At 41.3% G+C, this 144,179-nt stretch overlaps 1 protein-coding gene across 3 annotated transcripts; it reads right to left on the bottom strand.

Moving 5' to 3' along the window:
* Window positions 1-55,029: 55,029 nt before the first annotated feature.
* On the bottom strand, window positions 55,030-140,487 carry fut8b (fucosyltransferase 8b (alpha (1,6) fucosyltransferase)). 3 transcript variants are annotated; one of them, XM_075459444.1, is made up of 10 exons: window positions 140,293-140,487; window positions 95,143-95,745; window positions 86,766-86,884; window positions 85,603-85,765; window positions 78,990-79,104; window positions 72,866-73,103; window positions 65,724-65,970; window positions 58,040-58,216; window positions 57,803-57,953; window positions 55,030-56,768 (listed from the first exon to the last, which is right to left on the bottom strand). In XM_075459444.1, exons 2-10 carry the CDS (start codon window positions 95,343-95,345, stop codon window positions 56,430-56,432), a joined length of 1,752 nt encoding a protein of 583 aa, XP_075315559.1. In that variant the 5' UTR covers window positions 95,346-95,745; window positions 140,293-140,487; the 3' UTR covers window positions 55,030-56,429. The 3 variants fall into 3 exon arrangements, with proteins under 3 accessions (XP_075315559.1, XP_075315558.1, XP_075315561.1); XM_075459443.1 differs by having other exon boundaries at window positions 140,297-140,487; XM_075459446.1 differs by lacking the exon at window positions 140,293-140,487 and adding an exon at window positions 139,959-139,978.
* Window positions 140,488-144,179: the final 3,692 nt, after the last annotated feature.

The following is a 144,179-nucleotide window of genomic DNA, read 5'->3' as shown; positions in this document are numbered from 1 at the left end:
CAGCAAGAGCAAATATTGTCTGAAGGTAGAGAGACAGATGGAGGTAGGGAAGGAGAGAGCAATTAGTGAGAGATAAAAAGCGTGGCAAGGAGGGTAAGACAACCTCCTATTAATCCAATTAATCCAATTTGGGGGGAAAAAAAGAATTAAAAAAAAGAATTAGCATACCAGAATGGCAGATCCATTTCCGTCACAACAGCTAGTGTTTGAGGGTCATGAGTGGACAGCTAGATTAGGTCTCCTGCCAGGCTGAGCAGAAAACACCAAGCTGGCATTTCAGTTGAGCAGAGGGGAGCGCATGCCCCAACAGCGGTAACATTAACACTAATTCAAGATGACTTGTTGATATATTTCCGAGGCGGTAATGATGTTAATGGTAGTATTTCAATGCCCATATGCATGGAAATCAGAGGGAATATTAATGCAGCTGTCCGCTGATCATGACGAGGGTGGAGCACATTAAAATGAATTGAGTAAGCTCATGTACATGTATGTATGAGTCTATGCGGGTAACTAATATACCCCCCCCCAGTTTAATGTTTTTACTTGTCTGATAATAAATTAAACAGCTTCTTTTGTGAAATAGTCATCACTCATCCTGATCTTTGTGTGTTAAGTGGACTTAAAGGTTATGTTGGTGATGGTTGATGGAGTGAAGGTGCAGCTTCCTGTTAAACAGCCTCAGTCTGGGCTCTGTTCTGAGAGTTTGATCTTTGATAAATATGAAAGCAATTGCAAATACACTCTGCCAGCACAGAGTCCTTCAGTGACCCAATTAATGTGTTGTTTTAGCCACAAGTGGGTGGAGGAAAGGACATGATATATGCCACTAATTAACTCTGAAGCACTCACGTGTCTGTGGTCTGGCTCATGGGCTTGCCCGTTTAAAAGTTCATGAGACAAGACTCATGACTAACATTACCTCTGGAAACTAATCACTCACGCATAAAGTTTCTGATAAAAATGTAGTTATTTTCACTCATGTTTGGGTTTTGTTTCCTTGGACACCAGCAGAAAAGTAATTTATTTTGGCTTTCAAGCTGCAACTTCATTAGTCTTATCGGCAGTGATTGTTTTAGGATGTCCACGATTATGTTTGCATCCAAACGCTTGCAATCAGAATGCCATTTTCTCCACTTAACATGTTGTGAGTGATTCTATGAATAGTCAGCCCAATTTGTGAATGATTACTCTGGCATTTCCACCAGTGGCACTAATGTATTAGACCTGCATGTGTTAGCAAAGTGGAACAGATTGTTGCCCTCTTTTTGATCCACCAAGTCTTCCCTTAGCAAGTTTGACAACTCTGTTGTTTGAAACCTTGCCAGAAAGATGGCTGCTATGAACTCCCACTCTGTAGGAGATCTTTAAGCTTTTCACCACCTTCAACAGCCTCAGTGATGGGAGTGTGCCTTCACATCTCTCCCCAATGTCAACAATGAGCTATTTTGTCTTGTTGACTCTGGGACCACGTTGTTGTTTTGGCACCCCATTATCAAGTCTCCCCCTCGAGAAAGCCTTCTTATTTCTGTCAGATATCAAGAAAGATGTTGTGTACCGCAAAAGTACATTTATTCACATTTGGACACAAAGTGCCCTTTACCAATGAAATATTCAGAATTTGTAGGATGTTCAGATTCAATACTAAATGTACTTTGCTGTACTATTTTGACATCTTGAGCTTCGGATTTATATTAAGAGCTCTTAGCAAGGTTCTCACACATTTCTGGTTGTTGACAATTTTTAAATACAATTTCATCTAAAATTAAATGGATTGGATTTGCCACATTACAAAGTGCATTACAGGAAAACGCAAGAGTTTTACTTAAGTACATGTACTGGTGTAAAAATCTATTCAGAAATCAACAGTGAGTCAATCAGAATTAATTAATCTGCTACGTATTGGGTTAGATTTAATTTATTTAATTGTAGGGCATGACAAAAATGTTATACTGATGATAATGGTGTATGATAGTACTGCTGTTAGACCTCAAATTGAGTAATAAATGTCAGGCTCTATATAAATGGGACTATTTCAGGATTAAGTTGAGAGAGTAACATACCATTGAGCTGCAAATGTTGCAAGCATTTTTTTTTTATTTGGCTGACACTTTATGCATTCAAATAATTAGAAGGGGGGCTTTTGTTTTAGGCATTTAGTTGCAAATATGCAATTTGTGTTGCCAGATATTACTACATCCACCACAATGGACCTTTCTCCAGAAAAGATAAACTATGAAACAAAAACAACTTACAGGGAGTAAAACATCTATGAACACCATTTGACACACACACACAGGCCACGGTGACTGCATAGTTACACATGTGCATGCCTTTTTATGTACCAATCCTGGGTAAATCTGATAGAATGGTACTCAGACATGTGAAATACAATAACAGAGAATGTCAATGAAGGCAATGCTCAGCTCACTCCAGACAGGTTTATTAGTAAATACCACTAGCTGATCCAGCATGAGCAGGGTAGCTCGACCCAGCATGGACTGGCTGGTCACAGAAACTGTGGGAGTGATTGATTTCTTTAACTCCACATGCATTCATTTTATGTATGTTAAAACCAATGTCAATCCTCTGAATTATGCGATGTTGCCACTCTCAACTATAGGGAATTTTTTCTTGAATACAAATTGCAAATCCTTTACCTCAGTGTGACCACATCACTCATCACTGGACTGTTTAAAATTTAGAGCAAATACCTCGTACAATTTTCAGTGCCTCTTCTATGCGGTTACGACAACAATCTCCACCTGCTGCAACTGCTGATTTGACTAATTTCTTAGTTCCATTCTCATGCACATTTGGATTTGTGCTCTTTGTTTCTGGAAAATAAGATTTCAAATATAGCGAGGTAAAGGCAACGTTGGCAATATATGCAATAAATTGGCAGCAAATTAACACTTTTTAGTAGAGTACCATGTGTGTGGAATTCATGTAATCATCCTGTGATAAAAAGATGAATAAAAAAAAAAAAAGAGCGCTTGCAGGGCTTGATGAGCTGATGCACCTGACTGACAGTTTGTCAGTTTTGATGAGAACCTCTACATTAATCTCAAATCTTGGAGGCTGACACCAAGGTGAGGGGCGGTTTTCTTCAAGTTTACTTCCAGAGCATTTCCACTTCATGATGGATTGAAATACTGTAGTTTTCACAGAAAATATGCATTGCATAAATTATGTAACAGCAAATTTTAATTTTTAAATCTACATAAAAGTTATGGCAGCCAGCTCAGTTGCATTTATGCTTTTCCACAAAGAGTTTTGGGGCTGATCCAAAACGAAGCCTAGCTTTGGATCGGGTTGTCATATACTAATAAGAGTAAGTGAAGGTCTACTCTAGCAGTCAATCCCATAAAAATTAATTTATGTTCCTGGAGATTGTACAGTTCAAATTTTCACACAAGAAAAAAAAAAAAAAAATCTCTTAACTGTAAAATGGCTTGGGCATGACAACACCTTCTTCACAACATAATGATCCCTCCATCCCACTTCTCCTCCTCGTTTCTGCTGCCTTCTCTACCTTGCTTGTGCTAACTACTCATGCCATAAGAAATATAAATACTAATCAGCTGTACACCATTACCCCTCAAATTATCTGGACTGTTTCCTCCAGTCTTCTTTGTGGAACATACCTTTCTGACATTTTAGGTGCTGTCATAGTCATAGCACTGATAGCTGATTTTATTTCATAAACAACTTACCACTATGACAGTCTCAGTTATCTTTTCACATTTTTGAATAACCTTGTTCAAGAAAAGGATCTAACGATTTTCTTCTGGACAGATTATTACCAACACTGAGAAAGCTTTTACTTTTAATGGTTCCAGTCCACCCCGTGAGCTGTCACCTTACCGTGGTGGGGGGGTTTGCGTGCCCCAATGAGTCTGGGAGCTATGTTGTCTGGGGCTTTAAGCCCCTGGTAGGGTCACCCATGGCAAACAGATCCTAGATGAGGGACCAGACAAAGAACAGCTCACAAAACCCCTACGATGAACACTATGTTTGGACACCGTGTTCCCTTGCCCGGACGCGGGTCACCGGGGCCTCCCCCTGGAGCCAGGCCCAGGGGTGGGGCCCGCCGGCGAGCGCCCGGTGGCCGGGTCTGTGCCCGTGGGGCTCGGTCGGGCACAGCCCGAAGAAATGACACGGATCCCCCTTCCGACAGGCTCACCACCCGTGGGAGGGGCCATGAGGGTCGGGTGCAGTGTGAGCTGGGCGGCAGCCGAAGGCGGGGACCTTGGCGGTCTGGTCCTCGGCTACTGAAGCTGGCTCTTGGGACGTGGAACGTCACCTCTCTGCTGGGGAAGGAGCCTGAGCTGGTGCGCGAGGCTGAGCGGTTCCGGCTAGATATAGTCGGACTTACCTCGACGCATGGCTTGGGCTCCGGAACCAGCCTCCTCGAGAGGGGTTGGACTCTCTTCCACTCTGGAGTTGCCCGCGGTGAGAGGCGTAGAGCAGGTGTGGGCATACTTATTGCCCCCCGGCTGTGCGCCTGTACATTGGGGTTCACCCCGGTAGACGAGAAGGTAGCCTCCCTCCGCCTGAGGGTGGGGGGACGGGTCCTGACTGTTGTTTGTGCCTATGCACCGAACGGCAGTTCAGAGTACCCACCCTTTTTGGAGTCCCTGGAGGAGGCACTGGAGAGTGCTCCTCCGGGAGACTCCCTCGTCCTGCTGGGGGACTTCAATGCTCACGTGGGCAATGACAGTGAGACCTGGAGGGGCGTGATTGGGAGGAACGGCCCCCCCGATCTGAATCAGAGTGGTGTTTTGTTGTTGGACTTCTGTGCTCGTCACGGACTGTCCATAACGAACACCATGTTCAGGCATAAGGGTGTCCATATGTGCACTTGGCACCAGGACACCCTGGGCCACAGCTCGATGATCGACTTTGTGGTTGTATCGTCGGACTTGCGGCCGTATGTCCTGGACACTCGGGTGAAAAGAGGGGCGGAGCTGTCAACTGATCACCACCTGGTGGTGAGTTGGCTCCGCTGGTGGGGGAGGAAGCCGGTCAGACCTGGCAGGCCCAAACGTATTGTGAGGGTCTGTTGGGAACGGCTGGCGGAATCCCCTGTAAGGAGGAGTTTCAACTCCGACCTCCGGCAGAGCTTCAACCATGTCCCGGGGGAGGTGGGGGACATTGAGCCCGAATGGGCCATGTTCCGTGCCTCCATTGTTGAGGCGGCCGACCGGAGCTGTGGCCGTAAGGTGGTCGGTGCCTGTCGTGGCGGCAATCCCCGAACCCGCTGGTGGACACCAGTGGTGAGGGAAGCCGTCAAGCTGAAGAAGGAGTCCTATCGGGCCTTTTTGGCCAGTGGGACTCTGGAAGCAGCTGATGGGTACCGACAGGCCAAGCGGAACGCGGCCTCGGCGGTTGCTGAGGCAAAAACTCGGGCTTGGGAGGAGTTCGGGGAGGCCATGGAGAACGACTTCCGGACGGCCTCGAGGAGATTCTGGTCCACCATCCGGCGGCTCAGGGGGGGAAAGCGGTGCACCGTCAACACCGTGTATGGTGGGGGCGGGGCTCTGCTGACCTCAACTAGGGACGTCGTGAGTCGGTGGGGGGAATACTTCGAGGGCCTCCTCAATCCTACCGACACGCCTTCCGATGAGGAAGCAGAGTTGGGGAGCTCGGACGTGGGACCTCCCATCTCTGGGGCAGAGGTCGTCGAGGTGGTCAAAAAACTCCTCGGTGGTAAGGCCCCGGGGGTGGATGAGGTCCGTCCTGAGTTCCTCAAGGCTCTGGATGTTGTGGGGCTGTCTTGGTTGACACGCCTCTGCAGTATCGCGTGGACATCGGGGGCAGTGCCTCTGGACTGGCAGATCGGGGTGGTGGTCCCCCTCTTTAAAAAGGGGGACCGGAGGGTGTGTTCCAACTATAGGGGGATCACACTCCTCAGCCTCCCTGGTAAGGTCTTTTCGGGGGTACTGGAGAGGAGGATCCGACGGATAGTCGAATCTCGGATTCAGGAGGTGCAGTGTGGTTTTCGTCCTGGCCGTGGAACAGTGGACCAGCTCTATACCCTCCGCAGGATCCTGGAGGGAGCATGGGAGTTCGCCCAACCGGTCTACATGTGTTTTGTGGACTTGGAGAAGGCGTTCGACCGTGTCTCTCGGGGACTCTGGTGGGGGGTGCTCCGGGAGTATGGAGTGCCGGACTCCTTGATATGGGCTGTTCGGTCTCTGTATGACCGGTGTCAGAGTTTGGTCCGCATTGCCGGCAGTAAGTCGGACATGTTTCCTGTGAGGGTTGGACTCCGTCAGGGCTGCCCTTTGTCACCGATTCTGTTCATAATTTTTATGGACAGAATTTCTAGGCGCAGCCAGGGCGTTGAGGGGGTCTGGTTTGGCGACCTCAGAATCGGGTCTCTGCTTTTTGCGGACGATTTGGTTCTGTTGGCGTCCTCAGGCCGTGACCTTCAGCTCTCACTGGAGCGGTTTGCAGCCGAGTGTGAAGCGGCTGGGATGAGAATCAGCGCCTCCAAATCCGAGACCATGGTCTTCGGCCGGAAAAGGGTGGAATGCTCTCTCCGGGTCGGGAATGAGATCCTTCCCCAAGTGGAGGAGTTCAAGTATCTCGGGGTCTTGTTCACGAGTGAGGGACGAATGGAACAGGAGATTGACAGACGGATCGGTGCGGCGTCTGCAGTGATGCGGGCTCTGCACCGGCCCGTCGTGGTGAAGAAGGAGCTGAGCCAGAAGGCGAAGCTCTCGATTTACCGGTCAATCTATGTTCCTATCCTCACCTATGGTCACGAGCTGTGGGTAGTGACCGAAAGAACGAGATCGAGAATACAAGCGGCCGAAATGAGTTTCCTCCGCAGGGTGTCTGGGCTCTCCCTTAGAGATAGGGTGAGAAGCTCGGTCATCCGGGAGGGCCTCGGAGTAGAACCGCTGCTCCTCCGCATTGAGAGGAGTCAGATGAGGTGGCTCGGGCATCTAGTGAGAATGTCTCCTGGACGCCTCCCCGGTGAGGTGTTCCGGGCCCGTCCCACTGGGAGGAGGCCCCAGGGAAGACCCAGGACACGTTGGAGAGACTATGTTTCTCGGCTGGCCTGGGAACGCCTCGGGGTCCCCCCAGAAGAGCTGGAGGAAGTGGCCGGGGACAGGGACGTCTGGGTCTCTTTGCTCAAGCTGCTGCCCCCGCGACCCGATCCCCGGACCAGCGGAAGATGATGGATGGATGGATGGTTCCAGTCCAAAGAATCATATTACCAGGCTGAACCTTTGGCATGTTTACAAGCAGCCTGATAGCTCGACCATTCATGCTTGTCTTGGCCTTGTATTTCAGCAATTACTCAGAGAGGTGCAGTATTATCATAAATAGAGACAACAAAATGAAGCAAAACAAGGCACATGTTATTCAAAAACTAAAAATTTCCTTGGAAACTCAAATACTGTGATACCCTGCTACCTGTCCAGAAGTTCTTAAATTATTGAAAAATTGTAAAAGAATTTAATCAAAATTATGTGACAATAAACAATATAAAAATTATTCTGAACCCCTAGTCAAAAAATATAATAGCAATATTTTGTGTACAGCTAGAGAGAAAACAACCTGTGAGAGAAAAGAGCCAGAGTTTGTTCCAATTTAACAGAGGACGAGATGCACAGGCCTTGGGGACTTGGAGCAAAAGGGTGGGGAAAAAAGTAGAAAAAAGACACAAGTTTGAAGCCAGGACATGTAAAATAGCTGGACTCTACAACCAAACATGTAGCCAGAAAGCACCGGAGGCGTCTTTACCCACAAGCCCTGTTCATTCCAGGTGTGTGTCAGCTTCCACAACCAACACAGCTTGAAATTCCCAATTGCTTTTTGCCAAGTGATGCTGCAAAATCTCCAGGTACACCTGACATGTAATGACAAATGTGTGAACACTGGCTGGGAAACCAGCTGTGATTTCTAAAACACTGTCTGAAATGATGGTGGCAAAAGGAGGGGAGAACACTGGCGAGTGCAAATTACAGCAAAGGCAATGGGCTGGAAAGAGAATAGCATTGTTGATGACAACACTCCTCGCTTTTGTGACAGAGACCCTCACTTCAGGATTCATCGCTCAACTTATTTCATAAAACACACTGTCAGCTCTGTGAGGAAATGGGCCAATGAAAGGTTTTACATCATAACAGTTCCTGACTGCAATTTGAGGAGATCTGTCTTCTGAATGTGTAAAAGCACAAGTGGGCAGGAGGGAGGCGGTGCCCCTCTATCGCTCACTCCCAACAATCTCATGTGGAACTGGACTGGAATTGATGGAAATATTACTTCAAGGTCAGCTGCAAGCTTTTTCCTTTCAGTGTGCACTGTTACTATCCTGCTCAGTGAAGCTTTTCTGAACACTCAATGAGAGCTGTTCCTGTGCCATATGTTTCTGCACACAATAAATAAGAAATTAATTCCCGATGACTTAAGGTTGCTCTCCGGCATTTCTCACAAAACTAATGGGCCGTGAGTGAATTATTGATGAGTGTTGATCAAGGAGAGCAGGAAAATAGGCTACCTATAAGCTCACACTCAAAAATGGTGACATGCCTAAATATTTCATCAAAAGGAGTAAATAGGCATTTTATAAGATGATAATATTCCTATGCTTTCTTTCTAATTGCCAATTTGAAAAATAAAATGAGCTACAGCGTCATTATTGACTTGCGCTCTCTTCAAATCATTTGACTGCGACTCCCTGCTCAGCTGCAGTCTTATCTCTCTTTCTTTAAAATCCGTCAACTCTCATACTCTCGTCGTCCGCGCTGCTTCTGTATACAGCAAAAGAGTGATGCGAGTGACCTTGGCCTAGTTCTGTGGGTTTCAGAGGAAGGCCACATCTCACAGCGATTTGTTCCTCCCCACCAATCCCGATTAGCAGGCGGACAGCAGGCAAAGGAACTTGTGCAGTGTCGCAGTGCAGAGAGGGCCATCGAGGAGGTGGAGTAGGATCTGTGGCCCAGAAGAGGTGAGACAGCGAGAGAGAGGAAGATCAGGCCAGGAAGGTGGAACAAAGGGAGTGGAGTGCGCATGTTTGTAGGATAATGGTGGGATATGGCAGCTCCTTCTGAGACCCATGACTGCTGATTGTCAGAAGGTTTGAGCAGCGTATTTATCTTCTTCCCCGCCTGCAGCCGAGAACATTCATGCCTAGAGTTGGTTAGTTGGAAACAAATATCAGTCTATTCATCCATCAATTTTATATATCCACTTTATACAATTCAGAGTTGTGGGTGCTATCAAGATAGCAAAACTGATTTGAAATTATTAACAGAAGAGAATGAGAACATTCTCCCCTGTGCACAACTTGACCACTAAATTATTAACTAAAAAAAGCAATATAATATCCATTATGACATAATGATTATGTAAACATACACTAAAGAAGTGTATAGTGAGAGACTGAGTGTGTGCGTCTTTGTATGAGCATTTAGGCTACATGGGGGATGCAGACTTCCTAGAATGTAAGATTTTTTTCTCTGTGAGTGCATGCTTCAAGGGATATGAGATAATTGAGAGAAAACAACATGTGAAGGGAACTTTTAAATCCCCTCTTGGTGTCTGGCTGATGTTAAAGGCCTATTCAAAAACAACTGCTTAACCGTGAACACAATGTGAAAATTATGTGTAGACAACCCCAACTCTAGCTTGTGTTGGTGCACTCAGCATTTACGCCTTTAGCATAGTCTGATTTTTGACTCATGCTATTTTTACATTTTTTGTTTTTGACACATCTTCCTGAGGAAATATGTTGTGGTCATCTTCCTGTTCAAGGTGACTTTCAACCAGTCAGCATTCCCCCTACATGTAGCAGCATTGCTGACAGTGGGACGCAGTTAGCTTTTTAGGACAGCACACAAGCCCATTTTTGTTGATTGAAAACCCACAATCCACTAGGATGAGAGCAATGAGGAGGATTATTTCATGTGTTACCATTAATCCTGCTTTGTGGCATTCTCAGGTGTGTGTCTGGTTAGTGTAGTTGTAATCAGGACGAGTCCTTTGTATGCTGGTTCTGAAAGTTCAGTTGCTTCACTTCAGTTTTAGAAGCAAAGTTCTGATGCAAAGTTCAGTCTTTATTCTTCACTATATTGTTGAACCAGGTTGGAGGAACACATTGTCACTTTTTATGTCCTTGCAAAGTTAGCACTCAATACTAACTTGATAAATTACAGTTACTCCTGGAATTAATTGAGGGTTTCTGTGTTGCTGCAGGCATCGAACCAGTTTACAGCCCATTGGTGGCACATACTTTAACCAAACAGTATCAGGCAAAAATTTGGCCCCTCTATCCGATGCAGATCATGCTGATCTGAAAAAGAGACCTGTCCAATTGTCTTAGATAAAGACCTTAGGTGGTTCTCATTCAGGTGGGTCCAAGAAAAAAAGAACAAAAGCAGGAGCAGGAGGTTTTGAAATATGTGTGGGGGGAGCTTAGATTGTATAAATAATGGATTAAGCTATCCGCTGTGGGACAAAGCTAATGCAGATAAATCTTGAATTGCAATGCCACCGATATACTGTTCATTGTTGGCTCCAAAAATACAGTATTTCTGCTCTTATAGACTCCCATTCAAAAACAATGAAATTTACTGAAGTATTTCCAATAAGTCACTGAAAATATTTTTTTCATTTAGTAAATCTTTATCCTTAAAGAAATGCACTTTTGTCCAAACAGCTTTCAAATAACATGCTCCATCACTATCCTCTTGTCCAAATATGCTCATTTCTTTCTGCAGAAAGGCCAAAACAATGATGGCTGAATGTCAAATTTGAGTCTTAAAAAAGACCGTAGGCAACATCAAAGACGGTTCTTTCAAATATATGAAGTCTATGAGGCAGAGTAGAAAAGATAGAGCAAGTTTAAAAGTACAAAGGGTGCATATTTTGCCATTTAACAGCTTATTTTTGTCATTTGGAGGGTGTCAGTGAATTTTAAAAGCTAAATCAAAACAGCTTAAAAAAAAATCCAATTGCCGTCTTGTGTTGAGGAGCAATCGATTGTTTGTCTTAATGATTTTACTCGTTGAACAATGTTTATTTATTCTGTATGGACAGTAGAACACTATGATAGCAGTGCGAGTACAAAAAATACATTTGTCAGACACAAAATAGAAACAATGAGCTACAAGTTGTTATAAAGCTCTGGTTAATAAAGTAAGTTCAACTGAGTAGGCAGGCCTTGTTTAAACTAACAAACTAGATTTATCAACAGCACTTATTCCTTAGATGTTTTTAAAAGGATAATGAAAGTGTGTTTGATCTGACAACACATTCTGAAGTGCAAGATTTTCTTTGGAGATTGTAACTAACAATGACTGCAGCCTCAAGACCAATAATATGCTTGGTCCTCTCTTTCTCCAAGCATTGTCTCACCAGTAAACACAGAACAATGATGAATGAATACATAAACCCAGCAGATGGGTTCATGTTAAGGCAGCCACCTTTTTGGTGTCCTTGGCATCTCATCATATTCTTCCCTCCCTTTCTGAAGCTCTGCCCTCGACTGTAACTGCTCCCTCAATTTAATTCAGTTTCAGGATGCTTAACACATGATAAGGTTTCCTGTGCAGAAGCACTGGATGTTATCCGTCTACTCTGAGCATGGTCCAATCTGCTCTCCAACTTTCCAACCCGCCCTCTGATTATTGGCCTCCTTTACGTGAGGCCCGCGCAATCAACATCAGTGATAATCCAGTCTTTCATACTGGCAGATTAATATTGACTCAGAGCCCTGGCACTGATGCGTGGTCCATTCTCCAGGTGCTGGAGCATACAGAGTATGAGAGATGGAGCTTGATATACATTTTACTATTGCCTCTCACCTCTGGAGAGCTACATTAGAAACACTGTCCACATTGAGGAAGTGGTTGTGGTTTACCAGCTTTTAATTCAAACTATGCACACTGCAACACAGACCTTAAAAGATAATGTACGCCCTGGGATACTTGTATGCATGCATGCCCACAAGGTTGGACCTACATATGCTTTAAACCCCTATAGGCAGTTCTGAGGTCAGAGAATACATACCATGAATGACTAACACAGTATATGCTGCAGAGTATGTATATTAAATATTCTTTATCCATTTGCTCAGTCGACCAAACTTTGTGCAGGCTGTGTCTACTTTCTGCTGAAGTAACTGACAAATAGACACAGAGTGAGTTTCATGGTGATTAATGAAGATTTGATGACGGCAAATCAATAATGCTCATTAAACAGAAATCAGTGACAGACATGAAATTTAATGCTCCCCAACACAAGATAAAAAACAAACAAATGAATGTATAATAAATGAAGTGTAAATAGAATCTATGGCAGGGTGACGTTTGAATCCATATTTATTGGCTTGCTAGTGGAAATGCACTGATAAGAAAGAAGCGATGTCAAGATTAGTTGTCCGTGAATCTTCTGAAAGGATAAACTTATGACAAAATTAAACTTTTATATTGGCATACAAAAGTATTCACTCCCCTAAACTCCTTTTTTCTCATTACAACCTGCAATTTAAATCTATTTTGGGGGATTTTAGGAAAAAACATTTTTTAAATTGTCACATCTGTTGATGTGAAATGGAAAAAAATAAAAAATAAAATTGTGGTTGCATATGTATTCATCCCTTTTGCTATGAAGACCCTTTAGAAGATCTGGTTCGATCAAATATTATATAAGAAATCTCAAGATTTATTCAATTATTTACACGTCTGTGCAACCTAAAAGGCGAATGATCTCAGTACATATACGCATGCTCAAAAAGGCCCCAGAGTCTGCATCATTACTAATCAATAGCTAGACCCCAAGAACACCATCCCCACACTGAATTATGGTGGTTGCAGCATCATGCTGTGGGGATGTTTTTCATCAGCAGGATAATTTATAGAGAAATTCTTGAGGAAAAGCTTTTTCAGTCCTTCAGAAATTTGAGACTGGGACAGAGATTAATCTTTCAGAACGATAAGGACCTAAGCATATATGTCTGTTGGTATTACAGGTTGTAATGCAAAAAAAAAAAAAAAAAAAAAAATGTAAAAACACCAATGGGACCGAATACTTTTGTAAGCCACTGTAATTCTCCAACATGACCTACAAGGAGTAAGAAATGATTTACTGCTTTCTCCAACAGATGAGAAATCCAATAAAGCTTGTCCTGCACTAGACAAATGACGAATGCCCACTAACATACGTAAAATGAGAATTCATGGGAAAGCATCTCTTCCAAGTCAAATCTGCTCCAGCTTTGTGATAGAAACACCAACTCCATAGTACTAATGATCATGTCAACCTGATCACAGGAAAGTTATATACTACCATTTTATCAAAGCCCCTGCGTCTGAGACATACTGTTGATTCTGTCAGCCTGAAAACGGGCTGGGTGGCAGAGGTCACTCATTAGTCCCATTCAGAAACATAATCGATTCTGTGTCATCTCAACTGCCAATTTCCTCCATTTCCAGTGTAGCAGAAATAAAATTAAGTCTGCACTGAGCCTAAAGGGACTCAGGATATAGGAAAGTAACTGCAACACTGTCTTTGCACCGTACTCTACGGACACTCTGAACTTTAAACAGTGCAAAAGTCTTTAGCCAGCTCTCATTTTTTCATATATTGCCAGTGAAAAAGTGTGGTTTTTTTGTTGTGTTTTGACACGTGTTCATCCCTTAAATAGTTTTTTTTTTTTTTTTTATTCTAAAATGATTCATAGGTCTGTATTAAGACACTAAAACTCACACACTTAACAACAAGATTTAGAAATGCCACTGCCTTCTCAGTATAAAGTGCCTCTCCTCCACAGATCACCACAACACAGAGTTTAATCATTAATATTCAGACAAGCGGTGTTAGCCCCCGTGTCTCAGTTTAACTGTGCAGGGCACTGATGAAGATTTGACTCAAGACAAGCTAAGCATTCTGAAAAGTTAAGTTCATGCTCATTACTTGGTACAACACCTTGACATGACCCAGCCAATCATTGGTGCTGGACGAGTCTGCTTTTCATCTCACACTATCCAGGAGGCTGTTGACGCAGCTGTTGCTAAGACAGTGGTACACTGACCAAAAAGGGAGGCAGTGAAGCAGTGGGTAATTGTTGTTAAGTTATATTCATTACAGGTATTAAATGTTATCTTTTTTGTCAAGATGAAAAAAGATTAACTGGAAAACATTAAAGCACCCATTTAATTGTTATATATGGTTTGGCACTTGCACTCAATGCCCTCTATAACCTGATAAATGAACATGTGTGTGTGGCTTGGGATTTATTACAGCCACCCTTTAGTGCGGGACCATATAAGATATGACTGCAGTTTGACCATTTATTATAACCAGAGCTAACTGTTAACAACCTCCTGGTCATTACATCTGTGATGCTCAGAAATAAGAGCCATAACAATCTGGTAAATCATACACAATCAGGTAGGGTAGTGATCCAGTGCATTTAGCATTGCCACTAATTTTTCTAGTGAACATAGAGTCACAACTAAGCCATTACGGGTGTGTAGGTGCCATGTGGATATTTTACGGTGGATAATGCACTAGATGGATACACACATTTTCTGTCCAAAGCTCAATTTATTATCTGAAATTATGACAAGGAGCTGCAGGGACGATTCATAACTGAAAGAGAAATTATTTTCTGCTTTGAAATGAAAGGTGTGATCAGCTAGCCTGACTACGTCATACTCACGATTCTAGTCAGAATGTGAGTCTGATACCGCTCAATAGCGATTTGAGTATGGGGCGTGTTTCAACCGAACCAGGAGAAAAAAATGCCTCTTCGCTCAATTGGATAGACCTACAACCAATCACAGCAACGTAGTATGTGACTTAGATTAAGCAACACACACTTGTTGTAGGAAGGACGGCAAAAACATCTTTTCTATCGATAAAAGCCTTTATCGTGTTCCTCTGTTCGTCTTTCAAAATTAATGCAATGTGGAGATCCTGTAGAACAGACTCGATGGCAGAATCTACACACCCTAGCTCTCCAGCGGCAGCCATGTTCAGCTCTTTAGTGACGTAGTCGATAATGTCCCTGTTGATCATCTGTCCATCATCGTATAAAGCCCGCCCTGGCAATCTGATTGGGTCGACCGATTCTTGGTTGGGCATAATGATTTCCCAACTGAGCAGAGCCAGACCGAACTTCCCGACCAAAACTTCGGCTGGCACCCAGGCTAGTGATCAGCAAAAGAAGACAATGAAAAACTGCTTGGTCGCGTTTGAGAAATACTTGATAACGAAATGCCAGTCAAGTTGATGGCAAGTTGCTTCATGCTTGCTGAATTTTGATGCACAGAATGGCTGTGTTGGGAGTAATAAGAGCATTTTGAAATTAATTTCAGTTTGAGGGGCCTTTTGTGCGTCCACCACATTTGTATCTTCAGAAGGTTTGAAAGCTGGAAAAGGGAGTTCTAACACTGCTTAAACATTATGTCTATTTTAAGGCAAACCACAATGTTTTCCCTAAATAGAGTTTAATGCGAAAACCTATCCAGATGGTTTCCTAAACCAAACAGTGAGTGAAAGTGAAGTTTAAAACTAATTGAACAGTTATGTGGGCCTAAAAAGGGCATACTTTTATGCCCTTTTTCAATTCTAAGGTTGGGATAAGAAAAAAAAAATTTGGCCCTTACCTGGTTTAAATTATGTAAATACGTTATCCGACCAAAATGATCATACAGGTCGTTTGTTCTTACTCTTCACTACTTCTCATAATGGTATCTACTAAAGTATTGTCCCTACAAGTGCCTGAAGGTTAATACGACGAAGTGGACATCATTCTCAAGTCTCATTTAACAAGCCACAAAGTCCTAGGCGAAAGGAGGGGGGTAGATATCACAGTTAAACATTGTGGTTTCAACCATGGGTCTTTGTGTGACATGAGATTAAGACCAATGTTCGTTCTGTGAGTAACACAAGACTTAACTTAAAGTGTTACTTCCCGATTGGGTTAGTCAATACCATTACTTGTTTGTTTTTTTACCCTTTACATGCAGTTGCTCTTATGACCACGAGAGGTTACCTGTTCAATCCATTTTCTAAACCCACTTAATCCAAGGTCATTGAGGGGCTGGAGCCTGTCCCAGGTGTCATTGGGTGAGAAGGTATACCCTTGACAGATCACCAGTTCATCACAGGGCCACACAGACACAAACAAGACAAACAACCGTGCATACTCACACTGACTCTTAGAGACACCAATTAACCTAACATGCATGTTTTTGTATGATGGGAGGAAGCCTGAATACCTGGAGAGAACCTTGTGTGAGCGTGAGTTTTCTGCATGCAAACTCCACACAGAAAGGCCACATCCAGGATTCGAACCAGGACCCCTTTTGCCATGAGACAATGGTGCTAACCACCATACCACTTTGTGGCAATTGCTTCTCTAAGATCATCGTTTATTTCTTTCCTCCTTGGTATTGTCTTACATTCTAAGATTGAATACGCTTCAGTTAAAACACCACAGACAACTCATATTTTTGTTTCTGTTCAGAGAACTAAACCAGAGGCCACACTGAGGAATGCTGCATAGAAACCAGAACTTTTCATGGCTCTGCACCACTCTGGAACTTTTTGATTTTTGAGATTCATACTTGACAGAGTAGATACTTAAAGTAATGATCAACCGACTATGTGTATCTAATGAAGAAAGAGTTTATACGTGGAAGCTTGCCAACGTCATTGGGTTGATAATGAGCATACTTGTTTGCTCATTTTATGAAATTTATGTGGTGGTGCATGTATGCGTGTACCGAATACATTGCAGGAGGGCATGCAGAGCAGCCAGCTTGGGGAGGAATGTGGGTAGATGGGTAAGTAGTTAATGGGCCAATCACAGTCCATCGTGGAAGCTATCAAGTGCTCAGATGAGTCCAGTGGTCATTCAGCCTGTCTGGGGTTTTTAACCTTTTCCCTAAACTCCCCATCACCAGCCCTGCCTCTCTTCTTTTTTGGTCTTGAGCAGGCTTCATCCTTTGCGATGGCTTTCCTACTCTTCACATATGAGTGATGACAAGGTATCAACCATGGCAGTAAACACAATCCTTTGCTTCAACCCATTTGGCCCTAAGCCCTCCTAAGGTTAGCAATTGCAGAGAGTTCAAAAGAAGTGAGTTTATGTGTCTAAGGTCTATAGTGGAGTGGCGGCCTTGAGAAGACACAGGAAGTGATGAAACAGAGATACTGGAGAAAATGAGAATAGTTTTATCCAAGTGAACAGTATGCCAAAACCCTGTCTGTAGCCATTTGATATTCTTTCAACCCACCCCAACAATGGCTGAAATATTTTCAGACTCTAAAAAAAGAACAGAACCCAGTTTTGTTTATTCATAAGGTTTGCTTTCTCCACAAGAAGAATCAACCAATGTCATCTGTAGAGAACAACATTTTTCCCCTGTGAGTGCTAGAGTGGTTTTAAGAGTACCAAAGGCTCACCTTTGCACCATCCTCCTAGAAACATAGACACCTTTTACACACAAATGGGAGGCAGTGCGTTATTGTGGTGCTAAACCTCTAGGGGAGGTCGCTTTGACAGAGGGTTATAATGTCCTTCTCAGTGGGCCTGCAGCAGTGCTCACAAAACAGGCACAAATCAATACAACACGCACATCTGCCGGGATGTGATTAAATTTTCCCATCCCCTTGACATCGTCCAGCTCAAATACAGACATATGAATGTACACAGACTCACCTAGCACTCAGATACCATCTTTATGCTTCACAAGGGGTGGATGATGTAAGAGGAACTCCAAGGCCTGAAACAAGGTTAGCATGAAGTGCTGAGTTTAACCTTATGTGTTTTTCTCTAAATTTGATCCCATAAACTTCACTATGAAACAGAAACTTAAGAGGCCATTCTCCTTTGGCGCTTGTGTAAGGCTTCAACCGACATTTGCCTTTTGGGTATGTGCAATATGACGACAACTTTAAGGTTACATTCTGACAAAGAGAGACTAACCTAAATAGATATACGTCTCTGAGTGTGTGTTGCTCTTTTCAAACACAATGGACCTCTGCAGCTGAGGTACCTCAGGAAATAGAGGAAAGAAATTCATCAAAAAGCAATCATCAGCTCTTGCTAGTGACTGATCTAGCGTGGCATCCATTCATTATGTAAATCTTGCAACCTTTCTTTCTTTATCATCAAAGACCCTCATTCTAAAAAATTAGTCAGTCTCTGTCTATGGAAAAACAACAGATCACTAAAACTGGACTGTTGCTATGGAAACTCTGCGGGAGAAACCATTTTAAGGAGAGTGGGCGGCAAGGGTGTGTGTATGTGTGCAGCACCAGGCGAGTCTATGAGGAGAGCAGTGTTAGCAATCAACAGGTGTACCAACAACAGCAATATCTGTGCTCCAAATGGAACGGTAAATTAGATTTAGAATGCCGTGACACCGGACAGTGGATTAGTCTGGCAATACGATGTCCTCTGTGTCAACCAAGATTGAGTATTAAAGTGAAGGTGCTGGTCTTATTGTCACTGCTTCAGATGGACCTCATTATTTGGAGATTAGTCCACGCCTGCACAAAAATAAATCCCATTCACTGATGTCTATCAGCAGTGCAGAACTGCAATGGAGGCACCAGCTCAGTGTCATTTAAAGCAAATCTGGAATTCCTGTTGAATAAAGCGATGAATATTACAGGCAATAAAAGATACAGGCACCCAAAATCCCAGCTTCTTGCAAGCTTGTTGCCAAGTGCAGCTAACAGACTTGATAAAAGATTCAAAGGTGAGAGACTACCTTCAAGGGCACATCACCCTGAACGATCATTTACATTCATTAATCAATAATCCTTGTCAGATGAAAAGACGAGATAAAGGGCTGTCACATTTTTAGGGTCATTTCCCTGTTGAAGGAAGCAATTTTCATTACTCTGGATGAAACGCACCAAAGCGCAGGAAACCTCCATTTCCCTAAGCGTCGGCCATCTCTGATGGTGCCTTGCCTTTTCAGTTTAGAATTTATGAAGGCTTTTTATTACCCCCTTAGCCATAACTTAGCAAGATTTGACAGCAAACAATGTTTCTCATGTCAGCATCTAGGATGTTTGTGTCTGGAATATAAAATGTGATCTGTAGCCTCTGAATTCATTACCTGGAAGGAAAGTGTTAAAACACATCAAACAGAGGACTCAAGGTCTGACTAAGTATCATTTGATCTAAACTCAAGTAAGAACCAACTTTATCCTCAATTCATTCTGTGGCCATAAGATCATGGATGGATGTGCATGTAGTTTAGCATTTAAAAACGCTGCAACAATAGAATATAAATAGCAGAATGTATTGATTATTTTTTAATAATCTAAACAGTAAGTTTGAATAAAAATATGACAAAGACTACAAAAATCATGAGAAAGAAAATTTTACTGTAACTTAGTAGTGTTGCACTTTATTAATCAAGAAAGCTGACGGTTATAATACAAGCAGAATGTTATTTGCCATAGTCTTGCTGAAATAAGCAAAGGCTTCTCTTGAGAAGAGTGTCATATGGATGGCATCATGTGTTATAAAACCACTTTCATTCAGCAATTTTTGTTTAGTGTCCGTGTGCTCATCAGGTGATCGCCATCACAGAATATGTTAGTTTCTGTTGATATGCTATCTGAAGGCATAAATATCTTTGTCAGGACTGGTTTTCATCCTTATCCCTGAGCATGCAGAACTCTTCAGTTTCTTTTTTTTGGAATCTCATAATACATTGTTTATACTCACGGTGCCAATTAAAAGCCAACTAGAACTGAGATGTTCCACCGGGTGTTTTTACCAAAATAAAACTTTATCTATCTCTGTTGCCTCTTTCAAGATTTTATATCAGTTTTAGCATTAGGAATTCTAAACTGACCGTAGGTGAGAGTACGAGTGGGCATTGATGCTCGTCTCTGTGTTAAACATGCAATGGGCCCCTTAATAACAACTTAGTTAAGCTACTGCAGCCTCAGTGTCAACAGGATAAGACAAAAACTTGAAAAACTATTGAGAAATTTAGTCAGTCACTATGTTGTGCTGGTTATGGAGATAGTCACTGTGTCTTACCGTTGGATCAATTTAAAAACCATTTCAAAGCGTTTTATTTCCAGATGCAACAGTGAAGCAATCTGGGTTTTCTGTATCTCTTTTCTGCACTGATGCCTCCAGGAAATATCTTTGCCATAGCAACAGCTGCTGAGGCTAATGGTTACCATAGTATTTGGAGCAAATTGCCATAACAGATGGTATAAAAAGAAAAAGAGGCATAGAATAAATAAATATCTAGAATTGTTAGTCATAACATCTAAGACATTGTTAGATCAGACTCTCACACATTGCTTTGAAAACATTTAGTCCATTATTAGGATGTCTTCTTAAAAAGTTGTTTATATCAAAGAAACAAATGCCTCTCCCCACACGAAAAATACCACAGTATCAACTACTGAACATTTTACCACAACTCAATCAGAGTGATATGAAATTACTTAGTTGAATCTACTAAATTAATTTTAACCCATAGATATCCATACCCATTACCAAGAAAAATTATAGGAAATATAAAAACAGATCAAATGGACCACATAGATCACATTTCTGGGAAAAAAAAAAAAAAAAAGTAAAGTACCGCCACCAAGTGTAAAATATCTACAATGTTACATTGCCCATATTTAAATATTAGTTTCAAACATTTGTTACACCTGTGGTACCATGGGTCCTTATTCCTCCTAATTTATGCACCATAAAGTAGCATCAGGAGCCTAATCCAGGAACCACCTCGGAGCCTGGCTAGATTAAAAGTGATAGAGGATGTGGAGAGAAGGCAACATTTGGTTAAAAAAAAAAAAAAAAGTCAGTGTGGTGTACTTCAGATGATTGTGTGATGAGGGAAACCAGGAGGATGATTACACATATATTTGTGTGTATGCAAGTAGTATAGATGAGCAATAGATAGCGCATGATGCACAGTCACCTGCTCAGACCACACAACACTGTCACAAGTCTATGCCTTAGCACCTGTCACACACAACACATGGAATGCAGCAAATTGGAAACACCTGTGTGCAAAGTTAATATTCCAACTTTTCAGTCCCTCACATGTGTGGGAGTTGACAGCTCAGTCTGGTGTTTTGCTGTCACAGCTGGAGCCTTTTGCATAGCTTTACTGTAGATTTATGAAACAAGTAGGAATACCCCACTGCAATATTTTATATGTATTTTTCCTTAATTAACGGTGCAGAAGTACTTGGTTAAGTATTGCACATTGTGCAGTCCTTGTTAATAATTGCCTTTCAGAGTATTAACTAATGAGGACTTAATGTGTAAACGTGAGACAAATTTTACAATTTGGTGGAGATGAGCTTATGCGCCCTAAAAACCCATGTTCCTAATCAACTTATATACCAAAACACATAGAATCCTACATAACTACAGTACACCGTTTGGTGGAACCACACAAGTCATTTCTCATAGGACACTTGTTCTTTTTATATACATGTATATATATATGTACTGTATGTGATGTCACACCACAATGCAATCAGAATATATGGCTCATGATGTAACAAAAACAAAGGGGCTGCTATGTAGTCCATCATATAGTTTTGTTGCAACTTTTTCACTGATTGTTAGTTACTTGTTTGCCAAAATTTCCTGCCAAATTTTAAAATTTCTTTTCGTCTCTGTCTTATAGAGAAGAAGTCTTAACACAAACTCAAAGTGTCCTTGTTAGCCCTTCTTAATAGTGTTTCACAACGTTTCACTGCTTGATAGTGCTTTGACTCAGTTCAGTTCAGATAAAAATCCAAGTGAATTGGAGGTTAAATAACTAGAAGTTAACTTTACTTACAAAAAGCTGCGTCATATTCAAAGACAGGAAGCGGATGTGTCCATGAGGAGTTTAAGAAAAGTTTAAAGTAACAAAACAAATCAGAAGAGAGACTACTGAGAAACTGCAACACAAAGCAGCACAGACCATTTAGCAAAAGCATGAGGGGGGTTTATTTTTAAAGGACTGATTAACAGGATCAGAACAGGTGAGCTGATTGGAAAACCAGGATCAGGTGTGGTGGGTGTGGCATTCAAAAACCTGAGCAAGGAGACGCTTAAGACCTCTATTTGGTGGTTCTTAACATTAAGACAGAACAGCCGCACTGAATGAATGAGTGAATGGCCAAATTCCCAATTCATTTTTCATTGGGAACTTAATTTATGTAACTGATAAACTTTATCACCTCCACCACACACACACACACCCACGCCCCATGCAACTTTGCCAATTTGTGGACTTACATAAAGGTGAATAAAAGTATTTACAAGAATGCATCACAGCTCAAATACATAGCTCAGAGTCCGATAAGTGGGTCCGCCTTAAAGTTGATACATAATTTGTGTGACACAATATGCAACATTTCTGCATCAGAGGCTGTGCTTTGATGACTTAACAGCAGGACACCCCTGAGACTTCACACACTTAGCAGGAGCACCCTCAGAGCCTGTGAGTCTGTTTGGATGGTGGGAAGAATTTTGTCATCATTGTGCCTCTTCTGCCCCTCATTTTTAAACTGTTCAGAATCTCATCATGAACTTATTCAATCAAACACAGCAGCTGTCAGTTAAGCATGTGTGGGTCTAGTGATCAGACTTTTGGATGAAGACTGACATTTTAACAATAACCCCAAAAGACAAGTGAAAGACTGTAAAAACCCACATAAGAAGCGAGTAGGAAGACTGAACCCATCCTTTTTGAGTTTGTGGAAGGTCACGACGGATGGAATTCCTCTTAACAGCCTGGTCTGAGTTGTAGCTATCATATTCATTTCATGCAATAACTGTAATTTTAAATTTAAATATGGAACAGCTTGAAAATAAAAGTAAACTAACTACTGGAAGTAATGCACTTTAAAACCAGACTCAGTAGCATACATGGTTACTTATTTTGCCTCTTTTATTTGTAATTCATCTGGCTGTGCTGCTCTGTTTTTGCTCTTCATAAGGCAGCTTTTGGTCTTATTTAGAAATACTTGTTGGTGTTCATCTGAAGGCTGCTTTGTAGAGTTTAATTCTGTTCAATACTCTAAGTGTATCCGGGCCTTCCACTCTTCAGTAATCAGTGTGATTTCAGGATATTAAAGCTTTGAGAGCTGAGCTACCTGTTGAGTATCATGTTGAAGCTGAACACAAGGCATGCTTTTAAGGGATATGTTGTTGAAAGACCCCAGCTGTTTCATGTTAGCTTTCACAACTCTCCAAAAACACATTTCTCACGGCTGAAAAGAAAATATGTGACGGAAAAATCTTATTCTGGACTGAAGCTCGTGTCAACTTGTTTCACGGTTAAGAGAAAACAAGTTTTACTTTCCAATGACAAAGGGGATTATTTTTGATGGGTGGACCTGATCTGTTTCAACTAGGGCTAGGCATTGATTAAAATTTTTAATCTAATTAATCACATGATTTCCCTGATTAATCACGATTTATCGCATTTGTACGCAAAATCCAAATATATATTCAAAAGTAGGGTATAGCTTTTAGCATTTAACATTTAACTTTTAACATCAGCATTTTTATGTAGTTTTTATGTAGAAGCCTCGCTCCACTGTCTGTTTCCTTGAATGACTTGCTGGTATCAATAATGTGTTTTGCCTTTAAGTGATATTTTAGACTGGAACTACTACGCTGAGAAGACAATTCAACTTGGCAGTGTTTGCAGATGACTTTGATTCTGTCGACTCCGCCGTCTGGAAGAACTTTAAAATGAAAATGGCCGAGCAAAAGTTCCGTGCCCTTCTCCATGTTTGGTGGATCCGCCGATTACTTTCTTTTCCGGTTCCGCAGCAGACAACAACAGACTTTTACAAAATAAAAGCCTGTGAGCAACAGACTTTTACAATAATAAAATAAATAATAAAACCTGCGTTAATGCGCGATAAAATATTTATCGGCATTAAATAATTAACGAGTTAACGCGATAATAACGAGTTAACTCGCCCAGCCCTAGTTTCAACAAATCATCCCACAGTGAAAAAAACCTGCCGTCATGAAAAAATACTTCAAGCTTTGAAATATTACCTAATGTTAACTAATGTGCCTAATATAATACCTAATGTTTTGTTGTTGTTTCTTTTTTTTGGAACCATAGAGGAGCCTCCTCCCTAGAATCCTATTGGAAAAGGCAGGTATATGGAAGTGTTTACTTATGAATAAGTGACAAGTTCTCTAAAAATAACTATGTATATGTACATGTATATGTACAACTATGTAAATAACTATGACACTGTAACTGTTTGGTTATGTTTAGGCAACATCCTTTCCTGATTAGATATAGGCACTGAAACTACTTCTGTTTCTTTTAGGTTTTGGAAATTATTATTTTGGGGTTTAAAATACACAAGTTCATAACATCCATCATATTGAATAGCAATGCTGCTATAGATTTCACTTTGTTTACCCAGTGAATTGGAAACATACCTGAAAGATTCTTTCTGCCTTGACTTGTAATGCCATGGGGTCCTGATAAAACAGCTGTAGCCTGTGATGTATGATACTATTAGAATGTAAATGGGCTGTTTGGAAATGATCTTTACACTGAGCATAAGTAAAATATAAATGAGTGATAATGTAGCTTTTCTTTAATTTTTTTTAGTTTTATTTATTGCTTCTTCATGACCTCTGATAGGTCCCAGAAAATTTGTTGGAAAGACTTAGTGTCGACAAAAAGTTTCACTGCAGGACAAAATGCATCTGCACCTGCTTGTAGTTAAAAATCTATGATATCTTAAGGCGATTTTCTGAACGTGTCAAAGTTTTTCAAAGGAGCAAGAGTTTCACCTACCCTTTTCACACTCCCACTGGTGTTAAACCCTGTCACATCAGACCTTCATGCATCATCGTCAGAATGAACTCGAGGGACATCAACCTCCAAGTTGTGTCCAGTGCATCTTTCTTTAATCACTTGCTGCTCAGCATCAGTCTCACATATCTGTAGTTGTCTGTGTCAAAAACTGCTCAGCCTACTAACAATAGTCCATCTCTAACTTCTCAGTTTGGGATGACATCAGTTTCCTAAGACGTGAACTTTTCATCTGCTTTCTTCACCATGTCAGACGGATTCTAGTCATCAACTGTCATCAGCTATCATAACAGAGGGGCTGAGGAGCCACTGTAGGCTTTAGGCAACCTTGGTTTTTCAATGTTTTTCAACCAAAATCTGCACAAAACACCCAAAACATACAGTCAGAAAAGAAATTTGTTAAACCTCTGATGGAGAGAGCATGAACGCAGTAAACACAAGACGAAACCGAAACTGAACCTTCTTGTAGTGAGGTGACACCACCACACCAACACGAAGGCCAAGAGATTACAAGACAGTCTGGCTCTGTCAATCCATTTTCCTTACACACTTAATCATATTCAAGGTCCCTGGGGAGGCTTGAATCTACCCCAGCTTTGGGGTATGCCCTCGACAGATCACCAGTCCATCAAAGGAAAAACGCAGAAACTATTATTCATGTATGCTTAAACTCATACATATGGCCAATTTAGAAACACCCTTTATACTAACATGCATATCTTTTGAAGGAAAAAAAAAGGCAGAAAACCCACACAGCCTAAGGAATAAAAGGCAAACTCCACACAAAGAGGCTCTGAGGTTAGAATCAGGAACTTTCACTCTTTGAATCCACAATCTAAAAATGATTGAAATACCATGTTGAATAAAAAATGTTGTTATCTAATATTTAGTTTTTCCTCCTTTGGCACAGTCATACATGTTTTGGACTGTGACAATTTTAAACCATTTCTCAAGCAGAACAGGGTTCAGGTCTTCCATAGACGATGGTTGGAGAAAGTGGATCCTTAGTTGCCAACACAGAGATGTTCATTTATGTTGACATCTGGTGATTGTGTCAGCCAATCCAAGTATTCCAAATAACTGCAGTCAACTTTGTTCCTTTTGTCCCTTCTTTTTTAATATAAAAAATAAAATACTTGGCAATGGCAGCCCTTCCAAGGTATCCAGCCACATTGAGCTCTTGGACATGCTGTTTTTGGCTGGTGCTGGGTGGGAAAGATGTTTGCTTAGCTCAGCAGTCACTCAAGTGACACATTACCTTTTAATGCTGTGTGGTCTCTGTCACTGAGATTCACCAGCCATCCTAAGTTGCACGTCCTAGAGCCAATCCTTTTCTTTTTTTATGAATTGTTTTTGGTACACCAGCAGAGGGGTCACACATTTTGACATAAACTGATGAACAGATTGGTAAAAAAAAAAAAAGAAGAAAAACAAACAAATGTCTTTATTGTCATTATCTAAGGTGCATGTACAGTGTAAAAGATTCCATTTGGCATTCTTATTCATGTCTTAATGCTCGGTGAAATATAAAGTTCAAAACATCACCTATTCACTTTAGTGAAAACATCATTGTATGGAGAATCTGAAGTGAAAAATACTGTCATGCCATTCATCAGTTCATCTTATGTGACACTGGTGTCCATGGATGTTGCAGGAGCAAAGGTACAGCAAAATGCCTGCTCCCAAAGATGGAACCACTGACATATGTGGCTGTGGGAACTTCCACCAGTGTTTTTTCATTTTTAAATAGCACCAAAGCAGAGCTGGCACCACGTCAGTATTGGCACCCGCTCTGTTTTTATAGTGGTAAAGTATATACCAGTTAAGTTTCAATAGCAAATCCTGCATTCAGACCACAAAAGAAATCATTCTGTCAAACTGACTCCACCTTTAAAGCTCTTACAAAAAGGGGAGGAGGGAAACCCATCCAGAATGCCATCACACTCAAAGCTGCAAGAAATGCTGTTGATATTGTCTGATCTTTCTTTTAGAGTGGTTTTTCATTCTTAACTGACTTTTTTTGTCATTCGCTAGGTTTTCTGCAGCTTTTCCCTCAGGTGGTTTAGAAGTTTAAAGAGACTGAATAAAAAGACTTAATCATTTTCTGTTTTCAACGATGTAAGAATGTGTCAGGAAGGTCCTATCTGTGGAGTTAAGGTTGCTCGCTAGCTTATCTCTCAATGTGACATGGTCAAAGTCAAATTCTCTCACTGCACAAAAAGGAACTGAAGTGAAAACATAACAAAACAATTTAAGAGCTTGAAGAGGGAAAGGGAGATATTTTTTTCAAAAAGACACATAAACGGGAAGGACAACTTACAGCAGCCTGAGCAATGGAAATATAATGTGTTTCTTACCAACCTCTGCAGATGAGTTTTAAATCAAAAATAAAATGGAAGATAACTTTCAGTTTAATCGCTTATAACCCCAAGCACTCCACTTCAGCCTAAGTGTAACAGCTAGTGGGAGGGAACTACGAGATCCAGAATTTTTTTCAAATTCCAACAAGATTTTGAAATTACAGCCCCCCTCCACAGTGTATTATCATACCAATCACCTACTAATGCTATAGTTGCTCAGAGAATGAATTATATCCACTCTCGCTTCAACTCTAAAGAGAAGAGAGTTCTCAGTTTAAACCTAAAGTCACTCAACATGAAGAAGAGAGATTGTTACACAACCTGTGCCCCCTTTCCAGACTTATTTTTATGTCACATAATAAATAGGACACTTGACACTCAAAAGTCAGGCAGCAGCTCAATAATACAGACGTGATATACATACAGTGATATTCACTAAATATGTTGATACATGTACAAAATGAGAAAACATGACTTCCAGACGAGCACATTTTAAAGTGGTTTCAAAGTTCCTTGGATTCATTTTTATCAGGTGATTTTGCAGCTGAATGCAGGAATGTTGACTCAGTCTTTAGAAGTTTGTGATTACCCTCTCTGTTCTGTGGTAGATCTCAAGCATTGCAAAGATGCATGTATACGTACTGCAGTGCAAAAATCGACATCCAGCAAACGTAAAAAAGTGGTCGAGCATAGTGTCCCCTTGGTCTCAAAGAAATTTCAAGGATTGATTATAAAGTAAAAATTGACTTCCAACTTCATTTGTTTCAACATTTGTTGAATGTGAGGCATAAAAGAGAACTGACAATTAAAAGTCTTAGGTATCTGTACTTGGATAAAGACTCAATCTTAAAGCCATTAAATGTTATGATAGATTTAGCACTTCAGAACATCCATACTTTTATTTTGCTGGTAGTCAGAAATGTTATAGTTACAGAGATTATGTTAATTTCCTATACAATGTTGAACATGGGCACTGTTGTTAATCTTGAGTGAGTCTCATACCCTGTACACTTCAACACAACCCACAAACACTGCGACCCCCCGAAATGCAAAATTTACACGCTTGAGTAATATTATACATCATATCATATTACAAAATATTACTCAATGAAAATCTCATTTTATAAAATTTGCAATGACCAGGAGTTTACATTTTGACAACCAAAATTCCCTCTACATTTATTTAAACAACAACTAATAATCTCGGTGAAAGAATCTAACAATGACTGCTGGTATGATATAATCCACCCTGAGCTCATATGAGGTTTTGTAGAACTTTGTCAAAACAATGTAATCTCACACCACAATGTGCAACAGCTATCTTGGTCCACAATGCACATTGCAGCTGTTTTGAAATAAAGGTTTAAAGATTGCAAAATTACAACATTTTCAAGGCCCCACAATCACAAGCCTTTGTACTTTTTAAAATGCCTCTGTTATGTGAAATGATCTCAAACGTGATATTGCACAACAACTGTATGATGTGTTAAAAGAGGATTAGATTCGAAACATAGATTGGTTTATTTGAAGTCTTTTAAACTGTATGCGCTTACTGTGTGGAGATAGTTCTAAGCTCACACACACACAAAACTTTGAAAAGATGACCCCCACTGGCAGATTCCCAATTGTACCCAGTCCCAGGGCCATTCTGCAAAGTCAGCACTTTAGTGTCAGAACAAATAATTGGATCCCCACGTGTAAGCTAAGTACGTGTGGACCCCACACCCAACAGATCCCGGTAAGAAAGTGGGGGATTTAAATGGGACAGAAGGAAGGAATGTGTGAGACAGGGATATTAAATGGCTAAAGATCCTATTTTTCTAAAGCAATGTTTAAAAAAAAAAATCAGCAGATAGAAAGCACCAAAACAGAATCCAGCAGCATTCAGGACCATAATGAGACAATGACACTGATCTAGTTTCAGTGAATGCCAGCAGAGGCAGCAGTTAATAAATCATCATTTTGCATTCTCCCTCAGGTGTGAGACTCTAATATTAAACATCTGAAATTTCAAATGGCTCAATGACCTCTCAGTGCTAAAGGGTAAAATCTAGTCAAAAGAGCAACTGCAGTACATGATGAGAGGGAAAACTGCAGCTGATTACTGTGCATAACCTTACTGAGGTAATAGCTCAATTAAAGCATTCCCATTTTTTACAGTGATCTCATATTCCTAATAATTCAGGCTTATATGATTCATTTGATTAGCAGGTTAGTGTGGCGGCCCACAGGGTGCATCTTCACAGATTAACACAGTAAGAAAAATTGAAGCATTTGCTGGTTCTTATTGGTTGTCATGTAGTTGAATTTATTTCAATTTTCCACAACCTCCAGCAACGTCTTTTTTTGTTGTTTTTTTGTGATTTACATTCAATTTTCATTGTGACTGTTCTTGTGAGTGCGCCAAATGAAACTATTACCGTGTGGTTGAGACTTCACACTGGAAGACCCAGTGTTAATTGTGTTTCTTGCATGTAACTTATGAATATCTTGTTTTTGCTCCTGAGCATTTGCATTGTAGTTTAATTATAAAGAAATATTCAATAATATGGTTAGAATGAAGACACTTTTTCTTTCCATCTCTGGTTTCTCTCTCTGGATTCTGCACCCTGTGGTGGTTACTAAATGGAAGGAAACAAGGAATTTCTACACCAATAATCAACTGATATTACTTCAAACATTGAGTCACTGTTCATTTAATTTGAAATCTTATCTAATATCAAAGTACATCTAAAGACCTCACAGAAAGTGATGTGAGTAGGTATAAGGTGGAACACGTATAGGCTTTTGGATGCCCTCAGGCTGGTCTGTTGTTCTTATGAGGCTTTTCGACTCCAAAGTTGCAGAGTTTGACTATACCATTAACAACAGTAATATTTTTCCAATATTTACCATTTTATCCATCGATGATTAATTGTTATTTTGCCAGGGCCAACATTCATTCATATTAACTGCAACTTATCTTGAAGCAGCAGAAACATGCAGTAAAATGTAATGAATCTGCAGAACCAAGATATGAACATTAATTCTGCTCCATAAAAATGGTTTGTTTACCAAGTAACTCAATTTGTTCATGTCTTCCTCAATAGTAGACTTTCATTGTGTCTTTGTTTCTTTCTTTCTGACGCCTTTTCCCAAATTAAACATACTGTAGTTCTGAAGACGATGAAAATCTATTGAACTACTTTTAAATCAGTGGATGGATTTCAACCTCAACTCATAAAGAAGTGGACATTGTGATGTCACCCAGTGGTTTGTGGCCAAGCGTCTTTCTGGAGCACAGTCAAATTAACATTAGCAGTCAGGTTTCATTGTAGTAGGTAGGCTTGTTCCCTGAAATTGTCAAGAACTGTCAGTAAACTTTCACTTATTTTACCTAAAAAAATTCTCCGAAAACTTTCTCTGAACAAATATCTGGTGAGAAATAAATAGTACAGGTGCAGAATCCAAATTCATCTCAGAGAACATACGATTTGTCTAACACTGCCTTGGTCAGTTAGCTTGAATGTAATATAATATTGACTTTAGTAATCTTTGTTGGTTTGCCTCTGAACTACACCAATGAACCAAAACACCAATGTAGACCACCATCTTCCTTGTTATTCCTTGGAAAATCATTGTTTTGGTCAAAGGAGTCTGACACAGAGGACTCTTGTCATACAGAGCTCTCTGACTGTGAGGAGTGCTTAAATGATTTCTTTGTAAATATAATTTTTTTGTACTGGCTCATTATGCCATATTTTGAATATTTTAATCTCTATTTTGAATATATTTATACACTACGGGAGGTAAAGAAACTTGCAGGAGATATGATACTCATTTTTCTTTAGTAATACAGTCATGTTGTCACACGTAGCATATGTATTTGCAATGGTAATTGACAGAGTTGGATACAGTTGGCTATAACTCTATTGAGTTATCATCACCAGCATTGTAACCTATATCGCCGCCCTTTGGTGACACTAGGCAGCCTAGTTTATCAATTTCAAACCATCTATTGAAATGTGTCTCGTTGACACTTCTTTTTTTATGACATTTTAAAAAAATTGCTTCCGATTTGCTTTGTGATGAATGGAATGGAAACCCAGCTATTAATTAAACTAAAAGCACAGCTGAGTCCAAGCACAGCTAGAGGTAAATAAAGGGAAGCTCAGAGTGACGAAACTTGAGCCCAACTTGATGTTGTCAAGCTGCCTGAGAGTATGAAATGCTCTAAAACGCTGTACAGGGGATAAATTCTTTACTTGATGCAGCATTTCCACTAACAGCTCACTCACCCATATGATTTTTGTCCCACTAATGGAGAAATCCCATTTTTCATCCACTCAACAATTTAGTGATATGATGAGTGATGAACATCGCTCCCTTATGGGACCACTAATGAGAGACTGTTGCGCCTGTTTTATTTTTGCGACTACTTGCAGTTTGATTGCTGCATTTGATGGTTTGCTTGCTGTTGTTTATCTCCATCTGCATGACTAGAGTTTGATGCAGAGGGTGTGTTGGTGGGTAAGAGCACTGATAAAAACAAACATTTTGTTTAAATGGACATTTTTTTAACTTAAAAAAAATAGTGGAGGGGGACTTAAAGGACCTACTTTATTTGGAATCCAATTATTCCATTATGGGAACACAGCGGACTATACACTGTGATGTATAAGTAGCTCACTAAAATATGCAGGCTACTTACAGATTTTGCATTTAGAAGAAATATTTATCGATCTTGAAATAAATGAAGGGGCTCCATGCTGGTGTGGTGGTTAGGACCGTCGCCTCACAGTAAAAGGGTTCCTGGTCTGAATCCCGACTGGGGCCTTTCTGTGTGAAGTTTACATGTTCTCCCCGTATATGCGTGGATTCTATCCAAGTACTCCAGCTCCCTCCCTTTTGCCCAAAAACATGCATGTCAGGTTAATTGGTGACTCTAAATCGTCCCTAGGAGTGAGTGTGGATGGTTGTTTGTCTCGTTTGTCTCTATGTGGCCCTGTGATGGACTGGCGACCTGTCTGAGGTGTACCCTGCCCGTCACCTAGTGACAGCTGGGATAGGCTCCAGCTGAATTTGACTGAGTGGGTATAGAAAATGGATGGATAGAAATAAATTAAATCATAAATGTTTCAATTACAAGCAAAAGGATGACTTTCATTTCTCCAAAGCTTTGAAGATTGCATCACAGACCATGACAGTGAATGACGATGCCAACTGTGCATTTCAGAATAGATTATTACAGACAAAATGCTGCCATATGGAAACAATTTCATGTTATCAGTCAACAAAAAACTGAAACAATCAAAGCATATTATGTTTAAAAAAATCCTCTGTCTTGATCACAGATGTTGTGTCTATAATGATCTGTATGTTAACTTTCAGACATTAAAGCTGCAGTCTGCAACTCTTTTTCAAGCATAATGCCTGGAACTGTCCGGGGATTCTGAAAGTAGTACATTAAATACCCCAATACAAAAAAAATGAGTTCTCTAGGTCCCCTATATGTCCCGCTAGGTCCCTCCAAAGCCAGCAGGTTTGTTTACAAAATTGCAGACCGGACCGGTAAAACGTAACCAATCAGGTTTACGAGCTGGGCTCTGCTGCCTGTCAATCACCGATTGTGCACGCGCGATACAAGGTAGGCTCGTCCCCACGCTTATTTATCTGGACTATTGAACTTCATTACGGGCTAGTCTACTTACTGTGTCTTCCATGATCGCAAATGACAGGTGAGTTGATGAATGAGGAGTCGTGTAGGCGCATCTGGCGTGCACGTAGACGTGCACGAGTTCTCATGTGTTTTGAAGGGGCGGGACAGGAAGTTGAATAACTTTTTATTTTTCGGTTAAAAAATAAGCATTTCTTGCATTTTGCGACTACGGAGGTCACCGTTTTCAACTTCAAGCGTTCTGATAGATCATGTAAACTCTTAAAATGCCAAAAAGTAGGACTTAACATATGACAACAACAAATCTTGCAGACTGCAGCTTTAAGGCCAGTTATTGTAACTCTGCATGTTCAGTTGAAGAGGAAATAATGAGAATCTATTCAAATACAACATAAAACATAATAACCTTAGAGCAAATATAGACTTGTTACTTATTTGAATCTAAACACAGAGAGGCTGTGAGAAGAGGAAACAATCTTAAGTTCTCAAATTCTCTAATGCTTTATACATAACAATCTTTGAAAAAAGTGAAAGGATATTATATGAATTGTAAATACAATTCACACACTATAATCAAACATTATTCCTACGATGCATAATTCATCCAGCCCTGTCCGTTTTTATGCACCAGTGATGATATATGAAATATTTAAAACAGGACAACTTCCAGTTTGAGGACTTTCAGGACTTTTTTAATGTCTCCACAAGGTTCAAATAATATGATATTGGATGTGTGGAAGGCAATCAGAGCACTGTGATCCATCTCTTGTGGGCATGCCTAAAAGGTCAGACCAGTGGTTAGAAATTCATGAGATTATTAAGCTTGCTGTTGGTCAAGACATCCCATTTACACCTCACTGATATGTGCTGAGTGACCGGCAGTTGCCTAAGGGCCCTCTTGTGCCTTGAGTGCACTTTATATCTACAGTTTATTAGATGGAGTAACCCCCCCCCCAAAAAAAAAAAAAATAGAAATCTGTGGAATGAAACCCAAGTTGGCATACATTCATTTAATATAGAGGGATATATTCATCTGCTTTGCAAACAACACCCTCTATTTTATGTATGCACTTTGTTTTATGTTGTGGATTTGATTCTCTTATTGTCTCAGCTCCTTACAGGTAGAATAACGAATAGACTATTATAGAATATTCTTCAGGCACATCCCAGAAACCTTCTTGTGTTTACCAACTTTAAATACAAAAACCATGTTCACATTTGAATGGGATATCTGCGTTGTGGTTACCTACCATCTCTGTTTTAATGAGCACAGATTGAAAACCATGGAGTCATTTTGTATATTCTGTCTGGCCAAATTAATCAAAATGTATTCCATGTTGAAAAATGAATGCTCATTAACGAGTTATGAATCTTGTAGCACTAATGGCAGCTGGATAAAAAGGACCTGCGTGCGTGTCCCGGCACAATCTCCCTCTCCTGCTACTTTGTCTGTAAATCTCCTGGGATCCCAGGGAACTCATCTATCTGTAAGGAGAAAGAACAAGGTTTTTGATTTTATTTTTGGCGTGTATAAATTATTCAGAGTGCATCCCCCTACATTTATCTCGGATGGAGCCTCACTTTTCACTCGGTTTCGAACTCCTACAACTCTTGCTCCTTCTGTCTCTGTCTTGCTCCCCTTCTGTGTTACACAACCCCCCCACCCCCTTCTTTCCAACACACAAAGCAGATAAGATCTGTCTTTACCTCATCTCAGGAACCTTGGCAGGTGCTCTTGGGAATATTGATCATGACACTCTTGTGTTGCAGGCCTTCTCTCCAGCTGAAGCACACAGCAGACAGAGCAAAAACTCTTTAGGGACAGATAGACTGTAATTTTGGCTCCATGTTATGAACTCTTGGGCAGCTTGGTGGCCCATTACACAGAGCAAGAATATTACGTGAAGGTAACAACAAAGCATGTGGCTCCCTGGGATTTGTATTGGTAGAGGAGACTGAACAGTGCCACTGAATTATTAATCGAGGGGGAGATTGGAGCTTACTCTTTCTTGTCCTACTCTACTGGTGAGACAAATGATTTTTAGCTCTCTCAGAACAGTCTCGGGAAACCTCTCAGAGAACAAATGAGGCTCTACCTCACTACTACTGAGGTGGTTTTGAGCAACAAATTTGACACAGGCTTGTTTAAGTAACGCTCAATATTGGAACATTGTGGATGCATTGGACAGTTCCCTGTTGAGAATCTACAATGCAGGAATAAAGACTGAAGCAGTGCAGGGCTGAAAAAGAACAACTATGCAAAAGAACTTGCTCACTCAGCAAAAACATTTGCTGAATGAATACAAGCTCAACTAAGTTAATCCTGTGACAATCTGAAGATGCAGTGCTGCACATTACTGCTTTGCATCTCATTATTCAAGCTGAACTGTCAGTTGAGTTTGTACCATCACAATTTGCAGCGGGCTTATGGTATATTTATGTAGATCTGCAACAGTCAAAAGTGAAGTCATTAGACATTCTTCTGTTTTTGAAGAGAAAAGATTGTATGCCACCCCAGTGACTTTTAAACATTTAAACTGCACCTTTAGGTGGGTGAGTCAACTTTTTTATCTCACCTAAACAAAAATAGATGTTTTCAGATAAGTTCAGATAAGTTGAATTTTGAAGAAGCGTTTAAAGTGATGCACAGAACACCTAAATTGAGTGTAAAATAAATAATTTAACTGAGAAGCTTGAAGAGGCCTGTCCTCACAATGCAGTGAATGTTAATGTCAATGTTTTGTTTTTGTAAAAAAAAAAAAAATCTTTGTTCTACTTATCACTGTTGATTCCAAGCAGCCGTGGACTTTTTAACTGTCTTGGGGACTGTATCTTCAGCAGACAGCAGTTGTTTTTTTTTTTTTTTTTTTTATCTTCACATTAGTTGTGCTAAAAAGGGACACAAGGTCTATTAATGCGGTTTTGTAATTCTTAACATCTTCTCTTTTTTCAAAAGTTTGCTTGGTTAAGTATGTCAGTTTGATTAAAGAAAATCCTCTTAACAACACTAACTGGTAATTTGATGGTTCTCACTTTATACATTATTTTTTTTTCTCCATAACCCTTTGATGTTTAACAACAACTCCTTCTCATTTCCATACTTTTAAATGGTGCTGTTTTCTCAGTGGTGCTGGCATCTATAAGGCTCAGTCCACAAAGGTATTTACTAAAACTGCATCATAAGGTGATAACGGTCCTCTTTCAGATGGGCCGTCCGGGAGTCCGTGTAGTGGAGTGACAAATCAGGATAGAAGGTGTAGAAACTGAAGAAAGAAGTGAAGAAGTGTCTGAGCAACCTTTTTTAAGTTTCCATATATACGAATCCACAGAGTGCATCTTTGAATCTTTTCATCCTGCATAGAAAGATATTTTAAGATCCATTTTAGCATAATATTGCATTTGCATTTGCATTTACATGTGGACAAAGGACAAAAATGCACAGAAAAATCAATGTTAGAAAAAAAGAATTAAATCCTGTGTACTCATGGACAAAGCCCTGAGATATATCAAATCAAATCAAATCAAATTTATTTATATGGCACATTTCATGTACAAACATTCAAAGTGCTTCACATAAAATAAAAGTATTGCAGCAGGGAGTGGAAGAAGCATTAAAATACATAAAAGAATATAAATAGAAACAAATGAAATCAAATAAAATGATTTAAATGAATTTAAAAACAAGCAACAGTCAAAATAAGTTAAAAGATACGGTGCAGATTTCATGCATAGACACATGAGAAAAGAAATGTTTTTAACCTGAATTTAAAAATGTCATTTGGTGAAAGTTTATACATGAAATATCCTCTGGAGTTTGTGCCACCTTTGTCACCACAACGTTGGATGCCAAGAGCAAAAGGTGGCACACAAGATTCTTCAAACACAAAAGGATTAATGAGTGGTATATGAATCAAATAACATATGAAACCAATTAAATAAGCTTGAAATTCAAAATACAAAACAAGTTACTCCAATCTACAACTTTACGTTCAGATGCCGCTAAGTCCTACACGCTGCTTGTTTTCAAACCAATCTGTTTATAAGAGTGTATGTATGCATGAGCATTTTTTTGTAAACACCAGATTTAAAAGTGCATTCAGCATAGAGACTAAGAAACTATAATAAAGAAACACAGTAACTGTATATATGAGCAACACTGGAGGAAATAACTGTAATTTGGTAATTAGCAAACCCTTTGAACAACCCTTTGAAGAGTTTGGGTGTAAAGATATTTGCTATATACTGTTTGTTACACTGTTACTGAACCACTGCTATGAGCCATTGTGGCTGAGTGACATTACAGTAATCTCACATGGCTTGGATACCAACAGTGTTAGAATCAGCCCCTCAGTGAGTAACCTATGATTAGCCAGGGAGCTTGTTTGCTTTGAGGTATTGCGGATACGTTATGGATATTAAGTAAATTGTCAAATATCTGGGATAATATGAATAACCTGAATTTTCCGCGAAACTTAGGAATGAATTTACCCCTGCTGTGCAGCTGATGAACAGCGTGCTCATGCAGTCTAATAAATACTTGCTCATAATTTCAAACTGCTCTCATGCTGAGAGGGGACGTAAGTCAAGGTCTCGCTGCTTTGAATGGGGGCATGAGAGCGAAAATATAATGTGTGAAAGAGTTGGGTTAATTTACTGTATATGTTCTTAATTCAAAGCTCAAAGTAAAAGTGCAGTGAACAAAGTAACATTTGTTAATTAAAAGCTTTGATTTGTGAGGAAACTCACTGGTTAAAATTAGTTTTGAAAATGACTATAATGTGTCAAGAGTGAAATTACACCACATGGAGAACATAAAAAGAAGAGAAACGTGTATTCTGTATATCTTTTCAAGTTTCAAAGTTGTCTACAAAAGGAGAAAAAAAAGAGCTCATTGATCTTGGAAACTGTCACCAAGGCCACATTGAAATACGAGCCTGTGCACTATCTGAAGGGCTAACAATAGACAACTCAGAGGGGTCAGGCGCATGGGATAGAAGACTGTGTTAAAAGGGGCAATGAAATCAAACGTGTAGATATCACAGATGTCAAGATAATGGATTACAGCTACCATCTAACCATCTAAGAAATATAACACAAGAGAGTAGAATTTACACGTTTATATGCTATATATTGTATAAAAGTTGTATGCACAGTGATGAAAATATGTACATAGTCAATAGTATGCACAATAATAATAATGGCAATAGGAAGAACTAAATGATTCTACATGCGAAAGCATCAGCAGTCAGCGCAATGCACAAGTACTGGGACAGTGCAGTAATGAGTGCAATGATGCTTAGTGCTGTAGTGTGAAGTTCAGCAGGGTCACAGCCTCGGGGATGAAGCTCCTCCCGAGCCTGCTGGAGTGAGAGTGGGGGCTTCTGCAATGCCTGCCAGATGGGAGCAAAGTAAAATCCCATAGTTAGGGTGCTAATATTATTGATAATGCTTTTTGCCCTGCCCAGACAGCATTTACGGAAAATGTCCACAAAGTGGACATCTGTTAAGCAGTTTACGCATTAGAGTGCTTTACAGCTGCATGTCTGATACAGAGCAAATGCAATGCCACTCTGAGATGTAGCTGGTGCTCTCAGTGGTAAAGGGGTCAAAGTTCAGCAGAATCTGGGATCACATGGGAAATTATTTAAGGCTCTTTTGCAAGGCTTATGCTTCTTTTTGGATCAGGATAGAGGAGCTAAAGGGACCACATTGCTGGGGATGTGGACATCAAGAAATCTGAAGCTTGATATACAATTTAGTCCACATGATTTCGTTAGTCTTTTGGATGATATGGGCTACATTTTTGTCTGCGCACCAGTCATGAAAAACCTAATATAATGAATGTAGTACATTTTCAATATACGTAATGATCCATCCATCCATTTTCTATACCTGCTTAATCCTTCGGTCGGTCACGGGGGGCTGGAGTCTCTCCCAGCGTCATCGGGCAAGAGGCGGGGTACACCCTGGAAAAGTCGCCAGTCTGTCACAGGGCCACACAGAGACAAACGAGACAAACAATCCCAGACACGCTCACACTGACTCCTAAGAAAAGTTTTAGAGCCTAACATGCATACACATACAAATTACTCGGAAGAGTGCAGACATAAAGAACCTCTCTTATCATTAGTCAACATTTAATTGTTTGATCAAACAACGCCTTCTAAGTCAAGAAGTACATTCAATACATGCTTTTCAACATACAGGGGAATCCCATTGGAGTATTCTTGACTGAAGTTAAAAAACAACCATCTTAGAAATGAGTTTGGACTATCCAGTTGGGTCAGGACAAGGAGGGGCACTGTGGAAATAGTATATATTTTTTTACCTGCTGTTAGATTAGGTAAAGTAATAGTGGTGGTGAAAAGGGTGACAGGTTCAGATGTGATAGAACCAGTTTCTCCAAAACATATTGCAGTGATAAAGTTGAGTGCAGCAGGAAAGAACTCCCCTGGGGTTGCAGCAGAGGACTGCTTTGCATTTGCACAGGGGAGGCAGTCTTGGACCTTGTGGGGACAAAAGTCTACAAAAAAAGATTGAAAGGGACCCTAGTTAGCCTCTCTGCACTCTTAACAGACAGCCATAAATTCTATCCAGGGCAACTGCCCCCTTCTCATCCAGACAGAGTTTGGACACAGGCAATTTACTTGGAAGGTGAACTGTTTTGAAGGTGACCTCTTTGTATCCCCAGTCAAAGTCAGAGTTAGTGCAGAGGACATCATCACACTGACACTGCTGCTTTAGGCCACAATGCATGTCTAATTGTTTTCCAAGACCCCCATATACATATAAGATTTTGACAAAACCAAAAAAAAAAACCTCACCTGACCAAGCTTCTATAGCTGAGACTATCTGCTCATATCTTACTCTTAAGAGAACATGCCATACAACCAACTTGGGATGATTTGGAGCAAAGACAGAATATTATACTTATTATACTTAAAAAAAGAACAGATCAAATATCAGTTTCTTAGTTATCCTCTAAAATCAAAGCATCACATCCCGTAAATAGCCCAAGGCACTCTCCTTTAATCTCACCCAAAACAGGAACAAAAGTAAGTGATGGAGAAAATACCCCCAGTAGTATATCACTTATGACGAACATCGCTGGAAACATTAGGGCTTATTCATAATAAGGATTATAGGTAATACCTTTCATTCAAGGCTACTTAAACATCTGCTTTCTCTAATATGTGCTGAATAATTGTGGAATAATGTCAGATACATGCACCTGGATTAACATATGATTAAACTCAGCACAATCAACCTGAGATTGGAACCTTTCCTTTGAATTCAGGCAAGTTAAGATTTCTAGATGGTCTATTAAAGAGCTTGGCAGTACATTTATCAAACCTAGGGAAATTTATGAATAAGTCAGTTACTGGTTTGGTTCCAGCTGGCAAAATAAAGGCAACAAGCATAGTCCATCACTTCCCTGGTGTTAATGGAATACATCTTTTGAATTTTTTTTAGAGCTCTAATGTTATGATACATAATGCTGCGCAATTAGCATTTTGCTTTCCTGCAAGTTTTATTTTTAGATAGAGACAAATGTACAGTAGGTGGAACGGGAGGCAGCAGGATAAATGCAGGCAGAGATGGACTCTGTAACCTCACTCCTGCAGTGTCTGAAGCATTTTTATCCATCCATCCATTTGCTATACCCACTTAATCCAATTTAAGGTTGCGGGAGGGCTGGAGCCTATCTCAGCTGCCATTGGGCAACATGCAGGGTACACTCTGACAAGGCCACACAGAGACAAATAACCATGCACACCTACAGTTACTCCTAGGGTCAATTCAGAATCACCAATTAACCTAACATGTATGTTTTCAGATGGTGGGAGGAAATATCTTAGCAACAACAGGGAAGATTGCAATGACATTTTGCCTATATGCCTTGTCAGATTTGCCGAGGAAATTGTTTGTATTGTATAATAATATTTTACTTCAACTTTTGCATAGAATGGGCAAAGGAAAACAGTATTTTGTTTTGGATCCAGTCAACTTCTAATTGCCATATTGTGTTTTTTAAGGTTTTCTTACTTTAGTTTAGTGTGATTCAAATGAATGGGTCAGGTCTTTAAGCACTGCAGAAGGCTGAGGACGACCCATTCATTTGAATCAGGTGTGCTGGAGCAGGGAAACATGGAAAACATGCAGGGCGGTGTGCCTTGAGGACCAGGGTTGGGAAACACTGGTCTAAACCATGTCACAATGGCATGAATTTAGGCACTATAATTGTTTCCTTGACTCTCTTCTTTTAGTGTTAAGCCTTGATGGTGTCAGGACTCCCCTTTTTAATGTCTTTGTCAGAATCAATGCACAATCGACAAGTGTTGGAGTTTCCAGACTCCCTTCATAAATTTCCTCTGAAATAATGTTATTTACTTATTACAGCAGTATGGATGAATGAATTGATGAAAGATTTGGTAATGAAAATAGCTCTTCCATGACAGAGTTTAAATCAAAAATGAGAGTCAGATATTCCATAGTTTAGTGTATCATGACTGATAACGATTGATGCTGCATCTGGGTGTCCCATTGCATCCTGACAAAAAGATGGAGTACCATGCGGAGAACATGCAAAGTTATCTTTTAAAGCTGCAGTCTGCAGGATTTGTTGTTGTCATACGTAAAGTCCTACTTTTTGGCATTTTAAGAGTTTACATGATCTATCAGAACGCTTGAAGTTGAAAACGGTGACCTCCGTAGTCGCAAAATGCAAGAAATGTTTATTTTTTAACCGAAAAAATAAAAAGTTATTCAACTTCCTGTCCCGCCCCATCAAAACACATGAGAACTCGTGCACGTAGACGTGCACGCCAGATGCGCTTACACGACTCCTCATTCATCAACTCACCTGTCATTTGCGATCATGGAAGACACAGTAAGTAGACAAGCCGTAATGAAGTTCAATAGTCCAGATAAATAAGCGTGGGGAAGAGCCTACCTTGTATCGCGCGTGCACAATCGGTGATTGACAGGCAGCAGAGCCCAGCTCGTAAACCTGATTGGTTACGTTTTACCGGTCCGGTCTGCAATTTTGTAAACAAACCTGCTGGCTTTGGAGGGACCTAGCGGGACATATAGGGGACCTAGAGAACAAATTTTTTTTGTATTGGGGTATTTAATGTACTACTTTCAGAATCCCCAGACAGTTCCAGGCATTATGCTTGAAAAAGAGTTGCAGACTGCAGCTTTAATAACTCTCTTGTTATTTGAGTACTTTCAAACCCCAATGGTGCTAGTGATTTATAAGAATTAAGTTTTCTTCCATGCACAGCATGGAGTAGTGAAAGATGGGTTGAAGGACAAACACTCTGTACTGTCCATTGTGGAACCACACAGGTCAACAGCCAAAAACAAAAGGTTACATTTTGAAACTACACTGCAGACTAGATATAATTCTTTAAAAAAAAAAAAATCATTCACCATCATTCAAAAGTTTATTATGATTGTTACATTTACTTTACCATGCCCATATTTCTGCATAAGAAATCTAAAACAAGTCTCGTACCAAAATTCTCACTGATGTTCCCAGATGTTACTGAACAGGTGTTACATTGAATTTATCCCTGCTGGAAACTAATTTTCAGGTTTATACGCTATAACTCATACCATTTTTCTAATTTTCAGTTGTTCTAGGCACCTAAATCCCAATGATGCCAAGAAGGCCTTGGAAAATAACAAGCTGTGATTGGCTCATAACCAGATTCAGTTTGTCATGACAAGAATTTATACCTCTGTAATAACCTAATCGAGCAAATCATCTGACAAAAATACTACATAGTCTGAATCAAATCAAATCAAATCAAATTTATTTTTATAGCACATTTCATGTACAAACAATTCAACGGGCTTTACATAAAATAAAAGCATTGCAGCAGGGAGTGTAAGAAGCATTAAAAATACTTAAAAGAATATAAAGAGAAACAAATAAAATCATTTAAATGAATTTAAAAACAAGCAACAGTCTAGATAAGTTAAAAGATATTTCATGCATAGACACATGAGAACAGAAATGTTTTTAACCTGGATTTAAAAATGTCTACATTTGGTGAAAGTTTAATCTCCACTGGCAGTTTGTTCCACTTGTTTGCAGCATAACAGCTAAATGCTGCTTCTCCATGTTTAGTCTGGACTCTGGACTGGACCAGCTGACCTGAGTCCTTGGATCTAAGAGCTCTGCTGGGTTTATATTCTCTGAACATATTACAGATGTATTTTGGGCCTAAACCGTTCTGGGATTTGTAAACCATCAGCAGGCTTTTAAAATCTATTCTGTGACTGACTGGAAGCCAGAGTAAAGATTTTAAAGCTGCTGTGATGTGTTCAGATCTCTTAGTCCGGGTTAAAACTCTAGCAGCAGCGTTCTGGATGAGCTGCAGATGTTTAATGCTCTTTTTGGGAAGTCCAGTTAAAAGAGCGTTACAGTAATCGAGTCTACTGGAGATGAATGCATGGATGAGTTTCTCCTGATCTTTTTGGGAGAGGAAACCTTTAATTCTGTTGATGTTTCTGAGGTGGTAAAAAGCTGCCTTGGTGACAGCTTTGATGTGGCTGCTGAAAGTCAGATCTGAGTCTATCAACACTCCGAGTTATCAACTTGGTCAGTGATTGTAAGGTCCCGAGTCTCAAGACTCGGGACCTTTACCAACGCTGACCCTCTTCTCTTTGCTACCAAACAGAATGATCTCAGTTTTGGCTTCATTTAATTGTAGAAAATTCTCTCTCATCCAGGTGTTTACTTCCTCCAGACACTGACACAGTACGTCTGCTGGGCTGCAGTCGTCCGGTGACAGAGACACATAAAGTTGTGTATCGTCTGCATAACTGTGATAATTGATGTTAAAATTCTGCAATATCTGACCCAAAGGGAGCATATACAAGTTAAACAGATGAGGTCCAAGAATTGACCCCTGGGGGACTCCACAAGTCATGGCCACTCGCTCAGATTCATAGCTGCCAATTGTAACAAAATAACTCCGGCCTTCTAAGTGGTACCTGAACCAGTTAAGGACCGCTCCAGAAAGTCCACCCCAGTTTTCTAGCCTGTGCAACAGGATTCTGTGATCTACAGTATCAAAGGCAGCGCTGAGGTCCAACAGAACCAGGACTGAAACATTACCAGAATCAGTATTCAACCTGATGTCGTTTAACACTTTGACCAGAGCTGTTTCAGTGCTGTGATGACGTCTGAAGCCTGATTGAAAGTTATCAAGACTTCCACTTTCATTCAGAAAGTCGTTGAGCTGGTTAAATACAACTTTCTCAATAATCTTAGATATAAAAGAGAGGTTAGAGACAGGTCTGTAGTTGTTCATCATAGAGGCGTCTAGAGTTCTCTTCTTTAGGAGTGGCTTAATGGCAGCTGTCTTTAGTGACTTGGGAAAAATGCCTGATGCCAGTGAGCTGTTAACTATTCGTAGGAGATCACTTTCTACTGAGGTAAAAACAGTTTTTAAAAAGTCGGATGGTATTATGTCCGGAGTGCAAGTTGTTGATTTCAGATGCCGAACTGTTTCCTCTAGGATTTTTAAATTAACAATATTAAATTGTGACATAACGTCAGAGTTATTTCTAGGTTTTAGACACAGATTAGTTTTCTTGTTTGTCTGTGTTGCGTGAATGTTTTGTCTAATCGTTTTGATTTTTTGGCTAAAAAAGTTGGCAAATTCGTTGCATTTCTCTGTGGAGAGGAGGTCTGGGTCTGATTGTTTAGGAGGATTTGTGAGTTTTTCAACCATAGCAAACAGAGTTCGAGAATTGTCGACATTCTTATTAATCATTTCTGATAAATGCAGCTGTCTGGCCTTGCACAGCTCATTGTTATAACTACGCAGGCTTTCTTTGTACAGCTCATAGTGAATCTGAAGCTTTTTTTTCCTCCATTTACGTTCAGCTTTCCTGCATTTTCTTTTCAGGTTTTTGACCGTAGTGGTGTTTCTCCATGGGGTTTTCTGTTTGATCAAGGTGCTCTTGATTCTTATCGGTGCAACAGCTTCCATTACATTAAAAACACAACATAAGCACAGTAAGATCTTAATTTTCAGCCACTCAGCATGATCATGAGAGTGCATTGATCAATTGGACTTGAAGGAGGTCTGTACCTGCTGAATCCCTTCTCAAGCTCTGCCAATGGGGTCCTGTCTTAAAGACTTGAGCCATAATCTGAAAGGGGACCACATTAACCTGTACAATACAGTTAATTGTAATGCTTAAGTTGTGCCTAATTCTGAGGTTTAGATGGGACAAAGGTTAATGAAAGTTAGGGGACATGGAAGACAAAGAAACAGAAGACAGGGAAATGAAAAATATGACAACTGAGATGCAATATAGATGGACAGAGAAAAAGAGTCCACTCTTCACTTAGTTTGTCAAGTTTGAGACAAGAGAACTTTCTGTCCTTTAGTTGCTGCCAAGGCTATTTTGCTGTCACACAACGACACCATAATTACAGTGCAGGGACCAAAGGAAGACAGCCACTGCCCACATAGTCTCCTCTGTGGGTAACTAAGAAAACACGAGGCAATTATACAACTCTGCACCACATCTGAATTTAACTGTCTCTGTTTTTACATCCAATCTTCTCTGGATCTTTTGTGTGTTTTCCTTAAGATAACAAGCATTTTTGTCTCGTGCCCCAAAGATAGGGACTATTTTTTCACATATACATATCCAAGATAGATGAAATAATCCCTTTTCTGGCTGGAGGCTGCCCAATATGTTATGGCATTAAGATTTAATCATCGGGCTATGAACATGCCAAAGCCCTCAGCGCAATCAGTGGGAATAATATTCCTGTCGCTTTCATTGAACTGTTCAGAGGTAGAAAGATGTGACTGACATGAAAGCTTTTTTTCTGTTGGGGCATGATAACATCTTCACAGCTTTCATTGGTGCACCTGCTATGCTTAGTGTATGACGCTGTTCATGAATGGTCCATGTATTGCAGTTAAAGGCTATTATTATCTCCACCACATTCATCTCACCAAGAGCATTGATTTGCAATTAGTCCGAGGGTGATGTTATACACTCAGGAATCTCTTTTACAACCAGGCACACTATCTTTTGTGTGCTGTGTTCAGCCATTGTTATTGAGTCTCACTGTGTTTGCCCCTGGGCTCTAAGTCAGCGTGGATAAAGTATTCAGCCAGTGTCGACTTCCACCATGATCCTCTGAATTGTTGTGTATAAGTATGCAGGTGGAGTGGTGGTGTGTCTCTCCCGCTCTTCCCCCTTTGTAAAGGATGCTGGAGGTTTTATCAAACCCTGACTGAGAAGACAGATGGCTTTGAATAGGGGGAGCCTAATGTAAAAGTGTGTGGAGTATGGCGGAGGGGGAGATAAGCAGCAGCCGGCCATTTCTCTCTGGCTGTGTTGAGGTACAGGGCCTTAAATCACCTGTTATCTCCTGCTGCCTCAGCCAGACGCTAATGGTCATCACAGTGGGCTGAACCCTGCAGGCAGCAGCAGGGGGAGGAGGGGCAGGGGCTCTCCTCCCCACCGCTGCTGCAGCAAGTTTCACGTGGACACACAGAGGGATAGTGGATGCTTTAGAGGAACATTATTCTTTGTGCTGTAGAGTAGTGCACACACCCCACTGTCACATAGCCATTAGTTTACTTCAAAATATGACATCACTATTCAGGTAGAATTGTGGTATAAAAGACTTGTCTTTTAATGCGAGGTGTCTTGCAACTAGGATGTCACTTTTGCAGTTTTGGCCATCATTTTTGACCGGTTATAAGTAATTATTGTCAACTTGGAAAAATTGGAAGCGGTCCAGTGGCCCAAGCAGCACAAGGTGTTCAGGCATGCTGTGAACAACTCCCTAAATCAGGCAAAGCAGCATTAGCGTTTAATTATAGAGAGTGCTATCATTGCAAAATATTAGTTTATTCAAGGTTCATGTCCATCACGTCATTTAAATGCTGACTGAAAATAACACAAAGGCAACGCATGAAATGTTCAGGCATGTTTCAGTGGAAGCACTGAAAAGTTGATAAGTTGATGCTTGATAGAGGATTTCAAATGCCCATCAGTTCAGAGTCTGCTTTTTCATATTTTTTATTTCACAATGCCCCAAATGTTTTGTGTGGGGGTCAGTGCTGGACCTCAGAGAGGCCAGTTTAGCACCAGACTCTTTAACTACACATCCTGTTTTTGTAATACATGCAGTATATGACTTGGCATTGTTTTGCTGAAATAAGCAAGACCTTCCATGAAAAGGACACTAGATGGCAATATAGGTTTCTCCAATGCTTTGTTCTGTGTTAATGGTGTCTCCATGAAGATGTGCAAATACCAGTGTTATTTGCACTAATGCTCTCCCTTAGCATCACAGATGCTGACTTTTGAACTGTGCACTGATAACAAGCCAGATGGTCCCTCCTCTCTTTAACCTGAAAGAGGCAGCTTCCATAATTCATCAGACCAAAGGACAATTTTCCTTTTCACCTCAGTCCATCATAGATGAGCTCAAGCTCAGAGAAGTCAGCAGTGTTTAGTGATCTCGTTTATTTATGGTCTCTTCTTTGCATGGTGGACTTTTAACTTACATTTGTGGTGGAAGCAACTCACCGTGCTCACTGACAATGATTTTAAAAAGAATTTCCACAACAGTGTTGTCTCTGTTTTTAAGGCAGTTTCACTTGAAAGCCTGAGGTTCAGGGCCAATCAGTATTGCTTTTCAACCCTGTCCCTCTCATATTCACTTCTCTCAATTCTATGAATCTTTTGAAGTCCTTGTAAAACAAATCCACAGACTTGCTTTGAAACACACTATATACTAAGGAAAATAATTGCTGATGTGAAAATACCTAGAACTATGTTGCTCTAAATTGTGGCATTCGTCTAGTAAAATGCTTTTCATTTTTATGTTCAGAATTTTCTTTAGAAAGGATAGGAATTAAATTATGGTTCACTGACTCAGATGTATTTGAGAACAGTTTGCACCTCCCACTAAAACTCTTTAAATACTAAAGGCATCAACTAGCCAGCTAACAAAGCTATTTAGCTATATATCTGCCATTGAGCTTGATAACTATGCAGCCTTTGTTACGCAAATGCATCTTTCCTGGATTCCAGAATTTACCGAGCAGGTTGTGCTCCTTATTCAAATTCCACAGGAATGATGAGATGAGGAGGTGGAATAATTTGTGAACAGCCAAGCTAAAGAACCTCACTGAAGATGTTAGACAGCTACACTACTTACACAGACAGCCAGCATTACACCCAATTGATTATTTCTATGCAAAGCCAAGCTGATTGAAAGATGAAGATCATCATGGGCTGCAGGGACAATTTCTTTAGATAAATTCCACTGACATGTATAACTAATGGAGTTAAAATGTCTGAACAGACTCTCTCCTCATCTTTAGGTTGATATGACCATCAGAGAGTAAGTTACTTTGTGTTCTTCTTTTGTTATTTTTGAAAAAAATGAATCAAAATGTTATTAAAATGTAACAGGAATGGTTTATTGAGAGTGAATCAGCATCCTCAGCGGACATGTCTCCAGCATCTGAGAGCATAGTTGATTTTTTAAATTTGATTTAATGTACCCAACAATTTCTTTAAACCTTAATGGTGGGCTGGATGGCTAAAGGCTATGTACAGTGTTTCACATCAGTTCTGTTAAGAAGCACAAATGAACACAGCCACACCTCCACACAATTCTGTGGGAAAGTGCTGCATTGTCTTATTTCTGTCAAGAGCAGGGAGGAGGCAGATAACATGGAGACTGAAGATTGTAACTGAATTCTTGTCACAGTCCTCACACTTCTGCTTGCACTGGTTGGTTTCTACACACCCTTTCACCAAAAGACTGCAGCCCCAAAACATCCTGAATAAATCAAAATAAGAGAGGATGAGGGAAATGTAAGCAAAGAGTGTTGCTTTTGAAGAGGAATACACCTTCACACATTTCTTGTGGGTCACAAGACATGTTTGAGAGAAATTGATTTGATGTTGAACTTAAATTACAAGGACTGAAATGAGATGCTATACATTACTAAATGTATTTGCAATTTTGCATTGAGAAACACTATTCTTAAATGATACAACTATTTGTCTGCACAGTCTTCAACAAATGAATTAATCATTCCTTATCTTTACTTCTGAAAGACTAAGCCTCTCTGGATTATTCTAATTAGTTGACATATGTTCTACCACTTTAAAAACATTGTATACATAGCACAACTTACAATATGTTTCCACATTTGACTTGTTTTTGTTGCACTGGTTTTATTCATGTCTGGGGTTTAAGTGATCTGCAGATCATCACTGCATATCAATTTCAAAGAGCATGACAGCATTTTGGACATAATGGGTCTGTGCTGGGAGGAGGTCTCAGCACAGACCCAGGACCGACTGGAGAGACTAAATCTCTCGTCTGGCTTCGGAACAACTCTGTGTTACCCCTGGATGAGCTGGAAAAGGTGGCTGGAGAAAGGGAGGTCTGGGGATATATGTAAAGATTTTACCTGGACGTGGATACATGGCAGTAAATGGATTGAAGGATGGATGTTGACTTCGTCACTGTGGTGTAGATCAGGTACAATCTCATTGCTGCTATTCCTCTAACACAAAAGCTCTGCGGAGCATACAGTACAAGATAAAAAGTGTTTTTAAAAAACCAACACTTATTACTTAAACTAATATATTTAATAGTTAAATTAAATGTCTTAAATTAATCTAATACTGTAAACTACTTTTTTCATTAAAGAATTATGAAAACACCATGAGACTTAAGCTGTAATAACCCACAATTATCTTATAATATACCATTTCACATCATTTCTTGCCATTATGACTGTATTTATATGCCATTATTATGACACCAAAACTAATAACATGCTTGGTCTTCATCAAAGCTGGTATACAAAGAGCTTTGTCTGTTTTACAACAAAGGAAGCTGCAGAGAGTTGAGAGGCTGCAGCTCAATTATCTGTGATATCAGCAAGCCCTCAGACCAGCTGTGTTCTGCATGAAACTGCCAACTTACTTAAAAAACATACTTAAATGGCTCTGCTGATATTTTGGACTGAAAATTGGCACAGTGCTCTCAACACTAACTGACAGTTAACATCATGTATCCCCTAATATGAGTGACAGCAAGAAATAAGTCGATTTTTTTAAGGACTGCAAGTTCTTGTAATATATATGAAAGCATGATATATATATATATACTCTGATGAATTAGACTCTAAGCTTTAAAATATTACATGCACATTGCATGGAGAGTAAATCTGAGGGCTCTATCAGAAAGACTCCCTTTATGCTGAGACTATTCATTTACAGTCCGTCATTATTTCCCTTTGTTGTTGCTCCTAACTCAACTCTTCAACAAACAAAAACCATTATTGATTTCAGTCAAACTAATCACATGTTGCCACAACTTCTGTTTTAGCCAGTCATCTTGCTTTTTTTCCCCCCACAAAGCAAAAAAAAAGATACTCACGGGCTTCGGGATAAAATGTGCTTTAAAAAGGTTATTTAAAAGAAAATGTAATCATTTGGAGAGTCTGAGCTCCCCAGGCATATCCACAGCCCTAGCTCCCTCCCGTCTTAAATCTCGGTTCTGCCAGCAGGTTCTCGTCTGAGAAACAGATGCTGCACACAGAGTGGCGGCATTGAGAGCCATTCTCAAATATATTAGACAGCCTGGCCAAGAGGTGCCATAAATCTTATCAGTAAAATCATGACATCACCCACTGATTTGGAAACTACTGGTTTGAAACTATGAGTTTGTCATTTGCCTATCACTATCTTTTTGGAGCGAGACGTGAACGTACTTTATGACATTTGGGTAGAGCTGGATTGTGATACTTGAGACATATTTTGCAGCCACTTCTTAGGGGCCCATCAGCTTTATTGCACTTTAAAGCATCTCTTATTGGCTTCACTTTTGCGAGCAAGTGACGATGCCTATCTTTTCCACACGGTGTAAGATTCGGATCTACAGATTTCTATGTACTGACCTTATTCCTTCTCCACCACATCATCATTTTCTAAATGAGACATTCTTGTACGCCTGAAGGTATCTTTACCCTCCTAATATTATGATGAAGAAATGGAACGAATTTGATCAAGTTTAAGCTCATCTTATAGTGCATACCATATCAAAGAAAGTTTAATTACTCTGTAAGCCTTCCTCTAATTTGAGTTGCTCCTGAATTATATAGAGTAATCTTTAAAGCTGTCCGAGCCAAATTCAATGTAAAAGTCTCACTATCAAAATAACCTGCACCCTTGGGAAGGAGGGTGAATATGATTAACCTAACATGTGACTCAAATAATAAAGTATATGAATAATATTTGGAAGAAAAAATGTGCAGTTAACAGGGTATCTTTTTTTCTGAATATCAGGGTAGGTTTCAGTGTGTCAGCACTCTAGTAGAACCACTGATTTACGGGACTTACTGCAGGCATCCCAGTTAAGTACAGTGTGTGTGCCAAACAAAGATCCTTTGTTCCTCTGTGATGATGTGATTCTTACTCCCTTGAGTTGGCCTTGCGCTGTGCCAAGAAATCAGCTTAATCGAAGGAGGTTTTACAGGCTGAGTCGAGGTAACAGGTGGGATTAAAAACACTGAGCTAATGAAATCTCAACTGCTGCCGATTGCTGAGTTAAGTTGAAGAGGAGACTCTGACACCTACAATTTCCTTTGACTTGTAAAAACCTGACAGTTCCTTGTTTAACTCCCTCTCCTAAGCTTTGATGAGGTCCAGGTACCGCAGGGCAGACTACTTGTCACTGCCGCACCAACACAGTTCTGATTGGAGCTGGCCAGGACTACAATAATCATTTCCATTTTCTTTCCCCTTTTCACGAGACAAGACAGAATTAATTCAACTGCCCTTTACAAGATTAGAATTCCAGAAGCTGATATGGTTCCTGCTTATCTCTATATAATGTGAATTCCATTAGAATTACACAGCCACATTGAAGTTTTGGTCTGTGATCTCAGAGCAGTTAGGATATGTTCATGTTCAAAGCAATTGGTCACTCATCAGATTGGCTGTGAAGTGACTAAAGGCAAAGCTTGATGTGCAAAAGTCCTCAAGATCACTTCAGTCGAAGCCTTACATTGGATATTTAGTTTTATTAAACTGGCTTCCACACATCACTTCATGTATGGCTTCACAGTCTACAGGAATCTACCTTTTCCCTTCTGAAATATCTCAACTGTAGCATGGATTGCAATGTCATTTTGTGCAGCCGTACATGACCCCCATCAACTCTGGGTATCCTCTCACTTTCGTTCAATTCCCACAGGCATTTCTGGTGTAGAGTAATATATCCTGAGAAATACTGGGTGGATATCTACTAAATATAATAAGCATGGTTGCTGGTGGATGACTAATGGGCTCCTCTGACTTTAAATCTGGTTCTGCCATAAGACCAAAAATTTCAATTTGGCAATACATTATTTAATCGCCAACAAACAGGAAACACACTAATTTACTATGATACTATGATGGTGAACATAACACATTAAGTGCTAAACATCAGCAAGAATGGATGCTGATGGTAGCATTTATTCAAAACACTACAGTGCTGAAGTACAGCCTAACAGAGCAGTTCTCTGGGCTCGTCCGTTCAGTCGAGCATCAGGAATCTTGGTGTCTGGTTTGGTCAGTCTTTGTCTCTTGACTGCCATTCTAGACACTTAGTAAAAAAACTGCTTTTATCATTTAAGAAATATTGCAAAGTTAAGGCTATTCCTGTCCAACTCTGACCTGGAAATTGTGATTCACGCTTTTATCTCTTCACGTTTGGATTATTGCAATTCTCTTTTTATTTGTTTTAACAAACCTGTTTTAAATCGTCTTCAAATGGTCCAAAATGCAGCAGCTCGACTTTTAACAGGATCAAGCAGACGGACTCATATTACGCCAATTTTATCTTCCTTGCATTGGCTGCCGATCAAATATCGTATAGATTTAGATATAGATATAGACCCCAGCTATGTCTCTGATCTGCAGTGTCCCTACAGCTCCGGCCGCTCCCTTCGGTCCTCAGGCCAGAACCTCCTCATGGTCCCAAGGACTTCCTTTAAAACTAGAGGAGACTTGTCTTTCCAGGCTTTTGCTCCAAAATTATGGAACAAGCTGCCTGTGTCCCTTTGTGAGGCGGAGTCTGTGGATTCTTTTAAGAAGCAGCTGAAGACATTCTTTTTTAGACAGGCTTTCAGTTGATTGGCCCGATGTCACTTTTATTTTGTATCCATATATGAACTTGTTTTCTCTTGGTGGTTTTTGTTTTACTGTGTAAAGCACTTTGTGATTTTTATCTATGAAAGGTGCTATATAAATAAAGTTCTTCTTCTTCTTACTTACTCCTCCACTGCAGCTCGACAGGGAAAAAAGGCAGAATATGTAACGTTTCTGCTATAAAATATACAAAAACAATGATAGCAATGTTCAACATATTGTAAGTTTTAGCACCTCCACTATGATTTCCAACGATGTTTTTGTGAAAAGCCTTTCATAAAAATATTCAAAGGTATAAAATGAAGCATTTCAATTTAGATTAAACTGACTAAAATTGGCTAATGTTAATATAAGATTACAACATGTGGCAGAAATGTGTGTTCAGAAACAAAGGTGTACGGTCTTCATTAATTTGGGGTTTCACCTATGTAGGTAGCACCTGGTTGTTACATTTTAAAACCTTCTAGGGAAAGGTTTTATGAGAGCTGAGCATATAAAAGGATGTTAAATAAATCCAGAACACCGATTGGTCGGAATGAAGTGGTGAATACGCCTACATGCACCGCGGTTGAAAGGGACTCTTTCAGTGACGCTGGTTGTATTAGCAACTTAGCAGTGCTGAACCCTGCACAGAACGGCACCAACAAGAAAAAAGTTGTTTGCTAATGTTCGAGGGTTGCTTCATAACAAATATGAGAAGAAGGAAGCAGACAACATTTTTTCCTGTATTTCATTCTTTTTCTGTATTTCTGTATTTCATTCAGACTAGAAAAAACATGTTCCTACCTTTTAAAACGAGACTCTGGGAACCTTTTGTCCTTGAAAAAGTTTCTCTTTTAAGACAACTTTGTGTGGGAGGCCCACAAAAGGCCCCTGTGCTCTTAACAAGCGGTGCATCAATTAGACCACAAATACAAAGACAGAAACTTGCCTGTTGAAGACCAGAATTCCCTCTATTGGGAATGGAGGCCAATTAACAGACTAATTAACGGAACTAACGTCTCTCTTAAACGAAAGTAAGAGGACACAGTGACAGCCACGACTGCATTTTAATTAAAGTGCCCCACATTTAGCGTTCACATTTATAAAGCCCACAAGGGACTCTTTTCCGGTGAAAAGAGACGTTCAATGAACTGCTGTATGGTGCAAAATGCATCGTGAATGCTTTGTCGACGTTGGCTAAATTGGTTGTGCACTTTTGCCAAGCACGGGTGGTGAGAAAACTATAAAACTGTTATTGTTCCTTGCTCACACCGAAAGCTCATCTCTTTTGCCAGCGCCGTGGCTTTCCTTATGGGTGTCCAATGAAGCATGCAGATCAGCACGAAAATTAAAGAGGAATCGGTAATGAAACTCCCAAAGCCCCAGAGAAAGAGAATAACAAGACAGCCCATAAACAAGGCACAGACAACAAGATCATAAATGACTGAGAAATTCAGGAAGTAGGGAATGGAACAGTAGACAAGAGCAGGAAGTCCACTGATGCCTTACTGACGTACCTCCATAGTGTCCCAACAGGGGTGAAGTGTTAGGTACGTGGGGCAGAAATCTCATGTAGCTGTCACAAGCCATAGTTAAATGAGAGATGTCTCTGTTGAAGGTACTGATCTGTTCGTCAGTTTGAAATGTAAATATATGACAGATTTAAGAGTTTCTGCTTTGAAATGATTTGAAAATTAATTCAGTCTCGCACTGAATGATTTATTAAACAAACCTTTGCTACTTTTTGAAGTTTGGGCATATCAGTTTAAGATGCAGGGTCCTTCTTTTCATGGCAATATCAAAAGATAAACTTCAGGTAATGACTTTCACTCTTCAAAAATTGATGGATGCCCTTCGGGAAGTCTTCAAATATGAAACGGCTGCGATTCTCAGTTTGTGATGTAGCTGATTGTACAAGCAGGTGTAGCCAGTTAAGAGACAGAGGAGCCAGATGGTAAACAGGATCAGACTAGAGGGGGGAAAATGTGTTGGTTTCTCGAGTTTATTCGATCTGTGGTAATCAAAGACAATGCCCAAGAACATAAGTTATGAAAAAAAACAAAGCTTTCATGATGGGGAGTTTGAATTTGATATGACATAGCATTTTTTTTTTTAAAACATAGGCAGATTTTTCTCATTTATTTCAAAACCGCAAAGTAAAAAAAAAAAAAAAAGAAACAAACAACAAACAAACAAACAAGATGGACAGAAGAGACAGCAAAGATGCCAAAAAATGACATTATCTCAGTGGATTTTTTTTTTTTTCCTTTTCTCTCTCTCTTTTTTTTTTTGGTGAGCCTTAGGACGGCTTTTGTGTCTGTTTGTGTGCACCATGAGTTCACCGTACTCCACATAACCTTACCATAGTTCACAAATGGTCACCAGCGGTGTGACTGGAATCCATCATTTGTTCCAAGTGCTGTAGGCTGAGGGCAGTTCCCACTGTCACGGTCAGTCTCCCGCTGGCCACACAAACACTATTCAGTCGAGTGGGAAAGAAAGAAATAAAAACACGCACTGCTCACCAATAACCAGGCACCTCGTAGTGACATGGCCGCTTAAACACACAGGCTCACACAAATCCCTCCTCTCTCTCTCTCACACACACACACACACACACTGTACAGTATAGAATGCACAAGTCCCATACATACAAAATTAAGACTGTTAAAAACACTTGATAAAAGCACAATATGGTTTTGTAAAATTAATTGCACATGAAGAGGTGAGATGGAGGAAGCACAGTAAGAAGAGGAGGAGGGGAGGAGTGTTGAGCATGGCAACAAGAGGGTACAGTACATTCAGTAAATGAAAAAAAAACTAAAAGAAAACAAAAAGGCAAGATTAGAATCAAAACCACGGGAAAGATTTAAATAAAAATAATCAAAACACTTTTTGTCTTTTTTTTTTCTCCAGTCATTGATTTGAAGCTCACACCGGGGGGTGCGGAGCCAGTCTTACAGTAGTCCCAGTGCTGTCTCAGGAGGGAGAGCTTGGTCAGTTGTGTATATTTTTTTTTCATTGTTTTCTTGCTTAATTTAAAAATCAATGTTCTCGTCTACATCTCTACAGACCCGACGTCACAACGTCAGGCAGGGGAGCGGTGGTAGGGTGCAAGTCTTCCGTGTCCCTACATATTCACGGGCATTTACACAAGTGCACACACATGTTCCAACACACGTACACACACTCATTCACACACACACACACATAAACACACAGAGTGCATTCTCGTTCCTATCACCCCTGGGTCAAGGCTTTTTCTTTTCTTCTCAGCTTAGCGCACTGAGGGCGCTTCAATCTTCTGTACAAAAGCAGCCTCCGTCCTTGGAACCGGAGACTGTACGTTTCTCCACACTCCTTTTTTTCCCATTTTTCCTCTTTTTACTTATTTTGAGCATTGAGCAGTTTGTCTGCCTCAGGGTACATTGGGTACTTCACGGTCTCAATTTTCTCCTTAACCTTGTAGGAAGGGTAGAGGCCAGTGCGGCCCAGTTTGCGGTTGATGCCTTTGGAGTATCCGTCCCAGTGATTTCCGGCTACGCCGATCACGTCACCAGGCTCTAAGGGAATGTCCTCGCTGTTGCGTGGCTGGTGGGGGTAGATGGCGATCTGATTGTGGGCATTTTGACCTCCGAAGTAGTAGATGTCATCCAGGGAGTAGAAGAAGGAGGAGGCGTCTGGATGCAGCGTCTGCATAATCTCATAGGCCACGCGGCAGACCTGACAAAGAAACACCAAGGATTGTTTCTTAGTTAGAAATATAGGAGATTGATAAATGTCTTGATAATGCTGTAAAGGCCTGAAGATGAACATAAGAGCTGCTCACAGTCAGACATACATGTTTCATTTCTTCCCTGATAAAAGAGGGATAAAATATGCTCAGTGACTCATTCGAGTTGGATCTTTCAAGTGAGTTAATAAGCAGAGAATGTGAACAGGAATTAAGGAGCTCATCTTATTTTTAGGACTGGCAGGAAACCTTTCCACTCCATGTTATAACTCGCAATAGAACAGGACTTCAGAAGCTTAGATAATCAGAGGAGTGGACGACAAAAGCTTTGTAATGTCAAAGCTGTAATAAATGAGCTAACTGTTTCTAACATGTGACAGAAAATAGGACAATGAGGTTGTTGACAATCACATGAGTGGGATTACAGAAGCCATTTTGGTTTGCCTCGTGACAAAGTGGAAACATCAACTGACAGCCGTGACTTTTACAGCTTTAAAAGATTTTTACAGCTTTAACAGCTTCACCACGATGAACTGATCTGGTTTTCTATGGCCCTTCATACAATCAAATTCAAGGAATTTCTAGTCTCACCTTGCTTTTTATTAGTTAGTCCTTTTAAAAAACTTGTTTTTATCACATGACAAAACAGTGAATGATGTGGCTGATATCCCCGGAAAAGTGGACACTTTTATGTTTGTAAAACCAGCAGCTGTATAGATCTGAATTTATGTTAAAAAAAAAAAAAAGGAGAATTTTTTTAATTCCATTTCACTTTCTTGCTTCTTTGATTACAAGCAAGCACACATAAAACAATCCAGTGAGCCGATTGTGCCCGCTTTCATCCAAACAATAAATCTACCCTTAATTGAATAAAAGACCAGAAAACAAATAGCAGTCAGGTTTTGTGTTGGTTCTGATTTATAAAAAGGTAATCTTCACACCCCAAATCCTAACCTTCAGTTTGGAACGAGGCCACAACAAAACCCTGTAGCGTGCTTGGTCTAAAAGGTAACTTCCTCCTTACCTGTGACGAGAAGGTGCAGACCAGGAAGTCAGTCTGGGACAGGAAGTGAATGTCCAGGATGACTCCTCGCAGCGAGTTCTCAGTGTAGCGGTTGTGAAGGCCTGCCGACCATGAGATGGAGTTATCGCTGATGAACTCATACTCTGGATACCTGAGAGGGATGTGAACACAGATGAGCTAATGAAGTCAGTTCTCACGTTAAAAATCTCATATGCAACCACACGGTTGGACACTAACTTGGTTTTGGCTTCTTGCAGCAGGGAGGGATCGTCTGTGGCCAAGTAAACCCGCTTCTTGTCGACATGGACTCGTCTTGCCAGAAGCTTGAACTGTTCCTCCACATGCAGCATGTACTCCTCTATGGGATGGAAGGCCGCCTCAGTCCCCACTTTATCTGTCCTCCTCACATGGACTCTGCAGACAGATGGGTGGACACAGATGCTTACAGACTAGTACTGCATCTTACAACTTTTATCACTGAAGAGATTTCTGTCGCTTCACCTGGCAATTTGCTATCTGCTTTTCTGGGTTTGCCTTCTTAGCCTCGAGAGAGCAGTAACAGAGATACGATGGTGCAGCTAAATATTAAATAAAATATTGCTGAGTTGCTCTGTTTGGATGGATGGTTTAACAGCACTTTTTAAAACTTCAAACATGAGTTCAACATCGAAAGGAGCCCGATGGAAAGCCATCCACAGCTTACATATTCTCCAATATGAAGACCTTTCTTTACCGTCTGTCCTCCATGTTGATAGTTACACTTGTTTGACACAATTACATAAAAATAAAAAAAGAAAGCAGCCTTAGATTGATAAGATTAGTGCAAACTGCTTTAATACTTAATTGTGCAAATCATTTCACAGATGCAAACCAACTTTCATTCGAATAATTAATTGAGAGATTAAGTGATTGAAAGGGCAAAGTCTTTATATTTAATAAGAAGACATTTTATGGGCTGTTGCCATAAGGATCAGATGATTTACAAATGAATGATAATGAAAGGAAATAAGATGATGGAAACTACCAACCGACAATGATGCCCTTTCTTTTGAGGGAAAACAAACACATGCACACACATATGGGGGCAGCTTGAAAGGAATTACACTCATTTGTTTTTTTGTTTTTTTTACCCTTGTTGTCAGATCTGAGTTTTGCTGCTATAACATTTTCAAAATGATGGTAAATTCATGTTTTGATCACAACGGTGTCTCTACAACAGTAAAGAAAGGAAAAAAACCTTTAATGAATCTTCCCATTGTTGATGTAATAACAAACTAAAGAAAAATGATGGGAGGGAAAAACAAAGTAATAAAACAAAAGAAAAATAGAAAGGCAAACTGTGACAAAGAGAATACCAAATAAAAGGAAGGACAGAAGAAGAAAAAAACCCAGCCCAACGCTGTATGTTTTCAGTGTCATTGTTGTTGCTTCCAGTAAGAATTGACAAGAGACAGAGTATCGTCACCGGCTGAACATGTGAGGAAAGAGCACAGCTTGAAAACAGAACAAAGGGTGAATGAGAATGGGAACTCTTCCTCTGACACAGACGCATCCATCAAACTGAAGAAAGGCAAGATTTGTCAAGAATTATTAAATTACAAATCTACCCCGCAACTATATCTGCACTGTGACCTCTTGCCTTAGGGAGTAAATGAAATTTCCAAATCTAAGAAGGAAAAATGATATTTTCAACCTTCTGTTTCTTAAAGAAAAGTGAGTGAACATTGTTGCATTGTTTTTCTCTTCCTCAACAATCTGCAGTTCCACCATTGGACCTGCCTGGCACATCAAGTTTGCCCAGGATCAACTCCGGTGGAACATCCAGGGACTGCAGCTTCTCAGACTCTTTGAGTCTATTCAGAATCTATCAGTTGCTTTGGGATTGAAATAGCTTCTCTAACCTCAAGGTTGCCTCCATCTCCATTGTGAGAATGCGACAGATGTGGAAAAAGTACTTCAGATGCTCAAATAAAAGAGAATAAACAAGCTGTTCCTAATTTCTAAATCTGGCACGAGATCACTCAGTGACTGGATGCTCGCCTTTATTCACGGAGGTGAGAGGGAGAAATGAAGTCTGGAGCATTTCATTCGGTCTCGGTGTCTGATCGGACAGAGGTCTTGACATCAGGCTTTGTCGGGATCCCTCTCTCCTGCTCCCCGGCTTCTTTCATGTCTGCATTTCATTGTTACTGTGAACCCTTTTTGTTTTGCCCTTTTCTCTCTCTGTCAGAGCAGCAGAGGCCGCAGAGACGAACTGCATTGCTTAGTCTCCTCTCCCATCCGATTGCACTCTCCCACACTGCCGCTACAATAATTCAATTCATTCCCGTCTATTCATACAGTATTGGCAAGGCAGGGCATTTCTCATGGTGGGCGTAAAAGCATACATTAAAGGCATCAAACACACCCACACTAGACGCAGCAAGTGCTGATTCTGGTAAATTGTGACAATAGCATATAGAGTGAATCAATTATTTGTTGGAGAATGACCTCAGGGCTCTGGCTGCTGATCAGAAGTCTATGAAAAGGACAGCAACTCTGGATTACTTAGCTTTTCAACTGCAGCTGCCATTAATATTTGAATCGTTGAAAAAAAAAAAAAAAAAAAAAAAAAAAACGCTCATAATTACATACGCAAAAGCCATAGAATCACTGCTTATGCAGCATGTGCTTTGACATCAAAACATAATTATAGATGACAAATTAAAGGAGCAGACAACACAAAGTGTTTTAATAAGCTTTCGGGAGTACAATGTAACTCCAGAAGAGGATTGATGGTCTCAGCAAAGTTTATACAATTCTAACACCTTTAAAAGGTCGTTCCACCCGTTTAGTCTTGTAACTCTTATGATCCAGATCATACTAACACAGTTTGCCCTGACGTCCTGCACAGTGGCAGCTGGATATGTTTAGTTTTTCTGCTCATTTATCTGCTTTTCGTTTTAACCTCTTCCTCCCTGGATCCCCCTGTATTGGGTCGGGCTGCAATTGTTATGGAAACACAACCAAAGCCATTTTTCAAAAGGTGTCCAAGTGTGGGTCCACATAGTCTTGCTATGACTAAACTGGATGTAGAAAATCGTTGCACTTCATCTTTGTTGGAGCCAATCTGGCACACATACAGGTGAGAACTTTTCTAACAGGATTGCATCAGTATAACTGCCTCGTTGTTAAGAGGATGTTTTTCTATTCCTTTCTTTCTTTTTTTAAATCTCACCGTGACCTGGTGATGGGTATATATTTATATATATTATTATTATTTTTTTTTCACTGTTCTTTTATTGATTTTATTTGTTTTTACCTATTCTTCTCTTTATTTATTACCTGCTTCAAATCACTTTGGTACACAATAAGGATTGTCTGTAAAGGGCTGTATAAATAAAGTACATTTACATATATATATTGTATATTTCTATAGTTATAAAATGTTTGTAATGATACAACCAAATCATGATTTTAATGTGAAAAGATAAGATTTTTATGAAAGACACCCATCCCTAACTGATTTTGATTGAATCTTTTTTCTTTCTTTTTCTAAAGAAGCCAAAAAGAAAGCTCAAAAACTGGGATATAAATAATGAAATAAATAAATGAATTTAGACTTGGACTATCTGTGATCAGAGGGAAGCCAAATGGGCTCGATTATACAAGGCTGTAATAACAAAAAAAGTCATTTCAGCTCAAACTGTCTGCAAAACATTTGCGAAGTCAGCACTTTTTTGGGAGAAAAAGAACTTTTTCTGCCTCGACTACATCAAACATTTGTGATGGAATATTTTGAAGTGTTAAAAAACAAAGAAAAATCAATAAATAAATGGACACACAGACACTTGAAAGATTCTAAATTTAAAAGTGTAGGCTCTACCACTATAGATTACACCAGGCACAAGACATTAAAACAGATATGCTAAATAAAATGCATCCGTTGCTAGCCATATTGCCATGGTTATGATCACGTATCCGCAACAGAAGCAGCAAACCCGCTTTTCCACTCTCTGAATATCCGGCCCACCGTTAAACAGCATGAAACAGTGGCTGGATGGACCTCTGCTGATCCCTGCTTTTTTAGTTTATGGCTCACTGTCTTCCTGTAACTCGGTTCCAAAGGAAGCAGCAGAGTGAGAATGGTGCTGATGACTGAGCGTGTGGGGGTTGTCTGGATGTTGTTGGGCGGTCTGGGGACAAGCCGTCTTTCCATCTCTCTCGATACTCTCTCCATCAACCCGTCTTTCCCACCACCACCCGATTGCCATTTCACTGCACCACCTCTCTTTCTTTCAACCCCACTTTTGCGCCTAACACCCACACCCTTCCCCACGCACACTTGTATCGCCTTCCTCCACAATGCTGATAGGAGCACATGGGCACTTTGTTGCAACATCACTGCAGAGTGGAGAGGATGCATTGGGAGCTGAAAAGGTAAGGGGGGGAAAAATGGATAAAAACTTTATTCTACGCAGCTCTTCATTTCAATAAACCTTTGCCTTGTGATACGGAGGGAGAAAGAGGTGGAATATATGCGGGTGTGCTAGAGTAGTGATAGAGATGTGTGGGAAACTTTGAGAGCAAAAGAAATGTGGGTACAGATGTATGCCTGGGGAACACGAGGGAGAATGTGAAAAAAATGTGAAAAATCCTGGAGCTGAATGAACAAACGAAGACAGAGGAACAGGCACAACTGAGGGAATGTGAGAAGAAAGGGGGATTGAATAAGTTAAGAAGGATTCAAGCAAAATATATACCATCCTAAAAAAAAAAAAAGTGGGCTGCTGAGGGTCAAAAAGGGACAGGACGATGAGGGGGGGGACGCAGAGATAACGAAAGGCAAAGAAGTAGAAACTCAGGAGAGCTACAGAGAGAACAAGAGAGCAGTGATGACTGCTTGCAGCAAAATGCAAAGAAGATGAGATAAAGAGAAGTTATGAAGGGCAAGAAGCTGGCACAGAGACTGAACATATGGATATGAGAGGGAAGGGGACGACGGAACTGTACTAGGATGATTTCACAAACTACTTCTCTGTAAAGTCTGAGCAGGCCAAGTCAGACTCATAGGACGCTGAAGAAATTTAAGATGATCTCAGCACAAGTATCTGAAAATCCTTTCACATACTTTCCCCATGACTGGCAGCTAATCCTATAGTGTGCATTGTCTTCATATAGTCATATATATCTGTCACTCTCAGCTGCCAGAATAAATGGGTTAAAACAACAGCCAAAAATCCTCTGCAAAGTATTATTTGATCCAGGTTTGAATTGCTGCTGGGAAGAATTATTCATGAGTCATGAGAGTGTGTTAAGAAGAAAACGTGAATGTTGGTTGACGGAGCGCCTGACAGGGATTCAGCGGAAAGTAAACAAGTGAGTAAACACCTTGACATGTCTAACCAGTTTCTTAGAAAGCTACTATCGAAAGTGGACAGAAATATTCCGACAGCATGCATTCTCACTTAGGGGCTTCTCGTGGGATCTGGCCACTTCACATTAATGAGTAATTATGCTGCACTGGACAACAAGAACTCCCAAATCAGTGTCAAAAGATGCAGGCAGACTCTCCGGAGACGGCACAGCCTATGCAGTAAGAACAAAAGCAGCAATCAGTTCTAGTGACGACAGATTTGAGATGGCTTCTATCTCTTCATCTGCACCGTTTAAGCCAAGACACAAGGCCACCTTTAATAAAGCTGGGACACTGCGTAAGATGTAGTAAGAAACAGTTTTTTTTGGCAAAAGAATATAAAGAACGTATCAAATGTTGAAAGTGAGACATTTAGCTATTTTGTGAAAAATAAAAGCTCTTCTTAACTTTGATGAAAGCAACGCGCCTCAAAAAAGTTGAAACAGGGGCATCAAAAGGCTGGAAAAGTGAGTGGTACAAAAAAGAAACAACTGGAGGAACATGCTGCAACTTTTTTGGCTAACTTGCAATAGGGTCAGTACCATTACTGAGTAAAGGAGGGGTCTCTCTGGAGTAAAGATGGGCAAATCAGATCAGTGCTGTGGCTGAGAATTTCTGATTTGAATCTGTATTACTGAGAATCTCAGAGAGGGGAAGTTAGAAAGCCTGTATGTGCTCTGTAGACTATTTGCAGGAACCAGCACCAACCACTCCTTACTACTTGCAGGCAGGGGCTGTACAGCTAATTTGCATGTAGGTAGCTGTTGGTCAAATGGGGGCTAACACGGATTGCTAAATGCTGCGTCGAACTAGCTTCTGCTGTGTGCGGTTAATCCGGGGAACCAGACTAACGCGGAGAAATCCGGCCAAGCTGAAAGATCTGAGCTAGCCTGGCTCCTGCAAATAGCAGTCCCCGGATTATTGAAAGCATAGGAAGTGAATACATTATCATTATGATGCTTCAACATGCATATGACCTTAAATATATCCTTCTGCTTTCTTGAGAATCATTCTCTGGTTCAAATATGGCAAAGATGGATGTATGGCTGAATTAAATTATTTATTTTTTTTTGTTTTGCTTCTTTTTTTTTTTTTTTCAAATTTTGGATTGAGTCTAAATAACAGATTGGGACTTTAATGAAAAATCTAATTAAATGTCCCCCCCCAGAAAAATCATTACCTTCGACTATTAAGCAACTTTCCAAACTGCACCAACGACATAGACTTAATCTTATTCCGAATAATTTGCTGTAAATGTCACTTTGTTTAGCAGCTGCTCTATTTATCCAGCGTCTTACTTTGACCAAAGTAAGCTTACCAATACCTTCCTACGGTTGGAAAGAGGCTTTTTTTTGTTATAGAAGAATATTTGGCTTATATGTTATGGAACTGGTAAGTTTGAATCTGTGAACATACCCCTATTCTGTGAAAATCCTTTTTTTTTTTTAAACTGCCACGCTGAGTGTGTATGGCAGCTATCTTAGTGTTACTGTGCACATGACGTGAGCCACTCTGCGGCTTGTGTGTGTAAAATTAATCAGTAAAGAATCTGATATACATCCAATTTCTTGAGAGAAACGTGATAAAATCAGAAGCGGTCTGATTCCAGACATCAGTTGATCGACTGATGCATATCTGGCAAAGTATTCTCCAAAATCAATCAGGCGCTTTGAAATGAAGCAAATGTAAGTCAAAGAAGAGGAGAGGAAAAAGAGCATTTGGGTCAACTAAAAATAAACAAGTAATGCAGCTTGTAAGTTTGGAGATGACAGTTGAGTCAGTGACACAGTTGAATGGTTTTCACGAGAAAGACAGTGTTTGATAATGCAAATAAGTGTAAATCCATTGTTGTGTTCAGGCTTTTCCTGGGATTTGTTTCACAGGGAAAATAGTACTATTGAAGATGAAAATACAACTTCCAGCCAACTATTTTCATTGATGTCATAAAGGTTCTCTTTCTTTATCGAATTTGAATTTACTGATTCGGAAAATTGCCTTTAGTATTTAGCTATACAACTGCTTTACATATAACTATCCAATATCAAGAGCATCTGGGATCAATCACAACAAAAACAAGCTGCTATCAAACAAATTGCTTTTTTGAAAAAACAGAACTGAGTGATGAGCACAGGGTGATGAAATTTCTTCAAACCACTCCATTTGCATGAGCATGAGCTGGATGAGTGTAAACGGTGAAGTAATGAAAAAGCTAAAGACTTAGCAAGGATAAATAGAGGTTGAGAATAAAACTACTACCATCAAATTAAGGTACTTTTAATATTGCTGTTACCTTGCATTAACCTCACCCAGTTCAGTGTTTTTTTTCCACCAGGGCCCTTAAGGCTTTAACGCTTTACATCTGCTTTCCTGCTCGTTTCTGTTTTCTTTCATAGCAAAGCACTTAGTAATCTTTATAATAGAGGAATGCGATAGAAACAGAATCCTTATCAGTTAAGTATTCATAACCACATAAGAAGGAGAATGCGAGGCCATGCACACACAAACGAAAAAGCAGAGCATCCTTACCCGATGATGGGATGTTTGAAGCCTAGCTTGGCAGTAGTCTGCTGGATCTCCTTCTCTAGCCATGCCTGAGGGCGGACCAGGTATTTGACAAACTGGGACACCCACCAGACGGACGGGTCACCGTGCAGACGCTGCAGGCGTGGGGCCAGGTCCTCGGGGATCGCCAGAGGTAGGTAAGGGGGCCGAGGGTGCAAACTGTCCACAATGGGCAACTCCACAACTTGGACGTCCTTATCATGAGCCTCTCCTGAGAAGACCAAACAGAAGTCGGTAGAGAATGAGACAACAGATTCAAGTGCAGGGGTATAAAAAGTCATTATGTGCATTTTTATTCATGCTGGCTTTATTTTTTTTGCCTTTATTCTTTTTGCCCTACATAGTCTTTTATCGTTTATCAGTAGTTCAGCCACCATAATATGACAAACTTGTGAAAAATGCTCATAAGAATTTCCCATAGTCACCAATATGAACTTGAAATTGTTTTTTTTTTTATTTTGTCAAATTGAAAAACTGAAAGCCAAATATGTTCCTTTTACACTGGAAAACAGAAAAGAAATTAAACGCTCAACTTGAGGGGCTGGAGCTGAAAATGTTTGTCATTTTCGGTTGATAAACAGCTCCTACAATTCATCAACAGCCTGAGTCTTTTTCCTCTTGCAAGTTTTAGTGCAAATCCGGCCACAACGTTATAACACCCAGCGGAAAATGTTTTTCAACTTGAGCTTTCTTTATTTTTTTTGTGAGGGTTAAAATAGCCGAGGGTTAGTTTTGGTTTTCATATTTTGTGAAACTTGCGAAAACAGTATTTGGAGTTGGGACACCAACAAAATCTCTAGTATAGTAGCTTCAGTGCTAAAATGATCGAACAGGTTCACACCCAAAAACGTTATCCTTGTGGTTTTATTTCTTATGGATTGTGCATTCTACATATCATTTCAAGGACTGTTATATGAATTCGTGTTTTGTCTCCAACATTAACTCCAGAGTCCAGCTTTCGTGACTGGCAGCCGTTGCCGAAAGGCCAAGAAAATCTTTCTATCAAGAATAAGGCCAGGGGTGGGGCTGAGGAAGTGACCTAGACTGGAGGGGTAAGGAAAGGAACTGGCCTCCCAAGGGCTGAATCCTGCTTGGAAGAAGCCCCAAGCAGAGGACTGAGCAAAGCTGATTATGAAGGTCACCCCTTTGGACAGCAGAACGCTCCCATGCCCTGCCAGGCCTCCCCAAATTATCTGCACACAAAGACTTACATGCAGCTAACGCACACCTGCACGTGTGAGCCAAACGGGACTGCATGCACAAGCATGCAAACATGCACATGTACAGGATCCTCTGAACAGAAGGAAAAAAGGTGGTCTGACAGTGATAACTAATGTGGATCCAATAAGAACAACAATAAAAAGAAATATGCATTCACACTCTCAAGCACACACAAAGAGTTCCAGCTAATCACATTTTACCAGAAGGGGATATGCCTGGCAAACACGACCTTCACTCTCTTTCAGTCTTAAACCCTGAGTGGAGTCTTGTGTGTGTTTGTGTGGTTAAAGACCCTTGATTTCCGTCAATAACAAGTTTGCGGCCTGTTCTGTGTCAGACTAAAGTGGTTTTTGGTTACAAGTGCCACAGGGAGACCCTAATACAACTACAAACACAGACTTTATAAGACACTTACAAATAAATGGCATAATGAGTCATTAAAGATGGCCTTTAACATAGAGAAAAAACATTTTAAAAACAAGGACGGAAACCGAGGCTTAAATTTGTGTGTGTATATGCCGGAGCATGAACTGAATATAAATTGGTAAAAGCATTAAATATTGAACAGAAAAAAGTATTCCCAGGCCTGTCTTTGCTTATATAACAGCACTGGCATCATTCACATAAGGGGGAATGGGCATATTTTGAGGCCGGCACTTCTTGGCACAAATGTACAGATTTGCAGCATGTCTTCATCCCACTGCTACCTAATTAGAGCACAAAGCTCCTCAAAATGTTAATGTTGCTCAACTCCAAAGCCTGTGCATAAATTTCCTGTATGTAACATCCCTTTTTAACATATGCGTCTGCACTGACACAGAATTCCTGTATCGTATTTAAGTCTATGATCTTTACTGGGCCAATTGAACGTTTCATAAGAGAGTATGAACTGGAGAACCAAGACTGACACCGTACAGACAAAATAGAGAGTCTCCCCATTCATAATACATTTGAGAGGGAGTTAATGAACTTGAAGGTCTGTCTTTACATGGAAGGGGACTTTGTGTTTCTCCTGTTGCTCTCAGACTTAAATATAAGGCCAAAATATCTCTAAAGAGAAGCTCTTTGGCAAATTAGCTCTTTGATCAGCTGGCCATTGTTCCACAAAAATACTGCTTTCTCCTTTGTCTTTTGTTCAAATTTATTCCGTTAGAGCAAACCTACAAAGGTTCTAATGGCTGCTGTCAATTAAACACAAAAGTAACTTTTAGACAGTAGGGCTGGGTATCAAAGCTCATTTCCTTTACACTTCTGTCAGAAAGTTGTCATGAGCACTGAGGTTTAAAACTAGGCAAGTTCTAAAAAGTGGTGAGAATGTCTGCTCAGACTTGCGGTTATGGTTTCGAACTGAAACCACTTTTGACTTTGGTCTCCTGTGTCAAAAAAAAAAAAAAAAAACATGACATAAATAGACATGTTGAAAACCTGGGATAAAGAGGGTCAGTTCCCATCATCACTCACATTACTTAATGAGAATATTATCTAATGGAATCAGATTTGGATTTGTAGCTCACTATTTTGTGTGAAGGAGAAAATTGTGGGTTGTGGGTTATCCCTCAGCTATTTCTTCATCAAGTAAATCATGCACAGTAGTGATGTTTTTCTTAGAAAGCTGTTGCTGTGAACCCACAACCTGCGATCAACATTAGGAGAGGCCAAATCAACAGCTTAGCACAATCTGAGGAAAAGAGGAATGCACTGGTGAAATCATCAAGAGAAAAAGAATATGACAAGATGATCACAAGTTCCTCTACACAGTGAAGAAGAAGCACTTTACAACATCCAGCCAAGTTAGGAAAACTCTCCAGGAAGTAGCCTTATCCACGTCCACCATAATGAGGCAAGTTTGTAGGGGCAAATACAGAGAGTTCATGGCAGGCACAACCCCCCCCCCCCCCCCCCCAAAGACCTCAAGAGTAAGGAGAGCAGATTGTACATTGCCAAAAAGATTAAACAAAAAAAGGAAAAGAATTTTCTTGAAAAGAATCATTGACAAAAAGTTAAATATAATTACTCCCTTTAAAGCTGAATAAATATGCCCAGTTATATTTCATCCCATTAAAAACATCTTTCTCTCTCCATGTACATAAAAACAGCTGTAATTCCTAAACCCTCTCTCTAAGCTGGTTGTGTGTACCCACCTGCCTACAGTAGCTGCTACTTTTTTTTTTAAACAAAACCTTTGTCAGTATAAGTATTTCCAGACCCCATTATATGTATATTTTAATTTTCCCACAAATTGTTTTATATTCTCAATTATTTCAGTTTCTATTCTTTAGACTCCTACCATTTTACCTCTGCAGAGAAACAAATCACAGAGGCATAGTCTGTGTGCTATGATTGTATCATTGTGGATTTTGTGTAATGTTTTTCCATTTCACATTTGAGGGAAGAAAATCAGCAGGTCCCATAATGACTCCATCGCTATCTTTGATGTTTCCCCCCCAAGCAGTATGTTTCCCTGACAGAAATACCCAGTCACAGATGCATATGCTATGCATCTTCTCTTGGTCTATAAATGTCTCACATCCCAGCAGAAACACTTAACAGAAAGTGGGCTACCCGTGTTAAGATATATGAGGAAATTGGATTTTATTGAGTCTGTTGTATTAAGTATCAGAAAAGTCAATTTTCCATGTAAACACAAACAATAGAAAGAAATGATCCAGCGAAGGAGATTCGAGTGCGTCTCTGTACGAGCGCAAACAATCTGTGTTTGTCACGAAATTATACAGCACAAGGAGGAGTTTGGGAGAAACAAAATCTGAAAATCACAACATAATAGTGTCCTAAAGGTGCAGAGCTCCATTCCATCCAGGAATTTAGAGACTTGCATTTGCACCTCTGCAAGCAATCAATATTCACTATGGGCAAACATTACACTTAATTAGTAAGATATTCAGTTGTAAATGTATTAATCCGAGGTTTTAGCATTCCTTTGTGGTCTAGTGCTCCAAGGACTGTGCTTGCTTGCACTGTACACACAGCAGGCTTGACCACTGGCACAGCCAAGTATTCAAAAGGCTTAAATTAGATATGCCCATCGAGTTTAGCTGGCTTGATTATGAAAAACTACTCCTCCTGCTAACCGTGGGTTATGATAAGGAAAACCATTCAGAATGCTAAAGGGCCTGAGGAGGGGAGGGGCTTCTGTTGGGTGTGAGCAGCCAAACCGACACATATGGATCTATGGGAGGCAGCTTTTAAACACACAAGACCAGAAAAACACATCAAATAGCGGAAAAGGACACATGAAAGGCAAGAAAATAATTGAGGGAAGGCAGTCGGAGTGCAGGAGATAAGAAGAGAGAGCCCAGGAGAGCACATGTCAAATGAAGCAATAGGAGAAAAATGCAGAGCTGAAAGGAATGCAGCGATGAGAACAGAAAAGGTAAGATAGAGAAAGTGATTGAAGGGGGGAGGTTACAGTAAAACCTCGAGGGAATAACTGATCTCGATCTTAAAGTGCTTCTGTTTTGCCAGCTCACTAAAGGCAAACAAACATATGCAGTAGAAACATCCATTAAAAATCACAGTTTTGATTCATTCAAAAGGGATTCTGCTTCCTTTTCTATCATCGGGGAGACCCATTTACTTCTAACCACCACAGTCACCAGACTGCAATAAGTGATCCCAAAACAAACAATTTAGGACTGATTTTCCTCAGACATGTTGAGTGGATGCGAAGGGCCCCAAAGCAGGACCAAACAGGTGGGAGCCAGGCAGGTGCCGGAACTAGAAGTTTTACTGAACCATAACAAAAAGTGCTGCCGGAGCAGGGAAACCAGGGGCTAAACACTGAGCTTAATCAAACACAGAAGCAGAACTGACAAGAGGGGAAGCAACCACTATTGGGGGACTATGACAAATGCAAGACAGGTGTGTAGCAATCAGTAAATTAAGACCAAGTGAACAACAAGGACAGGAAATATAACTATAGAAGAGATTCTACAAAATTAATCAGGAAACAAGGCAAGTACCGTGTGAATCTGAACAAGACAGGAGACGGAAACCAAAAGACAAAGTCATAACCTGAACTCAAATACTCAAAGTCCTTGACAAGAACAGGTAGAAAATGACCATAATAAGTATCTATACAAAATGTAAAGTCACTCAGTGTAGTAGCTGACAATAAGTTTTGAGGCGTGTTAAGGTGGTATAAAGGATGATAGCTCCTGAAACCCTGACCTTCTGGTTAGCCAACTCACAAAATTCACAAGATTCCCACAAGGACACAGATTAGCCAAAAATGAGCAATAATGAATAATGGCAAGAAAAACACATTGTAGAAAGAGCTTAATTAAAAATCGCACTGTGAAATTGATATAACATGAGCCTACTAATTTTATGACATTGCCTATTTCAACGTGAGTTTGCAATATGGTGTGTCACAAACTGGAGAAAATGAAAAAAATGTGGCTGATCGCTGGTGAACTCCCAGCTTCTGTCCGGGTCACCCAACACATCCGAAAGCAGGGAAAACATCTCTCTGCTGTGCACACAACTGAGCATGCACACATATTCATTTACAACCTCTGTGACTGAGGCATGTTGCACATTTATCACATCTCCTTGTCATGCTTTAAAATTTGTAATGTTTCTGCATTTAAAAAAAATGACTTAAAGAGTCCTTAAAGGAGATATAAGGAAAAACAAATTTCTCTCATTTACACATTGAGGCATAATCTGATATTACACACCTTTAAGGAGCTGAATTATGAAAACCTTTAGGTTTAGCCGTTAACCTGATGTTAAAATCAAAGCGAGGTGTTTAAAGCGGTGGTTTTATCATCAATTGAGTGGACACTGTCTTTTATATTTGGGATATGTCACTAGAAATTGCAGCTCCAAAACTACACCTGCACATAGAGCACTTAAGCAGCTTGAAGAGCTTTGCGTCTTGAACACCTGCGACTGATGTCAGCTCTGCTCCGGCGGTATGCCTTTTTAGTGGAAGAACATGATTCCTTAACATGGGAATAGTTGGCCAGATTGTCTAGATCGGTCTAGCCCTCCTTAAGACAGAAATACCCTTTGACAAATACCACCTGGTTATGCTGGTATACGTGTGCTACTACAGGTAATGGTGAAAATGTGAAATATGAGCCAGGAAGTTTTGTTTAAGATACTATTACAGCTCAGAACTTGCATTGCTATTTACAATCTTTGGAAGCACAGTCCCAGTTTTCTTGTTGGGGAGAGTAGATATTTACAGTGAGACTAAATACTCGACCTATATTGTTGGCTGGTTGTGTAAAATGTATAAAGAAACTTGCAAAAGTACTAGTGTGCCTGGAAAAAGCACAGTTTCACATTCAACACAACATTAAATATTGATGCCAAAATAAACTTTTGCCAAGAAAATGTTTACGTTGCAAGAAAATGTGAAAACAGGATGCTCTTCAGTCAATCTACACCACAGCCTGGGGCTACAATAGAGAAATAAAAGCAAAACCAAGAGCCGATAAATCTGCTGGAAATGCTGAAATTTCCTTCAGCTAAATATGCGTCGAAATACACATGTACGCAACAGCTGCTGTCACACACTGAAAGTATAAACAGCCCCATAGTGAAAAAAGTTAAGTGGTATGCTTATAGAAAAGTCACACACATTTTTTTGGCAAGGAAATCTATGAAAAGTAACTGCCAATTGGCAGCCCAAATGCTTTAACTGAAATTGCAGTCCTGCTCAGACAGGGAATTCGCTCTTTGAATGTGCTGAGGCAGCACAAAGGAGAGGCCCGTGGAGCCCAATTTTGAATGGGATATGCTAAAAGCTGTGAGGGTTATTTGATTATTAAGTAACTGATCTCAACCATTGTTGGCAGTATCAAGGCTAAATTGAATGGAGCCCAAAGTAAGTCCATTCATTTCCATGAACTCACCTGACCAGTGTCCAGTGGAGGCCCCAGAGCGGTCAGTGCAGGTATTACTGACGGGCAGAAAGACGGTCTCCCAGCCGCCGGGGGCATAGCGCCAGTTGTGAGACTCCAAGATGAGCGTACGCTCAGTCCCGTAAGCGATCATGAAGCAGTAGACGACGTGGTGGAGCTGGCAGCCATAACCACAGCCCTTATTGATGTTACACACCAGCTTTCTCGCCTTACTGCAGTCTGGGGGGTTCTAGGAGGAGGAGGAAAGAATGTTTCAACATTTTTTTTATTGCTTGACTTTCACTGTGTATCTCTCGGAGACCTGCTCACCGACTTGTAATAACACATGGCTGATATTATTTTGACTCACGATCAACATTAATTTTATGTTGCCTGGTCACATTTTTTTTTCCCAGTTTCCTTTTCCTCTCTCTACCTGTCATTTCTTCCCCACTTCCTTCTCTGTGATGTTCTTTCAGGGTTTGTTCCAGCTCATTTTTTCATCTCTTTCATTTCATCGTTTGGATACTAAAAGACCCAGCATTGTTGTTGTTTTAACACCATTAGGACCATGTAAATGAGTCCTGCCGTTTTCTGTAGATCATTTTCAATCAAATGCATTCACACTTGTGCATATCAACATTCAGTGGAGCGTAGTGCTCAGTAAATACACAGTTGGCTCCTGTTTGGGTGATACTTGATAAAAATGAGCGTGCTCTTTCCCAGCTGGTTTGGGAAATTACTGCGCCCTTTAAAAAGGGACTGAATGCCACCGACATAAACAGATGGACTGACTCATACTTGGGTATGTTCTATTCCTCGAATTTGTTAACACTAAGAAAAATACAGAACTCTGCCAGTTCTACCCTTTAACAGTTCATCCTTTTTAATCTCTTTTGTTGCTCTTGCGTTCTATTATTCGTTCACTTTTCAATGCTTTTTCTTTTCTTTTTCCTAATCTCTTTCTCAATATTTTCTCTCATTCCCCCACTCTCACAGCTTCATATCTATCACCACTCTTTGTTTCCTCATACCCCCTCTTCTGCTTTCTGCTCTCCATCTTTTCAATACTCTCTTGTTCCTTAACTTGAAATTTAGCCTCAACATCACACACTCTAAAGGGGAAGGATACCCTTTTTTTTCTCTTTTCCACTTTAAAAAAAAAAAAAAGGAAAGGTGGAAACAAACAGAGTGACACATGCTGTGTTGCCGATGAGATGCCGGGCGGGCTGTGATCCGCTCTGCAGCCGATCTGAGCGACTCTGCAACGCTTGTGCCAACCAGCTTCCTAAACAGCAATTACTGGCTGATGGGAGTGTTTTCCTCATTAGGCTGCTGCAGCTGTGGATGGTTCACAGTAATCAGGCCGCCCGACACCCACCGGCTAACACTGCCTATCATGCACCAGCAGGAGAAGAAGTGGAATAAAGGGAGGAGGAAGAGGAAAGGAGAGTGAAGCGAAGAGGAAAAGCAATGAGAGGACACAAAAAAAAAACTGAAGATGCAATGAAAAAAAGATGACAGAGGGCAGTGAGAGGAGGAGAAAAACCACTACTGTTCAATAACATGAACAGAGTACCACAGCCACTGAGGTGACAGAATGAGCTGCAAAGATATCCCTCTGAGTTACAGGCTGCCACTTCACCCCACATGTGTACGATAACTCACTAATAATCTACAGTGGCAACGCAAAGGACCTCCACGAAGCTTGTTGTCTGAGTAAAGACCCCTGTCACTCTATCTCCATGAGATTATTATATGGCACAAGTCATGTTGAGAGAAGGCTACCATTGGATCCCGGGTGGCTAATGGTTTCGCTGGAATGAAACATAGTTCAAGGATAATGGTGCCAGATGCGTGCCCAGCCAGCCACTCAGTACTGCTATGTACTTACTGTAGGTTAAGTGCCTGTTTAAATGTTGTTCTTTTTGAATGTGAAACACAAGGGCAGTTGCAGAATGATTCAGTCCAGAGAGGCCACAGCGATGTTGTTGATTTAGAAAGTATGTCTTAGAACAACTGAATCTGACAGAAGAATAACATCAGGTAATTATCTACCTATATCCACTCACTGAAAGATGTTTAAAGTGAGACTCCAGTACATCGGAAGGCATTTTTTCTATTCTGCTACCCTGTGGGTAGTTCGGCTGTACACATTACAGGTTTTGCATTTTCCTCATGGATGCTAAAACACCACCTGTAGAGCACAGTGAGATTTAACACTTGAAGGTGTGAAAGCATTTCATTCAGAGACTGTTTCATCTGCATGAGCATTAATATCCACACTAAATTCAAATTCAAAATTTATTTATATAGCACATTAAAACAACCTCAGCTGACCAAAGTGCTTCACAATAGCAACTGCATCACATTTTAAGAGAGTCATCAATAAAATAGCAATAATAATAACTTCATCACTAGCTTTAGTGCGCTGCACCTTCAGAAAACTTCAAATATTTTCAAGATAACATCCTATCGAGATCCTTCCATCTTTCTTTTTTTTCCTTTATTATCTGTATTTTTTGCAGGAAGAGCAATTCAAAATGTGTTTGTTTTGTTTTTGCCTTCTATGTAGTGAGTTGTTACTAGTGGAGTCTGCTTTCCTGTATGCAATTCAAATCGTGTAGATACAGAAAAGGTATTAGCAGAACAGGATAAATCAAGCACTGACAGGGACGAGGAAGGCATTTAAGTAAACATTGGATACAAGTATCAACATTGTGCCACAAGGCCTTCAGAATAATTTGTGTGATACAATGCAGGCTTTCATTGTACATTTTGTGTGTTAAGTACACATTTGTTGTCCTTGCTGCTTCAAGTACTTAAAACATACTATGAGTAAAAACAAATTACTGGAATTAATGGAACGTCATGACAATTAGGATTAAAAAGTTTAAAGATGTGTTAACTGAACCACAAAATGCTCCATTATGTTCATTATCCATGGTTGCAAATTTTGACTGGCAGCTGCTTGGACATGTGTAGTAAGTTTTTTAAGCTTTTTGCAATGTGAAAATCAATCTGCTGTGGCCACAAAATCTAACAGTGGCAGTAAAAACAATGAAGGATGCAACAAATCCCTGTGAAGGTGAGTCGAGTGAACATGACATAAACAACTCCTTTGACACAAAAAGTACTGCTCTGCTTCGAAAAGTGTTGGGATGGTGTGCAACGTGTTCATAAAAAACATTTCATTTCACGAGTTGCCATTTAAACCCTGTATTTATGTCAAAACAGTGCAAAGGTCAAAAGTTTAAACGGAATATTTTTTGGGGGGGTAAATCTATTTGTTGATTTGATGCCAGCAACGCATTTTAAAAATGTTGTGACAGACGCTTTCCACTGTGTTGCATCACCTAATCTTTGCTTAGTATAACATTTCAGCAGACCCTGCCCCTGTTTCCTTTCAATTTTACAATGTACCATATATTTTCAGTGGGTGGCAGTTTAGCCCCCAGTCATGACTCACTGGTTAACATATAACTTGCAGCTTCAAATTAAATGCAAATCTTCCGTGTAGGCTGTAGTGACATATAGCAGCACAAATTTAAACAAATAACCCCCACCTACCCAAAACCACAGTGGCCGCGACAACCACGAAAGACTGGATCTAGAGCCAGGTTTGTCACATGTAGTCCCATGACAGTAAAACACAGCTGTTTTACTTGTAAAATGTGATTTAGGCTTGAAATCACAATCTCTTGTTAAAATAAGCCAGGCCCATGTTTTTGGATGGCAGCATGTGTTGCTCCAAAACCGGCATACGTATTCCTGCTACAATATTACCTTCCCAGGTTACACATGCCATGTGTACTAATGAATTCACATGCCATGAAAGGTACCAGCTTTCAAACTGGTTCCTCTCCTTGACAGATTGGACGATGCAGAGTGCATTATTTCCAAAACGAATCTCAGATTTTGATGCTTGAGCTCAGACAATTTTCCACTTCACACCTCAGTCTTAAATTAGTTTGGACCCAGAGAAGGTGGCTGTCTTGGTGCTGCTAGCGGAGATTTTGTCTTCCAGGTCAGGGCAATCCTTCGTGCTTAAACGGAAACCAACTGGACTTTTTTCTTAATTATCTAAGATGGTTTAATTTTTTACCCTACGGCTTATGAGGTGATGCTGTTATCACCTGCCTCACACATACAATGGAGCCTTGACTCTCCTCTCCACGGCCTTTCACAACCACTTTTACCTGAATCATGGAGCCAAAACATCTCACATGTTGGTCAGGTAGGAAAACAACTCATAGTGGATAATGGCCAGTCACCTCAATGACATTCAAAGAGTCAATGTCTCAACAACCAGCTTAAAGAGCTGAAACTCCCCACCAGCCAATAGTCCTTTTCACTTATCTGTTGTACCTAATAAGCGGGGGGGGGAAAAAAAAAAAAAAAAAAGAGGTCTTTGTTAACCTGTTTCTGTTCCTCCTTGGTAATTCAAACAAGCCAAACAGGCTTTAATGTTGCCTGTAATGTTGAGGAAAAAATTAATTTGTGCTTCAGTCAGAAGCTGTTGTTAATACTTTTAATTGGTTATCTATTTTTCTTAATGATTTAACAGAGGTCATGGGAGACCAATGGCCCTGAACTATAAAAGAAAAGAAATGATATGAGGTGACAAATCACTTATTTCAAATAAAGTACCAGAGAGGACAAGGTGTGGAAACCACCTACAAGAGTTTAAGGACTAAAAGGGGATTTAAAGCAGAAAATCCCCCCCACTTCTGAGAGCATCAGTGTGAAATCAAACCAGACAAGGGATAGAACAAAACCCCATCACAGTCATTCAAAGTAGAAACAAGGGGTAAGTCATGTGATCTATTCTTGATTTAAAAACACAAAAAATATTACTGCAGGATTAAAACTTTCAAATACCACATATATTTCTTACGTTGATTCGTAATCTCTAATAAATTCTGAGCTAAACCGCCAAAGATCAAAAACGGAATCTTGCTCACTATCAATTTTTTTTTTTTACCATTATACTTAGGCTCATAGCTTAAAAATAGATTAAAAGCTTGTCTAAGAGAGTTCTGTCTGAACGAACCATGGTTACCAAATGTTGTGAGTGGACAGATGGAGCAGACGTCAAGATGAAGTTGGTTAAACCAGGAATGAAGGGAGAAAGTGGTGTGGGTGGCAGAGACGGCAGGACAGAAGGGAGGAGTTTGTCTGTCTCTGTGTGCATCTATGAGTACGTATGAGTATGTGTAACATAGAAATATATATACAGACACACACACACACACACACACACACACACACACATACATACAGGCATCTCTTTACACACAAGAATGTACACCAATCTTGCGACTGAACTCGGATGTTTTTGTGCAGCAGTAACTTGTGTAGGTGCGGATGAATCCATCTGTGCACGACTGTGTGTGTGTGTTTGATGAATTAGTGATGGCAGCTGGTAGAGCGGTGTGATCCCTCAGCGGTGGTGACAGCAGCTGTTAGTGGTGCTGTCTCCGCCCAGCCAGACTGACTGGGTCCTCTTCATCAAATACACTGGCTCATTAATGCTGCAGGGCCCGCTGCCGCACCACGCGGCCCCACAAGAGACCCGAGCAGCAACAGAGTCAGGGAGGGGGGGCGGGGCGGCTGGGGTGAGTGGATGTGTCCTGCATGTCAGGTTGTGTGTGTGTGTGTGTGTGTGTGTGTGTGTGTGTGTGTGTGCGTGGGGGGGGGGGGCGCTGTAAGCAAACGTGCCTCTGTCTAAGCCTCAGTGAGCATGTGAGTTTTTGTCTTTCTACCGCATAGACATATTTTGCATATCTGCACAAGTGTGTCTGCAGGTCTGTCATTTTGTGGCTCTGCGCTTGTCTGTGTGTTTTGCCGCATGTGTGCGTGTTTGACACTAAACCACTGACAAATAACAAGAATCCTGCTTGTCAGATTTGACTGCTGAAAACGGCTGCTATCATTCCCCTCACCTGCTCCTTATGGAAACTGGTACTGACAGTTGCGGTTGGTGCAAATGAGACAAGCAGGTGTGAAAGATGTTCTTAAGTATGCATATGCACAATTATCCCAGTGAGGGAAACACTCGGATGAATGCTCTCAGCGTAGGTATATCTAAATGTATTTGTGTGGGTGAGAATGCAGAAAGTGTGCCTTTAGATACCTGTAGGTAGGTGATTCTGTTCTGGACCAGATCCGACAGGTCTTTAGCCTCCTTCACTCTCCATTCACCAACTCCGTCTGCTTGGCTGAGGTAGTACAAGTCTGTCATGATGGACCTAGGGACATAAACACACATTTCAAAACCTCATTTAAGTTCACATTAAATAATGTGAATTCTAATCCCCAACAGAGACTGTATATAAAACATGGAGACAGACACAGTGACGCTGTCCATCGGTTTGTAGATCACTCTGGACTACGAGCCTTGAGTTCAATTTAAAACCCAAATTATCAAATTGTGTGTGTCTAAGAAAAATTAAAAGAAAATGATAGATTGCATACAGTAAATTACATATCTGGAAACTGAATCAAAGAAGCAACTAAAAGAAGAGGAGAAAGATGCTAGTTGCTAGGCACCAGATGCAGGAAGAACATTGTGAGGCTGCATGAACAGCTTTACATCATTTGAGGAATTTGTGAAAGTCAGTGAAAATACATAAAGTTAGTTGGTACTCAGTTTGCTCTGTGCAAAAAGCTGAAAAAGGAAATGAAAACACAGAGCATTATTTGACAGCAATGGCAACAGAGATGCAGAGATTGCTTCAACACTGCAGCTAAATACAACCATTTTTCATCTTGCTTTGTGTTATTCTGTTTAGCTGATTATTTCTTAACAAAGCTTTTTGGGTTGGTGTATTGGACGTCACATTGATAAGACCCATTTACCTAGAGAAAGAAGCTGAATGGAGCTGCTGGCTGGAGCGATCATGCCCGTTTGCAAACCATTTTACTCAGGTTCTGTAATGTTTTAAGGCTGAACTGAAAATGCCGAGAAGGAATAGTGGGTTTAGCCATTGGCCAACAATTCTATCGGTTTTGACAGTGTGGTAAATGCCTCGTTCGTGCTGATTAACCAGCCAAGGTAGCACATCGTTCAACTTGTAGTCCATGAATTCGACAGCAGCCAATTAGAATGTTTGAGAGGGATTCAGTTAGATTTTTTTATGGTCATGATGCAGATTAAAAGGTAAATTACTTGACAATAACAAGCTGCAAAGTTCATTGCTGCAAATGAGACCAACGTGGAATTGCAAAAAACTAAACAAGCATATACTGAAAAAGACATTTTTATCTTTAAACCGTCTTCCATGGACATAAATTCTGTCATGACATTTATAGACAGTGTTGTCTCTGTGATTCTGACTAACAAACAACAGCTTCTCTCTGGCGGTTAAGCCGTTTTTTTTGGATTAAGTCTGTCATCTACATCCCACTGACAGCACATCTGTGTATATGTCACACACTGCCTAACATCATGACCATCCTCTCACAAACATGCCCAAGAGTTCTGATATATGCAGCGAAGGGCAGATGCAAACACATCACACACTCACACACACTTATACAAGCTTAATTCATTACTCACTTCTCGACCCAAATCAGTCACATCATGTGTGACTGAGAGCTCTTATACATGTATTCAGTAGCCCATGCAAAGACACACACACACACACACACACACACACAAATGCAGTGAAGACAAACGTACTGCGTCTCATTTCAACAGTGTGGCATAGTGAAAAGTGCCTTTCTAAGCTAACTTAGACAATATCATTACTCATTGTCACTTTTTGAAGTAGGAACCGCAGTGTGTGTGTGAAAGGATCTGAATCTCTCCTCACAGGGGAGCCATCACCAGCCCTCTGTGGGAAGGAAAAGCACACCTGGCTGGCCACAAAACGTAGCAAGAGGAAACAACAGACAAGCCCTGTGGGATTTGGCTGCAAGACAAGCAAACACTACACAGACATGAAGTTCTGCCTTGGTAAAGGGTATGCGAGTGCCTATAAATGCCTACATGCATGTGTGGTCTTTGGCATGTGGGAATATATGGGACAGCTTTCGATTGCCTTAAAGGGGAACTCCGGGGCATTTGAAGCGCATTTCCATTGCTAGAGGTTGTCAAATACTGATAGTAGGACACAGAGAGGTGCAAATCTGCGCTCCCTGTGTGGAGATCGCGCTGTTCGCTCAGCCTGTCATGCGAGGCTAATACGTGGTGGCTAAGGGGCAAGCGCTAACCCTTCCACGTAAAACAACAACTTGCACACTGCAGAAACGTCACACCACTTTATAAACCATCCGACAATAAAGTCACAAGCCTTACCATCAAAACCATATGCATGGTTCTCACATTACTGGCATGGGGACGTTACAAAACAACTTTATAAACAGCATGTCACTCACCGGCTGGTTGTAGGCTCGCGCATGTGAAAGCCCAAAAGAGTCGATGGACGATAATCCCATATACAAAACAATTATCTTCTCTAGAAAAACTGTGTTCAAGTATTTAAAACATTACAACAATACATGCCCAGTAATATTGTTTTAATGTTTTAAATACTTGAACGCAGTATTTGACAACCTCTAGCAATAGAAATGCGCTTCAAATGCCCCGGAGTTCCCCTTTAATCTGCAGATGTTGAGTTTTTTGTACTAATGCTACGCAAGTAGGACAGCAGTTAAAATGTTTAAATTCAGATTACAGCATGAATATAAAAAGATCAGGTGAGAGAAAGGATAGGCAAAAGGGAGATGAGGCATTGTCCCAAAGCGAAACAGAGTACTGTTTTAATTCATTAGAGCCAGTCGGCAGGCACACTTTATCCAGTTTGAAACTGAGCACTGTAATTTTTGTGATCAAGATTTTCCCAGATCAAGTAGTTACTTTTTCTTCCCATCAGCAGGTGGTGCTCATACAGATATTCAAAATGTCTACTTTCTTCAACAGCATTTTAAAGAAAAACTTTAAATTCAAATCTCAGCTAATTCATTATATTTTTAGGTTTAGTTTACGCCGACCAGAATCAAATTGTACCATAACATGGCTGTATTACTAAACACTCAATCTCGATCAACTTACACTTTTTTTTGGTACATGCACCGATTTCTGACTGCAGACGTTTGAACTTCAAACTTCTGTTTTCCGGCAGCTCTTTCTGAACATCCGCATTATTTCAATAAAACTTCAACTGAAAGCTTTTCATAGTGCAGTGATCATTATCACTGCAAGTGCAGTTAAGTGCTTGCATACTTTCTTTAAGTGCACCATTTTCATTTTACTGGAGAAACATTCAAGACAAAAAGGCCGCCTCCTCCTCCTGAACAAAATGTAAATGAAGGAGCTGAGTCAAGTCAAACATTCCATTGCTTTTCCAACTTCTACCTCTATTTGTGCCAGCTCTCTCAGCCTGTGTCTGCAGCATATACAAATTAATCTGGGAAAAGGGATGGGGACAGAGAGTGAATGCATATGAAAATTTGTCTGTGTGTGTGTGTGTGTGCGCCTGTGTGTATGGAGTAAGGAATCAGTCTCTGGAAGGCTACTTAGGCAGCAATGACTAAGACAATAGGTCCTGTAAGCCACCTTAGGAGGATTACAATAGATCCACTTGGCTAAGAGTTATCAGGCTTTTCTTCTTTCAGCCGTGCAGAAAGCTGTCATGTAGATGACAGAGCGGGTGTGTCCCTGATCTTTGCCCTTTGTTTCTAAGCAACAAGCAGATGTGCTGCTTCAAAGTCCAAACACTACCAGGCTTCTGAGCTATGTTTAGCAAAAGAGATAAATACTACTGCTGTTATCCAAAATCTGTTGATGATATTTCTTTTAATCATTAATCTACTGATTTGGTTTTAAAACAGACATTTGTTTAACCTGTAAGATAACAACAAACTAAACTATGAAAACCTTCCTTTTCTTAAATGGAATCTGCCCGTTTGTTAAGGTTGTGGCAAAGAAAGTTTTTTTTTGTGCCACGCTTTCAGTTTTTCAATTTTTAATTCTTTAATAGAATAAAGAAGTGAGAAATGAGAAGTGAGCCATCACTTACAATTGCCACATGTTCCTGCACAGCAGTATTTCAACTTTTGACCCTGATCTAAAAGAAAATATTCAAATGATGATGTCTAAAAGAAAATATTCAAATGATGATGTCTACATGAGGATTTTTCATTCATGCTCCTGTCTACATGTTACAGGCCATTGTCAGATTATAAATTTCCACCCACATTACGGCCCACTATGCAACTACAATGTTTCTACCCATCCAAAGATTTCAATATATCAATGTCCCATAAAACAGAGCGTTAGCCTACTTGGGTTTCCTCCTCGTCCCAAAAGCGTCTTTTCTTTCTATCACAGTTGTGCTGTTCTGTACTGATCCGGTGTTGCAAGATCTTGTGACACAAACAAGCAACCCAGACTATGACAGCAAGCCTAAAAAGAGCAACTGTTCTTAGAAAACGAGCCCAAAGTTGCCCCCCATATTAAGAGGACCTGGTAACTGGAGTCTAGAGCATGCACTTTAAAGCCACAGTTAGGATGCTTACATTGCACTAGAGAAAGCATTAGGGCATTAGGCTGACCAAAATCGGATTTTTGAAATGCATGTTAACATGCTAGTCAGACTGAAATCGTATGAAATCAAGCTTCTCAAAACGGGGCTAAGACACACATAATGTGCTTCAAATCACTCTTGCATGTATACGATCAACTAGACTCAAATGGGTTTATGCACTCCACACATGGTGGAAAGTTCCATCTTTTTTATCTTTTTGTAAAGTCTGTAAAGTTTATATTAATACAGCCAAATTTCCATTTAAACTGCTTTTCAGTTTCTTTCTTCAGGGGGCTAAACACATTTAAAAAAAACAGCAGCCCATTAACACTACGTGTCAACTCGCAGTTGCTTAAAGCCTTTCCAGACTGCCGCTCTGCTCTAATAAAATCATTATTTTATAATTGTACCATCATCTGACAAAATCATCCTTGAAGTAACTTAAAGCCAACATCTGTGCAGTAAATTCAGCTATATCCTCCACAGAGAAACTTACAACCAGCAGAGCGTTTTGATTATTTACTCGCACAGAACACAGCTTTGGACATTTTCCACTCAATAACTCGATTTCACTCTTGCGCATGTATACTGGGACGAAGACGATGCTCCAATCAAATGTCCAAGTCGAACTATAACCGTAACTCAACCCATATGTGTATTAGGGGTAGAATGGCACAAAAAAACTCACGGTTCGGTACGTACCTCGGTACGGACCCTACGGTTCGGTACATTTTCGGTACAGTGCCGAAGGAGGCGTGTAGCGAGGTTCGAGCACATGTAATAGATATCTGAATCCTGCCTCTTCTACAGTGGAATATGGGCGCATAGCAGATGCGATGTAAATTCCAATTGCTTCGGTAATTTTTTTTGCTCTGCATGTATTCGTATCCAGGGGTTGTTATAATACATTTGGGAGACGTAATTGGTCGGGTCTTTTCTGGGTTCTATAGAACGCATCTGACGGAGGTGTGCGGTGGTCGGTAGCTACGCCCCATGTCATGCTATCACGGCTGAAATGTTTCATCATACCACACAGACACAACCTGCGCGTGTTTAATAAGTTAAACTTACACGTTGTCTCCTTTGTCTGCGATGCGCTGCTCTCCTTTCTTCCTTCATGAAATGAAAAAGTATCGCCTGCGCTTGATCCTGACTCTCTGTGTGCTCTTCCAGCCTCGATGTGAGACGCCTGATGTGATCGTCCATGATTAATATCACCATCATGCAGACCATGAACACGGTGGCCTCCCCGCTCTCCATATTAGCTTCTTTGTGGTGTTTTTCTTCTCTCCTTACTTTTACCGGTTTTGTTTTGTTGTTGAATGTGGCGCTAAACGGCTAACGTAACACGTCACTGACGCAGACGGCTGCGCGCGGCGCATCAGTCCCGACCTGGTCCAGACTCATGTGCGAATGCAGACTGAAACAGTTCCGCTGGGGAAGGATAGTTATCAGAACGAAATTCGAGTAGGACAGTTCTGATAACTGCGTTCTTATAACTACTCTGTCCGAAAGTGTATGTCTCTACGGACCAATCAGAGCTTGCATGTGGCAGTGTTTAAATGGGTCCTGAAGGAAACTCTTGCAAAATAACAGTTCCGCGTTCAGATCAATATTAATCTTCCGTACCGTGTGTATTCTGCGTGGCAATGCGCGCACAAATACATATACTGTGCCGGCCCTAATGTGTATGTAACCCCACTGAAAGTGTATCGCAAATGCAGATGTCGTAAACCTTGGGGAAGATATGAAAGTGCGATTATGGTGATTATAGCTAACTCTGTGTATGACCTTACTCGGGTTAAGGTAATCGGAAAGTCTAAATGTAGCCAGTGTTTGTGAGGCCTGGCGTGCTGGGAGAGGATTCTGCCATCCAAGAAGACGAGGGGGTTGCATATAGAGTCGCATGAACACAAGGACCCAAGGTTGGCCAGGAGAACATAGCATTGGTATTCATTTCACCGGTCAGTGGTCTTAATGGCTAATGATCATATTAATCACCGCCTTCTCCTTTTTAAAGTAGCTCGACATCATTTAGTGACTCTTTAATGGTGAATACAGATCATTCCGCCAGCCTTATAGAGGTGAAACCTCATAGATTAAATCCACAGCAAGAAACGAATCATCACTTCAGAATCAAACCAGAGAGAAAATAGGATTGTGAAATTTGAGTTGGATCTTTGTTTTCCATTACAAAAAGCTACTACATATGCTCACCTCTCCTGGTGTCCCAGCTCCTGGAGGAGTGTGTCAGCATACTTCTGCCTCTCACTGGGCTCGACATTGGCCAATTTCTTCACCTCACTGCGTACAAAGTACCAGAACTCTTTAACGCCATTCTCCACCCTTCTCCGCATCTCCTCCTGACTGGGCCCAGGTCCTGGGGGGGCACAACAAAATATAGGTAAGATATTCAGGTACTGGGACATTAGAGAGAAAGGTATGATCAACAAAATAAGTCAATGGCGTCTACAAAGCCATTTCTTGAGAAGTCAGCTACATGAAACATGGTGGGAAATTGTGTCAGGAAGTCTTCCAAGAATGTCGGCGCAAGAGATCATATAAGAGAAAAATCCTATGGGCACAAAGCATAGTTTCACAGTCTAACCATTACAATTTCCTTCTTTCATACTTTTTCCCTGGGTGTTACTTTGACCTGATTAAGAAACACTTGCTTTTGTGTATCATCCCTCTCATGTTTTTCACACAGAGGAACTCTATACCCCCGCCTGAGCCAAACAATGTGGAGTAACCCACATGGATAACACAGCTGCTCTGGTTTCTGTGGTGAAAAACACAAAAAATAAATCAAGGGAAAGGAAAGGAAAGGAAGGGAAGGGAAGGAGAGCCCTTTTTAAAGAAAAAAAAACTTCCTATCTCACTCTCTTCTCTCCCCACGTCCTCCCTTGTGGAAAAAAGCTGGAGGGTATTTTTAGCCTTTTCTTTCCCTGTGGCTAGATGGAAAGGCTGACCCTATACTGCCCTCAACGCTCACACGTCCTTACTTATTTTCCCTCTGTCTCTTTTTCTCTCCTCTCATTCTCTCATTTTGCCAGTGGGGCATTCACAGCGCTTCCACTTCATTCACACATTGTCTCACTCACCTGACAGCTTTCCTGCCCCTCTGACCGCTGCTTTGAGCAGCAAATACACACATATAACCCCTGCCCACTGATGATGCGCTTCTACAATTAACACTGCGGCGCTAAACTAGGTTAACACTGGACTAGACTGAGATTCTCGCTGCAGGCAAAAGCTCACAAGAGCAGCTGAATGGTTTCATACCATATGTATTCTGCCCACACACTTTCAATATGCCAAATATTATTATATTTCTCTCTGCGCCAAACCGTTTCCTGCAACCTTATAGGTGGTCCTACCATCTCCGGTGAGTTTCTGGAAGCTGTGGATCTTCTGTTTGGCTCTGGTTAGCTGGTCCTCCAGAGAGCGCAGCCTTCCTGCTGCCAAGGACCCAGCTTCTGCCTGGCCCTCTGGTATCCTGGAGCACACAAATAGACGATGTGATTTGTGAGCATGGGAGCGTGAGTACATCAATAGAGTGAAAAGAGTCCTAGAATATTTGCTGTTAAAAAAAACATAAAAAGAAAAAAAAAAAAAACATTTTTAGTAAATAAGCTGTTCTGATTTGAAAATAAATAAATAAATAAAGTAAAGTTTCATTTAGGGAGGAACTAACCTAGTTCACATGGAACTCAGTGTAAAAGTTGTTTGATAAGTCTGCCCTACATCTCAGGGACTGTTTTAAGTCCTTACTCTGGATTTTCAGTTTGGGAAAACATAAAAGCTGTTTTTCAAATGTCTTCGAATTCTTCTCATAGTACCCCGTGACATTGGACTCTGACTAAATACTCAAGGTCAACCCCTTCCAGAATGAGTTATCAAAAACACTGTGCTCCCATTGTCCCTTGTGATTCGGGAGGTTGACAAATCGACGGAAACTTCCACTGGTTGGTCTGAAATGAAAAGTCTCTCACTTTTGAGTCCCTGCTCTCGTTTCTCATGTTCAAAGTTGCAGCGGAAACTGAGCTGTGGAGACTTGTGCCCTGCAGTGCTTGCGAGTAAGAATTCAGATTTGTTAAAACATCAGAGTGCCGCCTCTCAGAGCTCAGAATTACAGTATTTTCAGAATACTGAATAACTCTCTCTAATAAATGTTTGTTAGGTTCAGCTTATCTTCTGCTCCAAAATCCATCCAATAATTACATACAGAGTATCGACTGAATAGTCTGTGAACTGAATGTCAAATTACAGTGAAATGCCATTAATTTGTGAAATAATAAAACAGAAATCCAGAATATCATTCAGTTTTGACTGATTAGTGGCTCTTTGAATGGCAGTTTTAAAGCTTGTGAGTTTGTGATGCAGTACTTACATGGGCTAAGCATCTGAACTCTATAATGGAAACAAATTTAATTGAGAGGTAGTCACAATCTAATAAAACCAACTTCTCATTCTAAAAGAAGCACACATAAAGTAAAACTTTCTAAGTGCAGTAAACAAACTATATGCAGTATTATTTGTAACCACACTACAACCAGTGGAAATTTCCCCCGATTATACACCACATTTGTGCTCCAGTGGCAATGGAGGCCAGTTGTTTTTCTGATGTGTGGAATGGAAAAGAAATATCTCCTGACAAACTACACAAGTAGCACGGTAAAAGTAACCAGTTACTTAAATTGGCATTCATTTTCCAATAAAGAACAGCTCAGAAGTTTATTTTCTGTATCTTTTCATGCATTTTTTTCCACCAGTACACGTGACCAAAGGTGCTGGATTCATTTCAGAATTAGAATTGAAGAAGACAAGATGGGAGGTGTAACTGCAAAAGGGACAAGCACTCTACAGTCTGAGCTAAAGCTCACGAATTAGGCTCAGCGCATTTCCCATACCTCCTTACAATGGAGACAAAACGGCATGAAATGCCTTGAAATGCTTGACATCTTCTTCCCAGTTACACGCTATGACCTAAAAGTCACATGTCTTGTTGGTTCATTACATAGTAACAGAACATCCGTATAAAAGAGCAGGATTAAAATTGCATCGGCATTTCAGCTGGTACTTTTTTTTATATAAATGCAAAAAAAAGAAAAAGCCACAGCCTGATGAAGTCAGGACTCTGTCAGCTATGCGTTTATGAACAATGACAACATTACAAGGGGGTCATCTGAGCACACTATCCTACGGGCGCTCTTACACATGATAGACAGCTTTGCTAAAAAGTACAGAAGTCAGAACATTCACAGATGAAAGGTAAAATTATGTTTGAGCAACAATCAAGGACGTTTGATCAAATATTTCCATGTGCATGTATGCAAATCTACCCTTGTTATAACTCCATATTTTAAGTCTTTCACAGATAATTGCAGAAACATTATACATTTACATTTTTACTGCTCTGTTTCAGTGAACTATGAATAACTACAGCATGCATGCCCTGTAAACACAAATGAGCACTCTGACATGTTAAGAAAACCAAGTTCACATCAGTCATGGGGAGGAAAAAAAAAGAAAAAAAAGAAACAGCCATCGAAATCATAACAACTATATAAAACCGAATACGTCCAAAAGCCCATGTGCATTCACCATAATGAGTCATCACGGCATGCAAAGTCAATTTACTCCTTGAGTAAGGAACATCAGTCGCTGGCAGGCATAAAGATGAGACTTTTAAAGCCACACAACTCCCTTTCAATGTGTGAGCCGTGGTCCCTGAGAAGCCTCGGCCTCCCACTTCACTGAGCGCTAACAGAGCAATCTGCTTCAAAGCCGTGAAAACTGTAGAGAAAAGTGCAGCTTTTTTTCTCCTCTTACTATGTAACCCAGTGATGGACAAATGTAAACCTTTTTCTACTTCCATGGAGTAACATTTGTCCTAAATTCAGGCTTTTCTTGTTCATGAAATCTGTGGCGTGTCCATTACAGCAGCATGATATAGATCTTTGAAAGGACACCCAGTGGCATTTCCTCTCCAAGTATCAGTTCTATTATCTGCTCTCTAACTGTATTCAACTAGCTTTTCCCATGGGCCACACCTTAACCTGCTAGTTACACCACTGCCATGGAAGTGGGACTATTTATTAGGTTACATCACTTCCCTCGGGTTTTCAGTGCTGCGAAAACTATGTTATAAAATAACATGAAATCTCCTTGAGCAAGGCAGAAAAAAAACCAGACCAAATCAGCTCAGGCTAACGAGTACGAACATGGTATATGGGTTATCTATAATACAAGCTGCAAGTGCAATTTTCGATGCGCGAGTACAAGAAAAACACAAGCTATGTCAATATAACATGTATATATACACACACACACACACACACACACACACACACACACACACAGGAAGGAAGGAAAGACTGCACAGAAACACAAATGATCCCTGATATTATCTCGAGAGAACCTGAAGCAGATACAAGACAAGGCAACAGGATTCAACTGCGTCTTGATCAAACGATACAGAAAAGGTAACATATGAGGAAAAACTGTGTTAGGTGAAGCAGTACACAAGGGAAATGAAAAGGGGGGCGACGGTGGAGTAAAAGACAAGCTTCGAAAGCAGGGAATGATGAGCCCCACGGGCACTAAGCACAGCCGGAAAGCTGGTGAGGTTCAGTATGCAACCCAGTTTCCTCTGAAATTCTGTCCCAGCTGTCACACCAATGGCTTACGCCCCTGCACCCGGGGTAACCATGGAGTTCACAGGTTGATCAGAGCTGGGCGGAGCGGTTTGTAGGAGCGGACCTTTGTGGCAGTGCGGCATGCACAAATTTCCGAGGAAAAATGCAATAATCGCTGGCTGACTTCAAAAGAAAACTTGCTTGCTGACCTGGAAAGTTATACATATGGAGAGAGATGTAAAGCGCTCTCTGAGGTGTAGATGAAAGAAGGCTACACAAACACCATTTTCCTTTACTTTAAAAAAGCGACTTACACAGATTTAAACAAGTGTATCCATAGAATCATTACACTGTGATGCATCAAAGACTCAACCGATATGTTCCAGGCTTTCCTGAGAACACAGGGCTTCTAACCACTTGACTCCAATAAGTCAAGCTAATAAACAACAGGAATGCAGCAGTGGGAAACAAATAGGTGGAAAAATCTTATATTGCCATGAAAACCTGCTCCCGCTGCTTAGAAACTGTTTTAAAGACTGCTATTGGATTCTTAGTTTAGAGATAATGTTGGAGACAATCAGTTGTATGATCCTGTTTATGTGTAAGCCACTAAATCAAACGGTAAAATCCCAAGTAAACCGATTCTGAATAGTGCATTCTTGCCTTGCATGCTCCAATGCTTCGGTACATCCACAGCGAGCCAGCTCTGCCCTGAGCCCTGCTTGACAGAGACGTCCCGACCACAGACAGTCCAACAATGGGGCTTGTGTGTTTGGGACCTTCACGTGCCTGGCCTGAGCAACGACCAAGTCGATGGGAGTTCAGGTCTGTGAGCTGCGCCTCTCTGGGCTTCAACCATCACTGTCTCACTACGCACCAGTAAACTGTGGCCTTATCACACCAAACTATAAAGGTCTACATTTACATTTCTATTTGACCTCAGAGATAGGGACCCAAATGAGGCAAACCTGTGCAAAACATGCAGGTCTTACCAGCTATGACACACAGTGACGCATAACAAGGCCAGAATTGAGGTCTAATGGTCAACAGCCAGCACCATTTCATGGTAATTCCACTCAAGCATGTAAAAACAATTTTCCCCTATGTTGCCTTCCCCCTTATTGGGTCACATGGTTCCGTGTGTGCAAATTGTCACCCTTTTTACCTTGCAGAACACATTACATGGGTTTACATTGTTCAACTGAAACTGGTCTACACAGTAGATTAATCTCTTTTATTGCTTAGTCTTTGATTGTATTGCACAACAGCAAACATCTTGTTGGCACAGAAGTTGGTAGAGATAATATATAAAGCAGATCAGTGCAGTGACTGTGGTCTCTGCAACTCTTCTCATCCCCTCAGTCCTCATTTTTCATTTCCTCCGTGCTGCTCTTTACTTAGCACAGTCCTAACGCCATCCATCATCCATCTTCCTCTCCTTCTCTGCAACATCCCCTCCTTCCATCCTCCTGTTGGCATGCTGGAGGGGGTTGGGGGATCGATCAGGTCGTCATCGCTCAGCCCAGCTGTCACTCTCACCCCTCTCTTCCTCCGGTGTCGCAAGATCAGGCTACCGCGTGTCGTTGTCTCCACAGGAGCAGTGGCTTTGTGCCCCAGGTGACTGACAGCTGCGGTGTGGGCGGAGCCAGACAGTCTGAGCAACTCAACCTTATGCTCACCTCTCATTAATGCTGCGGGGCGATAGGTGGGTTGGCACAATGCCTGCCACTCAAATCCGTCATGAATGGCCTAAATCGGTGGATTGCATCTGTAGGCCAGCCGGGTGACGCTAATTTGAATCCAAGTGTTGACTGATATTTTGATTAACTACACATGACAACGCTGTTGTAAAAGAATTCAGCGAAACGGGTAAAACATGTGCGCGAAGCCTCGAGTGAGCAGTTTTCCGTCGTACGGTTCTGCTAATTTGTGATCAACAATATTAATGTACCATGCAAACTCACTATGATGAAGCAAATACGATCATCCGCATAAGATCATGTCGGATACATAATGACTGCACCACACTGCCCGATAATGCATAACACATCTATCTAGTGCTGCTGTGGTGTAATGACGCCAACCAAGTTAAATTTTACTTAGATCGATAAATCAGTCTCAATGCAGTGAGTTTCTGCGGGGCAGGAACCCAACATGATGTGTAATAATGTCAGTTTTATGGGTTTAAAACTTTCTGAGGCCACTCGTTAAAAATGAAGGCCCTAATGTGCTGTTTAGGTGCTTGGGTTGAATTCTTCATTATTTATCTGGTGCCAACAGGATGCTTACAGATAACCGATTCTGCCTGGAGTACAACATTCAGAGGTCCATGTTCCCCGTCCAAATCTGCACTACCTGTAATGTGGTGAATTAAGTTTGGCAGATTTTGTTTTGTACCGTTCAATCAGTGAGCTTGTGAGTTGTTACATAGTCCATCATTCTGTGACAATCTGTCAGTTGGAGTCTGGCTCTGTGCCATGTCTCTGTCAGCAGTTTGGTGGTAGGATGAGGCAGACGTGGAGGAAAATGATGGAGGTGAAGAAGGAGTGAAAGGAAAGGAAAGGAAAGGAAAGGAAAGGAAAGGAAAGGAAAGGAAAGGAAAGGAAAGGGCTGTGGCAGGGATGATGGGGTAACCAATCCCTGTCAATAGTTCATAAAGCTTAACCTCAGCAAGCCAGTTGTCTACATTTAGCATGCTGTGCCGGATACTTAGCTGAAGCTTAGAAGGAGTGAGAAAGCACTGTAGCACTGCCCCAGTAAACAACTGAGGAGGCCTCAGTCCCACATCAACAACTGAACTCTGTAACAAGCAACAAGCATGCAGTGTGTCTGGGTCCCATCTGGACATCGACTGAACATCGACTGAAAGCTGCGCTTGTTTTTTCATGCCATGAATTCCACCTTTGTTTTTGAGCCAATTTTGAATAATTACAAAAGCAAGGGATTTAAATCAGGGACCAGCTGTTTGAAGCAATGCATGTGTGTGTTTTTTATGTTTGTGTGCGCTGATGAGGGCCCTGCATCAAAGTGAATTGGAATATCACAGAGGAGCAGCAATGGCAACTTCTGAAGTTCTCCGTTAATATGACACACACACACACACACACACACACACACACACACACACACAGCAGTGCACAACAGCATCCTCTGCGCCTGATGGCACACTAACACACAGCCAAGTAAAGAACTAATGCTTGAGTGTGAAGAGAAACACTGTCAGCATGTGGAGATAAGAGCAGAACCATCTGTCTTGCTATTACAAATAGCTTGAATGTGTGAGAAATGCTGTGTGGTTAATGGACTCATGCAATGTGCTATTGTCTTTCAAAATAACAGCGAAATCTAGTGAGATGTGTGACAGACCATCCATCTGTCACACACAGCATCTCTGATGTGACTGATCAGCTTCTGTAACTGAACAAAGGGTCAGCTCGGAAAAATATTGTTTAACTCTGAAGTACACAATTGTACTCGTCCCACTTAAACATTGGGATTATTATTCTGACAGGACAACAAGAGAGCTACATGCTGGACTTGAGGAAATTAGGTATTGCACCATAGAACTTTCTCAGAATCAAAAGTTTACAGATATAACAGGTGCAACACATTCGCTTGTCAACTGTGTTTAGCTCAAAATATCAAATAAACATTTATAGTACTAACAAAGTTCCTGGAACTGATGCAATTTATCAAAGAACTCAAAATATTGACACAGTAACAATTGGCCCAAATGACCAGCAAATATAAAAACTGCAAGCGACTCTACTTGTGCAGATGTTCAGAAAATCCCTAAATTTCTCATCAAAGCCAAAGGTAGTGATTAATTCCAAACAAATGTTTACCATATCTGTAACAATATCTATGTCCCCAAGAGTGAAACCTTCGGTAAATTGAGAAAAACTTATTTTATCTCTTTTTTTTTGTATAGTTTTCGTGAAGTAAGTGAGGAGGTAAGCCTGCCTGATGTATGGCTACTTTTTACAAGCTTGTGTGAATGCGCTCTGCTAGTTAAACAGCTAGCTACCCATCAATTCAGTACCAAGATTAGGTACAGTTGTCTTTAAACAGTTCCCTCAAAAATGTACCAGTGACCAATCTGACTGACAACATAAGCACTTTTCACACATCAGTTAGCCCTTTTTGGTGAAAAAAAAAGACTTAAACCACTGCTGTTCCTCTTTGGATACTAATACATGTCAAACAGAGGTGGCTCAGTCCTGCATCGATGAATCCTTACATGCACGAAGCTGGCATTACAGAGTACGCTAAGTGATAACATCATTATAGTTGGAGAAGTATGTATATTACAGCAGAGCCGTAATCGCAGACCAGAAAAGTGGACCACATCAGTCCAGCTCTGAGGTCTTTACACTGGCTGCCTGTCCATCAGAGGATAGACTTTAAAGTTCTGATGCTGGTCTATAAAGCTCTGAATGGTCTAGGACCAAAATACATCAGTGAGCTCCTGACCCAGTATGAACCTTCCAGACCCCTCAGGTCATCTGGATCCGGTCTTTTATCAGTTCCCAGAGTCAGAACCAGACATGGAGAAGCTGCATTCAGCTTCTATGCTCCACATGTCTGGAACAAACTCCCAGAAAGCTTCAGATCAGCTGAAACACTCAGTGTATTTAAGTCCAGGTTGAAGACCTGACACCTATTTTCAGCTGCATTTGAATAAAGCTCCAAATCTGAAGCTTGAGTTTCAAACTTAATCACATTTTAACTACTGATTTTTATCTGATTTTATCTATTTCTTTCTTTTTTGTTTAAAATTTAAATTGTGCTTTTTATTTCTACTGTTTTAATGCATCTGTAAAGCACTTTGAATCGCCTTGTAGTTGAATTGTGCTGTACAAATGAACTTGCCTCGCTGAAAAACAGATCTCAGTACACTCTCGGTTGGTACTTTGCAAATGCACATCTACATATTACAGGAAGTCTCACAAATATATGGGACAATGTGAGCTGTGTGCTGCTCTTTGTTGTGTTAGTGTTGTTGTTCTGGTTTACCTCTTAAAACACACAACAATGATAATTGAGCATATTTCAAGAAGTATGTTTGTGCTTGTTACAAGGAAGTCAGTTTGTAAAACATCCCGTTGGCTGTTACCTGAGAGATTCGGCCATGCGCCGGAGGTCTTCATTCTGCTGCTTGAGCCGCTCCAGCTTTGCCAGGATCTTGGAGAGCTCCCGGCTGGATCTCTCTGGATGCTCGCTGTCCCTCACCAAGTGACCACCAATGTAGAAGAGGAGTGTGCCCCAGGCCAATAGCACCAGGGTAATCCAGCGCCATGAACCTGCCCAGGGCCGCATGGTTAGACCACGCCCACCCAGAAATGTCTTGTGGTGTGCTTGTACGCCCACCAAGCCACCGGCCTGCCTGCCGGATGCGCACACACACTCTGTGCCCCGTCACCACAAATGCCACAGCGCTGACCTTGGCATTGGCATCTTTTCAAGGATGGTAAATGACAGATCAGTCGGAAATGTGTGTGTTGTCCCTCAGGCGAGTTTGAGAAAAGGCAAAGGATGCTTCTCCGCTGATCATCCAGTCTTTCCTCTGTGCTAAAGCATGGCGAGCACACTCAGAAGTCAGTATTTTGAGGTCCTGATTGGTATCTCTACCCTCCACCCAGCTCCGTGGTTACAAGCTGAACCAGCACGACTGCCGTATCCTTCCAGTTCAAGAGGATTCTTTTATTAAAGTTGCAACCTGCACAAAGAAAGAAAGACATAAGAATTACTTGAGTTTTTTGGACAATTTTGATTAACAAATAACTCCAAAGCTTGTAAGTGACACAGAGGCAAATCTGAAGAGAGAAGCAAAGCGTGAGGCAGATAGTGCTATACCGAAAGAGAACAGTCAAGATACTGCTGACTGATCTTCACGTATCCTTGTCTCAGCAGCCTACATGATTGATCAGCATGACCGTGCAATTTGCATTTACACGGAGATGTGCAGTCCCTAAGATATGCTGCACTGCTGTCGAGACATGACACGGATGTTACACTTTCACTGTCATGCCTGTTTGTACATCACATACACACTTGCACTGTACTGGCGCAGTGAATCCCCTTGAAATACAGCCAAACCAACACACAGTTACAAAAGCATCTGCACCAAAAAAAGAATACTTGCTTTATCTACTCCAAAGCCAACCATGCATCCTCACCCCCAGCCAACCCCAACCCACTTCCAACACCTAAAGTACAACACGTAGCAGACTAAATCCTACATAAGTTCTTCCAGAGTAGTTTCCTCCTCCCCAAATAGCCACTACCATCCCCGGTAAGCTCCGTCACAGATGAAACATTGTCAAGGTGACACAGTGATCTACAGGAGCAGAGGGGACCAAAAAAAAAAAAAAAAATCCCTACATCATCACTTCCCTTCATCCCAAAGCAGCAGGGGAGATGGTGATGGACGCATGCCGGGTTTTATGAAGCAACCTTCACTGTCAACTCCCAAACAAAGCCCTGCCAGAGAACCGAGGCTAGACCTGTAATGGAATGAAGACTGACACGTGTGTGTGTGTGTGTGTGTGTGTGTGTGTGCGCGTGCACCATCATCTTTTAGTCTGTATCACAGCATGCTGGAATAATGCCAAGCATCTTAGACTTTATGTGAGTGGAGCTGGTGGGACGGGTTTTGAGTGACACAACGCAGTGTTTCTGGTGTTTCTGGCCGAGCGCTCAAGACAGCGGAAAATGTTCCTGCTGGGGTTTGCCTGGCAGCATGGAAGTAAGTTACCAACATCTTATGTTTACCATGGCACCACAGCTGCTATGTAAGACATAAATGGTGCCACGCTGCAATACCATGGAGAGCGCTCATGCTTCAGTTGCTCAGAATGCAGCAGTGGGGATAAGTGAAACAAGGTGCAAACGATCCTCCTTCATTTCTTACTGAATGATGTGGGATAACTGTTCCTGTTGTGAACTAACCTGGGCGGACACACCAGTGGCTCCTCTTTATGTATGCAGCACAACATTGCGCTGAGCTGTGTTTTATTATGGAAACTAAGAGGTGCAAGAGGATAGCACTCCACTAGCCAAAGCATGATTGGAACTTCACTAAAAGCCAGACTGAATAAACCCTTGTCACTGTGTTTGAGGAACCATAATGAGTTTGAGTGCAGTAGACTAAAACTGACAAAAATAAAACCGCTCAATGCGACCGCCAACTGCTGTCAAACAGAATTAGAAATTTTTTTTAGATCAAATTTCAAGCTAGCTGTATGTGCTTATGAAAGTTAAGATTGACACTGAACTATTAGCCATGGGGCTCCTGTCACACTACATGCTGGGAGTTTTCACATGCCAACTGGATTGCTGTTTATATCCAAGACAACAGTGTGTGACATCATTTGCCTGAGTCCAACGAGACTCAGTATGCTGAGTCGCTAAGTCTACCAACATGGATACATGAAGTGAAGGACCCAGTTTTTTTTAAACATCACTCATGGAAACTGTGACAACCTTAAATACAAGGTAACATCACACGATGGACTGTATTTACACTTAGTACATGAAAGATTACACTAAAAAAACCTCCTGTGTACTGGACACTAAAAGGGTCTATTTCCGCATACTGCTGTTTTTGTGCTGGAGACACCCATGACCTAATTTTCAGAGTGCTTTTCTCAAGTTCTTATTGTTGCTAGGAAACAAATACCCTCTTCAGTGGCCTCTACGATCGGTTTCTTCTCTGCCATAGTTGATAGTTTTGGCAGGCCCACTGTCACTGATCATGATTGGTCAGTGAAACAAAGCATAATGACAATGTCAAAGTTCCAAAAGTTGAACCGTATCCAATGGAAAGAGCCAAGATTGCAGGGTGGGGACTGTACCCTGAGAACCTTTTTGCATTGAGGACATTGAAAGCAGGCAACCTTGAATGTCATAGGATGCCACCAGCACATTTTTAACAAAACTGTTATGCAATCTAATGCCAATAAAAGCAAAACCAATTCAATGTAATGCTTAAAAAGTTATAAAACAGCAGGAGATAATATAACATTACCACAAGCACACACTGTGGAGAGGTTAACCTGGAACCTGGTATTACACCACCTGCATTGAAATACTGGAAACACTCAATAATCATTATTAAAGAGATGTACTCCACCCCTGAACGCACAAAACCTACAGGCTTATGGGTTGATGCTGTTTTAAAATGAAAGCCTTCTTTACTAACTGCACATTATGCCATTATTAAATCCAGTGAATCGCTTCAGAAAATGAGCAAAGATGCTTCTACAATCCCTTTTCATCATGCCTTTCAGCTTAGCTTTGGCTTTGATGAAGTGGCAAGGGAGAGGAAACACATTATATAGTTTTCAGATAGCTGGGTTCTACAATTAAAGAATGAGGACATATCCTGTGTCCGCAAAAAAAACTGTCCTGATTAAAGAGAAATGCCATGATACTAAAATTTGTTCCACTGATGAAGATCTGTCAGTGTAATATTTCACTGGAATTACAGCCAAGCAGCATTCAGAAGTTTTTTTTTGTCATTTTCAAAAACCTTTCATATCTGCCCTTGAGTCACATCAGGGGGTTGGGGTTCATAAATAATTAAAATTATAATAATGTCAGTTAAAAATATTAAAGTTCTCCACAGTGGCACAATCATTTCTAAGTTGGGCAACATGACAGATATGCTGACAGTGGGATTTCACACAGGATGGCCTTACAGTGCCTCTTTTCTTTTCCATTTTGTTCCCCCAAGCTTCTCCTCGCTTCTCCTCAAAGTAAAATGCTACTATAGACATGATGAAAAATGCAACTCTTTCCTTACTAATGTTGCCACCCTGCTACTTTATAAAGAGACGGAATACAAACCTTAGTCAGCTCCTCTTGTCGGCACCACCTTCTCACTCACAAGCCAAAGCTTCCTCGTGACCTTATATTTCAAGCATCTTTCCTTCTTAATGTAAAGGCTAGCATGGAGTAGGTGGCCCTGTGGAGTGGACTGCAGTCACAAAATGTCCCCATTCTGCAGCAACATTGCAGCAGTTAGGGGGTCAGCAGGAATGGCCCGCTTTTCGGGCATGTTGGTAATCTTTCAGTGTGTCTCAGGCTGCAAAAGGGTCATCTATCAGCCTTCTCCAATCTCTAAACAATAAGCACTGCGATGAGGTTCGCTACTAAATTATGCATGCAGCTCAACTAAGGACGGCTTCTATTACACCAACAAGCAGTCGACTTAGAGTACCATATATATATATATATATATATATATATATATATATAGATATACGCATACATACATGTACATATAAATATATATGCATCTCATCTGTCTCAGATGACGACTACTAGCAGTGGAGCTCCAGAAGTAAGTTTGTCACGTGGTGTGATCCCAGTTACTTCATCTTAAATGCTAAAAAGAGTTAGGAAACCAACCAGTGGTTGTTTGTGACCAGACAGTTGCAAAAGTTAAGTCATATGGGTAACCTGTGTCCAGAGGGCAGCACTTTATCCTGGAACCTTCATGCTGACTGGGTTTTGCCTAGACTCCCTCAGAGAATGGGCTTCTTTTAGACAAAGTTTGTAGGAAGTTTCTATCGTGCAGCTCTGCTTCTGTTCCTTCAAAATCCAAGTTAACTTGTCTGGTTCTGGTCACGAGGAAAAATCACTGGTCAGAATGACAATTTTAATCTTAATGCTCTTTTTGATCAAAGTGTACTCAGACATGCAAAAAGAATCTAATGGGATCCATCTCATATCGTGTATATACTGTACACTGAATATGAGTTGTTGCCATCAGATAGACGATACAGAGTACAGCTATGCAAACTCAATCGATTTAACAATTCCTTTGTGCCTGTATCCGTTGGCTTTTTAAACAGTAGTTTAACATAAGCTGAGTTTTCTGAGGCTGTGCTGTAGGATGACAAAACAAACTGACTGATGTTGACTGATAACTCATTTCACAGCATATAATTACTTTATACTTGTTCATTCTCTTATTTATTCTTTTACTTCATCTATGTACATTTTAATTGCTTCATTTTAAGTTGACCATTATTATCATTCTAAGTTAAATGGATGTGTTTCATACTGAAGCGTCTATGCCTCAAGTATTGTGGAGTCCAAGTCAAATTTTCCTACAGGGACACACATTTACTGTCGCTTCTCATCTATGTTGGGGCAGGGGATTACATTAGCATATGTTGCTCGGGGCAACCCTAAGGGGATGTGTGGATAGATGTTGTACATGTCATGGTATGTGGCGTGGTGGCAGCTAGATGTGACGCATGTGCTTCGAAAACCGACAAGTAAAACCACTGAAAGAATAGCAAGGAGAAAAAAAAAATAGCAAATAGCTGCTTAAACATTTATATCTGTGATACAGTATATCTATTTGACAGATGAAGCTAAATGTGACCTACGATTAGACAGCAGATGCTTTTTTGCTGATAGCACTGAAGTATTTCATTCTATCCAGAGCTTTCCATCCTACTACTGTACATAACCAGATTGGGATATTTGATTCTCCATTTCATGACAAGAGCACAATGAGCACTGGTGTTTGGACTACAAAGATGCTGCATGAGAAACATCAGCACCAACTCTGGTGGGACTTTTTGACTGCAGTTTCTACATATTTCTGCAACTGGCTGCTCAGCAGCTTATCTGTTTATTTTACCAGTTGGCCTCGTGGTTCAGGCCAGTCCAATGGGTAAAGCTAGTTTCAGATTCACAGTGAAGACACATTTTTTTAGGAGAACTCACGACAGTTTGTAGAGGATCAAATACAAAAGCTAGTTAAAGAAAAAGGAAATGGGGCTTAAAAAAAGATCTGAGTGTATTTATTCCAAAAAAAGCTGCAACACGAGAAAGAATGCGTACACGGGGAATGGTATTGCTGTCATTTGCAACAAAAACATTCAGATTAAATTTAGAGTATGACTTTGGATGTCTGTTTTTTTTTCTCTATTTTCCAACAATATGAATACCCGCTAATGTCTGACTCACTCAGCAGCAGAATACTCCCACTCCCAGTCCTCCCTTTTGCAAGTCACTTGGCATGGTGCTATGATGCAGACACCCATAGCTTTTTGGGGTGCCCCTTGTGTTTCATATGCATGTGTTTGCCAGGGAGCTGGTGTGTGGGAGTCACAAGGCTTATTACAGCTGACTGCATCTGCAGACACGCACATACGGGCATACACCCACACACATTGAAGAGTGGTAAATATTTCATGAGCTGCTGTTTACTTCACCACATTTCTAAGCCGAATGTGCAGGAGTCCATTAGCTTAAGCTAAAAGGCAGAGAGAAAGCCAGGCGTGAGGACAAGCGTGGAGAAAGACAGGAAAATAGATGGATGGAAAGCCGGGAGAGTAAAGGGCATGACGGCCAAATAAATGAAATGGGTTTTAATACATACACGTGGAAAGAGAGGCCCACAGCCAACAAATTATAGACTGCGGTCATGTCCTTTGTGAGAGCTTATTATAAAGCAATTCTGTAATTAGAGGCAAACTACACATGGTGGGTTTTTTTTTTAACACTGATTTGGTTATTGAATGATTTAATATCTTTTAAACTACAGAAAATTAGAACATTTCTTGTATTGTCTAAGATAATCTTTTGGCCAACACATTAGGTACAATAAACACTTCAGGGGAGCCCCAAAGTCCAACCCTAACCAACTGTTAAGTTAACAAATGAAGGCACAGAAATTTGCACAACTAAACCCCAAAATCAAATACGTTTGCTGTTGAATTATGAGCCAATTCGGCTGCCAAGTCAGAATTTGGTCTGTAGAGTTTATTCAGTTTTAGTTTATAACGTGTTCACATGATGCATATTTGTCAACTGCGTTCAATTTGTTTGAAAAACACTTAATAGGATTTCAATCTAAGGCTATCAGAAAGCCATTATCCTCCAGTGCCACCATAATCTTGAGCTGCAACCTATCTGGAGTGTGTAAAATTGTGAGGTAATAGTTCTCAGAGATGTGGCCTAAGTAAAGAATGTTACAAAACTAACACAAAGTAAGATTATAAACTTGAACACATTAAGACTGATTTGTCAAAGGTTCTATGCAAGGATAAAATGAGAGTGCTGGATCATGAGCCAGTAACGGCTTAAAGGATGAGAAAAAACAAAATCCCAATCCTAATCCCGATTCCTCCCTTTAGCCCAACCCCAAACCCTTTTCGTCCCCTTAACCCTTGAACCCTTGAATGCTCCCGTAAGCCGGATCCAAAGGCTTGGAACCTCCAAAGAGCCTGTATGTGGAGTGGTATGGCACAGGAGGGAATTAGGACTGGGCCCATTTACCAGTAACTTAAATCCAGTTGAGGACTTGTTGGTCCCTCTCAGACGTGATATTTAAAGACAAAACAACTGAGGACACACAGGTTGGAAGGCTCATAGTCGTTAGAAAGGAGGACGGCTATAAAGGTCAACGAACATTCTTGAAAGGCCAACAAATGGTATTCAAGTGTCTGTGTTATGTATTTGAAATATTCATTATGAAAGCTGAGAACAAATAAGAGAGAGATGGAAAATATTTTGGTCATTTAGCTGCCAAACAGTTCTGCATGCCTAATTGATGCCAAATGGGTCTGCATACTCCTCTGGAGAAGACCAAACTCTCTCTCCTTTGCGAAACATTCACCCTTAAGGTTCAAAAGCAACATTTGTATTTGTTTAACATTATAATCAATTTTGATAAAGGGTAGTTTGCCTAATCATGGTGCCAAAGGTTTACATGCAAAAAACACGATAGCCAAATATAATGTCAGCGTGCTGGAGCCTGCAGATGTTAATATTCAACCTCTAAAGGAGAAATTGTAATATGATGAAGATATGCAAAAGTTAAACAAATCAAAGAGTGCTGTGTTTTTACAAAGAGAAAATCTTTATTTTGTGTGGACTACCCATCTGTGCAGGGCCTGCACTCAACCACCGAAGGCTCCCCACCTCAACTCAACTGTGGGAGTAAGTCTCGCAGGAGCGGCTAAAGGTCTCAGAGAAGTTCCAACAACGGCAGCGCGGAGTCCGCTGCAGCTTGGCATTCGGTATCAGAGCAAGCCTCTCCTTCAAGGTTATCTCTGTGGAAAATTCGCTGACAGCAGGATATAGATGCACACGCATTCAAGCATGTGCACGCAGTATCAGGGTGACACAAAGAGGCACACGTGCACACACACCTTACTGGCCTGGTATGGAGGTGTGGTGGGGTCTGTTTGTGTTTGCACTTTATGCAAACAAGCTTTTAATGGCAATGGAGGGACATGTGATTAGAAATAAAAAGCAGCAATCATCCCTCCATTTTATTACTTTTTGTCTGAATCAAACTGTGGACCTGGGCGAGGGGTTCCTCCTAATCTGTCTCTTGACATTTGAAAGTGGATCGTGGGGCTCAGACATAGTCAAGGGCAGCATTGTAAATTCACAGTGTCAGCGAAGGTGATGAACTGGCTCTGCAATGGTGCGTGTGGGTGTGTTTGAGAGAGAAAGGAAAAGAGCTGGAGTCAGTGCCACTCAAGTAGCTGCATGTATCTTGCCTGCAGCAAAAGAGAAGACCTTGAATGTCAGCGTTTATGTGATGGAGTTTAAGTGAGTGTTTATGTGGTGGTAGGTGGGTTGCAGAGAAATTAGAAAATTGATCATTTACTTTTTATGCACAGCACTGTTAAGGAACACAGTCCTCTGAAAGCCAAAGTGCACGCTGCGAAGGACCTTGACCATCATTGTTTGCGAGCAAAAAGCAAAAATTCGAGGTCTGTGTTATCCCTCTGCCTTGAGCTATATTGCTGCTGGGACCCACACACATTTACTGTCTGTTCCAGTTTCTGTTCCACAAAATGAGTCCCGATGACGACTGACCTTTCGCAGCCTGGGGTGCCAGGGACGAGCCAAAGAGATGGTGAGGGTGAGGGAGGGTGAATGGGCCTGTAGTGACCCCATACAGAGGGTGCCAACCTTCATTCGGTCACTTTAAAGCAGTCTAATAATTGGCTGAATGCACAAGGGAGTGTGAAAGCAAGGGATAATATAAGGAAATCGGAGGCAGGGAGAAAGGGAGAAGAAAAGGACGAAGAGAGAACAGCTACTATTACACTGTCCTCATTATGTGATTATATCATCTAAATATGCACCAACGCGTTATGCGATACGCCTGGATCTACTGAATACGGATTTTGCTCAGATTACAATTAGATCTTTGAAGCAAGACCTAGAAGTGGTCCAGCTGATCCTGAGATTGTAATTTCTAAGTCGTCAGTTCAAGAGCTCATAATAAGCTAATTTATAAGCTCCTAATTTTTTTGGTGTTTTTGTACGGCGCTTCAATTTGCCATTGCTAAATTGCTAGGTTTTAGTTCCTGTAAAGGAACCCTGTGCAACAATTACCGGCATCTAGTGGTGAAGTTGGATAAAGCAACATCCTCAAACGCTTTTCACCATCTATCTAGCAAAAGATGATCAGCACCTATACTGGTTAGCAACATAACATGTCAAGGAGAAAACAAAAATGTTCTGCATCATTTTGAAGGCTTTTTTTTTTCTTAGTGAGCAATTTCTATTTGGGAAAGCGTAAAAAGGTTAGTTAATGTTTTCTACTTCTGCCCGTTCAAAAATCGCTTCGATTCTTTAACGAAGTGGATTTGTGCGTCCTTGATTAGTCATGCATTGCGTAAAAAGTATTCTCATAATACAGCATCCACAATCTCTAAATTCTCCACTTTCTTCTTCTTCTTCTTCAACTAAGAACAATACTCTTCTTCTCGGAGCCTTGTTATGGTAGTAATATGGCCATTTTCCCATGCAGAAGGACCCTCTGCAGAAACCGGCATTAATGGTTCATTCCAGGTAAACTCAAAATTCATTCAGCAAAGTGATGAGATACAAATTGAAGGTTAATCTTTGATAATATTCTTTTTTCCTTATGGATCTTTGTTATTCTTACACACCAGCAGGCAGGCCCAGTTGGCTCCAATTAGTTTAAAAAAATGGCATAAAGCTGATAGCTGCGTACAGTTCTGATTTGAGTGGTGCCAAAGTGGTCACAAGGCAGTCATAATGCATGTTTGTTTTTATGATGTAATCATCAACTCTGAGACGAAAGGTCTGGGCTACAATTTTGGTGTGTCGGGCAGTTTAGGAGCAGTGTCTTCTGTAGGAGAGAAAAACTCTCTTTAGTGTGGTCTTTAAGGCTTGCAGCTCTGCAGATCATCAAAATGCACAAGAAAACAAGCTCTACAACAGCCACGGGAGATTTAGCAGGTATTCCAGGTCAAGTCTGGCTACGCAGCTATGTGAACTATTTGTGACCAACTATCAAAAATCACACAGAAATGCCCTGGTGTTTAATCCAGCTGACATGAAAGAACTGGCAGTAAAGCTAAAGAAAAAAAAAAAAAAAAAAAAAAAAAAAAAAAAAAAAAAAAAAAAAAAAATCAGAAATGGCACAGCAATGAGAACAGGAAGAAAGAATGTGTCTGCTGAGATTAAAGCTGGCGGTTAGGGAACACCAGCCACCGCCGGAGACGGTGAGAAAAATTGCTGTGATATTCTATTGCAATCTCCCAATAAAAGCATGGATTGACGGGAACACGGGGCTCAACAGTCTCTTGTGCAATAAGTTACATTTCCAACACAATAAGCAGTACGTCCCACTGCTGAACATTTCCTACCTCTTACATCTTCTGCAACCGAATTTACGGCCAGCGGTTAACTTCCATTATACCCGGGCTTAGGGCGAGTGTAGCCCCACCCTGCTACAATTCAAAGTGCAGTCTCTGAGGCCAACGCTTGAATCACCGAGCAGTGACGGGGAAAGAACAGATGTAGACTAAAAACAAGGAAAAAGGCAAAAGGACACAGCGAGTGCAAAGACAGACCCCGAAGAAAAAACGTTCTAGGGAAAGACAGGGGGAAAATAAAAAAGAAAGCATGACAGGAAAAGTGGAAGCTAGGGAGGTGGTAATCAGAAGAAAGATGGCGGCGGTTGACACAAAGACAGAGGGGGAGATGAACAGGGTTCCCTGAGGGGTCCAAGTCCTGAGTAATACAGAACAAGAGTTCTATAAACAGCAGTAACACGCAGCTCGCACAGATTCATCACTCTACGCACCATTACCTCCATTCACTTGTCTTCAACAGTCAGCTACTTTGCTCTCTGACCCTAAATCCCTTTAGAGGAAAACATGTCAGCAGTAACAGGTGACTTATTTATCTATCCTCTGGATTTTACCAGGAAAATATCAGGCACCTGCAGGATAGCAACTGATAACTGATGGCATGAAAACTTTCTCTGCTCAGACAAATACTTTCCTTCTAAAACAAAGCAGTTTCATTTCTGTTGAAATGTCACCAGCTTAAAGAAACTCTTACTTGTATGACACAATTGTTGCATTTTAAGACGTCCCAGATTCTCTGTATTTTCTGTGTCCATTTCACGCTTCATGTTTACTCCATGTGCTCCAAATTTCATCCAAGTGAGATGGAATGAAATTTCAAACATTGCCCAAACTTGCATGCGTCGGTCAGTCTGTACAGGCTTTGAAATGGACTGCCGCATGGCACGAGCACATGTGAAAGCAGACAACGGAATTAATAATTGACGAGTTGAGATGGGTGTTTCTGTGCCTTGCCCCTTCCTGAAAGCATCTTTGCGGGTGTTCTACCGCCTTCCTTTCCACTCCCAGCTTCAATCAGTTTTGCTTTATTCTGCTCCCTGGCTTCCTCTGAACTCCTATTCTTCTTCTTCTTCGACTTTAGTAATTTTTGTTAGAGCTTGGCATTTAAACCAAAACCCCACTGGGAGGTGAGGAGAAAAGAGTTGGGTAAGCTTACACAAAATTGTCCATTTAATTGCTTAGCGTTGGTTCAAGATTGTTTACCCTCACTAAAAATTGATTATCACTGCAGGAATTCAGGAGGCTTGGATGCATCCGTTTTTTTTCCAAGTATTATAAGTTTGTGCAACACTCCAGAAGAACTACACATTGCACCTGATTTTTACCATCATTCTCCGTCCTTCTCCTTGCAACCGTCTTTAACTTTAACTTGTGTTTTTCCTGTGTCTCTGCCGTCACAGTCTGCATGCGTCACAGGCCGTGTTGACAGGACTCCTCGTCCCCGTCAGGTTGTGTTTTCGGCTTTGGGTCCGTACTCATGCTTCGTGTTCGCCTGACTTCCCCTCCGTCTCTTCCACTCCAGCTCCACGTCTGGCATTGTGTGCCTCTGCCCCCCCCCCCCCCGAGCTTCCACTTGGATGCTCCTTCCACTCGATGTGACCTGTTTTTTAAGTCTTTAGCAGTTAATGTCTAGATTGTGTAACAGTTTCCGTGTGTGGACCTTCATTTTTTTTTTTCGCTCTAAGATGTTGCACAGTAGCAAATGTTGGCATGATTTCCTTTGACTGGTTCAAGAGGAGTTTATTCAACAAACCTGTCATCATATTGGACTTCCTCTGCTCGGCTGGAAACACTAATCGGATTCACTGTATTCAGCCTTGACTTTCACGAACTGGATGCACTATTGGTTGTTAGTGTAATGAAACTGACAATTACAAGCCACAGAGCAAACATTTTTGTTAGTGCTCTCAGGGTTCAAAATTCGCCTTCCACTGGAATACAAAAATAAATAAATAAAAGTAAAATAAAAAAAGATGCAAGAGCCAACTGAAAAAGGAAAAAACATCCTCGTCATCTCAAAAGGATAACGTTTAAGTGCAAATAATTCCACACAGTCTATGCTGACCCTGAGTAACAAAGCCTGAGAAAACAGCAACAACCTATTTCTTCTCCGATAAGCAGGACCTGTTACTCAAAACTCAGGATACAGTAAGTATGGCTGATGCAATCACACCTACAAACACAATCCCTATTCACCATCTCACCCAATGGAAAAATCGAGAAATAAATTCACATGTTGCTGCACACCGAAGTATCATTTCTACTCTTTCCTTCCATCCAGTGCAGGCACCACTGAGGCCTTATTAGCACACGGAAAAGCCAGAGCAGAAGTTTACACAACGTGACTTGGTAGGAGCTGAAAGTGAAGGGAGAGAATAAACATTTCTTCCACTGCTGGCGGAACATTGTGATCCAACTGGGAGCAGCTGCATCCCTGTTTCGAAATGCACCAACAACCCTCTGGCGCTCTTACAGTTGCGAGGATCAGTCGAGACATGTCCTGTAGGGACAGGGCCTGAGATCCATCAATGGTCATTCCTCTAGGACGTTAAGCCCCATACACACACGTCGCTGCTATTTACTCGCTACTCGCTCACTCGCCTACTCGCCACTCGCTTGGGTGCTTTTGCTGACTTGGTGTGTAGAAGTTGGGTGTCCACTGTTTGGAGAACACTGGGGGAACGTCACCTGTCAATAATCTGTATTCTGCATTTTAATTGGCTACTCGCTTTTACTCGCTTTTACTCGCTTACTCGCGTCGCTCGAAGATGAAATATGTTCATCTCGGAATCCGCCCACATCGCATCGCTTGTACTCGCTTGTACTCTCCTCGCCTACTCGCCTCCTCGCCTCGCGTGAACACATAGACATTCTATTGACTTCACTCGCTGAGCGAGTAAATAGCAGCGACGTGTGTGTATGGGGCTTTAGAGCTCAACCCATTTTGCACATCAAACATCGGAGCTATGCTACATATATGTAGTGTTGCATGTGTATCATGTCAGCCATCTTGCACATCAATGCTGACTCTAAACAACACGTCCATCAATCTTCCTCAAGGGAGGCTACTGGTTTGCTGCTTATTTAGCTCCCTTCTGCATCGATTGGGTTTTCGCTCCCCCCCACCCCTCATTTCCTTGCAGCTACAATTCTCGGAATGTATGACCAGCCACTGTGCACAGCTGTCATGTGTCTGATGTGGTGTGAGTGACGTTCATTGTTCAAGATAGAAAATGCATTCCTCTCTCCAGGACTGACGCATGACAAACGAAGGACATTTCCCCTGATTGATGAAGTCTATTTATAATGGAGCTCTCCCATTTCACTCTTGTGCAGACTCCCACTCCATTTCCCTCAATCTGCCGTTCTGACCTCCGATAGGGCCAGAGCTAGAATCCACCAGTGGGTAAAACAGAAGGAGCTGTACTTCAAATGCCTAATAAAGAGCTATTGGAAAACCGTTATAGTAGGAGGAAAAAGGAACCCAACTCCCTTACTACAGAAATTATGCAGAACTAAAGGGATAGGTGTATGTATGTGTATGGGTGGATATACTCCGGAGTATCAAGGTTAGATCCCAAACGTGATCAATAATGCACTGACTATTGTGTTTCAGCACTGCAGTCAGCTCAGCTCAGTTCCATTCAAGTGAATCCACAGTGCAGGTCTGGCCGAGCTCTTGCTAAATCAACAGTCTGCATGAAAGATGGGTCTTTCCAAAGGCACTGACAGAAGCAACAGAGAGGATGGGGAAGGAAGGGTGATGGCCTGAGCAGATGAGAGGGAACATGGGCGGACTTGGCAGGAAAACGAGCCACTCAGGGAGTGCTTGGTTGCCACCGCTGCAAATGCTGTTTATGTGTCATTACACACTGCTTTAAATGATTCGCCATACGCCAAAACCAATAGACTACAGTCATAAAATGAGGAACAAGAGAATAAACCAATAAAAATAATAAAGATAAAGACATCCCTAAATTTCACTCTGCCTATTTTTGCACTCTACATTTTTTTCCCCAACTACTTCCCTGCTGCAACCTATCACTACTAACCGAGTAAAGCAACAAAAATCCTTCCTGAAAAGCTTCGTCTTCCCTACGGCAGCATAGACGACTTCATCTCTTACTCTGCAAACCAAGACACAGTCAACGGCATTTGAGTCCCGTCAGATTTTGTTCCTCAAACTGATTGTTTATGGGCTCTTGCTCAGCATTAAAATACATTTTGCATCTAAATATTCATCAACACATGAATTATTGCCGTGGTTTTTTTTCCCATTAATTCAGCCACTGGCCGTAGCTCTTTCTGTGTTATTGTTGTTTACTGCATTGCAACGCAAATGGCTCTGGTTTCTGCCTCTGAATGATTGATCACCTGTAACATAAATACAATGAGCTTATATGACAAAACCCCCTTATCGGAGAACGCATGTATAGATAAGTTATCACGAAAGAATTGTGGAACCTTCGAAAAACACGAGTTCAGAGAAAACCAAATTTGGGAAATATACTTTCAAGTTGCTTTCATGTGCTTAAATGCTACAGGCAGTGTTTGTTTTTATTTCATTTTGCAAGTTCAGATAAAAGTGAGTCCTTCTTGATCGTGTGGGAAATCCTCTGCTGCCATGCTGCCTATTCAAACAGCTACTTGCCGAAGAAATTCTGATCCCATCTTTACAGATACGCCATTCTAGAGAAAACACATACACTTAAAAGGTTTTTCTTTGCAAATTATGCATTGATCTTGGTGCTGCTGGGCTAGTGCTGATATAATGCCAGGTTGGAACAGGCGGGGGGCTAGCTATACCCCCTGAGCATGTGTGTGTGTGTGTGTTGGTAACGGTCTTGTCTCATGTCAGTCTGTCCGGAAGTAAAAATCTTCTCCTCCTCTACAATCCCCTCTTTCCTCAGCCTGTTAGATCTGATCATCTGATCCTCCCAGTGTGTCTTCCGTGGTGTCTGCTTCTGCTCCCCTTCCTGTCGGTGAGCTGAGGGCCAGCAGAGGGGAACGTGCTGCCAGCATCTTGGCCTGGTTGCCTGGCTCCCCACAGCCTAGTCATTACTGCTGGCTAACAAGCAGAGAGTGAGGGACGTCTGCGGCTGCTCTTCCCCTTAACTAACAAAGAGAAAGACCTTATGGGTAACTGTGGTAGCAGCCGTCGAGCAGAGGCTCAGGCTCCTGCTGGACACATAATGGGGCTTTCTCATTATGGGCTGTCTCCTGGGGAAAAAAAAGTTGTACACACTGGGTTACAGGTCCTTTCAACTAGGCACGTTGGGACTGCAGGGGGAGAGAGAACGGAACAGTATGTACACGACCTGTCACATGCCGCTGCTTTGAATTATCTGATGCGTGGGTGGGTGGGTGTATGTTCAGTCTCATCGTCACATGGGCTCCGCTAAAAATGTTTACACACTTCCTGAAAGTAATTTTGTCAGTGATTGGGCTGTGATGAGATAAAGCACTGGAAACACATGAACTCATGCAGCCCATGCATTCACACAAAATGTTGTTTTCAGAATGATCTATTCTGAAAACAGACGCACACACTAGGAGGCTTCATAAGAGCGTATAAACATGCTGTAAGCGCAGCATCTCCCACAAGTCTGCAGTCATCCTGAGTGATGGGGGGGGGTTTAAGAAATTGTATATGTTTATTAACGACATGGATACACAAAAATCCTCAGCTCACCAGTTGTTTTTATCAATTTGCAGCTGTGTGACCGGACTGAAGTAGGCTGTTCTTTTGGCAATACTATTGTTGACATTTCTTCGAGCCAACCCTCGCCAATCTCTCACTCTATCATAAACTAACGAGGCAGACATCATCAACTTGCTCATGAAAATTTACCAGACCATTATGCTCCCAACTGACAATAGCCAGCTTTGTGAGGCAAATATAATGTACAGTCAATTATGTCCACAGCATCTTGTGCTAGCTGTGCTTCAAACACTGGCACTTTTACAGTGGCTGCCTCCAAACAGCAGGTGAGACAAATATCTAAAGATCCGTAAATCCAACTGCAATCCCGTGCAACAGTCCTGCAATATATGTTGCTACTGTGAGGAATATAAACTTTGTTCTTCTCCTTTTTTTTTTGTTGACGGTGCAAGAAAGACTCGTTATGATCATTTCTCCGGCTGTAGTTTGTGCCGATGTTGTACAGGGTTACATTCTGTTGTCAGGGTTTCCAATATTATTCTGTATAACAGAGGCAAGCAGTATTGTGTTATAATATGATTTAGATGTCATTTTGTGGACAAGATAACAGGTTTTCCAGAACTATTCATTGCAAGGCTGCTTGACTAGACAGTATTACTGTCTACAAGTACAGATGCAGTTAGGTCCGCCAGTAAGTTCAAATTAAGAGTGGAAATCTTTTTCTGCAAACTGATGTCAATGCCCTCCTTCATCCCTCGGGAGGTTCATATACAAATGAGCCACAGCAGAAATGAGTTACCTCGTCTGAGTCCAGGCATGTCTGTTTTTCCTCAGGTCAGGAAACTGGTCTTTGACAGGTTATACAAAGAGGCCTCAGCTGTGGTGCTGCCTTCAGACCAGAGCTCTGACCCCTGGTAATGGGTCTCTGGAGGCTGGGGGTTCAGGCCAGTCTCTGATGCCCAGTACACTTGTAAACCGGCTTGCTCCTCCCCTGGGATCGACTCCTCCATGCTGCAACCTCAGAGAACCTTCCCTTCCTCCTCCACCCTTCATCACAATGAAGTGAAGTGACGCTGTTGCCAAGGTTACTTTGGAATGGAGGGGGGGGGCGGGGATAAGGTGGCGCTGATAAGATGGTTTGCCATCAGCCTGCGTTGTTGATGTACAAGGAAGGCACAGGGGAAGAGCAAATCCATATTTTTTTCAGGAACCCTCAAATCTATCAGCATATTTGTATGTAGGCATGTGTCTATGTTTGTGTGTGTGCATATGTAAGCAGAGCAGAGCTTGGTGAAGCTTCGCCAACTCTGTGGAATGTAAACAAAGAACTGCAGCATTGGCCTCAGTCACACTCCCTGCTGGGAACAAGCATGCACCCCCCCCATGCTGCCCGACTACCCCCTTACACATTCCACATCCCACATCCCACATGCAGGACCACCATACCTTATAAACCTGCAACTACCTACCATTTTAGCTGCCACTGTGATACACTCACCTTATTTCCATCTCAAAGCACGTGCGTATAAATTGAGTTCAGGCAGATGCAGGCTCTTACTTACCATACGGTATCATTTCACAGTTGTTTGATACTCAGAGAGCCTTATCTCCCCATGAAGGGAAGGCTCAATGCTTTAATCTAATCTGACCTAATCTAATCTTAACTCGGCCACTGATTAACCTCTTCCTCTGCGTTTTGCTCACCTATATATGAGCAAAGTCTCCTTTCACTGCTCGTCCACACACTGGATATGACTTGACTTTGGCTGCATGTGTCACCGACAATGCATCTTGAGTGTAATGGTGGCTTTCCTGCACCCTTGGCTCACCAAACATCAGCAGCCCACAAAGGGACACATGATGCTGATGGCTGAGTCACCCATTAGCCAAAATTAGAGTCATCCTTCCACCACTCAAGACAGGGCCGCAAGCAATGCCACGCAGTCAAAACCATTACAAAAAACAAGAGCTAAACTGATTTTGTCCAGCAAATACTATTAGCTGGTGCCCCAAGATTATAAATATCCGAACTCCCAAACTGAGGAGGAAAATGGACTCAGATAGGAAATCATGTTAAGAAAATTCTGCATCAGTGTCATAGACTTCCTCTCTGATTGCCAGGGGGCTGAGGGAGGCGGGTAATGGCTCCGACATGCCGAAGATGATGAGAGAACAAAGAAAAACACTATGAGTGAGAGAACAGCGACAGTTAGACTTGCTGCTGGGTGACTTTTGTGAAATACAAAAAAAAATAAAAAATAATCTAACATTCTAGCAATCGAAACCTTTTGTATGTAAAGAGCACTTTTACATAATTTAACAACTCATTGTTATCACTTTCAGGAAATCTAAGAGCTGAATTCTAGAGCTAAAAGTGCTCTCCTAAGTAGTTCCAATAATAGTGAGCCATGCTGTTCAAATGACCTCGCTTTAGTAATCAACTCTTCAGCATGTGGGACAATTTTTCAAAACAGTATAGCCACTTCACACCAGTAGAATTTGCCAAATTGTCCACAGAACCTTTTGATCCTCTCATGTTTCTGTTTCTGTTCCGCACACACGCCCAGCCGCCTTTCACCATCTTTCCTTGAGGATTCCTGTCGAATGCCAAAAACTGTTGCCTAGCAACTAAACATTCACCCTGCAGAAATCCACGAGATTATGATTTCTTTCCGAGTTTCAGATTTCTGAGACACTGAGAAAAAAAAGAGACATCTTTATGATGTAAAGTTTACAAATCCCACTTGTGCACCCGCAGTGGCGTGCACCTCAAATAAAAAGCAAAACCTCAGTCAAATCTACAAAGCTAAACACATTTGCCGAGGCACCACGGGGATTCAAAGGCAGAATATAACAATTAGACCAGTGTTACACACCACCAAAATCAGTTTACCTTTGGACCAGAACCATCACAACACATTTGATCTGCCATATGTGTGACAACAATGAATAAAAAGTCTAGTTTCTTGAAGGTCTTTTTCATGCAGGAGGCAGAATGTAGCAACTGGGACGGATTCTTTTATCTCCACTTGACCATTGTAAAAACACTTCCTGCCATTTCTAATTGTGTACTCATTGTGTTTATGTAACCGTGGCTTACAAAGTGCACAGAGCTAACTTAAATTGGTGTTCCTCCTTTGTTAAATCAGGTCTTCCAATGAAATCTCTCCGAGTGAAAATCTGTGCCTACTGGGTGGCTCTTTAACTGAATGTTTCCCAAAGAAAAAATAATTGATTTATGACTAGTGAAATAAAAAGTTAAACATCATATTTCTATTTATGCTCGTCAGGTGCAAATGCTCAAGCAGCGAACATATTTCTCCCTTAAAGACTGAGCGTGTGCCTGTGGCTAGTCGGCAGTGTGGGCTGAACTCTGGACTCCCAGTAATATCTCAACTTATTCAAGACAACAAAGGCCCTCTGTGATAAATGCCATTGGGTGGGGGGCCCACAATGCACATTGGTAACACTGTAGTAATGCGTTATTTCCAGTCCACATTTATGTCTGATCGCAGATGGAATGTGTCTCGTGCTACATCAGTACCACAAATTTATTCGTGAATATATACAAAAGTTACTGCCTTAGATCTTTTGCTCTTGTAATCATCATGTTTCTTTTGTGGCTCTACGATGTGTCTGTTAATAATAGCTGGTGGGGCCCTATTCACTTTAATCTTGGTTGTGCCGCTTCGTACAAAGAGGAGAAACCAAAATGCGCCACAACTGTGACAGATAATGAAGCCCAATCAGAGCTCTCATGTGCATCTGTGCTTCATAGAGTCCCAAATGCCTGTGTAATAAAAGATCTTTCAAGTTATACACAGGGAAGATAACAAAAGGAGAAGCACACAGCAAAGATGACCAATTTGAGGGCATCAATCATTCAATTACACAAATGATTTATAACTTAAAAAAAATGCACAAATTACGAAATCAGCGCCATGAAGTGGGGAGATCAAAAACAAAATGTCTGGTAAAAACCTTTTGGGTTGTGCAAAGTGTGAAGGAGCTTTAGCTTTAAACTGTCAGTGTCAATGCTGCACACTCTGCTGAGGAAAGTAAATCACAGACTTTTGTCTTTTCAGAAAAAAATTATTGATCAGCCAAAAAAAAAAAAAAAAAAAAAAGACTAAATGAAGCATAGGAGAGTTCTGAGGCTCCGTGAATACGTTTGCACATCCACCATTGCGACTGTGTGGTGAAGGAAGTCAGGGAATAAGTCTACCAACACAGACAACTAGTGGGGCTTGTCCTTTTTTATAATTAATGATGTTCTTGTGAGACCTAAAATGAGCCTTCTTATCTGATGTAGGCCTGATGCATGACTGCTTATTAGGATTATGCTATTTTCAATCTAATGCCCGAAATATGAGAACAGAGTAAAGAGCCTGTGAGAAAGCAGGCTTGCTGCAAGTAAGCAGACGAGCACGAAGATAAGTGTTTCACAAGTTCATGTCCAGGCCTCTTGTTATGTTCCCATCAACTGACGCCACCAGATCTTTAATCTGGAGGTCATGACGCCATCAGGTACAGTCTCGGCTATGCTCCTCAGGTCGTGGATCTACATGCATATAAGATAACTAAAGCCACCGTGAATAAGATTCAGAATCCACTCTGATCTCTACCATCGCCGTCATCAAGGCCCACACTGTTCATTCTTGCTTACACAAATATTTATCTGAATTCACACTTGCCTTAATTTGACAAGAGCAACCCGGTCTTGAATGGCGTTGGATGCAAAATGGTAATTACTCCTAAACCACGCTGCAATAATGAACTCGTTAGCATGCTCAGCCTCCTGGAATTCATTACCCAGCTCGACGCTGCATTCCTGATGGAGCAAATCCTGATCTGTTTTCATTTCCGACTGCTCAAAGGGATGCACTTTGAAGGGAGCACATCTACGCTGGTTGCTCCATGTCCGGCAGCCACTCCAAACAACTCATGCAGCGCTCTCGACCAAGTCAGCTCATCTAAGGAGATCGATCAGTCTTGATTCCTGATTCCTATTGCCTCCTGATTCCTATTTGGTGCTGTCCACCAAAAATAAATTCAATTTCAGTTGTTGTACCTGCATTCGTTTAATTTCAAAGTCTCTGCTGAGTTTTGGTGTCACTTGTTCTTCTTTCCTCCACTGCAGGGTTTGTCTTTAACAGTGTAAACGGGTTAAGAGGAGATAATGTTACCCAAGTTGACAACAACTATGTTATTGTAAGCTCAATAGAAACTTCCTAACAAGTGTTAACGACTGGCTAAGATAATTAAGAAAGCCGGGCCAAACTACGGGAATCTACCAACAATGAGGAGGAAACAAGACCATAAGCTCTGCTGCTAATGAAAGCGATATTATGGCCGGAACACCAACAGCTTCCCTGCTGATAGTTCTACAGCTGCACCGCTAAACAAAACAAAAGGGAGGAAAGAGAAGATGACAAGGGAAAAGGACCACCAAGGGAAAGCTGTCATCCCAGAAAAGCAACGGCCACACACTGTGACATTACAACAATATGTACCCTGAATTTCATACTTAGTATTAAAAGTAAAGAACAAGACCTTTATAAATTACAGAAAATGCAAAAAAGCAATGATCCTTTGACAGTACAACAGAGCAGAGAATAAAAATAATTCTACGCTTTAATCAAGGCATCTGTTTACAAAAGCACCCCATGCTCTCACTGTCTTCCCCACCAGCTAGGTCAAGGGCAGATCTGGCCGGCAGAGCCTGTCAGCATTTGTCCTCTTTATCTAAGGAAAATGCTCGCCGGCACTCTGCCTGTTTGTCCAGCGTTTGAGCCAATCACGCCACCAAACAGGCTTACAATCAATCCACATATTGCTGATTACATTTCAGATGGGTATTTGGGAGGTAAACATTTGAGTGACAGTACAAACAGACAGAGTACAGTGACAGACGCTGCACTGTGCGCTGCCAAGCCTGTCACACGGCAAAAATTGTAAATTCACAGTCACATTCTGCCACATGCAGTTATGCCAGTTCTATGAAGAGACAGCTATTTATGCAATGTAGGCACTTTATGATGCTAAAATAACTTGTTGCCCTTTCTGAGACTTTGGATACAAGCTTTGTTTGAATGCCCTATATGTTTATAAGAGATCACAGCTTTTTTTACGAGTATTATTCCACACCTGGAAGTGGGGCAGCTTTGTTAGGGGTTGTACTGTATCTGCTAAAATATTTGCAGCACTTTAAAGGAAGCACCTGGGTATCAAGTAAAGGCTCTGTATGTTGGACAGAAGTGGCCCTAAGCTCAGGCTATCAGACAGTCATCAACAGGGCCAGCCGCTCCCCTCTTGCACTTTCTTCTAAGCACCCATCAATTGAGGCAGTGAAGCCATCAGTGCCCCCGTTTAGCCCGCCTGTATCGTTGCTTGGACAGCTGTACATGTGCGAGAGGGCTTCAGTCTTTGAGGGTGCTTGTGTGCGGAGCCCCTTGATTGGATTCTGTATCAGAGGTTGAAGCATTAATGAACACTGTCTGCCACAGCTCCAGTCCTCTTTGCACATCAGTCCTCTTTCCCGTCATTCTGGGCAACAGATCAGCACGACCTGATCTAAACAGGCTCTCCTGAACTTTTTCTGTCCCCGCAACTAATAGTCTGGCAACTGAGAATCACAAAACCAGTGGAGGCATCTAATCCTGACTCCCAGCAGCCTCTCCGCCTGTCTATCCACATTTTCTTTCTGTCCGGGCAGCACTCAAGTCTAAATCTGATACACCTGCGGTAATTTGGGTCAAGACAAGACCAAATTTCAATCGTGTTTTTATCAATCAGGCATACGCACCAATACCAAAAACACAAAGCAATTTCAGTAATAAGCCAGGTGCACCATAAAGCAGTTTTTTTCCTGTCCGATAGTCTCATGCACACTCTTAAGGATGCTCCTGCACGTGGGTAACAGGATGCACATCCTTACCAATGGTGTTATCTATTTACCCACAGGTGGCTGCTGTAGCGCATCAATAAATCCAGCGATGTCAGTAAATGTAGTCTTTGTTTTATAAGGATGGAGAAGCATGCAACGCCTTTATTACACACAAGTGGTTTTAGCTGTTAACGCTTAATATAAATAAAACTTCTGTTTGTCTACAAGAAAATGTCAAAAAGGAACTTCTGATACATAACATTTAACAAGTATTTCTGAGGACAGTTTTATAACTTGGAAAAAAACGAAGCAACTTCAGAATTTGCCACCTGTACGTTTTTTTTTTCTCTTCTTTTTAATTGTCATCATAACTCTCATAAAACCCCAGAAGGAAGAGTGAACTGTTGTGTAAATACAGGAGGCTCTTGTCATAAACCGAGGGTGGGAACAATGCAGCTGTCATATACTGTGTCCGCTCAGTAAGCAGTCTCACTCTCGCTTGGCGCTTTTCAGAAAGAGAACAGATAGATGGCAGGCTCTGAACTTTGTTTAGAGCTTTGGGTACCAAATATCCCACAAGGAGAATTCTCCAAATCAACAGGTGATCTCGATCTTGAAAAAGACAAAAGCTTACTCCCTTCGGCAGGAAGGGCTCACACAGTTCATGAAGCTGAAACCTCACAATGGAAAGTGCCATGAATTGAATGTCCCTCTTACTGTGTGGTCAGAGATTTATTGGACCTGACACGGCCATGAACTTTAGACACGGAACACTGAAACACAACTACTGCTGCATTATCACTGCGGAAACAGCTCCTTTTAAATAAAACAGCAGTTTTTACGTCATTATGCATCTATGCAGGTCTTTAACTTGTGCATTTGTACCAAAAACATCTATCAGTAATTCAGTTAGCATGAAGAAATATATGAATGCGTAAAAAGGTTCTTCGAAGTCTGGGCTGGGGCTCCTCAAGTTTTCAGTTAGGAACCTCAGTACTGCTGGTAGAAAAATTCATAGATATGGTACGGAAGCGTATTGCATTCACTTAAAAAAATAAAATAAAATCTTTTTTTCTTTCTAATTTATTTTTGGGTTTGTTTTTTTGGGTAATATTTTCAGTTTTTCTGTCTAATTAATTTTTTGATTTGTTTTTCTGGCTATTTTTTTTTCTGTTTTTCGTGATAATTTTTTCTCCCTGTTTTTCAGGGTAATTTTTTTCGGAAATATCGAGATACTTTGAAATCCCGCAAGATTATCCAGCCTGGACCTAAGGTGACTCCTGCCCCCGCCCATACATGTCTTCAGGTGCCTGCGTAAAGTCGACAAACTAATAGTTATACCATCTACATGACTTAAAGACAGGACTATCTCCCAGTTTCTTAAACCCAGGTCAAAGTAAAACTTGATTAAACTAAACAAACCAGTCATGTTTGCTTCCATTAAATTGAGCCCTCATAAAGGAATGAATGCGTTGATTGTTGCTTTCTAAACTAAAAAAAAAAATTACCCCAAAAAACAGAGGGAGAAAAAATTACCACGCAAAAAAGAGAAAAAAAATAGCCAGAAAAACAGAAAAAATTACCCCGAAAAACAAACCAGAAAAAATAAATTAGACAGAAAAACAGAAAAAATAACCCGAAAAACAAACCAAAAAATAATTTATTTTTTTTTAAGTGAATGCAATACGCTAATATGGGACTGGCAGATGAGGTATAACATTTTGCTCGGGTGTATCAAGTTAGACTGGCATTTACTTCTAATAGCAACGACAGCCATGTAAAGCATTATACATCTTTAATGTATCCCCTCACACAGAACTCCCCAACAAGAAAAAACAGGAGCAGTCACTCTGCGTTTCTCCTGGTATGATATAAAATGACCTAAACTGTCAAATGGAATTCTTCCGCGAGGATCGTTTCTGCTTTCAAAACTTTACAAAGCAAATGTTGGCGAGCCACTGTTAATGCAGTTCTATTTCAGTGTAAAGCAGAAAGTGTGTAACAGATCAACACAAACAGTCAGCTCGGGTCAATCTGAGAAACATAATCTCCTCACATTACTCTGTGCTCAGAGCCAACATGACAACAGCACAGACCCAAGACGCAGCCAGCCACATGATGTCAACCTGCGTTATATCCTTCCACCCTACATTAGGGAAGAGCACTCAAAATGAATATCCAAGGTTACAGCAGAAGCAGGCTTTTGTCCTTACTCCCATGTTTTATTTAATGAGCCTGGGGTTGGTTTGTCTTGATTTGCATGTGCTCGTTACAGAATCGCACGCTGTCACTGCTCATGCCCACACACTCCCCAATATAGGGACATTTTGATTCCATTTTTCGCTTGGCTTGTCTGTCAGTTTACGTGAGCAGAAGGACCGTGACTCAATTTTCCACCGAGGAGGATTCTGGGGGCTTTCATTTGTGTGCACTTTCACATCAAGGCTGAAGGTTCTGCTGTTCAAAGCGTATGGGCGCATGTGAGCATATGCGCTTGTGTGATGGGAGGTGTGCCGTTTGAAGCCGAGTCTGTGGGGAAGTGGGAGCTCCTTTCTGAGGAGAATAGTGCTGATGTGGACCCTCTCGCAGACACCAGCCTGAGAATACCAAGTGAAGAAACTGCAGGATTGGAATGAAAAGGCCTAAAAAAAGATCTGTAGCCAGCTAAAGTCTGACTTTGATGACACACTAAAAAAGACAGATATCAAACTTCCTAATCTCCTTCCCGGTTTGATCTGAAAATGACACGGATGAAAACAGCTCAAACCGTACTGGGCAATTAACAGCACCTGCGGCAGACACGTGTCCCCCTGTTTGATGATGTCAGTGCTTTTTGAGTGAGGGACAGGTCAGTGGCGGCGTCACGGACATCAGACGCCTGTAGTGCCGCAGCAAGATGTCAGCCCAGCTAGCGCCAACGCTTTGTGACGAGGCCTGGACAGATGAGCACGGGGTCCAAACGTGACAAGGCAAGCAGAAACAGGGATGATTCAACCCTGCAGTGAGGACGGAGGCAGGCACAGTGAGACAGAAACGCAAGGAGAGGCGGGAAGGGGTGGGGTCAGACAAAGCCCATGCTGAATAGAGAAGAGATTGAAAGGGAGGGGTAGAAAAAGTAGACGCGGAGAGGACAGCGGGAGAGATGATCATGATAGGGACAACAATTGAGAGTTTCTATATACACAGCGCTGCGGAATTCACCAGGGAAGGGTGAAAGGAGGAATGTATTAACAGAGAACAGCATGGCGTGAATGAGGCACGTTAATGAAAAGAGTTGCCGCTGAGACAGAGAGCGAATGGGAATTCATCTTTTGAACGGCTGAACCTTGTTGCAATAATGACTGAAAGGCGAGACGATGGAAACAGAATTAAAAAGCCAAACAAGTGGCCTGAATCAAAGTTGAGAAGTGGCAGCCAAGTCAAAGACACGCAGTGTGAATGAGGAGGGAAAATACCCTTTTCCGTACTCCTAACACCCACATGCATTCACGCTGTCCAGTCTGCTCGGGTGTAGCTGCTCTGTACTGTAGCACAAGAAGAAAGCAAACGCACCGTTCTCCTGCAGAACTCCCCGAGCGAAGCCAAGATGCCATATGAATGCGAAACAGGGCATTACAAAACAAGAGCTCACATCCTCTGCAGACTTTCACTGAATAATTTACTGATCAGGGTTTTAATAAAATACAAGTCAGTTTTTCTATGTTCTGTTGCTGACACATCTGACACAGTTCAATCTGCAGGCACTTTATTTGAACTTTTTTCTTCTGCTATTACCAGATAAATACAGTAAGTGTCTGCGGGGCCTTTCTCATGATAAAAAACCTATGATACTTCCTTCTGGGGGTCTCATTCTTCCTAAATGTTTCACTTTTAATTTGGTGATAAAAGACAAAAGCAAACATTTCGGTTACGGTATAACTTAAACGCTCCACACGTATTTTCTAATGTCCAAGACTATAAATACTTTTCACACAGTTGAGTGAGATCTACATTAAACAGTAAACATCCGTAAATGAGTCTTTTGGAAAGCTGGCTGCTGAATAAAGCTGGTCAACATGAAGCGTTGACCTTTTCAGACTCCGCTTCGCTTTTCACTCCAGTCCCTCCTAAATGAATGCAAATGAGGAATTTTTTTATGTTGGACATGTTTCACTTAATTTGTGATCGCGTACTTTGTTAAAGGAAGCAGGTGATGAGGGATGGGGTTGGGTAGGACGTCAGGAGGGCCATGTGGATGAAAGGTGCGGTGCCGACACCGAGGCCATCTGGAAAGCTAGTGGGAGCTGAGGATCTGACAGAGAGAGCAGACCGCCACCTCATCCACACACCTGAGCTCAGGCAAGTGTCTGGCTGTGTGCGCGGGGAAAAAGAGACACATAGATGGATCGAGTACAAGAAGCATTACAATTATCAAGAGAGAGCTGGGATTTAATATGACTGCACATATCTGTCAGCTGTCTGTGTTTATATAACAGACCATGTGAGAGAAAATGGGTGAAAAAGAAAGGAAGCATGTGAGACAGTGACAGATGAAGAGAAAATGGGAAAATGTAACTGTGACAGGTCATACTAAAGGGGCCAACTCGTGACAGAGCTAATATTCCTTTGATTTTCATCATGTGACTTGGGAACTGAGCATTCAGATGCGAAAGAAGAAAAAATCTTGATAGCTGATGAATATGATTAGAGAAAAATGACAAAAATAGCGTAGCTTGAAAAGGGAAAATCCAAGGAAATAAAAGCAAAAATTCCCAATATCAATCCATCACCAGCTTCATTCTTGAGCAAGAAGCCTTGTATGGCAGGGTGTACAGGCTCTAAAGTAAATGGTAAACCTACTGTAAAATTAATTTCAGCGCTTTCCCACAGACAGGAGGAGGCATTTATAGCTAGAGAAAGAACAAATCCCTGTATTGGCGTTGAGTCCACAGGGTGGATAGGCAGACAGGTTTTCTGGACCAGTCAAATCCTTTGCAAACGAGTCCCCACTGGAAACTGGGGAAAAACATCAGAGGAGCGCCGACTGTGCCTCTAACGTCAGTACTGGTGCTGATAAGACATCTTAATACTCTTACTTTAGATGAGCAATTGCATTTTTTCGGCCTTTATCTGACAATCTGGGTAAAGATAAGCAGAAAATGTGGGGAAGGAGAAGGGCCTGGTGCAGCTGTGGAGAATGATGAGGATGATTTCCCCTTCTGTCAAGATTTATCATAGCCAACGCAGAGAATAATGAAATATGTGAATGAAGATTTACAATATTAATGAAGCAACTTCATTCCACTTGTTGATCCATATCACCCAATAACACCTGGTGCAACATGGTTCCCATTTTAAAGGACTTTTCATAATCTCAATGGATTATTCCACGATTAACTATCCTGGGCATTGTATTCTGATTGTGTTAAAGGTGTTTGGTTTTTTTGGGTTTGCGTGAAGGATTTATGAGTAGTTAGTGTCTTACATAGACAGCACTCAACCTGGTCTTTTTGGAGAGCTAAACTACTAAACTAACACAGGGGAGCTAAGTTAACATCTGCTCGAGCAGGTTATAGCCAACACTGTATTAGATATCTATATGGCATCAGTTATTGATTTTTAGACTACATTTCTTTCAACTGAAGAAGGGAACACAGCTTTTTATCACAATATTGTGTTTTAAAGTGACTAAATAACCGTCTTCTGCAAAAGAAACGTGGTGTAAAACGTCTACAATTAAGCGATCGGGAACTGCTGTGAAATTTTTGAAGGTTTAAGTTGTGTCAAAGTGGCAAATATTCTCTCTTGCCCCTTTTGGCTCACCTACAAGATTCTCCAAATTAGGAGCTCTCCGTTAACGACTGCAGGGCAGACACTGACTACTGAGAAGCACTCCACACAACCCCATTCAAATAAATAAATAAATAAATAAACCCTATCGTGATAAATCCCGTTTGAGAAATCAAAGCTTTCTTTTGACATTTTTGCGTTACTGAAAAAAAAAGTGATCCGACACCTGAAACATTTGCTTAACTTTCTCTCAAGCCGAGTCGAGTTGCGTTGACCTTCGCAGCTCGCTCCACATAAACCCTGCAAAGATGCACGCAGCAAGTGTACACAGATTTGGAACGCTGTGTTTTGGATGACTGTTTATACATCTGGCAAGTTCAGCTTTGACTTCATTACAGCTCTGAAACAGCCTGGGTCTGCAGCTTCTTGTAGTGCACAATATACATAGTAGGTCAATGCACACACTTACACCGTCATGTCTGAAAGCGGGCTAGTATGCAAGCAAACTCACACACACACACACTGTGGCCCCTTGGCTATATAACCACTCTGCCTGCTTTCATTGTAATATATGTTTGTTTGCTGAATCTGTCCTAGCTAGCAGCACTAACCTGATGCAGCCAAGCATAGCCTGCACTGGACACACCCTCTGTCAGCGACAGTCAGCGAGCGGTGTGGCGCACTGCCAGAGGTACAGCGCAACCAATCTATACCTCTTGCAGAAAGTGAGGGAGTGGGGGTGGGTGTCTGGCAACAGTATATGACAGCGTTTGATAAAAAAGCAGAGGTCTGGAGGCAGGTCAGCACACCATTTAGTTATTTTGACAATTCTGATTCATTGTGCACCGGGACGAGGCACTAACCTGAGAGGAGCAGCGGGAGAAAAACGAGGGGGAAAAGGAAAACCTGGCAGGAAGCTTAGAACAAACAGAAGTGGTCTTTACTGCGGGAGATGGGAGGAGATAAGGCACATCAGCTCAGAGTCTGCTTTATTAGAATGCAAAGAGAAACCAGGGGGAGAAATGCAGAGAATGAGAGGGGAAGGCCAGCATGGAGACACATAGCTGCAGATAAAGAAAGTCATAGAATAACAGCTTTTGACTTATTGCAGAGAGGTAGGATGTCTAATGACAAAATCCTGAGTGCGGATTATTGTTGGTATCTGAAAACACACAATTTCTGGAGAGTGGTATGAGGAATGAAACTGCCATCTGTGAGGGGAGTTTGAGATTCAACAGAGAGAAAGTAAGGCCTCTGTTTTAATTAACAGTCCAATTATCAAGCAGCTAATGGCTTGGTATATATAATGGGTTAATAACTCAGGAGGCATGATCAATCATCTGATTGTCACTTTGTAAAGCTGGAGAAAGTTCCAAATTAGCCACATGTGCAGAATGCAGTGTAGGAGACTGTGTGTGTGTGTGTGTGTGTGTGTGTGTGTGTGTGTGTACTGTTGTATTGGTGATAAGCGTAGAGGAGCAGCCATTCCTTAGACAAGTTTTACATTGATTGTTGTGTGGGGAAAGCAAATGGACCAATCAGCTCTAATATAAACCATATTTCCTCAAATAAAAACTGGTATTCAGTTAAAAGTCGGACCTCTTATCATTAGCAAGCAGAGCTGACATGAACAGATAAAGGCAGCCCTCCAATAGGTAGAAGATGAGATGGAAAAATACCGGTATAATGTGAACACTTAAGAGTAATAACTTCTGTTTTTACCATTATTATCTGGTCAATTCAGAGAAATAATCATGCTGTTTTTAACATTTTGTGTACTGGATTAAGCATTTGTAGGAGTGACATACGCACATAAAACGGTTTCTGTTCATTTAATTCAGAAATGATAGTAATTTGACATGGTACAGGAAAAGTGAAGTGTGTAGTCAAAGCTTGTCAACCTGGTAGATTGTTAGCCCGTTCAAAATTTCCACTTTGAACTTCCTCTAGGCAAATTCCTGAGGGGGGAAATCTTACGACAGCAGCGTTTTGCCTACCTATCATGATTACGAGATTCCATTCTGAAAGAATGGTTCAGATTGATTCACATAAGAGCGCACCGGTACTATTAACAAGTGTTTATGTGCACCATTCTACAATGGCAATAAAATAAGCAACTGGGGAAGAATATGACAAGTAAAACTGATGAGAATGAGCATTTGAAATAAAGGCCTTGCTCCTGATGCAGGCCTGTTACCCTAAGCAGATTAAGTAAATAAAGGCCTCTGCTTCTATTTGAGGAAGGACAGTACATATGAGTGTTTGCTGTCAGTGACCTGATGATCCTGACGTTTGGCAGTCAGTCTTTCTGAGTGTTCTGTCAAGTGCTTAAGATTGTAAAGAAAAAGACCAAATTCTTTACAGTGGAGACAAAAAACAAGGCGACTGAGCAGAGGTTATTCGGTCTCACAGGTTTTAAAGCTAAAAGCAAGTCGAATCCCATACATTTCAAAATAAGTTAATTCAATCGGAAGTATTCAAAACATGCGTGTGTGTGTATGTGTGTGTGTGGGCATGAGCTCAATGAGGCAGAAACAGTGCCAGTAGCCTTTGAGGAAGGAGCATGTGTCCGGCATCCACCACTGTTGTGGTGGGTCACAGATGTCACCTGCTCCAGCAGTCTGCCTCACACCGCTCGCCCTCCCCCACCACTCACCCGCTTGTAAACAGCTCTTCACTGAAGGTGAAAACAAGAGACCTGAAGTTTTGACAGCTATATAGATTTTATCATATTCAAACGTGGGTCACAGAGTGATCACAAGAGTTCACGACTGTCTCTCAAATTAAACAAGAGAAAGGCTATCTGGAGCTATGGGCTATGCTATGTTGCCATGACCCTGCCAAGGACTGACAGTCCAACCTACACTGAATTAAGCACAGCTGGCTGGTGGTCTTATAACATGAATTATAAGAGCAGAAAAAAGCCTGGCAAAGGATAACACACTCCGATAATGTCAGCCACAGGAAGAAGTGTGAAACCACTATCCTATAATATAAATGGGACAAAGAAGTGAGTGTGTGTGTTTGTATCTGAGAGCATAAAGGCTCCGCTAATCGTTCAAAAGAGCTCCCTTGCAATGGTGTGGTCATCTTTTGGAGAGGGCCTGAAATTCCTTTTGCACGCCTCACCACTTGTTTGCTCAAGACGCTGAGAACGCTTTACCACAGGAATCCTCCATGGAGATTGTTGATGTGCACTGTGCTCTCCCTCACACACACTCAATGTGCCCACCCACACATCACTGACATTTCTTTTTGGAGAGTATTTAAATTACCACGCATATTAGTGAAGCGCTGCGATGACTGCTTTTTATTATTCTCCTTAATCTCGTGTGCTTTCGGGGTCAGCGGCTGCCCCCGCTCCTCCCTTTGCCTTTACTTTCTCCTTCACTCCCCTGCCTCTGTGCTCTGCAGCCCCCTCCCTCTGCCGGCAGGGAGAGACGAGTGGTTACACCCTGTGTCTCAGGGGAACCCCTCCTGCTCCGCTCTGCAGCAATAGATTAGGACAGGACAGCCACGCACACTCCTGTCACACGCCTGCCTCCTCTTCCCTCATGTGCCACCAACTAACCACCTGCTACCAATTGTGACTCGCTTCTCATAACACGCGCGAGCACAGGTCTACATGCCATGTTGAAGCTAAATTGTCAGGATTTTTACTACTAATCTGGAGCATATGCTTCTGTTTTTATGTTAGACTTGGGTGTCAATTAGTCCGAGCATCAGTTTGCTTTAAACAACGTCTGAGATGCCCCGTTGCACATTTTAAGAGCACCACATCCAACATTTTTGTAACCTGAAACTCTGACTAGCACGTCCACTCCATTCGAACGTGAGGGTTCTTATACATCAAGCCGACATGAAGAACCAGAGGTGGCAAACACAAGCACACTTCAACACAACCGAGATGACTTCAAACTGCCGGTTAGTATAGTTTGAAGAAAACAAATGCTGTTCTCTTTTTCTGATACACTCATTCTCTACGTTGAACTGTTAGAATGAGCTCTCTCTAACCTTCAGACTAGGAAAAAAAAAAAATCACAGACAACGGTGTATTACACACCAAAAATAAAAGAGAGACGCATATTCACCGAAGGTCCAGCCGAATGGATGATTGTCGGCTTGGTGTAGCGGGGCTGTAAAAGTAGGCACTTCTCCCTTTGTTCTTCTCTGCATCAGTAGTTACATTCCCTTATTTGAGTACAGCCGAGTAATCCATCTTACGGTACTTCAATCATGGAAGCAACGCATCATCCCGCTCCCATACTCAATTCATTTCAACAGGGAGCATTTCAAAAAGAAATGCTTTCGAGGAAAATCTTTCTGTACAAAAATAAATAAATAAATATGGCAGATTAATTTTAAAACCAGCATTAAAGGTATCTTGCACAGAGATCACTTATACAGCAGCAGTGTGTATGGAGTTGGCACATGTTTTTGCCTTTCTTATGCTATAAAATGTATCTGTGTTAGCAGCAATTTTAGTTAAGTTGAGTCGAGGGTAAACGCCTATAGTCTGGCTTTCAGTGAACGTGAGTAGTTAAGAGTAGTTTTGGAATGCCAAAGTTTAGGCAGCGTCCAAAATACTTACAAAGCTTATATTCCTGTAAGAAACAACCAAGGACACAATAAGAGGTCAGACAAGTTCAAAGGCAGTGGCATAAGCGCACAGTGGGCGCGAGTGCCTCTAATCCCAGTTGAGACAAGCTCGGCAGGCTACCGACACAAAGGAGCTCTGTCCAGTGTTAGTGGAATTAAAGCAAAGCCTCCTCTCTGTTGTTATGCTAATCCACAAGACAATGATTATCTGCAGGGCAATGTTGCCCTGGTGATAAACATAGCTCAAGAGTGCCTCAATTAGGACGCCAATTGCCAGAGGAGAGCAAAGACCGAGTGGAGCGGATGATGCGGCTATGACTGCGAAAGACACATAGGCATTTTGTTATTTCTATCAGTCGTGTGGATGGATCAGCTTTTAAACAGAGGGGTGAGCTTAGAGATGAAGACGGGCCCTTTCCATTATGTAAAGACACTCATTTTGACTAGAAGTTCAATAATACATATGTAATTAGCTCTAAAGAATAGATTACAGCTATAGGTAGCAGAATGGTTCTCAATAACGTGATCTGTTTATGTGAAATAATGATGAGTAAGTGTGCTATAAGGGTTGGGCCCTGCCTCATTGATCCTCCAATGTGAAAGCTCAGCAATTCAGGTAGTTGCACTGTTTTAGTTTTCCGTTTAAACATCAAAAGTTTTAAGACAACCATAACAGTGGATTCTATCCATCATTTGCTGCTCAAATCAAAGTGAGGAGGAAAAGCTCTCGCTGGGTGCTTAAAGCTCCGCTGAGTTGACGTGCCAACTTCAATTCTTTGCACTTGTCGCACGATCAAAGAAAAGTAAAAAAAAAAAAGGAGAAAAAAAACAGGCAAGGAGAGTCTGTTTTCTTGAGCAGCTTGTCACACAGCTATTTCACAGACACATACTTGAAAACTCGGTAGCGTGGCTGGCATCACACGAGTGTCTCTTCGATGCTCGTCAGTCCTCGCCCTGAGCAGCCGACACAAACAGAAAACATCCCACTGGTTCGGACTAGCTCCACGCTGTCGTTCCAGTCCTCTCTCACACTTTCCTGCTGTTTGTGTGAATGAGATTTTATCGTGTTTTGGAATGTGGTCAGTCACTTGCTCTTGCTCTTCTTCCTATTTTCCCTTCATCTGTCCTACGTCAACAGAATAATAGGGCTTGGACTTCTATTAGGGGCTCAACAAGCTTGCACAGGCAATAAAAAGTGCTGATGTGGTAAAGCAGAGGTGGCCTCTGTACCTGGCTGAAAACTAAGCCAGGGGTATTTGTGGTGGATCACCATGTCTTGCAGGGTTTACAAACCTGAAAGAGCAAAATGCTACTGCAACAAGGCTAGTTAATCAAATGTCTTCCTTGAAGATCAGCAGAAATATCAATAATAAAGAGTGAGAACCAGAACAAGGAAAACAATAGATGAGAGAGAGAAATAAACTAAGTATGCGGGAGTGTTTTTTTCTGTGTGGAGTTCACATGTTCTCCCAGTGAATGCGTGGGTTCTCTCCGGGTACTCCGGCTTCCTCCCACCATCCAAAAACACGCATGGTAGGTTGATTGGTGACTCTAAATTGTCCCTCGGAGCGACTGTGAGTGTGCACGGTTGTTTGTCCTGTTTGCTTCTGTGTGGCCCTGTGATGGACTGGTGACCTGTCCAGGTTGTACCCCGCCTCTCGTCCAATGGCAGCTGGGATAGGCTCCAGCCTCCAATGGCTGGATGTTGGTTTGCTCTTTTCTATGGAGGGCATTTGGGCAGGTAAAAAGTGCTTCCACCACACTACTCATACTGGTGAAATAAATTACACACAACATCTGACTGATGCTTCAGAGACACCAGTCAGTAGCTCTATGCAGAAAGAGATTATATCGAGTATGTGAATGATTTAAGTTGTGTCAGTGTAATAAAGACCAACTCATTTTCACGCTTACACAGTGTACTCAGCAGCATTGCACAGGAAGCAGTTCGTTTCTTAATCATTCATTTTGCAGTTCCAGTTCTGCAAAGTGTGAGACTGCAGGAAAATGGCAGAAACACGAGGACGACATGTGAAAAAGATAACTTCTACCAAATGTAGCGCTCAATTCACCCTCGACATTATGCATTCTGTTTAAACAAGAACGCATCGACTTTTTCACTTCTGCAATTATTTATTTTTGGAGTGATGTGGAAAACTGCTGGCAGCCAGTGTTTTCTGCTTAGTCCTAGGAGTAATACATGTTTATTTTCACAAAAATATAATGTACATTACTCAAACAAGGCAGCACTAAAACCTACAACCGACTCCCTTTGTACTGACGATGCACCAACAGAGAAAAAACAAAAACAAAAAAATGCAACGTCTATGACCACAGCCTGCAACATTAGCATTATGAGGTCATTTTTATGATTTAATCAATAACTTAAACATTGGCAATGAGACTTTTCCGGCCAACAGAACTTCTTAATACCCAGAAATACCATTAAGAAACAAGGGATCCAACATCACAGAGAGGTTCAATAAGAGAGATTCCAACTTCATTCTAAAGAAAGAGCTCCTGGAAATGTTTCAAGCTACATCTACAAAGTTAATATCACCTGAAATTCATTCTGCAAATGCACCCAATCACAATAAATGTCAAAATATGCTGATGTGATCTTTTTGTCTCCATTTTTCAGATCAAGTAGCTCTGCTATTCAGTTATTGGGTGATAAAATTGCATAAAAGTATAAATTGCTCTCAGCTCACTGAGAGGAGAACAGTGTAATTTGTTACACGACACCTCTGTGGTCCTTGAGTTGCAGAATGAACGTACAGATTAATCACAATCCGAAGTTTCTGCACTCAACTGGGGATAATCAAAAACAGCAGAATTGTTTGTCAAAGCTGGCTAAATTAGCTGCATTGAGTCGTGTGAACAATGACCCAAAGAGTGCGTGGGACCACCCAGAGCTCTCACGAGATAATTACCTCTGCCTATCAGACAGGTAGTTGTGAAACTTGAGTAAATGGTTTGTGAATTCAGAAAAAAAAAAGGAAGAAATGTTGTATTATTTTCTTGCTGAAAAAACAAAAACAAAACAAAACCTTTTGGTTAACAGTTTTCTACCAGGGAAATGTGTGTGCACCTTTCACTATTTCATCTCCAAGGAAACAGGAGTTGCTCACTTGTTGAACATCAAAGAGAAGAAATTGTTTCCATGATAACATGCATAAAAATAAACTTGATTATGGGCTATTTAGATCTGTAATACAAAACCTGAAACATTAGGATTAAGGATTTATTTCAGTCATGCACACAAATGTTGGTCATTACAGATTCACACACTTTTAACAGTCATCTGTCCAACATTCTTCTCTTCCTCTGTATTACCACGTGAATCCTTTGCTGTTATCCTCAGATAAATCCCCCTCAGTCCAACTGTATTGTTGTGAGAAAACAACTAAAAAAATAATCCACTCAAAAGCCCCTTTCACACTGCCGAATAACCCGCGTTTAATTCGCGAATTTAGCGTGTCCGCTGTTGTGTTCACACTGCCGACCCGGGCTGCCGCGTCAACTCGACTCGCCTTTCGACCCGCGTCGGACCCTAGTCTTTTTGCCAAGCCGAGTTTGATGTGAACACAATCGACGCGGGTCGGTCGTGGGCGTGACGTGAGGAGTTTAAAAGACAGAATGGACAGCTGATTCAGAACAACAGCGACAGGTGAGGACAAGTTTTACTCTGTTTTAGCCTACATCAAGTTGGAGACATTTTTTAATATGGCCAACTGGGGAGACAAAGAGGTCCGCGAGCTCCTCAGCCCCCGAGCAGAGGACGTTATTTTCCGCCACATTTCGGGGACGGTGAAAGATGGACCTCTGCTGGAAGGGCTGGCGAGAAAGATGGGAGAGCGCGGTTTCCCACGCAGCAAGACGCACCGTAAAGTAACATCTCCATGAACTGCATTGCAAAAATGAGTTCTCAAGGTGTCCCGCCATCGTTTGTTTGAAAAATTTGATGCAGACAGGTGTATTTCACCCTACCTCCGACGCATGGCTTGTGCCTACGTCATTGTACACGCCCAGCATTTTCTGTGTTTCGTGTGACGCTCTGCCACTGGGCAACTCCCCCTGAACTCGGCTTCAGGCGACACGGGTCACCCTGACACGCCAAGCGTTCACATTGCTCGACGCGGGTCGAAGGTGCAATTTGGACCCGCTAAGATAGCGGGTCGCAGTGTGAAAGGGGCTTTAGATACTCCCACACTGTTGAAAATCATTAATATATGATGAACAATGCATTGCAGAAGTGATTTTTGTAATTACTGTTTGTTGTTCCCACTTTCCTTCAGCTTTCTCCATCTAATTGGACTTCAGTTAGTGATTTCCTATATTTCCCAGAGTGCTTTTCAACAACCCCCAGAGAAAAGGGATCCATCAAGCTGAATGAGTGAGGATGTTTTATTCAGTTGTTGTTGATAAAACACAGTAAGCACATCAGATCTTCATGGACTTAAGTAAGAGCACAAAATGTCTTATAGATTCGCTGCATTCTGGTTTTAGAGCAAACTAAATAGCCTGGTTCACAATGGATCTTTTTTTCTTTTTAACCAGTCATCATTTCTGTGTGTCTTAGGGTGTTCAAATAAAAGGCCTTTTTGATTCGGAGGAGCTGAAACTTGAACTTTATAATTGGGGGTAGGGAAAAAGAGCAAAGATTTGACAAGCCAACCTCCTCGGTTGGTCAGTTTGTTGGACAGTGGAATACTTTGTATGAGGAAATGTTTCTCTGTATTTTCTTACAGAAAGTGCTTGCATCAGCAGTGCCTGGATACAGATTTTGCTGTTTACTCGCAGTGGGACTGCTGTCTGATTGCAACCCTGCTGTCTTCCTGAACACCACGCTGTGCCAGGTGACAGGACTCCTACGACGGAAATCCAATCAGGCCAATCCTCTACGATCCCTCGCAATCCTCTCAGCTGCCGCCCAACAAACACCATCAGTAACACACACTGCAAGTGCCACATGCGCTTACAATGAACTCCGTGATAGATATGGAGACAGACACGTGCACATTAACCACCTCACCTCTTGTGAACTTGGCATTGAGGGGTGAGGAGGGGGTCGGGGGTGTGGGGGGCTTAGTGCTAAACAAAACACTGGATCACTTCCAGCTCCTGTGGCAACACAGTGCAGCTGACCTCACATTATGTTCTCTCAGTGGAGGTCATAGAGATGAATGAACCCCTTGAGGATCAATAGTGGAACACCAATAATCCACAAACACCCACGGCCCCACCAAAGCAAACAAACCCTCCCAGAAGTAGGACTGGAATGAGTGACACAAACAGCCCCCTGCCTGTGAGCAAGATAATGCACACCTTTCATCATCATCCAGGTCCCCCTTTCCAGGAGCCTGTGGTTGAACCCTCTCTGGACCCGTGGCGAGGTCACACACAGGACACTCGTTACTGCCTAGGATCTGATACCTCTGGCTAAATGGAGGGCATTCAGCATGTGTGGGTAGAGGCTGAGTGGCTGCTGGGCCCTGTTTTGGCCCCGTGTTGAAAACAGAATAATATCAGCCCTCACCCCATGTAGAGGCAGGCTTGTCATACAACCTTTTTACCCGAGTGTGGGAAATGCACCCATTCTGTCAGATGAGCTCATAGTCGTGTTCTTTCCTGTTCCCATGTGTGTGTCTTTGTGGGACTGTGCATTCTGTGTTCTATTCCCAGCATGAGTTTGGGCAACTGTCACTGTGATCCTAATGTCCAGCATTTGTTCTCTGGCCCTCTTTTTATGTTTTAAAGTGGGAAGAGAGGGGATGATGCGGCTGATCTGAGTGCTTGTGCCTCAAGCTGCACAGCTATCTCAATTACTATCACTCTCATATCTCCTAATTTTCCCTCCACACCCATCTGCTTCTTCTTAACTCCACACCTTTGACCCATGTATCCATGGATGCCACTAGTGTGGGTTGCACTTTAAGGAGGATCAGATTCTGGAAAGAGCTCTCGGATACCAAAGTAGATTCAGACGCTGCTTTAAGTTAGACGCTGCAGGATGCCACTGCCTAAGACTCAGACAGCACAGTATCTAGTCAGGCAGCTGAGAATTTTTAGCAGCATCTCTCAATCCCACCAGCCCTCCAAGCTTGCTCTGATCCTGGCCTGAGCTGTGGACTCTGAGGGGCTAAAAGGCTCTTTGATGGACGGTGGGTACTAAGCATTGGGGGATTTTGTGGCTATGTGGGAGGTTTTGGGTCTCCGTTTGCATCCCACAGTAAATCCCTGAGTAACTTCTGATGAGCTAAAGATTCTCACTGTGTGTCACACCCCCATGAGTTCAGTTCTTCGTGCAGACAAGGTGCTAAACAACTTTAATTCTCTTTGTTGCAGTTCTCTGCAGCCACAGAAAAACAAAAGTAGAATAAATAAATATACTAAATATATATAGATTGATACAGACATTAATGCAAAGCCACACAGGAGATTGTGTAACAACAGGGAGTTAAGTGCCTCCTACTGAAAAGCAGAGAAAAAGGGAAAGAAGAATCTGTCTAAGCGCTGCCTGTGGATGGGTACATACCTATTTCGGGACAGCACAAATGAGCCAAGTCACGTAGTTCCCAACTTTCCAACTCAGGCTGCAGTGGCAGTAGGCCTTTTCACAAAACCTTCAAATGCAAATGATGCAAATTCATTGTGCACTGGTGTCATCATGTGTGAAAAAACAAAGGTGGCATGTAGTAGTGGCAGGTAGTAACGGAAAATGGACTATGTGCCTAAGAGCAAGCTGGCATCATGGAACGCACTGCTTGACCCCAAGATGCAGTCATCATTCAGCTAATTCCTTGATACAAGCTTGACGAGAGTAAGCACACACTGATGTAGGGCCGAGCTTCCTCCTCCTGGCATGTGCGACTTTTTGCCTTTTTTGCAGAAAGAAATACGATGTCTGTTGTGCGAAGCTTCTATTGTGCCAGTCTTTCTATTCAGAACTCCTCTTGCCCCATCTTGTCTTTACACATTGTACTGAGTGAGACAGGTAGACAAGCACCGAGACATTTAGACAGGCAGACAACAGAACAGCGCTTCTGGGACATTTCTTTTTCTCCCGCTGGAGAATGCTATCTGCCTGGATCAAGCTAGCCTGCTCAAGCTGAGCTTCAGCAGCCTCTTGGGCCGGTCCACTATTCTCCATGGAAACCTGCCTCACATTCACCCTGTGATTGGCTCCCACAATCACTAGACAGACACTCTGTCTTACAATACAGATAATAACGGCCCTCTGGCAGGATGACAGCAGGATAAGAGTGATGCAGAAAGGTTCTTTTCCTATAGATAATGCCCTTTAGAAGGGCTGCATTCTGCACATATCTACACGATGCTGCACGCATAAGATGCAGATGGTTCTTTCAACATTCCCCATCCCTAAAGGACCAGAAGTTATATATCTCATGGTTCATAAAAAATTCCACATCTCTTTAGTGGTGTTATCAAAAGCCTGTAGTGTGGAGGAGAAAGAAAACAAAAGCCACACACTGGTCTTGCATGAAAAATAAGAACCAAATGCCAACACTTATCATACAGAGCAGTGTTAATTTCGTCAGCTTTTTTTTAATTTAGTTTTAGTCTTAGTCACAATGTCGAAAATCAATTTTAGTCTTAGTCATATTTAGTCATTGCCTTCCCAATTTAGTCTTAGTCTGTTGTGTTAGTCACAATGTCGAAAATCAATTTTAGTCTTCGTCAAATTTTAGTCATTTTAGTCAACACTGTACATAATAGAACTTCTCCACACACTGCTTCTCTTTTTAACATATATCACACTGTACAGAATAAAACTTCTCCACACACTGCTTCTCTTTTTCTCTATTTTATTTATATAACACTGTGCAGAATAGAACTTCTCATCTTGGCCACCACCGGCATCGGCGGCATGATCAATCATTATCATGCAGGTTGTTTTGTTGTCCTTCGCGTTATAAACGAAATGGCTCCATACATCCAGGCGTTGTTTTCGCCCAGCTCCAACAAACCGTATACCGGTATCTGAGCCTGACGCCATGACTGGACTGCAAAGTTGAACTAGCTATGGTTAAGTTATAGCTTGCTATCGGCTACGTTACTTGACTGATTGAGCCGCGCGAGGCACTGTGGGACAGGCGCCGTGCAGGGACAAACAGGGCAACAGCGCGTAATCTTCTGAAGTTCAAGAAACATTTATATTAACAATTACAAATTAATTATAAACAATTACATTTTTTAATGTCCATTCGTCCATGGCTTGTAAATTTCGTCTTGTCTTAGTCTCGTTAACGAAAATCATTTTTTATTCTCGTCATATTTTTATTTTCTGGAAGCAATTTTGTGCGTCATCGTCTCGTCATTGTCACGGGAAAAAGGGGCGTTAACGAAATATTTTCGTCATCGTCCTGGTTGACGAAATTAACACTGATACAGAGACTGCTCATTGGACTATTCATGAAGCAGTTATTCTTCATATTTTTTGTGTTGAAAGATACAGTCTTTTATAGGAAGACATTAGGACACCTCCTGGTATCCATAAATATATATTTTCATACTTTCCCTTCCTCCAAAAAGAAACAACAATGGTAAAAGCTTCTTTTCCATGGCTTATACTCTATTTAGAGTTCATTGTCTGGGATTGGAATACCCTGCACAGAGATTAACAATACCAACAAAACAATGCTTCCAGATGAGCCTTCCTCTTTCGGTAACATTGTTACCAAGGCTTGCTACAAGCATTTCTGTGTCTTGTATAGTCTCTTCACCTCAGTGTTCTTTGTGCTTGTAGCAAGAGGCCCCAAAACTGGAAACATGTCTTCAAAATGTGTTGTTCGTTTCTTTTATAGCTCTATACAGTTTTTTTCCCCTCATTCGTCTGACACTTTTAGACAAATAAAAACAAAAAACTGGGATATATCTGGAACAACAAGGGGGAAAGGGGATGTATACACAGCACATGAAGCCAATATCAAGCATTATACACACACTGTACACTGAGCCAAAACACTGTGATGCTTGAAATTAGAATGGCTTTTCATGCAAACAGAGGCACTTGCTGTGCAGGTGACAGGCTGGTTTTGCAGACAGAGATGAAATGAAAAACAAATCCAACTGCTATTTTAAATAAAACTCTGCTTGGCAGTGGCTTGCTGCAATAAACCAAACACAGAAGCAGTGTTTGCCACACATGCCATACATTTCAAATACAGGTTAAAACTACTAAATGAGTCACCGTCCGTTTTTGCTCACCGCTCCGCATCTAACGTCTTTGGCAGAGCGACGTTAATATGTTTAATGAACTCATTAGTCAAAAATGAAGACAGGCAGTGGCGTGAGGCATGGAAGGTGGAGGCAAAAAAAAAGGGCAGAGAGAGAGGTAGGGAAATGATAGAAATTGATCAGCTAGAATGAATAGAATGAACATTCTGCTGAATTACAGACACAGTATCATGTGTTTGAGGAAGTACATGGCGGGCCATTGTGCCATTTTTACAATGCAATCAGCCAGACGAACCTGCCATGTAAATTTCAAGGGTCACTTGAAATTTACCGTTGGCTTTAACTGCTTCATCTAAAATTCCACAGCCTTGAATGAACTACTCCAGTGTAAATATTTGCACTGGGCTGACATGACTGAGTCCACTCATGGCTGTGTTCAGTCCAAAAATGACAAAGGTCTGATGAAAGAAAACTGTTACCAGTGACCGAGTCACTTTGCTTCATGTCAAATAATTGGCCCCTGACAGTTTTAAGCAGTCCAAATTTAAACAGACGTCTATCTGGAGCGGCAGAGTCGCTGCAACTGGAATTCAGGACCCAGCTCCCCTGCCATGGCACAGACGGCTGTCAGCGCAATATATACGACTGTTTACTTATTCATGAACGGATTAGGGCTACTAACTCAATCAATCTGCTCTACCGGTTACCAAGGCATACTTTATAAGATAACATTAATGATGAATTAGTTGTCCATGGGTGTTGCGTTTCTGCATTGTGAGCAGCAACAACTGGGAGCACAACAAATATTGGCTGCAAATGGATCAAAACTCTGGGATAGCTGAGGCACTACGATAATAATCTATTGCCAGACGATATGCTGTCAAAGACATAAGAAAAAGGATCTGACATCCTAAAAAAAAATTTTTTTAATGGTCTCACACTATGCTCTTCCTTGACATGCTTTGATTTTAGCCTCCACACAATACTGCGTATTCATCACAAGCCAGTTTGGTGGCACTTCTACATGATGGAGAAGGCAAACATCTTCTAATGGGGGCCCCTACTGGGAGCTGAGCCTTAGACACAGATTCAGTCAGTTGAGTCCCATACAGTGCCTGGTCAAAAGTCCCAAACTGTATTGTGTTGTGGCACCACCTTTAGCTTCGATTATATCGTGCAATAGCCGTCACATCGTGTCAATAAGCTTACACAAAACCACAACATTAACTTCTGTGCAGAGCTGCGTTAAGTTTTCACCAAGATCTTGTGTCAAACTCGCTGCGTAAAGTTATCTCCACGTCTCAAACGATTCTCACAGTGGCTCAAGTCTGGACTCTGTGGGGACCAATCCCTGCGTGAGAAAATGATGTCTGTGCTCCTTGAGCCACTCTTTTACAATGTGAGCCTGATGAATCCTGGCATTGTCATATTGGAGTATGCCTGTGACATCAGGGAAGAAGAAGAAGAAGAAAAAAACTAATGGAAAAACCCGGTCATTCAGTATATTCAGGTAGACAGCTGACCTCGTTTGCAGGCACATAATATTGCTGAACCAAGATCTGTCTAGATTTGATGCTTTTCTTTTATTTTCTTTTTCTCCGTTTTTGGTCAGGCATTGTATAATGTCAATACCTGCATGTCATCATCAGCTTTGGAAAGGAAAGTGAGGAGAGGATGGCGAGGCGGAACACCCCACAGGCTCCCTCTCACTGCAATACCAAGTCGCTTCATTTAGTCATCACATTTGAGAGGCCTTATTACCACACTAACGACACCTTCATATACTAAAACACCAAAGTCACTCTTGGTTGTGGTGATTACTGCTGAGCCATTCCTGATAATGACAGCAGTGCAACGAGGCTGACACACTGGCAGCTGTGCTCGTAACAACGGAGACGATACAGGAAAATACACACATACTTAACAAACACTCCGAGAGTCATGTGCCTTTGTTTTCACTTCGAGTGTGCGTGAGGCTGCGGGTCAAATGCGTTTCACTCACACTTAACGGTATCAACTCACGGCGGACCAAACAGAAACCAACCCGCGCGTGGACCTGCAGCTAGCATATAGGCTACGCGCTTCTAGCTGTTGATGCCTTTAAGAAGGCTGTCAAATTCTCAAATAAACACTCGTTCACTCACCCCAGTTCAAGTAAGTGTAGTCTTCACTGAGGTTTCAGGGTAAATGAATGGGTCTTTACGAGGACGCACCATTTGTTTGGACCACGCTTTTCAAAATGAGCAACAAAGGAGGGACGAGAAGCTGTGTAAAGTAACGCACCAAGAGCAAAAAGCACCATCCCTCCGAAGAGAGGCGAACATGTCCGAGTGACGGCGCTGATATAACGGGACCAGACATTCCTAGCCGCGGTGACCGCTATTTGGTCAGACGCAGTCAACAGGCCGGGATGTGTCGGGGAGATCTACTGCCTCTTTTGCGTCTGTATTCCTGTCAAGCAAGCGCGGTTTTTCTCACCTACCTTGACGTGACACGCCGGCTTCCTGAGGCATCCGACCGGGGCTGCGGAGGCTGGGTCTGACGCAGCGGCGGCCGAGATTTGTTTTTTTCCTGAAAACTGAGGAGAAAGGCTGCAGCGGAAACAGGAACTGAAGGAGCTTGGATTTCTGAATACGGCAGACTGGTCTGCTCTGTGGGGATCTACTGAATGGCCGGTGTCAACACAAACCAAAGAGGAGGGAGAACCAAACATCCGGTTGCAAAATTTCAAAATAATCCGCCGAATAAGCTCGACTAAAACTGCAGTTGACTGTGAAAAGTGTTCAAAATCCGGCTTATGGTCATTGAAAAATCACCAAAATAGACAAATGACTGTGTTCTGAGTCTGAATTCCGAGTTAAACAAGTCATTTTCTTTCTCGAGTTGCTTCCAAAAGGCTAGAAAAAAACAGCTGTATTAACCTGAAATGTTACATAGGCCTACACGTGGAGCTAGAATTTCCTTACATCTTAAAAGTGAGATTTCCATTCCAGCTAATAATAAAAATGTCTGTAGTGATCTGCTTTAGAGTTTATTGGCCTGTCCTTACACATTTCCTTACACTTGTGCACACGAATTCTACTTTTGTTTTATTTGGAGATATTTTTACTGCAGTTTTTATCATAGCCTACTGTCATTCAGGTTGATCTTTTTCTTTTCTCCCATCACTAGTCTAGTGTACATATTGTGTGCAAATCATGTTTGTTCCTTCCTGTGTTGTGCAGAAGTTCATCAATGGGTTGTTTATTTTGAAGGCGCCGCAGTCTGATTTCCTGTCTGCGTGGTTTCCGCTCGCTGTCTTGATTGTGACTGCTGCAGACCCTGGTGAGGGTCGGTTGGGGTGGAAGCTGCAGTGCGCATCCCAGTGTCAGGATGCTGTACTGCAATCGGGCTCATAAAGTGACAGAGCCGGTGCCAGCTGGGGATGCAGGGCCCGAGCCCCTAATCTGTGACACTATGAGCCCGACCTTCTGACTTGCACCAAGGTGTTGCAGAGGGAAGTCTTTACTGCACATGGCAATGTGATCAGTCCTCATTTATATCGAGTTTACATATCACTCCCCAAGAGCTGCAGTCCACTCTATCACTCATCTGTTTAGATTTGCCTACTGATTCCCTTTCCTCAGCCAAACTATTGTACTTTAATTTTCTTCTCAGTTCAGCGATTATAAAACCTAAACAGCTTTGATTTCCAAGGGTTATTTTTTCTCTTGCTTGATAATAGTCAAAGTCATAGTTTATTTATAGAGCACATTTAAAACAACCTCAGTCGACCAAAGTGCTGTACGGAAGCAAAAGCGTAATAAAAAATAATCATAAACACTACAACAACAAATACAACACAAGGGATACTAATCATTCAATATAAAACAAATTAAGATTAAAGGTGAAAATAAAAGAGAGTAAGAGGGATAAAAAAGAAAGCAGATGGGAATATGAATTGGGAACTGGAGAGATGAAACAAACAAAAAAATCCATCCTGTAGAGAAGAGGCATTCCCTTCTTAGCGGCTTAGACAGATCTTCCAAATTATGATGGTAACGTTTCACGTTGGTCAAGATTTGAGATGCGATTTGTGATGGGGGCGTATCTGAAATCTCCTTTTTCAATGCTTTACAACAAAGAAACCATTACGGCGAAGATGTAGAAAACCTTTTTATGGTTTGAAAAAAGAGAAGAAGTAAGAAAGTCCCTAGTATTAAGAAAAATTATTTTAAAAAGTCACAGAGCTTGGTTCAGAGGCATTTTTTTTCTTGGCAAGACTACTAAAACAACACCAAAGAGATGCAAAAAATAACTTTAAACAACAATGAAGAGCCACAAAATGCCAACGATCTCAGGCAAACTACAACAAGGATTACGAAAAGAGAAAAAAAAATTAAGAGCAATTAGAGGGAAAGGAAATTGAACACAAATAAACGGCAGAGATGTAAGAGGGGGGAAAAAAGACAGAGATGCAAATCAACCACACAGAGAAAGAGCAAATTACAAGGAGATGCAAAATGAATACAAATAAAGATACACATCCAATACAAACACATTTCACCCAGAACAGACAAAAAGACAGCAGGAGAACATACTTGTTGCAAAATTGCTGTAAAGACATGCAAAATGACTAGAAAGAATCAAAATGCCAACAAAGCTTTTGATTATAACTGGCTTGGGTAACCCTTAGCCATCTAAAGGTTTATGCTGCCGTATGCCTGGGCTGCTGCTAGGCACCTGTCCACAATCTACTGTCTTTACCATTAAATGCTATTGTTGCTGTCATTAAGTTCTTGTTTTTCTTTTATGGACACTTTTCCTGAGTCCAGTTTTGCTGGAAGTCTCCTCTTGTTGAAACGGAATTCTGTCTTTCCACTGCTGCGCACACAAAAGCACTAAAATCCTAAAAAAGGGATCAATTATTCACAAAGAGACAGAAAGAACCATAGCAGAACTCCCAGAAGAGTATGTTGAGTACTCTTGAGAGGGCTTTTTTCTTCTACCTTCTTTTTTCCGGTGGTTCATGACTAAAGTACAAATTAAAGAACGAGCAGGCCTACAAAAAAAAAAAAAATTTTCAAATGATGCAATTTTGACATCTGCCCATGTAAGCTGTGGGAGATGTTGGTGTAAAACTCACCCATTTCCATTTGTTAAAAGCACACCTATGTGGACAGTTCTTCCTGATCAGTCATCAGTCACACAGCTGTGGAGGATGGCCATAAAGGTTACACATAATCACATCCAGCAGTCTTTGAAGGCCTGCTTATTCAGTAATTCACAGTCATGGTTCAGATTGAAATATATTTAAATTTGTTTTTTTTTTATTTCAGGGGTCATCTTTGTACAGCAGCAGCTCATTAACTTAAAACAGGACTCAACAAAGACATGCTGTCTCTCAGACGTTGTTTCATGTCGCTAAATAATCCCTCGCCAAAGCACAAGAGGTATCTGAGCACAGAAGCTGCTATTTTGTGTGCTTAAACATCCATTTCATCCTCATGAATTGGAGTCAAGTATGTTTGCTTGCAAATCAAAGGAAAGGCAAACCATGCACATGTATACAGGTCCTTCTCAAAAAATTAGCATATTGTGATAAAGTTCATCATGTTCCACAATGTAATGATAAAAATTTAACTTTCATATATTTTAGATTCATTGCACACCAACTGAAATATTTCAGGTCTTTTATTGGTTTAATACTGATGATTCTGGCATACAGCTCATGAAAACTCAAAATTCCTATCTCAAAAAATTAGCACATTTCATCCGACCAATAAAAGAAAAGTGTTTTTAATACAAAAAAGTCAACCTTCAAATAATTGTGTTCAGGTATGCACTCAATACTTGGTCGGGAATCCTTTTGCAGAAATGACTGCTTCAATGCGGCGTGGCATGGAGGCAATCAGCCTGTGGCACTGCTGAGGTGTTATGAGGCCCAGGATGCTTCGATAGCGGCCTTAAGCTCATCCACAGTGTTGGGTCTGGTGTCTCTCAACTTCCTCTTCACAATATCCCACAGATTCTCTATGGGGTTCAGGTGAGGAGAGTTGGCAGGCCAATTGAGCACAGTAATACCATTGGTCAGTAAACCATTTACCAGTGGTTTTGGCACTGAGCAGGTGCCAGGTCGTGCTGAAAAAGCAGCTTTTCAGCAGATGGAAGCATGAAATGCTCCAAAATCTCCTGATAGCTAGCTGCATTGACCCTGCCCTTGATAAAACACAGTTGACCAACACCAGCAGCTGACATGGCACCCCAGACCATCACTGACTGTGGGTACTTGACACTGGACTTCAGGCATTTTGGCATTTCCTTCTCCCCAGTCTTCCTCTAGACTCTGACACCTTGATTTCCGAATGACGTGCAAAATTTGCTTT

This window comes from Odontesthes bonariensis, chromosome 24, assembly GCF_027942865.1.
Source record: "Odontesthes bonariensis isolate fOdoBon6 chromosome 24, fOdoBon6.hap1, whole genome shotgun sequence".
NCBI lineage: Eukaryota > Metazoa > Chordata > Actinopteri > Atheriniformes > Atherinopsidae > Odontesthes > Odontesthes bonariensis.
Note: the sequence above shows the minus strand (reverse complement) of the source record. Positions and strands in the feature narration are given on the sequence as shown.

Coding starts and splice junctions, on each gene's coding strand:
- fut8b (XM_075459444.1), bottom strand. CDS start 95,345: ATGCGGCCCTGGGCAGGTTCATGGCGCTGGATTACCCTGGTGCTATTG. Junction 85,766..86,765: donor CCAGAAACTCACCGGAGATG/GTAGGACCACCT, acceptor GTGCCCCCCCAG/GACCTGGGCCCAGTCAGGAG. Junction 58,217..65,723: donor TTCAAACATCCCATCATCGG/GTAAGGATGCTC, acceptor ATCTGTCTGCAG/AGTCCATGTGAGGAGGACAG.